Source organism: Oenanthe melanoleuca, chromosome 2 (assembly GCF_029582105.1).
Source record: "Oenanthe melanoleuca isolate GR-GAL-2019-014 chromosome 2, OMel1.0, whole genome shotgun sequence".
Classification (NCBI taxonomy): domain Eukaryota; kingdom Metazoa; phylum Chordata; class Aves; order Passeriformes; family Muscicapidae; genus Oenanthe; species Oenanthe melanoleuca.
The window spans coordinates 147,074,601-147,217,952 of NC_079335.1; the positions used below are offsets into that span (position 1 = coordinate 147,074,601).

The window sequence follows — 143,352 nt, forward strand, 5'->3', positions numbered from 1 at the left end:
GAGATTCCCAAAATTCCATCTGATCAGGAGCTCCAGACATTACCAAAATTTCATTCCCTCTATCCCAATATCCATCTTGAACTCCAAATGTTTTATTCTCTTTATCCCAGTATCCATCTGAAAATCAAAATGTTTTATTCCCTTTATCCCAATATCCATCTGAAAATCCAAATGTTTTGTTTCCTTTATCCCAATATCCATCTTGAAATCCAAATGTTTTATTCTCTTTATCCCAGTATCCATCTGAAAATCAAAATGTTTCATTCCCTTTATCCCAATATCCATCTGAAAATCCAAATGTTTTGTTTCCTTTATCCCGATATCCAGCTGGAAATTGGGATGTTTCATTCCCTTTATCCCAATATCCAGCTGGAAATCCCAATGTCCATCAGAAAAGGAAAGGAATAAATAAAGAACTATCCCATGGGATTTCTCCCTGTTGGCTGTGCCATGCACGTCCATTTTTCCAGGACCTCTAGAATTCCATTGGGAATCACATCTGAGATGATCATGAAATCATGGAATGCTGTGGATTGGGAGGAACTTTTAAAGATTTCACACCTTCCACTATCCCAGGGTGCTCCAAGCTTGAACAATTCCAGGGATGGGGATTAAGGCTGGAAAAGACTTTTAGGATCATTGAGCCCAACTACAAAATATCCTTGAGGGGCACCTTGGCCCCAGAGGGACTTTGGAGGAATTTTTCTCCATTTGGATGTGGATGAGCAGCTCGGACACTCCCAGGTGTGAACCTCCTGCCCTCTGTGCCTTCCCAATTTCCATGGAAAAGCTCCGTGGGCAGGGATGGCCTCGTTTGTCAGGGGTGATTAACACCATGAATAAATTATCTCCAAGTGCATTAATTGACATCCAGTTCTTTCCATTCCGAGGGGCACGGATTGAACCTCGGGATGGAGTTCCTGGCCAAAAAAAGGGTTAATCCCAAAAAACGGGCAGGAGCAGGAGCCAAGGACAGGAGGGCAAAACAAAAGTTGTGCCAACAGATCCAGCAAAACGAGCGTGGAGCAGGAGGAGAAACCCATGGAAGAATTCCCAGCGGGAAAGGAGTTACTCATTTATCCTGAAGGTCGTTAGGAGAGGAGTTAAAGATTGACCCAGCCCGAGCTGAGGCTGCAAAACAGGAGGAGAATCCAGGACTGGAGGCTGATCCCAAAGCACAGCAATAACTCCCTGCATTTTCGGGATGCTGGGAGCACTTGGGTAATTCCTGGAGCAGGGACAGGAGTTCCCAGAGAATCTGGAAAGCAGCAGCCTGCAGCTCCCTGGGGGTTCTGGAATCCCAGAGTCCCACATTCCCAGAATCCCAGAGTCTCTGAATCCCAGAATCTCAATATCCCAGAATCACAGAGCCACAGATCCCAGAATCCCAGAATTCCAGAATTCCAGAATCCCAGAATCATAGAATCACAGAACCACAGTCTCCCAGAAACTCGAAATCCTAGAATCCCAGAATCCCAGAATCCCAGAGTCCAAGAATCCCAGAATTCCAGAACCACAGAACCACAGACTCCCAGAATCTCAGGATCCCAGAATTCCAGAATCACAGAATCTTTGAATCCTAGAATCACAGAATTCCAGAATCACAGAATCATAGAACCACAGACTTTCATAATCTCAGAATCCTAGAATCACAGAATTCCAGAGTTCTGGAATCCCAGAATCCCTATATCCCAGAATCCCCATATCCCAGAACCACAGACTCCCAGAATCTCAGGATCCCAGAATTCCAGAATCACAGAATCAAAGAACAACAAACTCCCAGAATCTCAAAATCCTAAAACCACAGAATTCCAGAATCCCAGAATCTTGGAGTCCTAGAATCACAGAATCCCAAAATCCCAGAATCCCCATATCCCAGAATCACAGAACCACAGACTTCCAGAATCTTGGAATCCCAGAATCCCACAATCCCAGAATTCCACAATCCCAGACTCCACACCCTGATCCAAGCTCCTGCTCCATCAGGACAGGATTTTTCCATTCCCTCCCCACTTTTCCAGCTGCAATTCCTCACATTTCACTTCCAAGAGGATCAGCTGGGATCAGACCCATGTCCCATATTCCAGGCTCTCTGTCCCATATTTCACTGTCAGGGGTGGGAATTGTCCCAAAAATATCCACAATTTTTATTTAATTTATGGGATAAAAGATACATAAATTGAAACCACTTCAAACCCTCACAGGACTTGAGTGGGGATGGTGTAATTCCCAAAAAATAGCCAGGAATAGAGGCAAATATTGGGGATGTTCTGCTTGAAAAATTCTCTCCTCATTAATCCATTCGGAAATTATGGAATTTTAAAGTGTGAGGAATGAGGAATTGGAGGAAGGGCAGAACCTGAACCTTTATTAACCCCCTACCCACAGGAATTTGGGATGAATTTCATATTCCTACTGGGACTGGGCTGGATTGGGATCCTGTGGCTGCTTCCCAGCCTTCCATAGGAAATCCTGACTGGGATTTCCCTTTCCTGGATATACCTTAAAAGACCATTTAGAGTTAAATTTTTTAAAATTTTAATTTTTAGCTGCTTCCCACTCACTCCAATCTTTCCAACGAGATTTTTATTTCAAAAGTTGCAAGGAGAATTTAAACTGAGCAGGGCAGGAGAACTGAGCCCAGCCCAGCTGTGAAAAGCCAGGCCTAAAATGAAACTCTTGCAATAAATTCATTTTCTAAGCTGGATTTTCAGCTGAGATCAGGAAATTCCCAGAGAAGGGATTTTATTGGGAATTCATCAGGTTTAGAGGGATTTGATCCATTTTTAGGCTGGAATTCCCTGATTTTTCCTGAGATTTTGTCCCAAGGATTGAGGACATGGACCACACCCAGGATCACCTCCACGACCTCCCTGCCCTTTCCTGATGACACAAACACTCCCATCCCAACAAATATCTCCAGGGATTCGAGCTGAGGGATCCTAAAGCACCTCCCAAAATTCTGGGATGAGGATTTGGGATTGTGAATTCCCTTTGAGCCAAGCTCTGCTCTTGGGAAAAGCTGCAGCAGTAAAAATTGCTGGTGGTGAGCTGGAAATTCCCAATTTATCTCCTTATCCAGGTGGGATTTGTTGTACCTTCCTGTCCAAATGGAATGTTCAGCATCTTGTTATCCACGAACTTTGTGCTCATCTCAGTCCCACCCAATTTTTTCCAAGTGCTGGGAATTTTCCTCATTGGCTAAAAAAAAATTATTGGCTCAGCAGAACCAGATTTTCCACGGATTTTCTTTTGGTTTGAAATGGAAATATCCAGGTGTGAGCTGCTCTAGGGACAATATTCCCTGATATTCCCTCTGTTTCTCAGTCCCTGTAAAATGTATCCACTGCAAATTCCTGGATTTTGTGGAAAATTTGTGTGGAAATCATCACCCAAGAACATTTTCCTGGAGCTTTTTGTTTCCAAAATTGAGTTTCAGTCCAATTCAGGATCATTTAAAGGGAAATTCCCTCATTTCAGTGCTTGGAATTCTTTATTCTCATTTTTTTCAAATCAGAAATGAATTCTGCATTCCAGAATGAATTTGAATGTTTGGAATTCTTCTTTATTCCCATTTTTTGCAAATCAAAAGGCAAACCAAACATTCCAGAATGAATTTAAAAGTTTGGAATTCTTCTTTATTCCTGTTTCCTACAAATCAAAAGGCAAACCCAACATCCCAGAATGTTTTTAAATGTTTGGAATTCTTCTTTATTCCCATTTTTTCTAAATCAAAAGGCAAACCCAGTATTTTTGAATGTATTTAGTTTGGAATTCTTCTCCATTCTCTTTTTTTTTTTTGCAAATCAAAAGGCAAACCCAGCATTCCAGAATAAATTTAATTGTTTGGAATTCTTCTTTATTCCCATTTTTTTTTGCAAATCAAAAGGCAAACCAAACATTCCAGGACGTATTTTAATGTTTTAGGTTACTCAGACTTGGTCTGGACTACTCAGGTAGGGCTGGAAGTTGGATGCTGAGGTCACTTAAACTGGAATCATGGATTTTATCCTGGATAAAATCAATCGTGGGATGCTCAGGTTCAAACCTCTAGCCAAGGAAAAATCATGGATTGAAGAACAACCAGAATTTTTTTGTGGGAATGGAGTTTTCCTTGATTTTCCCCAGCTCATCCTCAGCTCTGCACAGGTTCTGTCCGTGGGGAATGAGGTTCACCCCCACGGACACACACCTGGATATTTCCATGGTATTATTTAGGGAATTATTTTTAGGTATTATTTAAATTATTTAAATTATTATTTAAATTATTTAGGTATTATTAAAAGGGAAGCAGAATGGTGTGAAGGACGCAGGGAATGGCTCCCACTGCCAGAGGGATGGATGGGATACTGGGAACTGGGAATTCCTGGCTGGGATGGAATTCCCAGAGCAGCCCCTGGATTCCTGGAATGTCCCAGGCCAGGCTGGACATTGGATCCTCCTGGGATGGTGGGAGGTGTCCCTGCCATGGGATGGGGTGGGAATGGATGATCCACACTGAGGTCACCCCAAAACTTCTCCAAGCTGAACATTCCCGACTCTCCCAGCCTTTCAGCATCCCGAAATTTTAGTACAGTTCCCTCCTTCATCTCATCCCGAGGAAATCTGGGATTTCCTTTGAGATCCAGGACTGTGGGCTCTGACCCACCTGAGATGTTTTGGGTGTTGATATCACTGAGCGCTCAGGGATTCCCGAATTATCCCAAGCTGACAAATCTGGGAATTCTGCTGGTGCTGCTCTTCCCTTCCAACCCCCAGGGCTCTGGGATTCCAGGACTCTCGGATCTGTTTCCAAATGACCTTTCCCAGTGAAGATTCCTGGAAATCCAGCTCCAGACAGGTTTGTCTGGAACCTTTCCCACCCCTGGGGTGGTGGAGGAGCAGCTTCCCTTTATCACCTCCCCCTGTTTGTCCTCCTGAACTCCTGGAATTCCATTGGAATTGCAGGGGGGGCAGGAACAGGGTGAGAAGGGCCAAGGGTTGCTGCAATAAAGTCACGTGGGAATTCTGCTCCTGCAGAAAAAGAACAAAACAAATCCTAAAGAAAAATCACTCTGGAAGGTCAAAACCAGCCCTGTGCTGAGATATTCCAAGAATATCCCAACTTTTCTCCCTCCAGGCTGTGCTTTCCTATTTTTTTCAGTAATCATGGATGAGGTTTTGGTGTTTTCCCGGGTTTTTTTGTGATTTTTCCACATGGAAAGTCACCAAACAGTTCATCTCCACTGCCTCCAAGTCAGCAAAAATGCCTTTTGCTGATAAAATTAAAATCTCTGTTAACCAAGAAAAGTCAAAAATTCCAAAGGAAATCCTTCCCCTGGGAAGATATTTGGGACAAAGTGGTGAAATCACCATCACTGGAATTTTTTAATGCGGCACTTTGGGATATGTTTTAGTGGGAATTTTGTGGAAGATTGGAATTGATGCTCCTGGAGACCTTTTCCCACCTTCACGATTCCATGATTGGCCTAAACCTAAAAAAAATCCTACGAGAGAGGGAAAATAATCCAAATATTTCCTTCCAGTTAAGGAATGTTAACTTTGGAATAATGATCTCGGGAATAATTGAATTTAGGAAATAATTAAGGCAGTGTAGAAGTGGGGCAGGAATATCCTGATTCCTGGATATTCACAGGGTGGGATGAAGGAAGAAAATTCCTTTTCCCAGGTTTTTTTTTTTGGTTTTTTTGGTTTTTTGGTTTTTTGGTTTGTTTTTTTGGGGTTTTTTTTTTTTTTTTTTTTTGGTGGTTTTTTTTTTTGTTTTGTTTTGTTTTCTTTTGTTTTGTTTTGTTTTTGTTTTGTTTTTTTGTGTTTTTTTTGTTTTGTTTTTTGTTTTTTGTTTTTTGTTTGTTTTTTGTTTTTTTTTTTTGTTTTTTGTTTTTTTTTGTTTTTTTTGTTCTTGGGTTAAACATTTCCACATGATCCAAATATTTGCTCTGGGCTCCAACACGAGGCTGAATCTCCTCTCCCAGTTGGATCAAGGGCATGGATATTTTTTTGGCATTGCTCCCCAGCCTATGGAAGTGGGAATTTCCTCCCATCTTCCTGCTCATTCCTGAATTCCCACAAAAATTTCCCCCACACTGGCTGGCTCAAGGAATTCTGGAGTTAAAACCAACTCCGAATCAATGGAATTTTTTTTATTCTGGATGAATTTTCCTGCTGGTCCAGTAGAATTGTGGTGGCCCAGACACAGATTGGAAGGAGCAGGAATTCAGAATTAATATTCAACATATATTTATTAATAGATAGGAACAAGGAATATATAAAATAAGGGAATATTCAACACATATTTATTAATTTGTTATGTTAATTTATTTAATTACACACTTATTAATTTTATATATTTTATTTCCTTCATATGTGTTTATATATTTAATATATATTTATTATCTATTATTCCATATGTATTTATTTAATACCTATTTCTTAATTTAAAATACATTTTATTATATTATTTATATTTATTTTATTTCTTTAATTAAGATATACCTTAATTACCCTATATACCCTAATTAAGATATATCCTAATTAAGATATAACCCTAATTATGAGGAATCTCATCCTGGGATATCTATTAGGAAATCATAATTATTAATTCATAATTAATAATATTGATTAATAATTCAGCTGCAAGGGACTCCACAGGGTTTAAATCAAAAATTTGGTTTCCCATAAAATGTCCATCATGGAATTTTTGATAAAAAGGGCTGGGGGAGGAAATCCCTCCAAGGCAAATTTCCATGTTCCTTTTTCCAAATCCTTATTTACAGTCACTGGAGAGGGGTCACCCCAAGCTGGGTATTCCCACCTGAGGATGGGAGTGAAACAAAACATCTGGAGCTCCAGCTGCTCCTCGATTTGGGAAAAACGAACCAGATCACGGATTTCACCTGGAAACTCCTCTGACATTTGGGAAAAAATCATGGGCAGCCTTGTTTGGAGTCACCAGGCAAGGATTGATGGGATTTGGGATCAACTCCCAGCTCTGCAATTCCAGTTTTTATGATCCCGTCCCTCCGTTCTTGGGTGACTCTGTTCACCCTGTGGGAACGAGACATTTTTCCTTGACTCATCCTTTAAATTCTTGGAGCAGGAGCCGTAAATCTTCCCATAAATGCAGCTCTGAGCCAAACACATTGTCCTGGCTGGGAGGGTTGGGATTCCTGCTCAGCTTTCCTGGGATTTTCTCTGTCCTTTGGGAATTCTCCTTCTCCTTCTCCTTCTCCTTCTCCTTCTCCTTCTCCTTCTCCTTCTCCTTCTCCTTCTCCTTCTCCTTCTCCTTCTCCTTCTCCTTCTCCTTTTCTGCTTCTCTCCTCTCTCCTTTCCTTTCCTTTCCTTTCCTTTCCTTTCCTTTCCTTTCCTTTCCTTTCCTTTCCTTTCCTTTCCTTTCCTTTCCTTTCCTTTCCTTTCCTTTCCTTTCCTTTCCTTTCCTTTCCTTTCCTTTCCTTTCCTTTCCTTTCCTTTCCTTTCCTTTCCTTTCCTTTCCTTTCCTTTCCTTTCCTTTCCTTTCCTTTCCTTTCCTTTCCTTTCCTTCCCATTCCTTCCCTTTTTCCCTTTCCCTTTCCCTTTTCCCAGAACTTACAAACCTCTTTATCCCTGCATCTCCATCCCATAATATAAGTGACTGATTTTCCATTGCAGCCTCTTGTTTAGGAATTTTTTTGTGGTTTTTTTCCTGGAATTTTCCCTCCACTCTCACAATCGATTTTGACGGAATTTGCACAAAAATATTTACGGGACTTTCTGGGAAATTTATTTAAAATTGAGCAACGGGGTCGAAAGTTCCTGGGGCAGGGACTGCAAGGCCCGGGAATCCCAGGGATAAAACTCATGGAATAAAATAATTCAGTTTAATATTAAAAAATGACAGGGATTAACTTGATGAGGGAGCTCGGAATTCCTCCTGCACCGCCTCCCTCAGCCCTGCCCAAACTCTCCAGCTGAATTTAGAAACTGAATTTAGAAATTTTTCCATAGATAAGACCATTTTTCTGACTACCTGGATGCTGAAATAAAAATTCCTGAGTTGGGAATTTTATTAGCATCCCAAATTTCCTTTGTCAGCCATTCCTGCTAAAGCAGCACCGTTTAAAACTAAGGATTTTACTGGACAAGTTGGAAAATGTTCCTGCAGTGAAAATTCCTGAAATCCCAGCAAAAAAATGTTCCAAAGACTGGGGTGGATTTTTTTTCTTCCTTTCTCCTGTTTTTTTTTTTTTATTCCCATTTTGCTCCTTTATCCTTTTGCTTGGCTGAGTTGCTGGAACGTGCAGGAGCCAACTTCCAGCTTTTCCTTAGGCAGCAAAAAATTTTATGGAGTGAAACAATTCCGGATCCTGGAGTGTTTAATGGAGTTCATGGAAGTGTGGCAGCACAGGGATCCCTCTAAATTCCATCTGGAATTTAAGGAAAAGCTGAATTGCCAGCTGTGAAAAAAAAAGGGAAATTAAAAATACATAAAAAGCAAATATTAGAACTATTTAAAATTATTTTAAAGTATTTCCATCCCTGTAAAAAGAAGGGAAAATCCATTATTTTCTATTAAAGCTGGTTTTCATCCCCAAAAAATTTAGGAATTCCAGCTTCTTTTTAGTACAAGTCCTTAAAATAGTGGGAAATGTAAAAATAGAAATATAAGAGCAAGAGGGAATGCTGAATAATTTAATTCCATTTTAATAGGATATAATACAATAAATCTTTTCTCCCTCAGCTCTTGACTTGTAAAACTTGGAAAGTGACGGATCCTTGGAACCTCCTGAGGTTCCTGAATTTCTACAAATCCATGATAGGAGCTGGTTTGTAGCTTTCCTAAAAAAATTGTGAGTTTTCTTTCAGAAAAATAGAATTTTAAGTGATAAATGGGAGAATTCTGTTCAAATCATTCAGTTTGGAGGAGCTGGAATTTGGATGGAGAGGGCATTTAAACCGGAATCGTGGATTTTGGAGAAATCTGGGATGGTGGGAGGTGTCCATGCCCATTCCAGAGGGGTTGGATTCCACGATCTTCCAATTGTTCTGTCCCACCCCTAAAGGGAAATCCGAGACAATCAGGGAATTCTCCGGCTCCATGAATCCCAGAACACCTGGGGAAAAAACCTTCCCAAGGATTTGTGGGAGAATTTAATGCTGAGATTCCCTGAGCCAGGTTGATCCTGACAAAGCACTGGGAGAGAAAAAAAGAGGGATGAGCGCTGATGTTTTGATATTTCCAGGATATTCCACCCCTGGGAGCCCTGAATTCCCAGGAAAATTCGCAGCCAGTGGGACCCAGAGGGACTGTGGATGCTCCAAGGGTTCCTGGAGGAGAAAAGAGGAAGATTGGAACACCAGGAGCATTCCCTGCTCCCAGTTCTGGAATTTCACAGCAGAGTGAGCTTGGCCAGGCCAGGGGGGAATTTTCTACCTGGAAAATCCCTTTTTCCTAATTTTTTTTTTTTTACCCCAGAATTGTTGATCCACCTGAGACAGAAATTCCACCCTCTGGAATCTCCTGTCTCAATCAGCACTGGAAATGGATAACGAGGGAACAACAGGCTGATAACTCCTGGGAGTAGAATTCCTGATGACCATGAGAGCAGTGGGAACATCCGACGGTTTTCCACGAAATTCCCCAGCCCCAACAACTCCAGACTCAGGGACCTCCCAGGCACAGACATGTCACCAGGTTTCAAAAGCCTGGAATGTTTCTTTTCCTTATCTAATCCCAGCTGGAATCCACACAAACAAAATCCTGCACAGGGAGCTCCTCAGCTGGGGAGGAGCCACCTCATTTTGCTTTGCTCCTGGAGTTTCCAGCGCTGTGTTCCAACTCTTTTTTAGGAAAATCCCAAATTCCCACATTTCCCTGGGGGAGTTTTCCACGATTTTCACAAATTCTTATCCAGCTTGAAAAGAATTTCCCCAAAATTCCAACCCAAGATGGAACCTAAAAATGCCCAGGGTGGGATATCCCATCTCAAGGGTTTGATTTTTCCAGGACTGGGATATGGATCTGCCAGGATCCTCTTGGAATGTTTGGGAATGGGATGGAAGGTTCCATTGGGAATGGGATGGAAGGGCCATTGAGAATGGGATGGAAGGTTCCATTGGGAATGGGATGGAAGGTTCCATTGGGAATGGGATGGAAGGTTCCATTGGGAATGGGATGGAAGGTCCCATTAGGAATGGGATGGAGGGGGCCATTGGGAATGGGATGGAAGGTTCCATTGGGAATGGGATGAAGGTCCCATTGGGAATGGGATGGAAGGGCCATTGGGAATGGGATGGAGGGGGCCATTGGGAATGGGATGGAAGGTTCCATTAGGAATGGGATGGAAGGTTCCATTGGGAATGGGATGGAAGGTGCCATTGGGAATGGGATGGAAGGGGCCATTGGGAATGGGATGGAAGGGGCCATTGGGAATGGGATGGAAGGGGCCATTGGGAATGGGATGGAAGGGGCCATTGGGAATGGGATGGAAGGTTCCATTGGGAATGGGATGGAAGGGGCCATTGGGAATGGGATGGAAGGGGCCATTGGGAATGGGATGGAAGGTTCCATTGGGAATGGGATGGAAGGGGCCATTGGGAATGGGATGGAAGGGACCATTGGGAATGGGATGGAAGGTTCCATTGGGAATGGGATGGAAGTTCCATTGGGAATGGGATGGAAGGGGCCATTGGGAATGGGATGGAAGGTCCCATTGGGAATGGGATGGAAGTTCCATTGGGAATGGGATGGAAGGGACCATTGGGAATGGGATGGAAGGGGCCATTGGGAATGGGATGGAAGGTTCCATTGGGAATGGGATGGAAGGTTCCATTAGGAATGGATGGAAGGGGCCATTGGGAGTGGGATGGAAGGGGCCATTGGGAATGGGATGGAAGGTTCCATTGGGAATGGGATGGAAGGGGCCATTGGGAATGGGATGGAAGGTTCCATTGGGAATGGGATGGAAGGTTCCATTGGGAATGGGATGGAAGGAGCCATTGGGAATGGGATGGAAGGTGCCATTGGGAATGGGATGGAAGGTTCCATTGGGAATGGGATGGAAGGTTCCATTGGGAATGGGATGGAAGTTTCCATTGGGAATGAGATGGAAGGTGCCATTGGGAATGAGATGGAAGTTCCATTGGGAATGGGATGGAAGGGGCCATTGGGAATGGGATGGAAGGTTCCATTGGGAATGGGATGGAAGGTTCCATTGGGAATGGGATGGAAGGGGCCATTGGGAATGGGATGGAAGGTTCCATTGGGAATGGGATGGAAGGTGCCATTGGGAATGGGATGGAAGGTTCCATTGGGAATGGGATGGAAGGTTCCATTGGGAATGGGATGGAAGGTTCCTTTGGGAATGGGATGGAAGGGGCCATTGGGAATGGGATGGAAGGTTCCATTGGGAATGGGATGGAAGGTTCCATTGGGAATGGGATGGAAGGTTCCATTGGGAATGGGATGGAAGGGGGCATTGGGAATGGGATGGAAGGTTCCATTGGAAATGGGATGGAAGGTCCCATTGGGAATGGGATGGAAGGTCCCATTGGGAATGGGATGGGAGGTTCCATTGGGAATGGGATGGAAGGTCCCATTGGGAATGGGATGGAAGGGGCCATTGGGAATGGGATGGAAGGGGCCATTGGGAATGGGATGGAAGGTCCCATTGGGAATGGGATGGAAGGTTCCATTGGGAATGGGATGGAAGGTTCCATTGGGAATGGGATGGAAGGTTCCATTTGGAATGGGATGGAAGGTTCCATTGGGAATGGGATGGAAGGGGCCATTGGGAATGGGATGGAAGGTTCCATTGGGAATGGGATGGAAGGTCCCATTGGGAATGGGATGGAAGGTTCCATTGGGAATGGGATGGAAGGTTCCATTGGGAATGGGATGGAAGGTTCCATTGGGAATGGGATGGAAGGGGCCATTGGGAATGGGATGGAAGGGGCCATTGGGAATGGGATGGAAGGTCCCATTGGGAATGGGATGGAAGGTTCCATTGGGAATGGGATGGAAGGTCCCATTGGGAATGGGATGGAAGGTTCCATTGGGAATGGGATGGGAGGGGCCATTGGGAATGGGATGGAAGGTTCCATTTGGAATGGGATGGAAGGTTCCATTGGGAATGGGATGGAAGGGGCCATTGGGAATGGGATGGAAGGTTCCATTGGGAATGGGATGGAAGGGACCATTGGGAATGGGATGGAAGGGGCCATTGGGAATGGGATGGAAGGTTCCATTGGGAATGGGATGGAAGGGCCATTGGGAATGGGATGGGAGGGTCCCTTCCATGCAGTGGCCCCACCCAGGGACCTCGTTTGTGGCCGTCACCTTTGAACACTTATCAGGGCTCCAGTGGACTGTGAACTCCCAGGAAAACTGCTCCAGAGGCGGCTCAGGACAAGCCTCACGTGCTCCCCACAGGCTCAGCCCAACGGATAAACTCAGCTTTATGAGGGCCAGGCAGTAAATCCCGGTTTATGATCCCAGGGAACAGGTTCTGAGCTCAAACGGTAAAAAAATAATTCCATCCCTCACCGGCCCCTTATTGGAGTCAGCAGTTGGGTTGGAGGTGATTCCAGATGTTTCCATCCGGGTTTTTCCTCCTGGATCGGAGCATTCCCAACCCCTGGGAGCTCCTCTTTGTGTCTGTGATTAAAAGATTGGGATTGCTCTTCAAAATATTGGGATTGCTCAGCAAAAAAATTGGGATTGCTCATCAAAATAATCGGGATTCTTCACCAAAAAATTGGGATTGCTCATCAAGAAATTGGGATTCCTCACCAAAAAATTGGGATTGCTCATCCAAAAAATTAGGATTGCTCATCTAAAAAAAGCAGGATTCCTCATTTAAAAAAATTGGGATTGCTCATCAAAAAATTGGGATTCCTCACCAAAAAAATGGGATTGCTCATCCAAAATATTAGGATTGCTCATCCAACAAAAGCAGGATTCCTCATTTAAAAAAATTGGGATTGCTCCCCAAAAACTTGCAATTGCTCATTAAAATATTTGGATTGCTCATCCAAAAAAATTGGGATTGCCCATCAAAAAATTGGGATTCCTCATCAAAAAATGGGATTGCTCATCCAGAAAACTTGGGATTGCTCATCAAAAAATTGGGATTGCGCATCAAAACTATTGGGATTGTTCATCAAAAAATTTGGATTCTTCATCAAAAAATCGGGATTGCCCACCCAAAAATTGGGATTTCTCACAAAGGAGCAGCTGGACACAGCCAAGGTCCCAGCAGCTGCCAGGACTGTGCTTGGTGCTGTTGGAATGGGAACAAACCAGCCCATCCCACAGAATCCCCAATCCCAGATTCCCAGGGAAGTTGGGAGTGAAATTCCCGGCTATGTCCAGGTTTCTCCAGCTCTGAGCTCCAGGATGATCCAGCAGAGCTGCAAAGGCTCTATCCCACTTTTTTCCATGCCTGATTCCCAAAGGGCTCCCTTGGGAGGAGGCGTGGCTGGGACCAATCTAATTCCAGGGATAATCCCCTAATCCCAGGCTGGCTCTTGGCTCCTGTGGAGTTTTCCCAAATTGTTTTGGTTCCTGACAATTTCTGAGGGGTTTCCCCCACCACCTCTGGAGTTTTTCTGTGGATTCTGGCCAGAGCTTGAGGAGAAAAAGAATAATTTGAGTGAGGGCAGAGACATCGAGGCAGGGGAGGGATAAAGGGAAAATAATTTTTAAAAGAGGGAATAAAAGATTTTTTTTTTTTTTTTTTTTTTTTTCATCTGGAGAAAAATGTGGAGATTCCAGACCTCCTTTTTTTTTATTATTAGCATGGGAATGAGGGATTGGAAAAATGGATAAATTGGGATGAGCAGCAGGGATAGCAAGGACAGGGAAGGGTGAAACCTCACAGCTCACAGTGATGCTTTGGGGCAGCAAATTCCCAAGAAATTGGGTAAATTATCCAATTTCCCAATAAATTGGATAAATTATTCCAACCAATAGATAAATCCTAACTGTTTTGGAAGGTGGAGCTGGAAAATCAAAGAAGGTAGGAAGCAGGAAGGAAGGAGTGATTCCCTGGAAAATAAAGTTCCCTGGAAATGCCCAAGGCTGGGTTGGACACGGCTTGGAGCAACCTGGGAGTTGGAATGGGATCACCCTTCCCACCCAAACCATTCCATGATTCCAGAAGATGATCCATGACCTCAAACCCCTCATTCCTCTTCTCCCAGTCCAGACAAAAAAATGCTGGAAAGCAAATATAACTCTGTGGGAAGAGTTTTGGGAGTTCAGAGTCTCACTCCAGCTCTCCAGGAGGATTCACTGGAAATTCTCCCTGTCTGGATGAGAAACACCCGAGAATTTCCCTCATCCTGTCCCATTTTTGCAGGGAATTCGTGTTCCCAGAGTGTGGAATGATGCTGGAGAAAGTCAGAGCAGGGAAATAACAAAAAAGGGGAAGTTTTTGTCATATTTTGGGTGATTTCCCAATGGTTGGAGCTGTGAGCCAAAGGAAGAAGAGTGAGGATGGAATTTTTCATCCCTGGAAGTTTGGCACCAAGGTGGGGCGGTTCTGTTTTGGAATTCCAGAAATTTTGGGATGGAAGGGACCCTAAGGATGATCCCAATCCATCCCTGCCATGGACACTTCCACTATCCCAGGGTGCTCCAAGCCTTTCCTTGGACACTTCCAGGGATCCAGGGGCAGCCACAGCTTTTCTGGGAATTCCATCCCAGTCCTTCCAGCCTGGAATTCCTTCCCCATATCCCACACAGTGACCAGGAGAGAAAAGACAAAAGATATTTGTATCCAGAATGGGAATTTCAACTCCCACAGGAGGTAAACATTCCCCTACCTGGAAATAAATATAAAAATCCAGGAAAAGGAGAATTTGATCCTTAAACTGCTGGAAATAAATACAAAAACTTAAACTGCACAAAAATCCTTAAACTGCATAAAAATGTCTTCCAATGCAGAGCTGATACCCAAAAGTGACCATTCCTGGCCCAAAAAACAGTTTAAATGAATCAATTTTTTTTTTTTTTTTTTTTTTTTTTTTTTTTTTTTTTTTTTTTTTTTTTTTTTTCCCCAACAGTGGAAGCATCCCAACCTTTGGAAAGGTTCATTTGGAGCTGTTGGAGAAACATTCCAAGCGCTGCCACTCCCGAGGGGCTCCATAAAACAACAGCTCCTTTTATCCCACATTCCTTAAATCCCTGCTCATGGATACAATCAGGAAGGGAAACAAAACCAAAATGTCCAAATTCCCTTTGAGAGGGATGCAAGGCTGGGACAGGGATGGAGTTTTCCAGTGGGAAGAATTCCAAGGAAGGATGTCCCATCCCTCAGTGCATCATCCCAAACAAAACCAGGATTTGCTGAAGAATTCCCCTTGCCCCCCAAAGGCTGCAGAGAGGGAAAAGTTCCTCTTGGAAGCAGCTTTGGGATGATGGGAGGTGACAGAATCCTTGGAGCACCTGCTCCACCCCAAACCCCCCTGGAACAAATCAGAGTTTCCAAGGAAAAGCTCCCAAGTGCAGGGCTGGAATTTCTGCACCTCGTGATCCTTTGATGTGGGGAAAAGCTGGAGAGGCTCTTTGGGATCATGTGGATGTGGGGACGCTCACGTGGCCCCTCTGGCACTGGGATTCCCTGGGATTACAGGGATGGGCAGTGGTGTCCAAGGGATCCTTCCTCAGGGTCTGAGCTCATCCCAGCAGCAGCAGAAATCCACGGGAATCAAACCCTAAATCCCACGGATCCCTCGCTCTGAGTGTCTGGGAAAAGGATTCCAGCTGGAAAAATCCACTTTGCTGGATTGCATCAGGGGCTCATCCCACCAAAGAATTGCTCCAGGCCCTGCAATTCCCATTTTTCCAGGAGGAAACAGGAAAGAATTAATCATTCCCTGGATCTGGCAGGGATTTTGGATCTAAGGATCCTGAGTGAGTTTGGATTTTTGTGGATAAAAGAGATCCAGAATTTCTCACTCTTGGAGTCAGGGGCAGATTTCCCAGGAGAGCTTCCAGTGCCAGTTTTAAATTGGGAGAATTCCCAGTTTTATTCCAGGTTTAAACTGGGGAAAATTCCCTCCTTATGCCAGGATTAAAATGAGAAAATTCCCAATTTTATTCCAGGTTTAAACTGGGAAAAATTCCCTCCTTATGCCAGGATTCAAATGAGAAAATTCCCAGTTTTATGCCAGGTTTAAACTGGGAAATTTTGCTTCTTGTGGAAGGGTTAAACTGAGAAAAAATTCCCTTTTTTGCCAGAGTAAACTGGGAAAATTCTCAGTCTTGTACAAGGGTTAAACTGGGAAAAAATCCTGGATTTATGCCAGAATTAAACTGGGAAAAATCCTTTTTTATGGAAGGGTTAAACTGGGAAAATTGCCAGTTTTATGCCAGGGTTAAACTGGGATTAATTTCCTTGTGCATCTCCAGCAGTTCAGTGTTATCTCCCTTTAATCCCTTTAATTTGGGGGAGCAATAAAATCAATGTAAATATAGAAATAATAAAGGCAATTTAAATAAAGAAATTCAAAATCAATTACTTCCAAATAAATGAATTCAAAATAAATAAACTATGAATAAATAATAAATAACAAATAAATAAATAGCAAATAAATATCTAATAAAGAAACAAATTGAATAAATTATAAATAATGAAATTAAAATATCCCTAAATTATAAAATATATAAAAAACCAAATGGGATCAGAGGCATCCCTGGATCAATCCCTGGACACGTGGGACACCAAAAACCTGGATGTGGCCATTCCCAGTTTATTCCCATTCCCTCCTGGCACTGGAATTTCTGCATGAGGCCCCTATAAAATCCTTTTTTTTTAATATTTATAAACCTAGAAATGAGATTTTTCCTGTTTCCCCCTCTCTCCAAGGAAACATCCACCACAGAGTCCCTGGAATGCTGCAGTGGAGTTTTCCCCCTTTTCCCAAGGCCTGTGGATCCCTGAGCCTGGATTTGCTGCAGCCCTAAACACACAGAGATCCTGGGAATCCCTGGGAAGGATTTCCCCAAACCCTCCTTAGTGGGAAAAGAAACCAGATCCCACAAAAATCCCAGCAGAGGTATTGGGGAATAATATTTCTGGGAATAACCATAATAATAATAATAATAATAATAATAATAATAATAATAATAATAATAATAATTTCAAGTTTCCCCAGTCTCTCTAATGAATAAGTTTGGAATTGCTGCTGGAAAAGGAGATTTGGGATCCAGCTGGAATGGGAATGGGGTGGGAGGAGTGTGGGGTCACTGCTCTGAAACCCCTCAGCAACCCCTGGGATGGGATGGGATGGGATGGGATGGGATGGGATGGGATGGGATGGGATGGGATGGGATGGGATGGGATGGGATGGGATGGGATGGGATGGGATGGGATGGGATGGGATAATGGGATACAGGGATGGATACAGGGATACAGGGATACAGGGATACAGGGATGGTATACAGGGATGGATGGGATACAGGGATGGGATATAGGGATGGGATACAGGGATGGGATACAGGGATGGGATACAGGGATGGATACAGGGATGGGATACAGGGATGGGATACAGGGATGGATACAGGGATGGGATACAGGGATGGGATACAGGGATGGGATACAGGGATGGGATACAGGGATGGATACAGGGATGGGATGGGATACAGGGATGGATACAGGGATGGATACAGGGATGGGATACAGGGATGGATACAGGGATGGGATACAGGGAGGGATACAGGGATGGGATGGGATACAGGGATGGATACAGGGATGGGATACAGGGATGGATACAGGGATGGGATGGGATAAAGGGATGGGATGGGATACAGGGATGGGATACAGGGATGGGATACAGGGATGGATACAGGGATGGGATACAGGGATGGGATACAGGGATGGGATACAGGGATGGGATACAGGGATACAGGGATGGGATACAGGGATGGATACAGGGATGGGATGGGATACAGGGATGGGATACAGGGATGGGATACAGGGATGGGATACAGGGATGGGATACAGGGATGGATACAGGGATGGGATACAGGGATGGGATACAGGGATGGGATACAGGGATGGGATACAGGGATGGGATACAGGGATGGGATGGGATACAGGGATGGGATACAGGGATGGATACAGGGATGGATACAGGGATGGGATACAGGGATGGATACAGGGATGGATACAGGGATGGGATACAGGGATGGATACAGGGATGGGATACAGGGATGGATACAGGGATGGATACAGGGATGGGATACAGGGATGGGATACAGGGGTGGGATACAGGGATGGGATACAGGGATGGGATACAGGGATGGGATACAGGGATGGATACAGGGATGGGATACAGGGATGGATACAGGGATGGGATACAGGGATGGGATACAGGGATGGGATACAGGGATACAGGGATGGGATACAGGGATGGGATACAGGGATGGGATACAGGATGGGATGGGATACAGGGATGGGATACAGGGATACAGGGATGGGATACAGGGGTGGGATACAGGGATGGGATACAGGGATGGGATACAGGGATGGGATGGGATACAGGGATGGGATACAGGGGTGGGATACAGGGATGGGATACAGGGATGGGATAACGGGATACAGGGATGGGATAATGGGATAATGGGATACAGGGATGGGATAAATTCAGAACCCATCCCTTCAGTCCCAACCCGTCTGCCCCGGATCCGCTGCAGTCCCAGCCGGGACTGGGGCTGTTCATCCCTGCGGGATCCCCCCGCGGCCGGGGAATCCTTCGGGATTGCAGCGAAAGGCGGAGAAGGAGGCGGAGGAAGAGGAGGAGGCAGAGATCGCACCAAGAGCGGCCCTTTTTTTATCCCTTCCCCTCTCTGCCTCTCACAGGAAGCCCAACTCTACCTTCGCTTGGAAAGAGCCTTTCATAAACCCAGCTCAAGGCTCCCATTCACGGCCATGGAGCTGGGAAAAAAAAACGGGAATTAAAAAAAAAAAAAAAAAAAAGAAAAAAAAACCAACCAGAGCGAGCGGAGAGTTTGGGGTTTCTTTCTTTCTTTCTTTCTTTCTTTTTTTTTTTTCTCTCCCTCTCGCTCTTTCTTTTTTTTCTTTTTAAATAACCCAGAAATTCTCGCAGCGAAAACTTGATGTTTTTACCGTCTGCTCCCCGAGAGAGGAGAGATTGGAATTTTTCGCTCCTCGCTGCCGTGCAACTCCCAAATATCCGCGAGGAGAGCGGGAATAAAGGGGGGAAAAAAGGGGGAAAAACAAGGAAAAACTCTCTCGGAGTTAGATTTGTAAAGCTGAGTGAGTCAGCCCCGAGCCCGGCGCCTCTCTGTGTTTGCCCGTGGTGCATCCCTGGCAGCCTCTGTAACCCTTTCCCAGCCTCGCTTCTCCTCCCAGCCTGGAAAAACCAGCAGGGAATGCTGGATCCCGCCGCAATTCCCAAATTATCCCTCCCCCCGCAGCTCGATTTGGGGAGGGGGGAGTGGGTGGGTTGGGATTTTTTTTTTTAATTTTTTTTTAATTTTTTTTTTTTTTTTTCCTGCAGCGGAGTTTTATGAATGAAAGTTCCTGCTGAGCTGGGTGTGATATCCCAGTTCTGGAAATTGGGAATGCTGGAGAAATCCAGGCTGGGAGAAGAGGGGTGGGCTCGGGGGGGGCTCAGCTTGGGCAGCTCCAAAACCCCTTTTCCCGATTTTTGGGGATCCTGGATCTGCCGGACAACTCTGCTCCCGTGTGGATAGGAAAAAAAAAAAAATTAATTCCCAAAATCAAAATAATCCCAAATCCCGAGGATTTCAGGCAATTTCGAAATGAGGGAAAAGCGGTTCTGCTACGGGGGAATAAATTAAATAAACTCCCCAAAACCCCTAAAATAAAGGACGGGGAAGGGGTGGAAGGAGAGGCAGGGAATGTTCAGCCCCACGTTTGCAATCGGCTTTTCCAAACTGCAGCTCCGTGGAGGCAGAGAGGAAGAGAGAAGCGAAAAATTCCCGATTTCTCCCTAAAAAACAGAGAATTCCCTGGCTGGCAGAAGGAACTTTTTGGGACAGCCACGCAAACCTCCCCTCTCAGTGCCACCGCTGGCCGTAAGGTAAACGCGGAGGGAAAATATTCCCAACTTTCTGAGGCTTTTTGGAAATTTGGGATTTGTTTGCGTGCGGCGGAGAGAGGAGGAGGAGAGGCAGAAAAAAAAAAAAAAAAAAAAATGCAAAACCCAAAAATAAAAGAGACGGAGAGCGGGGGGGAGTTTGGGGGGTTTTTTGTCCCCTCGGCGAGCGAAAAGATAAAATTACTGCGGCTAAAAATAAAGCGGTGGTTAAAGGTTCCCCCTCCCTCTCGCATCTCCCACCCCTTCCAGCCCTCTCCCTGCTCCCTCCCTCCTTCCCTCCCTCCTTCCCTCCCTCTCCCGCTGCCTCCTCCGTGTTTGCGTTTGACAAAGAAATGATTTGAACTTCCCGGAGCCGCAGAAAACCGGGATCCCGAGGCGCACCCGGGCCCATATGGATGCGATTTCTCCCGCCGGGTCGCGGACGATCCAGCGGCACCGGGAGCTGCGGCGCTGAGCGGCTCCGCTGCTTCTCCCCATGGGCTCCGCCGCGGAATTTTGGGAGCTGCCCGCCACTCCAGCCATGAGAAAACGAGGAAAAGCACCGGGATCGCTCGTCATGTGCCTTTCTGGCTGAAAACCGGGGAGCCGAGCAAGCAAACAAACAAACAAAATAAAATAAAAAAAAAAAAAAAAATCAAAACTAAATCGCGCGGATCGCGCGGGGCTGGAGGGGCACGGCGGGGAGGACAAGGAGAAATCCGCTGGAATTCCGAGCTCGCCTCCTCCTGCTTCCCTGCGCAGGCTGGATGCTGGAAGCAGCCCCTTGGATATGGGATCATATCTGGTGTATCCCAGCCTGGGTTTGATCCTCTGCTGCTCCGTGCTCAGCTCCGTCTACGCGCTGGTGAGTCCCAATTTTCATTTTCTTTTTAAATTTTTTTTTTTTTTTTTATAATTTTCTTTGCCCGGATGATCCGTGCGGATCCTGGCTGAAGGATTAAAAAGCTTGTTTGGGGTTTTTGGGAGTGCAGCGGGCTCCCGGGGCTGCAGTGAAAATGTCTGTGCTTCCCAAGAGTTGGGATCGCTTGGAAACCTCCGGGCAGGACGGGTGAGCTTTGACAGGGATCTGGGACAGCGGCTGGGGCAGGATTTCAGGATCTGCCTATGGAGAAAGGACAACTTTGCTTCTTTTTTCTTTTTTTTTTTTTTCCTTCTTTTTGATTTTTTAATTCTGCTTTTATTTTTTTAATTTCTCTTTTGGTTTTTTTTTTTCTTTTTTCTCTCTTTTTTCCCTATTCCTTTTCCTTTTATTTTTTTTTCCTTTTCATTTCTTCCTTTTCCTTTCCCCTCACTTCTTCTCTTCCCTTTCCCTTCCTCTTTCCCTTCCCTTTTCCTCTTTCCTCTACCTTTCCCTTCTTCCCTTTCCCTTCTCCTTCATCCTTCTCCCTTTCCCTTCCTCTCCACCCCTCCAAGACAATTTCATTCCCAATCCATCTCCTTTCCCTGCAAATCTCCTTCATCCCAATGAAACAGAGCCTTGGAATGAAATTCAGGGAAAACAGGGAAGTTGTAGGAACCCTTTGCTCCTTGGCACTTTCCACCCCTTCCTGCACACTCCAGGCTTTCCAAGGCAGGAAAACCGGGATAAATCCATCCCAGCTGGGAGATGATTTAAAACCTGCAGCTCCAAAACCTTCAGGAAGCAGAGCAGGGACATTTCCTCGGGAATCAGCCGCTGGATATGGAGCCAGTGCTGGAATTCTGCTGTGACAGGAGCTCTCCTGGCTTTCCCCATCCCTGGGATTCTCACTCCTGCTCCCATTTCCCAGCGTTTTCCAGCCCAGGAAGGAGCAGGACACCCATGGAAAGTGGGATCTGCTCTCCAGGAGGGATGGAAATGGGATTGGGATTGGGATTGGGATTGGGATCATTCTGGTTCCAGCCAGGTCCTTCCTGACCCTGCAGGATCCACCAGCCTGGGCCTTATCCCTGGATTTGGTGGTTTGGAATCTTGTGCAGAGCTGGTAGTGGGAGGTTTCCAACTTTTCCAGCCGGGAATTTCTCCTCAATAAATGAGAAGGATCAGTCCCTTGGAAAACAATCCCTGTCCAAATCCATCCCTGTTAAATGTGTGCAGAAACCTTCCAAAATCCAAAGAAAATTGGGGAAATCAGGAGAACCACTTGGAGATTTGTTGGGATTTCAGGGATGGATGAGGTTTTTCCCAGATTCCAGCGCTGGATCAGCAGGTCCTGCAGCACCTGCTCCAAAATTCCTGCAATTCCTGGGACTGGGAAAGTCAGGATTGGGAAGCAGCCAGGCTGGAGCTGGGGAAATTTCGGGATGCAAAGAAACTGGGCAAGGCTGCATCTGCCATTCCCATTCCCATTCCCACTCCCACTCCCATTCCCATTCCCAGCTCACTCCTCTCTCCCAGTGCACCCAGTATCAGCTGCCTCGAGCCCACAGTGGGATTTTTTGGGATATTCCATCCCAGGAGATCCTTTCCATGCCCGGGATGAGCTGGGAGGTGCCCCCCTGTCCCCAGGGCTGGCTCAGGGCGAGCTGGACCTGGGCAAAAATTGGGAGCAGCTCTTCCAGAACCCCACAGGGCTGAGAAATCCATGGAACTTGCTGGGAAAACTCAGGAAATTTCCTAAAGCCCTTCCTGGACCTGGATTTGCTGATCCCGTGGGTCCTTCCCCAAAAAATTCCCTTCAGATTTTTTACTGATTTCAGGTCCTGCTGCTCCAAGCCCTGCTTGGTTTAGTTAGGCCAGGTTTAAGTTCTTTTTTCAGACACTTTTTTAACCACTCTTGACAGCAGAAGGGATTCCCAGAGGGTTCCCAAATCCATCCTGACATCCTGAGTGTCCCCCCTTAGGCAGGATAATGTCACCCCTTGTCACCCCCACCCAAAAATTGCCTCAAGTCTGGTTTTTATTGGAGCTGCTGCTCCTTTTTCCAGCTAATCAGATTTTTAAACAGGCTTTGGAAAGAGGGAATGGGATCAAGAGTGGTCAGCAGGGAGAGATTTTTATGGATTTATTAAAAAATTTGTTGTTATTATTACCATTTATTTAAAAATGTGTATTAATATTCATGACAGATTTTGTTGTCATTATTATTCATTAGAAATAAATAAATAGGTCATAAATAAATTTGATATTTGCTCAGTGGCTCTGAGGGAGTTGCTGCCAGAAATTTTCCCTTTCCTAGGAGCAACAAGGAAAAATCCACGGGAAAAAGAGCAGGATGGGGATGCAGGGATTTAATCCCGGCTCTGGGCTGAGCTTAAAGCTCCCCCCCCACGTGCAGAGCTGTGGGTTTGGATCAGGAGATTCCAGGATTCCAGGGCACAAATCTTGGAATTCTGATTCCCGGGATCTCTGCAGCGATGCTGGGATGGGGCAGAGCCCCGCGCTGCCATTCCCGATATTCCAAAGGGAATTTCGGGACGGGAAATCCTCTCCCAGGATTGGGAGCTGGATCCTTCCAGCAGCCGGGCTGGGTGTCCCTGAATCCCAGCACCGGGAATTAAAAATATCTGGGAAGGAGAGAAAAGTGAGGGAAATCAGGGCGCCCTTCCCTGAGGCTCAAATCCCAGTTTTAGGGATTTAGGATTTAGGATTTTAGGGACATTTGGGGTGGGGGAAAGGCTTGGGCGAGGCTCGGCTTTGTTCCAGCTCTGCTGACAATCCAGGGAAATCTTCCCAGCGCTTCCCTGGAATAGCCCGATCGCTGCCTGGACAATGGGTGGGATTCCACCTGGCTGCAATCCGGCAGGCTGAGGTGGAAATGGGGATAATTCTGCTCCTTAGTCCCACGATTAAGGAATTAAGACCGGCCTAAAGTGGAGAGCTCTGCAAAGACGGGCGAGAGGAGAATTTGTGACAAAAGGAGTTTTAAAAGTCGGGTCTGACACCAGCAGGGCTCAGGAGAAGGGAAAACATGGGAATTATTTTTATTTGGGAGGTGCTGGCAGAGGGAAAATCCCCTCGTGTCATAAACGGTTGGATTTTAGGATCCAAAAGATCTTCCCAACCTGATCCTGGGATTCAGGAGCCAAAATCTCCAAGGTTTGCTCTTCCAACCCTTTTATTTCCCTTTGATTCCTCCTTTTGCTCAGCCTGGAGATCCCAGCCCTGTTGTCATTGGAGGAGATATTCTGATTAGTCAATCAATTAATTATTATTATTTATAATAATAATAACACAGCGAAGGAAGGAAGGAAGGAAGGAAGGAAGGAAGGAAGGAAGGAAGGAAGGAAGGAAGGAAGGAAGGAAGGAAGGAAGGAAGGAAGGAAGGAAGGAAGGAAGGAAGGAAGGAAGGAAGGAAGGAAGGAAAGGAGGAAGGAAAATGTTCGTCCTCAGAATACAACCCATAATAAAAATTAAAAATAAAATTAAGAAGAAGAAGAAGAAGAAGGAGAATAAAATTAAGAATATGAATACAAATGAGAATGAGAATATAAATATAAGTATAGATATAAATATACATATTAAAATAATAGTAGAAATTATAATAAAAATAACAAAAATAGAAAAATAAAAATAATAAATAGTCCTGTATGGAAATCCCACAAATCCCAATTTCATTAAGCCAAGACAGGCCCCAAACTCTGGGAAATGCCCTTTCCTGGGCACAATCCTGGGAATTCCCTGCTCCCACATTTCTGAGGGACACTCCTGCTGAAACCCCTGGATCTGAACCTCTCCAGCAGCAAAAAAAACCCTGAGTGGGGGCAAGAAAATTCCGGCAAATCCTCGCTGGATTTGTGGGAGCCTCGGGAAGAGGAGCAGCAGGAGCAGGGCTGAGCCCAGGGAGGGTCAGGGCTGAGCCCAGGGAGGGTCGGGCTGAGCCCAGGGAGGGTCAGGCTGAGCCCAGGGAGGGTCAGGGCTGAGCCCAGGGAGGGTCAGGCTGAGCCCAGGGAGGGTCGGGGCTGAGCCCAGGGAGGGTCGGGCCGAGCCCAGGGAGGGTCAGGCCGAGCCCAGGGAGGGTCAGGCCGAGCCCAGGGAGGGTCAGGGCTGAGCCCAGGGAGGGTCGGGCTGAGCCCAGGGAGGGTCAGGCTGAGCCCAGGGAGGGTCGGGCTGAGCCCAGGGAGGGTCAGGCTGAGCCCAGGGAGGGTCAGGGCTGAGCCCAGGGAGGGTCAGGCTGAGCCCAGGGAGGGTCGGGGCTGAGCCCAGGGAGGGTCGGGCCGAGCCCAGGGAGGGTCAGGCCGAGCCCAGGGAGGGTCAGGCCGAGCCCAGGGAGGGTCAGGCCGAGCCCAGGGAGGGTCGGGCCGAGCCCAGGGAGGGTCAGGGCCGAGCCCAGGGAGGGTCAGGGCTGAGCCCAGGGAGGGTCGGGCTGAGCCCAGGGAGGGTCGGGCTGAGCCCAGGGAGGGTCGGGCTGAGTCCAGGGAGGGTCAGGCCGAGCCCAGGGAGGGTCAGGCCGAGCCCAGGGAGGGTCGGGCCGAGCCCAGGGAGGGTCAGGGCTGAGCCCAGGGAGGGTCGGGCTGAGCCCAGGGAGGGTCAGGCTGAGCCCAGGGAGGGTCAGGCCGAGCCCAGGGAGGGTCGGGCCGAGCCCAGGGAGGGTCAGGGCTGAGCCCAGGGAGGGTCGGGCTGAGCCCAGGGAGGGTCAGGCTGAGCCCAGGGAGGGTCAGGCCGAGCCCAGGGAGGGTCAGGGCTGAGCCCAGGGAGGGTCAGGCTGAGCCCAGGGAGGGTCAGGCTGAGCCCAGGGAGGGTTAGGCTGAGCCCAGGGAGGGTTAGGCTGAGCCCAGGGAGGGTCAGGCCGAGCCCAGGGAGGGTCGGGGCTGAGCCCAGGGAGGGTCGGGGCTGAGCCCAGGGAGGGTCAGGGCTGAGCCCAGGGAGGGTCAGGGCTGAGCCCAGGGAGGGTCGGGCTGAGCCCAGGGAGGGTCAGGGCTGAGCCCAGGGAGGGTCGGGCTGAGCCCAGGGAGGGTCAGGGCTGAGCCCAGGGAGGGTCAGGGCCGAGCCCAGGGAGGGTCAGGGCCGAGCCCAGGGAGGGTCAGGCCGAGCCCAGGGAGGGTCAGGCTGAGCCCAGGGAGGGCAGGGGCGGCCCCGGGGGCAGCAGTTGTTGTTTGGGTTGTGCTGTCCCAGAAATAGCCCCGAGCGGTTTTTGGGATCAGCGGGATTATCCCGGCTGGAGCGTGGCTGTGCCTGCAGGGATCCCCCAGACAGGACAGCTGGAGCCACCAGGGCCACCCCCTGTCCCCAGGAGGGACATCCCAGAGCTCATCCCGGGATTGTCCCCTGGAGGATTCCCGGAGAATTCCCTCCAGCCCGTCCAGCTGGAATCAGGCCCCGTTTGCAGGGATTGGGACACAAAGGTCACTTTTGTCAGCCTGAAATCCCAGCTGTGGGGTGAGGGGGAAACCTGGCACTGGAAACCCCATCCCATTATCCCATCCCATTATCCCATCCCATTATCCCATCCCATTATCCCATCCCTTCCCTTTATCCCATCCCATCCCATCCCATCCCATTATCCCAACATCCCATTATCCCATCCCTGTATCCCATCCCATCCCATCCCATCCCATCATCCCATCCCAGTATCCCATCCCATCCCATTATCCCATCCCATTATCCCATCCCATCCCCCTTCCTCTCCAAATTTTCCCCCAAATCCCAAAGTTTGGAGCCTTTCCACCGTAACAATCCCAAAGGTTCAAACATCTCCCAGAAAAACACATCCAAAGGAATCTTGGCCTCTGGAAAACAATCCCAGGCTCCGTGTCTGGGGCAGGGAAGGGGTCGGGAATTGCTGACTCAGCAGCCCAGGCTCCTTATCTGCTGTTCTGCCCCGCTGCTGATCCGGGCTCCCGATGTTATCTCGGTCCCGCCTCCCTCCCCTCTCTCCGAGAATTCCCGGGGCTTTCTGTGGAGACACAGCCCCACTTGGATCGGGAAGGGCAGGGTTGGATGTCTGAGTGTCCTTAAAAAACCTTCCCTTCCCTTCCCTTCCCTTCCCTTCCCTTCCCTTCCCTTCCCTTCCCTTCCCTTCCCTTCCCTTCCCTTCCCTTCCCTTCCCTTCCCTTCCCTTCCCTTCCCTTCCCTTCCCTTCCCTTCCCTTCCCTTCCCTTCCCTTCCCTTCCCTTCCCTTCCCTTCCCTTCCCTTCCCTTCCCTTCCCTTCCCTTCCCTTCCCTTCCCTTCCCTTCCCTTCCCTTCCCTTCCCTTCCCTTCCCTTCATTTTTGCTTGGGACTGAAATGGGATTTGTTTTGTTTTTTTTAAATTTAATTTTTTCTGTGTTTTAACAAAAGACCCAAAATTCAGCTCATGCTTCTCATGGATTGAGGGATGAGCGCTTTGTGGGGAATTCCCACCTGGAAGAGGACAAATGATCAATGAATTGTGATTTGTGGGATTTGGGGAATCTCTGGCACTTCCAGTTGATGTCCCTGCTCATTCCAGAGGGGATGGATAAGGTGGCCTTTAAATGTCCAGATTATTCCACAATTCCATGATTTAATCACTTTATTGCCTGGATTTATCCTCCTGGCTGGGAGGATTCCCGGGATTGCAGCATCCCAGGAGATCCCCGGGCTCATCCCAAACCTGGAATGGGGCTGGGAGCAGAGCTGGAGCAGGATATTCCTTAGGGATTGCTGGATCTGGGAACTCCCTTTGAGCCTGGATTTGTTCAGTTCCCTTCACCATTCCCATGCTCCATCTCCCACCGGGATCAGACCCTGCTCCAGCATTTTTGTCACAATTCTGGGGACAAAGAACCAATATTTTGCCACAGAGCTGAATCCTGATCCTTGTGGGCACATGGAATTCCCCCTAAGGAAAAGCTGGGTCTGGTTCACCCTCAGCTTCACTCCCACCCAGCCCACCTTACTTCATCTTCCATAACCCCAAAACCTGGGAATTGTCTGGAACACAATTCAGGGATACAGCTGGACCTGGCAGGGAATGCTCAGCTGTAGGAAATCATGGAGGCATTAATTAATTAATTGATCTTCAGAATTAAAGCACCTCATCAAAGAGCTGAGGATTAGTTTCCTTTCATAGAATCCCAGAATTTCGGGATGGAGTGGCTTGGAAGGGACCTTAAACTTCATCCCACTATTCAGATCTTTCATTTTTCAAAGGCACAAATCAAATTCCAAAATTCACTGAAAGTTCCTGACCGATTCCCACGTTCTTTCCATCAACCCCTGACTTCCTCCTCTGTTCCTGCATCCCAATCCAGTTTCTTCTTGCACACAGAGGAATTTGAGTGGCTCTGAGCAAGGACACAACCTCCTTGTCCCAGGTTTATTCCGAGACTCAGATCAATATCCATTACAAGGAGCTTTTATTTTGTGGGTTGCAATTCGACTCCTCTCAGTAAAAACACAGGAAAGTGATCCCTAAAATAAAAGTGGGAGGGAGCTGGTAGAGGTGGGACTTCCAGGGTGTTTATATATGGATTTATAATGGCTTTAAACTGGAAAAAGGTGAGGGATGGATGGGATTTTGGGATGGAATTCCCAGAGAAGCTCCTGGATTCCTGGAAGTGTCCAAGGCCAGGCTGGATGGGCTGGGAGCAGCTGGATAATGGGAGGTGTCCCTGCCCATGGAATGGGATGATCCCATAAAATTATTCCAGTTTTCAGGTCCCTTCCAGCCCAAACCATTCCAGGCTGACACAGACACAGCTGATTTTCCCACGTGCTGATTTCTCAGGAATTTTTATCCAGGGTAACCCCTGGATTGGGATAGGGCAGGACTGGGTGGGCCTCAGGGTGTTTTTCCCTTGGCTGGAATTTGGTACAGAACTGGGATTTGTGCATCCAAGGGAGTGCAGGGGTGTCCCTGCAGGGCTGGGGAAGGGAAGGAAAAGGATTCTGTAAATGGAGAGATCTGGGTGGGAAAGGAGAGAATGATGAGAAGGGAAAGGATTCTCCAGATGGAGAGATCCCAGTTGGATGGGGAGAGGATCCTCCCACTGGAGAGAATGGGAAGATGAAGGGAATTCATCCCAGTGATCCCAGTTGGATGAAAAGGGAAAGGATTCTCCCAGTGATCCCAGCTGGATAGGGAGGGAGAGAATTATCCCAGTGATCCCAGTTGGATGGGAAGGGAGAGAATTATCCCAGTGATCCCAGTTGGATGGGAAGGGAAAGGATTCTCCCAATGGAGAGAATGGGAAGATGAAGAGGATTCTCCCAAATATCCCAGTTGGATGGAAAGGGAAAGGATTCTGCAAATTGAGAGATCCCAGCTGGATGGGAAGAGAAAGGATTATCCCAATGATCCCAGCTGGATGGGAAGGGAGAAGATTCTCCAGATGGAGAGATCCCAGTTGGATGGGAAGGGAGAGAATTCTCCCAAAAATCCCAGCTGAATGGGAAGGGAAAGGATCCTACAGATGGAGAGATCCCAGTTGGATGGGAAGGGAAAGGATTCTCCCAATGGAGAGACCTGGATGGGAAAAGAGAGGATTCTCCCAGTGGAGAGATCCCAGCTGGATGGGAAGAGAAAGGATTATCCCAATGATCCTAGCTGGATGGGAAGGGAGAAGATTCTCCCAGTGGAAAGATCCCAGTTTTCCAGCCACATCTCCAAGCCCTGGTGTTTTCCAGCATCTCCTGTGGTGCCTCCTGCCCCGGGCAATGAAATGATTTCAAGCTCAGCGAGGTGGGAATGTCCCTCCTGCCCCCGACCCTGGGAGGGAGGATGGACACACTGGAAAAGGGGATTTTCCAAGCCACAGAACAGGGCTGGATCCCATTGTGGATTTGGAGCTGCCAAATCACCTCCGAGATTTTTGGCAAATTGAGTTCCAGTATTTAAAGCAGATTGGTCAGGATTTTTTTTTTTTCCTGCTCTGCTCCCTAAATTTTTTCCTGATTTTTGCCTCAGCGTCATTGGCAAAGCCCTTGTGATCAATAAATTGAATTTTAATGTCCTTTCCATGGATTATGGAGGTTTGGAAGCAGAAATCAGCACCCTGAGCTGTGTATTCCCAAATTTCTGCGCCACCAGGCAGAAAGGTGACTCAGGCTGCTGGAAAAGGGGAGGGACCGGAGCTTTTTTTTTTTTATTATTATTATTATTTTTATTTTCTCCAGGTGGTGGAAAAGCAGCAGAGTTGCCGTGTTTGGGTCGGTGCCAGGGAATGGGATCGCAGGGAGGATCTCCATGGGGATGGCTCTGCCAGCTGCCCTGACTCAGCAGCCCCGGGCTGATAAGGGACAGATAAGGGGCTGATAAGGACAGCACAGCCCCGGGGTGACCCGTCTGTCACCCCCGGCACGGGGGCCACAGCAGGGACATTCCCATCCCCTCCAAATTCCCCGGAAGGTGAATCCCCCGTTCTCCCATCCCTCCTGAAATTCCAGCAGATATTGGGAATCCCCGCCTGCAAGAGGACAAATGATCAATGAATTGTGATTTGTGGGATTTGGGGAATCTGTGGCCACTTAGATGATTTTTTTTAGGGCCATTTTAGATGATTTTCCTGCTCAGAAGATTTTCCTGCTCATTCCAGAGGGGATGGATAAAGTGGCCTTTAAATGTCCCTTCCAACCCAGAATATTCCACAATTCCATGATTTAATCACTTTATTGCCAGGATTTATCCTCCTGGCTGGGAGGATTCCCGGGATTGCAGCACCCCAGGAGTGAGGGGATGAGGGAATGTGGGAGCTGAGAGGTTGGATTGAGGAGATGAGGGGATCCCAGAGCTGATCTGCTGGATTTGGGGAATTCCAGAGCTGAGCAGCTGGATTTGGGGGATTTGGGGAATTCCAGAGATGATCAGCTGGATTTGGGGCATGAGGGAATGCTGGAGCTGCCTGGCTGGATCCAGGAGAGGAGGGAGATCCTGGAGCTGGGATATGAGGGAAGTCATGGAAGTGCTGGGATATTGATGGATATCCTGGATATCCTGGGATATTGATGGATGTCCTGGAAGTGCTGGGATATTGATGGATATCCTGGATATCCTGGGATATTGAGGGATATCCTGGAAGTGCTGGGATATTGATGGAAATCCTGGAAGTGCTGGGATATTGATGGAAATCCTGGATATCCTGGGATATTAATGGATATCCTGGATATCCTGGGATATTGATGGATATCCTGGATATCCTGGGATATTAATGGATATCCTGGAAGTGCTGGGATATTGATGGATATCCTGGATATCCTGGGATATTGATGGATATCCTGGATATCCCGGGATATTGATGGAAATCCTGGAAGTGCTGGGATATTGATGGAAATCCTGGATATCCTGGGATATTGATGGATATCCTGGATATCCTGGGATATTGATGGATATCCTGGAAGTGCTGGGATATTGATGGAAATCCTGGAAGTGCTGGGATATTGATGGAAATCCTGGAAGTGCTGGGATATTGATGGATATCCTGGATGACCTGGGATATTGATGGATATCCTGGAAGTGCCCGCTGGAGCAGGAGCACGTGGAGCGCTCCCTGCGGGTTCCCGTGTCCCACACAGAGCAGCTCTTGTCCCAGTATTCCAAACCCATCCCAATCCCATCCTGATCCCATCCCAATCCCATCCCAATCCCATCCCAATCCCATCCCGATCCCATCCCGATCCCATCCTGATCCCATCCCGATCCCATCCCAATCCCATCCCAAACCCATCCCAATCCCATCCCAATCCCATCCCAATCCCATTCCAAACCCATCCCCATCCCATCCTGATCCCATCCCAATCCCATCCCAATCCCATCCCAATCCCATCCCGACCCCATCCCGATCCCATCCCAATCCCATCCCGATCCCATCCCGATCCCATCCCGGCACCGCTGGCAGTTCCCTCCTGGTTTTTTTTTGGGAACAGAGAAGGGCGAGGGGGGTCTGCAGAGGGAGGGGCGGGCCCAGCCCGGGGCTGTGAATCGCGACATTAAGCAGCATTCCAGGGATCGGGATGGGGTTGGATACCTGTGGTTTGAGGCATTGCTGGAGCCAGAGCACCGCACTGGAACGGGAGCGGCGGCTTTCCAGCAGGAACCCAGGCGGGAAGGGGAAGGAAAGGGTTAAAGGGGGAAAAAAGGATAGAACGGAGGAAAGGGAAAAGGAAAAAAAAAAAAAGGAAAGGAAAAAAAAGGGGGAAAAAGGGAAGGGAAGTGGAAAGGAAAGGAAAGGAAAGGAAAGGAAAGGAAAGGAAAGGAAAGGAAAGGAAAGGAAAGGAAAGGAAAGGAAAGGAAAGGAAAGGAAAGGAAAGGAAAGGAAAGGAAAGGAAAGGAAAGGAAAGGAAAGGAAAGGAAAGGAAAGGAAAGGAAAGGAAAGGAAAGGAAAGGAAAGGAAAGGAAAGGAAAGGAAAGGAAAAGGAGAAAGGAGAAAGGAGAAAGGAGAAAGGAGAAAGGAAAGTTTTCCGTGGATTTCCCAGCTCTGCTCCATGATTCCAGAGGAGAGGACTCCCTGTTTTTTAATCTGAGCCTTTACCTTGATTTATTTTCCCTTTTGTCCCCTTATTCTGGCACTCTAGAATTCATCTCCAGCTTCTTCCTGATGCCAGGGCAGGTAAATTTTAAAATCCTATTATCTCCTTCCTGGGTGTCCTGCAGCAATTCCCCCTCTGGAAGCAGCTCACAAAGGAGATATCCAAAGATTTGAGGGGAATTCCTGGAATTAAAAGCTCTTTTGCTGTTTGGTTTTTTTTATCTTCACCTTATCCAGTTGGTCACCGTGGGGTAGAGGGAAGTGCCAGGGCGAATTAGAAAGATCCCAAAAATGCACATTTTAATTCCTGTGGGGATTTGTGTGTACAGGAATAGGGACTCTCCTGGAAATGCCTCGGCAGGGAATGGGTGGGATTTGTTTTGGGATTTTGTTGCATTTGTGGTGCTCACAGTGGGAAGATTTGGATGTCAGAGTTTTTGTAGATTTGGGAAATGCACCTTTGGAAAGAGCAAGAGCTGCAGTTCGGGCGTGAATTAAATTTTAAAATATTCCAAAAATGGTTCCTGAAGGGGATCAGGGGGATTGTCCCAGATCTGAAAGGAATCAGAAAATCCTGGAATGGTTTGGGTTGGAAGGATCTTGATCTCATCCCATTCCCAAGGGCAGGGACACCTCTCACTATCCCAGATTTTTCCAATTTTTTTGACATTCCAGGGATCCAGGAGCAGCCACAGCTTCTCTGGGAATTCCATCCCAGCCCCTCCCAGCCAGGAATCCCTTCCCAAATCCCAAATCTCTCCTTGTTGTCTCCCAGAGCTTTTTAGGGATTGCAGAGACCACCCTGGACTAAGTGATCCCAGATATTCCAAGGAGCTGAGTGAGCATCCCCCAGCAGGACAATTAATTAGGATAATTAGGATAATTAGGATGATGAGGAAGCTGCCTTCTCCTCCAGCTGCTCCTGGTTCCTCTTGGCTGGAATTTTTTCCATCCCTGCTCCTGTTTCATCCTGGGATGTCTCCGTGGTGGGAATTTCTCCATGGAGCTCCCGGGGAGGGATCCAGATCTTTCCATGGAGGCACTGAAGGCTCCATTCATTCCTTGGAGCCATCCAGAGGCACCCAGGGTGTCCAAGAAACCTTCCCAGGGAAGGCAGAGCTGGCTGGGGACCAGGGGAAGCCGTGGAGCATCAAGCAGCACTCGACACCTCGCTTCCAGCAGCCTCTGGAAAAGCAGGAGTTGGGATTTTCCTGTCAGAGAACAGCCCCTGGAAAGGGAGAAGCCCTCACAAACTGGGTTTGTCTCTCTCTGTTGGCTGAGTGTCCTGGTTTGGAGCACAGGTGTCTGCCAGTAAAGGCAGCAGCTTCTCTTTGAAATGGAGAATGTAAATCCCTTTCTCCAAATTATTGTAATTTTGAAATTAAGGGGCTCTCAGACAAAGATATGGGAATTAGGAATAACAGTTCTTTACTAGGAAAATTAAAATAGCAATGCAGTATTACACAGAACAATCCCAGCCCTGCCAGAGTCAGAATCCAAGCTGACACCCGTCAGTCAGTCAGGGTGTTGGCACAGTCCCATTCAATGGTGGCTGCATCCTCCTGCAGGGGCAGATGTGGTTCAGCTGGAGCAGTGCTCCTGGAGAAGGTGCAGTTTCCTCTGAAGCTCCAGGGATGATGTGGAAAGGTCTGGCTTTCCTCTGGAATCCAGTGGAAAGAAGGTTCCTTGGTGTCCCAAATCTCAGTTTTTATCTGGGTAGGAAAGGCTTGGCTCCTCCCCGGCTGGAGCATCTCCCATGGGATGATGGAATTTTATCAGCCATGCCCTGGGACTCAGTGGCCATGAACAGGAGATATCTCCTGGAGGGAGGATGGGCTGTGGGAAGATAAAGATGATTGCCCAGCTGGTTTAAAGATGGCCCATTAGCAGATAATGTGTGCCAGGAGATCAGGGGCACTGCCCCAGCTGGGTTAACAGATGGGACAGAATTCACATTTCTGGGCACTGAGCTGCTGGGACAGCTCTGGATTTTGTGGAATTTGCTCCAAGATTTCCTGAGATTTCCGTTTCCTGCTCCAAATGTGCAGTAATTCCATTTTTATCCCAATAAAAATCTTCCCCCAGACTGCAGCAAGGGTGGGAATTGTGTCCTTCCTTTCTCTCCCAAATATTGGACTACAGGGTCTTTTCCAACCCTGATGATTCCATGAGATCAAAAGTGAAAAATGTTTTTGGAACATCTGGAATTCAGGGATTTATCTGGCTGAAAATGAAATTCAAAGATCAGAAGGAAAAGACACAGTTGAGGGATTTCTGGGAAAATCATGGCACATCCCTGTCCTCTCCTTGCATTTTCATGGAATGTTGTACAGTGGTTGGTCCAATCCCAGGAATATTCTCAGAAACATCTGGAAGCACAAAAAAAAATCTCCTGTCTCAGGCTGTGCCTCCCTGGGTTTGAGCTCCATTGGGCATGGAGAGATTGGAGAAAGATGGATAGAAATTCCAATTAACATTAATTTCCCATTAATTCATCATTAACAGACACTGCTTATGAGACAAAGTCCACATCTCCAAAAAAAATTATGGATAAAAGCTGAAAGCCTCCACTCAGTCCACAATTAATCCCAAATATTCCCTTCAGGCTGCCAGGATCTGAAACTTCCAAATTTTAGCCCCAAATCCCAGTGATTGCTCCAGTTCTGGAGGGAAATTTGGGATCCAGGCATGGGAACAGCAGGAGCTGACCCGCAGGAGAACAGGGATGAGAATGTTTCACCTCACTTAACCCAACTTTTATAAACCATGGAGGTTTTCCTGTGGCATTTCAGAGTTCTCATCCCATGGAATTTTGTGAATTTTGTGTGTCCTGCTGCTCATTCCATGGAAACACCCTGGGCTGGATTTTCTTGGGTTTTTTGTTTTGTTTTGTTTTTTTTGGTTGTTGTTTTTTTGGTTTTGTTTTGTTTTGTTTGTTGTTTTTTGTTGGTTTTTTTTTGGGGGGGGGTGTGGTTTTTTGGTTTTGGTTTTTTTTTGGGTTTTTTGTTTGTTTGGTTTTTGTTTTGGTTTTTTTTTGGCTCTTCCCTCCTTCCTCCAACTTCCTTCTTTCAGCTTCTTTGGAAGCATCCAGGGAATTCTCCCCAAAACAACTTCCCAGGCAATTGCTCATCCTGAGCCAGGTTTGGGTGGATTTGTGGGGACTGAGTGGCTCAGGGCAGGGCAGGAATGATTTCCACTTGGGAAGGATCCCCTGAGGATCCAGAGGTGTGGAATTCAGGGACACTCTGAGATCCAGCTGCCAAATCCTCCTCACTTCCTACAATTCCCTAAATTCAGCTGTAATCAGGTGGGGCTCCGTCCCTTCTTCCAAAAAAATCAAAAAGAGGAAAAGCCTCCAGCTGTGCCAGGGGAGGCTCAGGTTGGATAGTGGGGATATTCCTCATGGAAAAGCTTCTCCAGCCCTGGCACAGGTGGATTTAATTGGATGTGGAATTTGGGAATGCCAAGAGCTCTGAGAGCAGCAGAGACGCAGCAGGAATCTGAGGGAAAAACAAGGATGGGGCTGGAATTCCCTTGGGAGAACTCCTGTCCCTGGGCTGGATGGAGCCTGGCCAGGGAAGCTTTCTGCTCCCTCCAAATGAGCCAGGATGGGAGGGAGGGGGGAAAGGAATCCCAGTTAATGGATTTGAGGGATCATTAGGACAGGAACCGGCAGCGCCGGGGCTTCCGCAGCCGCTCGAAAATTCCCATTTTCCCTTTTCCCTGCAGCAGAGTGATCCTGGGAATTGCTTCAGGCTGAGCAGGAAAAGCTGGGATTGGGTTTGATTCATCCCAAATTTTCTCCTGATTCTCCTTATTTTTCACGGGAAAACCTGGAGAGTATTTTGGAAAGGCAGCTCCAGACTCTCTTTGGATCATCCCTCACAAAAATTCCCATTTTCCCTTTTCCCTGCAGCAGAGTGATCCTGGGTATTGCTTCAGGCTGAGCAGGAATTCTCCTGATTCTCCTTTTCTCCCGTGGAAAAACCTGGAGAATATTTAGGAGAGGCAGCTCCCAGTTTCCTTTGGACCAAACATCCCTCCCGAAAATTCCCATTTTCCCTTTTCCCCTGCACCACAGTGCTCCTGGATATTGCTTCAGGCTGAGTAGGAAAAGCTGGGATTGGGTTTGTTTTATCCCAAATTTTCTTCTGGTTCTCCTTATTTTCACAGAAAACCCTGGGGAATATTTAGGAGAGGCAGCTCCTGGTTCCATTTGGACCAAACACCCCTCCCGAAAATTCCCATTTTCCCTTTCCACTGCACCACAGTGCTCCTGGATATTGCTTCAGGCTGAGCAGGAAAAGCTGGGATTTGGTTTGTTTTATCCCAAATTTTCTCCTGATTCTCCTTTTCTCCCATGGAAAAACCTGGGGAATGTTTAGGAGAGGGAGCTCCTGGTTCTCTTTGGATCCTTCCTCCCAAAAATTCCCATTTTCCCTTTTCCTCTGCAGCAGAGTGATCCTGGGAATTGCTTCAGGCTGAGCAGGAAAAGCTGGGATTGGGTTTGATTCATCCCAAATTTTCTCCTGGTTCTCCTTATTTTTCACGGGAAAACCTGGAGAGTATTTTGGAAAGGCAGCTCCTGGTTCCCTTTGGATCATTCTTCCCAAAAATTCCCATTTATCATTTGCCCTCCTGCACCAGAGTGCTCCTGGATATTGCTTCAGACTGAGCAGGAAAAGCTGGGATTGGGTTTGATTTATCCCAAATTTTCTCCTGATTCTCCTTTTCTCCCGTGGAAAAACCTGGAGAATATTTAGGAGAGGCAGCTCCCGTTTCCCTTTGTATCCAATATCCCTCCCGAAAATTCCCATTTTCCCTTTTCCCCCTGCACCACAGTGCTCCTGGATATTGCTTCAGGCTGAGCAGGATAAACTGAGATTTGGTTTGTTTCATCCCAAATTTTCTCCTGATTGTCCTTTTTTTCCCATGGAAAAACCTGGGGAATATTTAGGAGAGGCAGCTGCTGGTTCCCTTTGGATCAAACATCTCTCCCTCAGGCTGTGGTTTAACATCCATTTGCACATTCCATGCCTGGATTTCTGTCCCATAAATCCCTTTATGGCCAGAGGAATCATTGCAGAAACCCCTCCAGAAGTTGTCTTTAAACCTCCCTGAGAACACAGAGGCATCCAAGGCTGGGAAATCCCAGATTTTGGGTTTTTTTTCACCTGGATTCCAAGGCGAGACTTGATCCTGCCCTTCCACCTGGGGAAATCTGTTGGTGCAGACTTGGAGAATCCTGGGATTTTCCAAACCCCTTGTGGCCAAGGTGGCCCTGGAGCAGCAGGATCTCGTGATCCACGAGCAGGAGAGGGGAGACAGGGAGACGTCTGGGCTGGAGGAGATCAAGGGGACACATGATCCCAGCTCCCAACACATGAAAGGAGAGGGGAAAACCCTTCCTCAGTCCCTCAGGGATTGGCTGGGAAGGAAATGGGGTTAACAGTCAGAAGATTCCTGGGAGGATGGTGAGGCTGGAATGTTGGGAAGGGAGGGATTGGTTACCAGCTCCAGAACCTCATCAGAGTAATGAGAGCAGAGCTGATCCTGGCTTTAATTAGGAAAATGGGCTCAGTGATAGATCGGTGCTTCCAACAGGATTATCCCAAATCCCCCCAGCCCAGTTTTACCTCCTGCCAGAAGGAAATTTCCAGGAGGATGAGGATTCCTGGAGAAAAGGAGCTCAGGAAGGACCTTCTGCATCTCCAAACTCCCTGGCAGGAGCAGGCAGCCAAGGGAATTGGGATCTGCTTCCAGGGAACGGGGACAGGAGGAGAGGGAACGGCCTCAGGGTGGGATGTTGGGAAAATTCCTTCCTGGAATTTAAATCCCAGCTGCCCAGGGATTTAAATCCCCCATTCCCAGAGGGATTTAAAAGCTGTGGATGTGGCAATTGGGGACTCATCTGGGGACAGGGGTGGCTTTGGCAGAGCTGGACTCCATCAAGGGGCTTTTCCCACCTAAAGAATTTTGGGATTCTAAGGAAAACAGACGATTCTGAAGGCGAGCAGGGCTCAGCCAGTCTGCCCTGCACAAACCACGGGATGTTTTCCAGAGGCTGCTGGTGGCTGCAGGGCGGGATGAGCTGATGTCTCCATCCCAGGAGGACAAACCCTGGAGAACAGGGAAGCTCTGGATAAAGGATCCCACATTTTGTGGGAATCTCTGAGCGTTCCTGGCTGGAAGGCAATCCCGGGGCTGTCACCAAATCCTTTCCCAAGCAGAACAAAAGCTCTTCCCCTGCAGCCAGGCTGCTTCTCCTTTGTTTTGTAATCCCGGAGTTTTAACCGTGGAATTGCACTCTCCAGAGCTGCCTGGGATTGCGAATTCCCAGCCTGGAGCTGCCAGGCACTTCCAGCATTCCAAGGACACCCCTCAGCGACCCGAGCAGGAGCACATTCCCGATATTCCCAGCCCCACGTGTGAGGTTTGGCTCATCCCAGATGGTTTTTCGTGGGAATGACCGAGCTCCAGCTGCTTTGCATCAGCAGAGCCCTGCAAAGCCCTTAATGCAGGCCAGGCAAAGCTTTCCCTGGAATATTCCCAGGCTTTTCCCTCTTTCTGGGGTTTTAAGGATGTTCAGATCTGCTTCACCTTCTGGCTTTCCAGGCTGGAACAGTCAGGCTCTGCTGCCAGGGAATGGGGGCAGGATAATGGGAATACCCCCAAGTTGTGCCAGGACAGGCTGAGATTGGATAATAAGGAAAAGTCTTTCCTGAAAGGAATATCCAGACCTGGCACAGGAAGTGGTGGAATCCTGATCCCAGCAGGATTTAAAAGTGTGGATTTGGGGGGACACAGTGCTGGGCTAAAGGATCATCCAGCAGAAATTATCCTGGGGTTCAATAATGTCCTGAGACTGTGGGAATGTGGAATCTGGGGACACACGGGGTGCTGGACTCCGTGATCCTAAAGGATGATCCAGCAGAAATGATCCTGGGATTCCATAATGTCCCAAAAAGCACAGGAATATGGGAATGTGGGATTTGGGGACACAAGGTGCTGGACTCCGTGATCCTAAAGGATGATCCAGCAGAAATGATCCTGGGATTCCATAATGTCCCAGCAGAGCACAGGAATGTGGAATTTGGGGACACAAGGTGCTGGGCTCCATGATCCTAAAGAATAATCCAGCAGAAATGATCTTGGGGTTCAATAATGTCCTGAGACTGTGGAAATGTGGGATTTGGGGACACAGCAGGGACCTGGCTCCACTTCTGCTGGTGATCATTTTCTGTGAGAGAATCTGGGAATTCCATGAGGGAATCTGGGAATTCCATGAGGAAATCTCCGTTCTCTGAGTCTAGGGCTGATTCCCAGGTGGCTGATCCATATTTTCCAGACATTCCACATGGATGTGCAGAGTACAGGAATGTGGGAATTGGGAGCACGGACAGAGCTGGGGCCTGGCTCTGCCTCTGGCTGAGCTCATTTTCCATGAGGAATTCTGGAATTTCCAAGATGAATTCTGGAATTTCCAAGAGGAATTCTGTGTCCTCTGACTCTGGACCTGATTTCCAGGTGGCTGATCCATATTTTCCAGGCATCTCCCTGGATGTGCAGGCCCTCTGAAGGTGCTGTGATTCCAGAGCCCCAAAAACCAGGATTTCCTAAAAACTCTGGGCTATTTCCACTGGAATAAACCTGGAATGTCCTGAAAAGGAATTTCCAGAGGGAGAACCAAACCTGCCTGAACTGGTGCCAGTTCTGCTCCCTGGGTCAGCAGCGTTTTTTGGGAATATCCCCAGTTATGGATCAGGATAATCCTGTGCTCCATCTCTCCAAAATCAGCACATGGAAAGTGCAACCAAGGGATTTTTCTGACCCAGTTCAAGCTCCCACTCCTCTTTCCCTCTTTTTAATGGATATTATTTCTCCTTCCTGCCCTTCTCTCCAGGAAATGTTGGGATGCTGCTTTTCCTGGAATTCCCAGGAGCCACAGCTGATCAATTTTTAAATGGAATTTTTAATTCCATTTCCTTCCCTTCTCTGGCAGATTCCTCTCATAGTGCAAAAAGGCAGGTGGGAATTGTAATTCCCAGAATTGTGGGAATAAAGGAAGGCTGAACTGTAAATTCCTGCTAAATTGCAGGGGGGAAAAGAGGAATAAAATGGGATGGGCCTTGGAAAAGGGAAATTTTTGTTCTGTTCTTCTTAAAATCCCTTAAATTCCTGCAGAGCTGCAGCAGCTCAAACATTTTGTGCTGGATCCCAGCTGGATCTGCTCCTCCTCATCCCAGGGCTTGATCCAAAGGCAGGGAATGAATTTGGAAAGGCTGGAATAGAGGCTGAGAGGCTCTTGGGATTGAACTGGTGGGAAATCCACCATTTATCCTGGTGGGGGATCCACTCTGGCTCCCATGGATCAGAAATGGAAGGAATTTGTGAGATATTTCTTTTTGAGATATTTCTTTTTAGGGAATTAGGAGATTTTTTTATTTTTTTTTTTCAGGGAATTTAGGAGGTATGCATTTTTAGGGAATTATGAGATATTTCTTTTTAGGGAATTAGGAGTTTTTGGGGTTTTTTAGGGAATTAGGAGTTATTTCTTTTCAGGGAATTTGTGAGATATTTATGAGCAGCTTTGATCAGCTCTGTGGGTTTTCCAAGGACAGGGAGGAGAGGGAAATGGAGGGAATGCCACAATTCCAGGAGGCTGCTCCAGTTCCCTGCTGAAATCCCCATCCCAACCCTCTGGAAAATGTTTTCCTTGATCAGGAACCTTCCCACAGGAGCCTCACCTCACACATCCAGAGGCCAAATCCCTGGAATTGTCCTGGGAAAGGCTGGAACACCCTGGCTCAGTGGAAGGTGTCCCTGCTGGAATTAAATTATCCTTAACCATTCCATGGTTCCATGAATATCCAGCTTTCCTGAACCCTTCCAGAGACAATAATTCCATCATTTCCCTGGGCAGCTTTTCCAATGCTTTGCTCTTTCAGGGAGGAAAAAACCCCCCAGAATTTTCAGAGTAAAACACCCAGAAAATGCCACAATTTCCAGCCCTGCTCCATGAAATATTCCAAATATTTCTGCTCCGAGTCTCCAGAGAGAGAAAACTCCTCTCTGTAGGTGGCCAAGAGCTTTGGAAACAAATCCCAGGTCAAGGATAATGGAAAACTTCCTTTCCAAATCCAAAGCAAAGTTCAGGGGTTTCCTGACCAAGGCTTTCTTTTCCCACGGAATTCAGGAGCTGAGTGGGATTTTTTTGGGGTTTTTTTTGTTTTGTTTTGTTTTTTGGTTTGGATTTTTTTTTTGTTTGGTTGGTTTTTGTTTTTTTTTTGTTTTTTGTTTTTTTTTTTTTTTTTTGGTGGTTGTTTCTGAATCTGTTCCCATCAAATTTTAGCATCCAGAGGTTTTCCAGCTTTCCCAGAATTCCTGCCAAGCTGGAATTACCAAGGCAGGCTGGTGGGATGAGATGGGGGAAGGTGATTCCTGGATTTACCAGGGGAGTCTCTCCCATCCATTCCTTTCCCCAAAGGAATTGTTGTGTTGAGAATTCCATGTGGGATCCAGAAACATCCTGGTGGAGAGGGAAAAGGGACAGTTCCCATCCCAAATCCCGGGTGTTTCCATCCCAAATCCCGGCTGTTCCCATCCCAAATCCGGAGTGTTCCCATCCCAAATCCTGGGTGTTCATCTCCCAAATCCGGGTGTTCCCATCCCAAATCCCGGCTGGTGTTCCCATCCCCCAAATCCCGGCTGGTGTTCCCATTCCCCAAATCCCGGCTGTTCCCATCCCCCAAATCCCGGCTGTTCCCATCCCAAATCCCGGTGTTCCCATCCCAAATCCCGGCTGGTGTTCCCATCCCCCAAATCCCGGCTGGTGTTCCCATCCCCCAAATCCCGGCTGTTCATCTCCCAATTCCCGGGTGTTCATCTCCCAAATTCCCAGTATTTCTATTCCAAATCCCAGGTGCTCCCATCCCAAATCCCGGTGCTCACACAGCACTTGCTCCCTGAATTCTGGTCAGGATATGGGGATGCCAATTCCCAGGGAATGCTGGTGAAACAGAATCAGGACTGGAAATTTCCCAGGCGTCTGCTCTGGAGAAACAGGAAAAAGGAAAAGAGGGAAAAGGAAAAGGGCAGGAATGTTTTCCAAAGCTTTTCGGGTGTGTCTGTGCCCCCTGGAGCTGCTGTGCAGCGTCATTCCCAATCCCAAACTATCCAGGGAAATTCCTCTCTCATCTCTGCACTTTAAACCCGTTCCTGGTGGGCTCTGAGTGGATCCTGGGATGGAAGTTTTCCATGGAAAAGGATTCCTAGGAAACCCTTTGCAGACAGCCCCACTCCCCCTTCCCAGCCCTCTCCAAGCATCCCAATAAAATCCAGCCTGGAGGCAGAGCCGGGTCTCTCCGGCTTTTGCACTATTTGGGATTGGCCGTAGATGGCAGCAAATGTCTCGGAGCTTCCCGCTGAGTTGGCTGCAGCCGGGAAAATTCCTGCATCCCGGGAAATTCCTGCATCCCGGGAAATTCCTGCATCCCGGGAAAATCCCTGCATCCCGGGAAATCCCTGCATCCCGGGAAATTCCTGCATCCCGGGAAATCCCTGCATCCCGGGAAATCCCTGCATCCCTGTGCTGTGCGGGAATGGTCTCTTCTCCACAGGGAGAGGGAGCACAGGTGGGATCACGGCTCCTCCCATCCCCGGATCCGGTGGAGCAGCTCCAGGCTCCTCATCCCCGATTCTGGGATGAACTGGGGGATGTGGGGGAGCCAAGCCTGGGGGGATCCTTGGGAATGGTCCTGGGGCTGATCCAGGAGGGATCACCCCACAGGCACAGGACAAGGAGCAGCAGTTCCAAACTGGGAAAGGGGAGATTTAGGGGGGAATTCCTGGCTGGGATGGAATTCCTGGAGCAGCTGTGGCTGCCCCTGGATCCCTGGAAGTGTCCAAGGCCAGGCTGGATGGAGCTTGGAGCATCCTGGGAGAGTGGAAGTGTCCCTGGAACAAGATGAGCTCCAAGGTCTCTTCCAACCCAAACCAGTCTGTGATTCCATGAAAAGTCTGCCCAGCCTGAGGCCCTGATTCCATAGAGGATATTCCCAAGTGCTTGGGGAAAAGAGTAACAGAATTGTTGGGAGTGATCCTTCCCCTTCTCCTGCCCCTGCTGTCCCATCTCCAGGGATTTTGGGAAGGCTCCCACTGTTTCCCAGCCATCCCTCTGCTCTGGGATTATTTAACAGGAGCTCCCTGTATCCATTTCCAGAGTTCCATGGAGTGGTTTGGGAAGGAAGGACTTTAAAACCCATCCCATTCCAACAGCTCCCACTGTCCCAGATTGCTCCAAGCAGAGAATCCAACATTTTCCCATCCCTGCTCCACCGAGGAGAGCCAGCCCTGCTGCTCCTCACTTTGCCTTGACCGTCCCAAATCCCTGGATTCTCCCTCTCCAGCTCTTTGTTGTGCATTCCCTCAGGCAGCCTCAGCCCCGTGGCTCCTCTCCAGAGCCTGGAATGCTGATTCCTGCCTGCTCCCTTCAATTCTCCTTTCATTATCCTGTGGGGAGCACAACCACCCAGGGAGGGGAGGGCTGGGATGAGCAGGAGTGTGGATTCCCCCACACAATTCCCTCTGGAATTCCAGAGCAGGAATGCTGTGGTTCCATAGGTTTTATCCCACAATTAACAAGGTCTCTGTAATCATCCCAGAGCAGGAATGCTGTGGTTCCATAGGTTTTATCCCACAATTAGCAGAGCCTCTGTAATTAGCCCAGGATAGACGGAGCTGGCAAGGAAACTCCTCATCAGCCTAATTCCAAAGTGTTGTAAAACCAGGGAATGGAAAAGGGACAGCAGCCATTTGTTTCCAATTGGGAAAAGTGCAGGGTTCAATTCCTTTGCCTTCCCAGGATTTTGGGATACTCCAGAGTGGGGTCAAACCCAGCCCCAGACTTCCCTGGTTTATTTGGCTGCTCCCTTTCTTTATTTCCCTTTTTCCCTGCTCCACATCTCATCCTGATTTGGATTCCCAAATGCTCCTCCACTCCAGCCACTGGTTTTATTCCAGGGAGGTTGCAGCTGGAAAATGCAGGAAAATTCATGTTCATCCCATGAATCTGTGTCAGAGGAGAGATTCTAAGAGTTCCTAAAAGTTCTCCTGAGCTGCAAAGGATGCACTGAACTTTGAATTCATCCCTTTCCCAGCTTTATTCTCCTTTCTCCCAGTTTTCCTCATCCCTGCTCTCCTCTCCCACCAAAATTTTCCTGTCTCCAGCCATGGAGACATTCCTAGATCCAGTCTCAGGGACAATCCCTTCCATTTCCTGGGATGGGATACAGGGATGGGATACAGGGATGGGATACAGGGATGGGATCACTGTCTGGGGATGGATTTGTGGCTCCCAAATGTTGGTTCTCCCTCTTTCCCATGAAAACCACCCTGAGATTGTCTCAGCCTCGGATTTTTTTGCTCCAGGGTAGCTCTGAGCCCCCTGTGCTGCCCAAGCCTTGAGCAAACCTCCAAGGTTTTGCAGCTCCAGGAGATGTTGGCCTTTAAAGCTCAGGGATCAGCTTTGGGCTGGAACAGGAAATATTCCCAGAATCCAGCCAGACCCTCACTGTTCTGTCCTGGTGCAGGGGACACAGAGGCAGCCTTTGGAATAAAATCCCAAACTCCAAATCCCTGCCAGGTCCAACATTCCAACCTTTGGTGCTCCCCAGGAGGGGGACAGGGAAGGGCTGGATTTCCAAACATGGGGATGGCACTGGGAATCCCCTCCTTCAGAAACCTCTGGAAAAGGTGTGGAAAAGCAGGATCTGGGCCTGGCAGAGGTGCAGAGGGAGCAGCTGGGTTTATTTGGGACACAAAGGAGGCTGGGAAGATGTTTTGGTTTTTTTCCTGTCACGAGAAAAGCCGAACCCAAAATGTGTGGATGTTTCTGGAGTGTCCTTGAGGATTCCTCCCTAATCCAGGCAGGGATTCCAGGCTGCCTTCCCTCACTCCAGAAGGGAGGGGCTGAACTGGCCAGGGATGATTTTGTCAGTGTTTTTGTAGAAATTCTGGATTTTGAACCCAAATTCCAGCAGAGAGATGAAGAGGAAAGTTCACACCTGCCCTCAGGGAAAAATCCATCAGGATTTGTGGAATCCCGGAATGATTTGGGTTGGAAGGGACCTTAATGAAATAAATCAAATTTCTTTAGGGAATGAAATTTTAAAAATGCCAGTTTTGGACTGATTAAAGACTCGCCAGGATTCTGTTTTTTATTCAGGAATTCCACCCCATTCCAAGGGCAGGGACACCTTCCACTATCCAGGCTGCTCCAAACCCCATTTGATCAATCCCAGCGATGAGACAGCCACAACTTCTCATGTCCAGCTCAAATCCAGCTTTTCCCAGCAGCCAGTGTGGGCTTTTCCAAGAGGATTGGTGCCTTGGGATGGGCTGACTCATCCCCCAGAGCCCATCCCTGCCTTTCATGGTGAGCAGGGGCTGCCACAAGCTCTGCTCCCGATTTCGGAGCTGTGGCCGTGGTGTTTTGGGAAGGAAACCAAACCCCTGGATCTCCAGGGCTTGGAATTAAAGCCAAAATCCCAATTTTCTCCAGAATATTGTGTTCCCAACCAGGAAATCCTGCCTGGTCACTCCTGTGGACGTGCTGCACACCCTGATCCAAAATTCCCCCCACACTCAGAACTCCAAGATCGCTTTTCTCCCATTTCCAGTTCTCCAGAAACTCTTCCCAACTGCCTCAGGAGTTCTCCCAGCACAGGGAATGCAGGGAGAACTCCTGAGCTGTGGGAATTCTGCCCAGATGGGCTGAAGCCATGAGGAGCTGTGCTCTCCTGGCTGTGAACCTCCAAGAGAAGCCCAAATCCATCATGGATTGAATCCATCTGTGCCTGGAGGGAATGCTGTGATCAGTTTTCCATCTGGATTCCCATTGGAAAGGATCTGTTTGTGCCCAGGGGTGCAGGGACTTTGCTGTGAACCCCCAAGATGCAGAGCCTGTGTCCCAGGAAACCTGAGCTCCCTCCTCTCCCACTTTTCCCTTCATCCCTCCTCACCTGCTGCCCTAAGCCTGGCTTAGGGGAAGGCTCAGGACTAAAGCCCTGGGGCTGTGTTAAAGTGGTTTCCCATTGCAGGGCTTTGTGTTGGGGTCACCACTCCAGATGCCAGAGGCCACATTTCCACTCTCTTTTCCAAGCCCTTTTTCCATGATCATTATTCCACCTGGGATTCCATTTCCACTCACTTTTCCAAGCCCTTTTTCCATGATCATTATTCCACCTGGGATTCCATTTCCCACTCTCTTTTCCAAGACCTCTTTCTGTGCTCTTTACTTCCAGCCAGGATTCCATTTCCCATTCTCTTTTCCAAACCCTCTTTCCATGCTTATTATTTCCATCCAGTATTCCATTTCCTTCTCTTTTCCAAGCCCTCTTTCCATGACCATTATTCCACCCAGGATTCCATTTCCCCTTCTCTTTTTTCCAAGCCCTCTCTCCATGCTCATTATTCCACCTGGGATTCCATTTCCTTCTCTTTTCTCCAAGCCCTCCCTCCATGATCATTATTCCACCCAGGATTCCATTTCCCACTCTTTTTTCCAGTCCCTCTTTCCATGCTTATTATTTCCACCCAGGATTCCATTTCCTTCTCTTTTCCAAACCCTCTTTCCATGATCATTATTCCACCCAGGATTCCATTTCCCACTCTTTTTTCCAATCCCTCTTTCCATGATCATTATTCCACCCAGGATTTCATTTCCCACTCTTTTTTCCAAGCCCTCTTTCCATGCTTGTTATTTCCACACAGGATTCCATTTTCTTCTCTTTTCCAAGCCCTCTTTCCATGCTCATTATTCCACCCAGGATTCCATTTCCCCTTCTTTTTCCCAAGCTCTCTTTCCATGACCATTATTCCACCTGGGATTCCATTTCCTTCTCTTTTCCAAGCCCTCTCTCCATGACCATTATTCCAGCCAGGATTTGTCCCCCACTGGGAACAGCTGCTGTGGGAGTTGGAGGCCACATCCCAAGGTGGTGACATGTGACATCAGTGTTCCTGCTGGGAATTCTCCCAAGGAAAACAGGCCCTGCTTCAGCTGAACTCACCCCATTCCTGGCTCCAAAGGGGCCAAATCCCAAATTTTAGGAGACAGGGAAGAAACTCCATCATAAAAATATGTGGTGGAACATCCCTCCCTCTCCTCCATCCATGTTTATTTTCCAATCTCCGACTCCTGAATAAAAACTGGAATCCCAAGGAGTCTTTAATCAGTCCAAAATCAGAATTTTTAAAATTTAATTCCCTATAGAAATTGGATTTATTTAATTTTTCATTTGTGCACATCCAGAGCTGGAGATGGATCATCCTCAAGGTCCCTTCCAACCCTGACCATGCCATGATCTTCCCTTGCAACTCCAAATTTTTGGAATGTGCTGGAAAACTTGGAGCCAACCTGATTTTCAGCTGAGTTATTAAAGCTGCTCAGAGTCTGGAGAATCCCCCAGGAGTGAGAAATGGAACCATTGCTGACCTTGAGAGCTTCAAGTTCAAACCAGTTTTATTACCCAGTGAGGCACCCAGAGCCCAGGCTGGGATAAACTGGAATCCCCTGCATCCATTGTTTGCTCAGGGATCTGTTGGCACGAACTATTCCAAGACACAAAACTCCAGACGGAATTCCCGCCGTCGTTCGGGAGCAAAGCCGAAATCCCCGTCTCTTTTTTGGGAGGCATCCAATCTATTTTTTTTTTTATTTTTATTTTTTTTTTTTTTGGATGGAGAGGAGTCTGTGCTAAATTTAAGGCTCAGACAGGAGTAAATTCATCATCCCAAAGTCACGGGACTGGGTGTGGCACGAAATTCGCGGTGCTGCTCCCAGCGTTTCTGGCTGGGGCGCCGGTAACGCGATATCTGCACGTGCTGGGGGCTGGATCTGCCGGGATATTCCTGGGTACAAACCCTGGATTGTGGCTGGGGGGCTCTGGCTGGGCTCTCAGTAAGGGATCCTTCCCCAGCCCACGTCAGCAGGGAGGCTCGATTTCCACCGGCCGAAATTCCAGCTCTTCTTGCCGTGTCTCGGAGGGGCTGGGGGAGTTTGTGTCGTTCCCAGAGTGCTGGGGATTGGAAAATAGCACCAAGGGCTGGGAAAAAAAATAAAAATAAAAAATAAAAAATGCAGCCCTGTATTTCCCAGCTCCAGGAAAGGGAAGGTGTCAATGGTGTTGGGTTTTTATGATTTGGGTTTGGATAACTCCAAATCAGACCTGGCAATGTGAGGGTTAAATATCATTTTTCTCCTGGTTTTAGGATGAAGGAGAGTGCACTGAGGCTGGATTTGGGGAAGGAATTCCTGGCTGGGAGGGTGGGGAGGAGCTGGGATGGAATTCCCAGAGAAGCTGCTCTTGGATCTCTGGAATGTCCAAGGCCAGGCTGGACAGGGCTTGGAGCAACCTGGGACAGTGGGAGGTGGGAATGGGTGATCCTTAAGTTCCTTTCCATCCCATAATTCCATTCCATAATTCCCTGACATGGGGCAGCCAGTCCAGCTTCAGCCAGGCCTGAGGTGCCTAAACCAGGGTCAGTTTGTTCTGGGAATGACCAATGGATTGAGGGACACCTCCAGACCCACGGTGGGGAGTGGCTGGAAGGATCCTGGATTCTCCTCCCAGGGATGGAATGACCCTGGGCAGAAATCCCATTGCCAGGGAATCCCTGATGTCTGAGAAACGTGGGATGAACCGAGCTCAGCAGTGACCAGGAGAGCCCAGCAGGACCAGGTGGCCTCAGCTTTGGTGTCAGAGCTGAGATAGTCCAGCCTAAAACCAGGGACAGAGGTGGAAAGTCGGGATCACAGGATGTTGTGGATGGGCAGCGCACAGGGAACAAGGTCACCCCAAAACTGTGGGAAGCTGTCAGCTGGGAAGGCTCAGCTCAGGGAATTTTAAGCCAGACTCAGGGAGAACAAGGCCTTAGGCTGGTGGGGACAACAGAAATGCATCTTGTTTCACCAAAAAAAAAACAAAAAAAAAATTGGGAATGGCCTTTTCCGGCACACACCCAGAGCTCCTGGCAGCATCTTTACAGCTGTGTCCAAAAATCCCAATCAGGAATAGTCACAATTAGGAATATTCCCTGATGGCAGGACTGGGAGATTTCCAGAGCCATAAAAACTTATTCCTTTCACTTCTGATTTCCAGAGTTTTCCTTCTCTTTCTGATGGAAAATCCCAGATCACATGCAGGGAAAAAGTGCAGGAAGCACCTGCCTGGCTCAGGTTTCCTTTCCCAGTATTTCCATGTCATCCTGATCCCAGAGCCACAGAATTCCAGACTGGTTTGAGTCAGAAGGGACCTTGAACCCATCTCCAACCCCATGGGCAGGGAATCCACTATCCTGATCCAAGCCTGGACACTTCCAGGGATGGAGCATCCCACGAGTCCTGCTCCAGTCTCACCTTCTCACAGATCTCCACCATCCCCGTGATTCCAATGGAATTTTTTTCCCCCCTCTGTTTCTTGTTGACAGCCAGGTGGAGCCTCCAAAGCAGGATGTGAGCACTGTTGGTTGGAATCCCTGCACCAACCTCATCCCAAAAAAAGTCTGTTTTCATCCAGACAAAAAGTCATCACTTGTTTAACTGGCTTGTGGATGGGCACTGGCCTTGTTTTGGAATCCAGAGGGAATTTCTGGAAAAGCTTCCAGCAGGGAGATATTTTTAGTGTGGGGTTGTTGGGGTTGTTTTTTTTCCTTGCCATAAATCATGAGGATCTGCCTTTGTCCGTGCTGAAAAGGTCACGGGGAGCTGGGAATTTTGGCTGTGCTGGAGGGATCAGCACATCCTTCATCCTGGAAAAGGTGATGGAACCCCAAGTGGGGGGTCCCCATCATTTTGCAGGAGAAGCTGGTGATTAATAAGTGATATTTTTTTTAGGCAAAGCAGCAGCAGAAGGAAACAAATCCCAGCTCCAGCCAGGTGATCCATGATTCCCCACCACAGAGCTCTGGCTCCGGCAGGGAGCGCTTGGAAGGAAAACTGGGTTGCAACACTTTTAAGGAGGCTGTGGCTTATCAGGACCATCTGTCCCTGCCTAAGCCGGGCTGTTAACTCCCCAAAGTTAACAGTGAGCAGGGAAAAGCCGGGACTGGCAGTGGGAGCAGTTCTGGGAAGAGCCGGGGGTGCAGAAGGTGAGGGGCCGCTCCCCGTGAGCTCATCCCGGCTCCCTTCACGGCCTCCCAGGGAAAAGAGGCACTTTTAGGGAATGATTTCAGGCGTGATTCACGGCCCTGTTTACGTGTCTGGGTTAGGAGGAGATAAATCACTGCTGGCACTGCAGGCACCGCCGGCTCCAGCAGAGCAAACGCTGCCTGGATCCGCTCGGGACTTCACTCGGCATCCAACTCCTCTGGGATGGGCTTTAGGCCGAGCCCAGGGATAATCTGGGATGCAGGAATGGGGCTGGGTGCTGCTCCAGGGCCAGAGGGGTTCCCCAGCCACAGCTCATCCCCTTGGGAATAGAAATCCCAGATATTTTTAGCAGATCTGGGCTGGCTGAGGTGCCAGGTTCCAGTGGGATCCTCCCAAAATGGGGTTTAAAAAGGTTTTGGGCCAGTTGGATTTGTCTGGTCTATTTTATACAGTTCCAAACACAGTTACAACTGGGAAGACAAGTGTGGAGGGAATAGAGGAAGGGTTAGGTGGGATATTGGGAAGAAATTCCTGTCTGGGAGGGTGGGAAGGAGCAGGGATGGAATTCCCAGAGAAGCTGTGGCTGCCCCTGGATCCCTGGAAGTGCCCAAGGCCAGGTTGGAGCAGCCTGGGACAGTGGGAGGTGTCCCTGCCATGGCAGGGATCATCCTTCAGGTCCTTTCCAACCCAAACCATTCCCTGATTCCATGATTAAGCAGTAGGATGTGTTATTTCCTCTGATAATCTCGTTTATTCCGTGCTTTTCATGGAGATCTGTCTAAGCCTGGCTTTCCCTGTGTTTATGGACAGTCTGGGACAGCCGTGTCCCCTGGGATTTTTGGGTCCCTGATGGATCAGGAGGGTGCTGACTCATGGAGCAAAGGCATCACCACCTGCAGCCTGTGTCCCACAGGGAAACATCCACGGGATTTTCCAAGCAAATCCAACAGGGAGGCAAAAATAAGAAACCATCAGGGGTTGGAATTTGTTATTCCAAGACAGGGATGGAAACCAGGAGCTGGAGTCAGAGGGGGAATGTGAAGAGACAGGAGGTGTCCAAGGCCGGGTTGGACAGGGCTTGGAGCATCCTGGGATGGTGAGAATTGTCCCTGCCCGTGGCAGGGATGGAACTGGATCATCCTTGAGGTCCCTCCCAACCCAAACCATCCCATCTGGAGCTGGATGTTTGGGTTCTCCCATGCAAACCCACAGCTCCTCTCCCAAAGGTGATTCCCTGCCTGTGGCTGGGATTCCTGTCCCGGATCAGATCCAGAGCTGGGATCTTCCCAGAGCTGCAGAGATGCTCCAGCCTCAGCCAGGGAACAGCCTCAGTGACCTCAGCCTTGGGGTGACATCCAGCCCAGGAGGAGCCCCCTTCCCCTCTGGAAATCCTCCTGTTCCTGCCCTCACCTCCACATTTCCAGGGAATGGGGATCCTTGGTGGGAATGCATGGGGACAGCCCCACCCCACCACAGCACTCCATCCCGAGGGACAATTCCCAATCCAGGCTGGATCCTGTCCCTGCTGCTCCCATCCCAAGGGACAATTCCCAATCCGTGCTGGAATATTTCCCTATTGCTCCCATCCTGAAGTACAATTCCCAATCCATGCTGGAACCTGTCCCTGCTGCTCCCATCCTGAAGGACAATTCCCAATCCATGCTGGAATATTTCCCTGCTGCTCCCATCCTCAGGGACAATTCCCAATCCGTGCTGGAATATTTCCCTATTGCTCCCATCCTGAAGTACAATTCCCAATCCATGCTGGAACCTGTCCCTGCTGCTCCCATCCTGAAGGACAATTCCCAATCCAGGCTGGAATATTTCCCTGCTGCTCCCATCCTCAGGGACAATTCCCAATCCATGCTGGAACATTTCCCTGCTGCTCCCGTGGACAATTCCCAATCCATGCTGGATCCTGTCCCTGCTGCTCCCATCCTGAGAGACAATTCCCAATCCTTGCTGGAATATTTCCCTGCTGCTCCCATCCCAAGGGACAATTCCCAATCCATGCTGGAACATTTCCCTGCTGCTCCCATGGACAATTCCCAATCCATGCTGGAATATTTCCCTCCTGCTCCATGGACAATTCCCAATCCATGCTGGATCCTGTCCCTGCTGCTCCCATCCTGAGAGACAATTCCCAATCCTTGCTGGAACATTTCCCTGCTGCTCCCATGGACAATTCCCAATCCATGCTGGAATATTTCCCTGCTGCTCCCATCCTGAAGGACAATTCCCAATCCAGGCTGGAACATTTCCCTGCTGCTCCCATCCCAAGGGACAATTCCCAATCCAGGCTGGAACATTTCCCTGCTTCTCCCATCCTCAGGGACAATTCCCAATCCATGCTGGAACATTTCCCTGCTGCTCCCATGGACAATTCCCAATCCAGGCTGGAACATTTCCCTGCTTCTCCCAGGGAAAATTCCCAATCCATGCTGGAATATTTCCCTTCTGCTCCATGGACAATTCCCAATCCATGCTGGAATATTTCCCTTCTGCTCCCATGGACAATTCCCAGTCCATGCTGGAACGTTTCCCTCCTGCTCCATGGACAATTCCCAGTCCCTGCTGTCCCTGTCCCTGCTGTCCCAGTCCCTGCTGTCCCTGCCCTCCCTCCTGGTGCTGCTGCCCCGCGTGTCCCACCCGGGTTTCCCGTGGCTGATCCCGAGGGAGCAGCCGCTGGCGCCGGGAGCTCTCCGAGGTTTCCCAGCTCCTGGCTGCGGCTCCTGGCGCACTCCGAGCTTTGGGAACGCGGCCCGGATCCCACAGCTGCCCCACAGCCTTGGCACAGCATTCCCAGGGCACGGATTCCACCTTTCCCTGCCCTCCAATGCCACCAGCAGACGTGACCTGGCAGGAGTCAATCCCAAATCCCTGCTGGGCACTGGGGAGGGATGTGGGATTGACCATTCCAGCAGAAATATCTCAGCAGCATCCCCCAAACCCCTCTAGGACGGGAAAAGGAGAGTTTTGCTTCCAGTTCCTTTCCAATTCTCTCCAATTTCTGTGCCTGTGGGGAAGGGAATTGCTGGGATTAGGGTGTCTGAACAAATGCTCCAGGGAAAGGAGCAGGTTATCCTGACCTGGAGGATTTGTGCTACCCCAGGTTTCCAAGCAGGGCAGTCGTGCCAAGGTTTTGCCTCTCTCCCAAAATTCCTGGGCTGCCTGGGGTGATCCTGTGCTTGTTCCTGGTCAGGGCTGCTGGAAGGTGAGGGGTTGGTGCTTTGGAAGGAGGAAAAACCAGGAAAATGGGGGGAAAAATAAAGGGGAAAAAAAAGGAGCCAATCCCAGCACGGCCTGGAGCAGCTGCATTGGGATTCCAGTCAAACCTTTGGATAATTTGGGAATTTGGGAGCAAGAGCTCTTTTCCCATTCCTGCTCCTCCAGCTCATTGCTCCCAAATCCATCTTTTCCTCCCCTCCTGCTGAGGCAGACAGACCAAAAACTTTGGGATAGTGTGGCAGGAAGGCTGGATCTGCTTTTCACATTCCCAGATGGAATGAATTCCTTAGGGAGCTTGGAGTCACCAAGGAGTGCAGGATCTGAATGTCTGGAGGTCAGATCACTCAGAATTCCAGGTGAATCCTGAGGATGTTTTGATATCCTCTTGAGGGATATTCCTGGTTTTTACCCAGAGCAGGGAGGAGCAGCACGATGGAGGGGCCACAGGTGATCCCAAATCCGACTTGGAATTGTCCCCACAGGTCCCTTTTGGCTTGAAAAGTTGGGCTTGAGGAGGACAAGGACTTCTCCAGGGGGAAATATTCCATGAGAGGGAAATATTCCATGAGGGGGAAAGATTCCATGAGAGGGAAAGATTCCATGAGTAGAAAATATTCCATGAGTAGAAAATATTCCATGAGAGGGAAGAATTCCATGAGTGGGAAGAATTCCATGAGAGGGAAATATTCCATGAGAGGGAAATATTCCATGAGTGGGAAGAATTCCATGAGAGGGAAATATTCCATGAGAGGGAAATATTCCATGAGTGGGAAATATTCCATGAGAGGGAAATATTCCATGAGTGGAAAGGATTCCATGAGTAGAAAATATTCCATGAGAGGGAAGAATTCCATGAGTGGGAAGAATTCTATGAGAGGGAAATATTCCATAAGAGGGAAATATTCCATGAGTGGAAAGGATTCCATGAGTAGAAAATATTCCATGAGTGGGAAGAATTCCATGAGAGGGAAATATTCCATGAGTAGGAAATATTCCATGAGTGGAAAGGATTCCATGAGAGGGAAAGGTTCCATGAGTGAGAAGAATTCCATGAGTGAGAAGAATTCCAAAAGAGGGAAATATTACATGAGTAAAAAATATTCCATGAGTGAGAAGAATTCCATGAGAGGAGAAAATTCCATGAGTGGGAAATATTCCATGAGAGGGAAATATTCCATAAGAGGGAAATATTCCATGAGTGGGAAGGATTCCATGAGTGAGAGAAATTCCATAAGAGGGAAATATTCCATAAGATGGAAAAAATATTCCACAAGAGGGAAATATTCCATGAGTGGTAAAAATCCCATGAGTGCTGGGATGGAAAAGAATCCAGAGATAAAGTGGGAATTTCCTCAGTGGAGCATTTTTATAGGAAATCAATCCCAAAAAATCAGTGGAATCTAAATCCCAGAATGGTTGGAGTTGGAAGGAACCTCAAGGATCATCCATTTCCACCAAAAATTTGGATTCCTCTCGTTTTTGAGGCAAATGATAGATAGATTGAGAATTTTGCTCTAAATTCCTGGAATTTAATGATGCTGGAATCTTTCCCAAGCACTGTAGGAAAAGCTTGGATTGGCTGGATTTTGAAGCAAACCAAAGGGATTTGGAAGCGTAGGCTTGGAAAAAAGACCAAATTTTGGTGATTTTTATGAATAATCTGAATTTTGCCTAATTTTGAGCATCTGAGGTGGGACAGTGGTGCATTAATTATTGATATTAATGAACTAGAATCAGCAGAATTCACTAGAATTCCTATAAAATAATAAGGAATCAATTCTTCCTGCTTAATTTCAGGTGTTGACTCCCAGCCCTTCCCTTTAATTGCTGTTTTAATTAACTTTAATGGAATCCTTCATTCTTCTTTAATTCAGAGGAAAATGGAGAGAATCCCATTTTTTTGGGAGTTGGGAAAAGCTGGCATCTCTTCCTGAGCACATTCCCACTGGGAATATTCTGCTTTATATCCCACAGCTCTTTTGCTGTTGGGTTGAGGAATTAAAAAATCCAAAATTGGCTTTTTTTTTAAAAGATTTAATCTCATCATTGAATCGAGATTTTTATCCTGCACTGGCTCTTGGTGGGAGGAAATCCAGGGAATCAGGATGGAATTAAGGAATTCTGGTGCATCCCAGCTGTTTGGAAATCTGTGTGTGTGGAAAAAGGGAATTGGGCTGGAGAGAGGGAAGGGAGGATTTGGATTTTCCCACGGAGAATCCAGAAAAATCCAATTCTTCTGGTGCTCTGTCCAAGGGCATCCATCACATATCTGGGGCAGATTTCCATAAAAGATTCCAGGAGCAGCAATTTGGGAATCTCCAAGCCATGGGAGCTGGGAATCACCTTCAGCTGCTGTGGGAGAAATCTGGAATTTCTCAGAATTTCTCTCAGATCTGCTTGTCAACCTTAAGTTTGACCCTGCCTTGGTCTAGGCCTGGTTTTTGGGGTCCTTGATCTCGAGCTTAGCTCATCACATGGAAATTTTGGAAGAGTGGGATGTCTCCAGTTGGGCCAGGCCTTCTCCAGAGCAGAGGAAAACCAGGATGGGATTCCTGGGAATATCATTAATCATTCCTGAAGTGCAGAATGTGATGGGGGTTGTTTATGATCCAGGAATAAAATTCCAGCCCTTGCTGATCCCTCTGCACCAGCTCCATGCTCCCATCTCTGCTCAGCCAGCCTGACAGGAAATTTTGGGAATTTTCTCCTTTCTTGGAAGGTGATTTTCCCACAGCTCAGCCTCTTGGGTCGTGGAAAACAGGAAATCCTTTGGGATTTAAAAATGTTTTCTCTAAATTCCCATTCCTGGAAAGGCACCATAAATCTCATTTCTCCTAGATAAAAGGCACTGACTTCAAATCATGGATTCCCAATCCTGGAAGTGTCCAAGGCCAGTTGGGATGGAGGAAAACATCCTTGCCCAGGGGGTTGGAATGGGATCATCCTTAAGGTCCCTTCCAGCCCAAACCATTCCAGAACTGCAATATTTCCCCTTTTCCCTTCTTTCCCCATTCCCAGAGATTCCCTGGTGCTCTCCCAGCAGATCCCAGCATTCCTTGACCTCAATCCCAACAAATCTGGAGCTGCTGCCAGGGAAGTGGCACAGGGAGGATTATTCCCCATTATTCCCAAAAATGAGATTCCTAAATGAGAATAACTGGGATCTCCCCAGGGAAATTTGGGGTTTGTTTTCATGGCTGGGACATCAACCAGGGAATTTCCACTCCCTGGACATCCTCATCCATCCCCAAGGCTTCCAGAGGGGCAAGGAAAGGGATCCAAGTGGATTTTACAGCCTCAGGATAAAGTTGTTGTGTCCCCCTTCCCTTTGGCATTTCAGACAAGGAGGGAAAAGAGCCATTCCCAGATCTTTTCCCCAGGAGGAACTTTTATTTTCCAGCACTGGGAAGAGAGGAGGATTGCAGGAATGAAGGGAGGAGCTGCCCAGTGCTCCTGCATCCCTCAGGATAAAGCCATTCCTCGGATAAACTGAATTCCAAGAAACTCAGTGCAAGACTTTCTGCTGAGGAAATGTAGGGAAATGTGATTTAAAGGGATTTGCTGGCAGCTTTTAAAGGGATTTTTAGGGGATTAAGTCTGCAGGGACAGGATAACCTCGACCTCTTCCTCCAGAACAGCTGGATTTGGGAGCTGGACCCATCTGGGACAATTTCTGCCTTCCCACCAGCAACAATTCCTCCTCAAAAATCTTCTCAGTGCTCCTGAGTGACAAATTAATGGGGAAAAAAAGGGGGTGGGGGGGTGAAGAAATCCCAAAAAAAGGCTGATCCAATTTATTTCAGGGGCTGGTTTGAGGATGGAATAAATTCCAGATGCTCTGGGAGCTCTGAGGGAATAGCTCAGATTGGTAAAAACCATCCTGGATATTCCCAGTTTTTCATCAAGGCAGAGATTATTAGGAAAAATATATCCTTTTTTTTTTTTTTTTTTTTTTTTTTTTTTTTTGGGAATTTGATAAAAGAGGAGGGAAATGTTGAATATGGGAATCTTGAGGAGTCTTTGATTCTGGGATTCACAGGGATGAAAAATTCCCAGTGCCTTTTATCTCCTTTTTTCATTGTCCTGAGCAGGGAGTTAATGTGCTGAACTGGAGCAAATTCTGGATATTAATGTGGATTTTAGGATTTTCAGCATGGCACAGGTGGCCTTAAAAAGAGGGGAAATCCCTGGATATTGATGAAAATATCCCTTTTTTTTGGCCAATTCTCCATCCTAGCCTAATTCCAGGAGGTGCCAGTTTGGGAAGAGAGGTGACACTTGAGAATTTGTCTCCAGGCTCTGGATTTTCCCTGTTCCTGCTGGATTTGAGCTTTGTTCATTTGGCTGATCCTGGTTGGGATTTGTTGGGATTTTTCAATCCCTGTTCTTTTCATCTGAGTCTCAAATCCTGCAAATTAGGGATTAATTTCCCTCCTTTCTCTGTATCCTACAGACCTCCATCCCTGGTTTTCTCCATCCAAAAGGATCCAAATCCCCTCCAAAGCAGCAGCTGCTTCATTCCCAGCCCTTCCCAAACATTCCCAAATTTTGAGGCTCCACCTGGGCACTCCTGGAAGTGAAGCTGCTTCTTTTTCTGCCTGGGAATCTCCAGATTCCCAAAAATTGGCACAAATCACTCCTAATGGTTTTAGCAAGGCTGTCCCCCTGGAATTTTTTTTGGATCAGGTGTTGGGATTGTTTTTCCAAGGGAAAGTTTTGCCCAGCCAGAACCAAATGTGCCTTGGATCAGGAAGTTATCACAAGGAAAATATTCCTGCAGATTCTTTAATCTTGGACAGCTGGGCTGGGAAGAGAAGCAGGAAAACTCTGCCTTAAAATCAGGAGATCCAGGGCAGGAAAATCCAAAAAAATCAGATTTTTTTTTTTACCCCAGAAAAATCAGGAAAATGTGCAATTAGGGAGTTGAAAATCCTCCAGCAGATGGAAATCCAAAGGTGCTCTGGGTTTTTGAGCTCCAGGTGTTTGTGCTGTGCCAGCTGCTGTCCCTGGATCCCAAATCTGAAGATTCCAGGGTTGGATAATCCTCAATCCCCAGGGATTTTTGGCCCCATGGAGGCACTGAAATGTCCCCACAAGGGGTTGGGACAGAGGGAATGCCAAATTCTGAACTCTCAGCTCCCAGCCTGGCTTTCCCTGGAGCTTTAATGGGATTTTTCCAGCATCATTCCAGTTTTCCCAAAATCTTTTCAGAGCTGATGCCTTCAAACACCAGAATCAGTGAAAATCTGTTTTAATCCATAAATTTATTTACATTCACATTTCAACTACTTTGACCAAGAGGGAAACACACAAAAATAGATTTTTTTTTATCCTTTAAACCATTTTTTGGGAGGAGAGGAGGGACCTGGGGTCAGTTTTGGTGGATTTTTTTTCAAGGATCAGGCAGCTTAGAAAATCAAACCTGAGCTGAGCTCTGCCCAGCTCTTGGAGATTTATCCCTTTTAATTCTGGGAATCAAAATGTGTTTTCTGTGCATCCCTCCAAGCACAGCCAGAGGAGCTGAGCGTGCTTGGGATGAATCCCTTGGAATTCCTGAGATCCCATCCCTCTAATCCAGCCTAACTCCTCTGGCTTTGCACAGAGCTGCACCTTCTGTTCCCAACCCAGGCTGAAATGAGGGATGGAAATTAAATGAGGGATGGAAATGAGGGATGGAAATGAGGGATGGAGCCTCCAGTGAGGACAGGCCAAACATCTGGGCAGGGCTGGAATTGTTCCCATTAACGTGGACGCGGTTTGGAAGCGACTCCCGCTTGGGGTTTGTTCCAAGGACATGAAAACCCAACTCCTGTTTTACTCCCAGCCCCTTATCAGATTTAACTCCACAGCTGAGAGTCCCTTGCCCCCGTTCCTCTCCCTGGGAGCCCGCTGGGAAATGGAATCCCGGGTTTTTTGGGAGCTGGGATTCATTAACCCTCGTTATGTCACGGTTTTTGTCGGGAGTTAATTGGCCCCCAGCTGGATCCTGTTACTGGCTTGGCAAAGGGAGTGAACTGGAAAGGAGGGAAGGAGCCTGGATGTGGGATGAGTGCAGGGAAATCGTGGAATGGGTTGGTTGGAAGGGATCTGAAGGATGATCCCATTCCAAACCCCTGCCATGGGCAGGGATCTTCCACTGCCCCAGGTGATCCAGCCTGGCCTTGGGCACTGCCAGGGATCCAGGGGCAGCCACAAATTCTCTGGGAATTCCCAATTCCCCATTCATCCCATTCCTCTGGCAGTGGGAGCCATTCCCAGTGTCCTGTCCCTCCATCCCTGTCCCCAGTCCCTCTCCAGCTCTCCTGGATCCCTCCAGGCCCTGCCAGGGGCTCTGGGCTCTCCTGGAGCAGAGGGTGGGAGATGCTGTCATTCCCAGGATTCAGGCAGGATTTTATGGATCCTGACACCTGTGGATGAAATCTGCACGAAGGAGAGGTTGTAATTCCTAAGAGGAGAGGAGTCCTTGGCATTAAATTATTTCCTAGGAGTATTTTCCTCCTGGAGAGCAGCCTCAATCTGGGATGCTCCATCCCAAAAAATTGCTGCAAGGTGCGCAGTGGGATCATTCCCAGCCTCTGCCACAGCCAGGGGTGATCATTCTGCTGCTCCTTGGAACACAGCTGCAGATTCCCAGGGCGATGCTGAGGAGTTCAGGGGTGCAGAGGAGGGCTGGGAACGGCGGGCTGACCTCTCTGCCCCTCCCTGCAGGTGGATGCCGACGATGTCATCACCAAGGAGGAGCAGATCTTCCTGCTGCTGAAGGCCAAGGCCAAGTGCGAGCGCCACCTGAAAGCCAAGGTGCCCAAGGTGCACGGTGAGTGCTCCCAAATTCCAGCCCTGCTCCTCCCAATCCTCCCCCAGCCCCAGGAGCAGGGAGGGAAGGAGGCACCTGGAGCATTTTGGGTTTTTCGGGATGGATCCGCGGGGAGGAGGTTCCAGCGCCAGGGGATGGGAAGGAAAGTTGTCCCAGACTTGTTCTGCTCCAGAATTCCAAACTCTGAGGGTCCAGGAGGATGTGGAAGCTGTGGGATTATGGCCCTGATTGTTGTAACCAAGGCACAGGAGAGAGCAGCAGCCACCAGCTCTCGGAATTCCAGAGTGGGTTGGGAGGGACTTTAAAGATCCAGTTCCACCCCTCTGGAATGGGCAGGGACAGCTCCACTGTCCCAGGTGATCCAGCCTGGCCTTGGGAACTGCCAGGGATCCAGGGGCAGCCACAAATTCTCTGGGAATTCCCAATTCCCAATATTCCACCCATCCCTCTGGCACTGGGAGCCATTCCCTGTGTCCTGTCCCTCCATCCCTTGTCCCCAGTCCCTCTCCAGCTCTCCTGGATCCCTTCAGGCCCTGCAAGGGGCTCTGAGCTCTCCCTGGATCCTTCCCTTTTCCAGGTGAACATTCCCAAATCCCAAAAAATCCTTTGCAAACAGCAATAAGGAAAACAGAACATCCCTCCCAGACCTCTCCCCTCAGAAGGACCAAGATCAGCTGAGCCTTTTCCTTCCTCTTCCTTTCTATTTTGGGCTGGAAAATCGCTCCCAGCTGTGGGGAGGAGGAAGGACAGAACTCTCTCATGTGGGGAGCAAAATCCTCACCCCCTGCTGGTTCCTTTCCTCACAGTCCCAATTTTAATTCCTTCAGTCTCTGGGGTGGGTGTCCTGCCCCACTTCCCTCCATTTCCAGGGAAAATGGGACAAGTTCCTGCAGCTCAGATCTGTTCCCTTGGGGAGTGCTGGGGAAAACTGGGAGAGGGAAAGGCTCCCAATCCCAGCTTTGCCAATCCCATCTTTGCCAAACCCAGCTTTGCCAAACCCATCTTTGCCAATCCCAGTTTTGCCAAACCCAGTTTTGCCAATCCCAGCTTTGCCAACCCCAGCTTTGCCAATCCCATCTTTGCCAATCCCATTTTTGCCAATCCCAGTTTTGCCAATCCCATTTTTGCCAATTAATCTGCACAGAGTGAATTCCCACTCAACCTTTCACAAGGAATGTTTTTTTTAGGCTTTAGCACCCCAAAAATTCCCTTTAGGAGTTCCCAAACAAGGCAGGGATTTTCCAGGGTTTAAGGGGTTTGTGGTGCCAGCAAAGAGTTTTCCAATTTGGAAAAGTTTTTCCCACTTTTCAAAGGAACTTCCATCCACAGATTTTGGGATTTCAGGTGCTCTTGGATGCAGGGAAAGTGGTTTGGTGCAGTGTTTTCCTTCTGGGATGGTCCAGAATTTGGGATGTGTGTCTGTTTTGGTGATCAGGGACATCCAGACCTCATCCACAGGGAGAATCTCATCCCTGCAGATCCCACAGAAAAAAATCTGGGAAGGGCAACAATCTTCACAATTGTGATGCTCCAGCTCCTGTTTGCAGAAAGGATTTAAAAGGAAAAACCGAGGAGGAAAAGTAGGGTTGGTTTGGAGCAAAATAAATCCTGGATGTGGCTTCCAGTTCCAAATCCCTGCTGGGTTTGTCATTCCAAAGAAGGGGAAAGGACAGTCCCACAAAGAGGAAAACACATCCCAGAGCTGATCCCAGGATGGGATTTCTCCCGTCTGTTTGTGGTGAGGGATCAGCCTGGAGTGCAGAATCCCCCTGGGATCCTCCTGGAGCAGCTCCAGCCCTGTGGTGTCGGATGTTTGGGGAAGGAGAAAGTCTCCACTTAAAATTCCTGACCCAAGGCAGCGACTGGAGGGCTTGAGGGGGATCTCTCCTGGGAAGCTCCTCACCACAGCAGGAAAAGAGGCTTTGACCCCCATTCTGCAAAGTGGGAACGTGTCCTGGCTGCCAGGGTTGAAATTCCAAAGAAAAATCTTAGGGAGCAAAAAGGTTAAAAACCTCTAAAATTTCAAACTTGCTTCAGCTGCTCCAAATCCCCTTTTTTTGTCCCCTAAAAAGGTTAAAATTCTGTTTCCTGGGAGGATGAGGTCCCTGCTGTCCCCCTGTGTGGCTCACAGGGATCCTCTGGCCCCTGATCCACGTGGATCTGTGCAGGGGGAGCTGAGGCTGAGCTGCTCCAGGAGCTCCCAAAAATCCATCGGGATTCCTGCATCATCCCCACCCTTGCCTGAGGCCCTGAGGGCTGGAGACCCAAAATACAAAACCAAAAAAACCCCAAAGCCCTTCCCCCACAAGAGTTTGGTTTCCTCCTTTTCTCTTTTTTTTTTTTTTTTTTTCCCCTCCTCTTTTTTTTCCTTACATTTAGTCTCCAGATGAAAGCCTTTGGGAAAGAACAGGAAACCCGAAAATTTCTCTTCTCCTGACACAAATATTCCATCCCAGCCCTGGTGGGCAGCTGATGCCACCCCAAAGTTAAACCTGGAAGGGGATGAAGTGAAATTGCCAGCCCTGAGCCATCAGACTTTTTCTTTTTCTTTTTTTTTTCCTTTTTTTTTTTTTTTTTTTTCAATCCATGAATTAAAAGCTTGTCTTTCCCTGGTTTGGAAAAGGAGATGGGACATTTTGTGGGGAAAGAAGAGGGATTTTTGCACAACCCTGTCATTAGCAAAGGCCATGGCCAACCCTTTCTCTGAGCCTGAGGTGTTGCAGCTCCAAACTGGGTTGTTTTTTTAATAAATAAACCTATTTTCCCAGGGAAAGTGTTATTTTTAGTTGGGAATCTGGGGCTGTTTACCTGGCTTGTGCATCCCAGTTTGGCTTCACTGTCCCTAAAGGACCTAGAACTGATTCCAGGCTCTCCCTGGGCTTGAGGAACCCCAAAATCTGCTCCTGGTTTCTTTTCCAGAGGGTCCAGCACCATTCCCTGATTCCAGGAGCTCCCAGAGGTTGGGAGAAGCCTCAGGTACCTCAGAAATTTAGGGGCAGAGGCATCCTGAGCCCTAAACACCCCAGCCCTCTAGAAATCCAGAATTTCTCCAGCTATTTCCATCCTCTCCCAGTTTCTCTTCTCGGTCCTTGCAGATGTGGCCCAAATTCCACAAAAAAAAAAAAAAAAAAAAAAAAAAGCCCAAAAAAAAGGAATGTCCACAGAGCAGCTGAACAGGGTTTGGAAGGCACGGGAGGAACAGATCTTGGGAATTATGGATCTTGAAAATTATGGATTTTGGGAATTAGGAGAGGCACAGGTGGTCTGAGGTTTGGAATTGCAAAGGTGGGAAGCATTCCAAAGGGTGGCTGAGCTCTGATTCTAATTATCAACCCTGTTTTAATGATTGATTTGAGTGATATTTTTCCCTGGAGGGGTTTGGAAGGACTGGATGTGCTGAAGGAGGAAGGAATGGGATGGGAGTTTCTGATGGGATGTTGCAGGTTGTGTTTCTGCTCCTGGGCTGGGGGTGAAGCCAGGCCCTTTCCCATCCCAAAATGATTCCTCCCCTTTCCATCCCCAAATGATTTTTCCCCTTTCCTATCCCAAAATGATTCCTCCCTTTCCAATCCCCAAATTATTTCTCCCCCTTTCCAATCCCCAAATGAATTCTCCCCTTTCCCATGCCAAAATGATTCCTCCCATTTCCAATCCCAAAATGATTTCTCCCCTTTCCTATCCCAAATTATTTCTCCCCCTTTCCAATCCCCAAAACAATTTCTCCCCCTTCCCATCCCAAAATGATTTGTTCCCTCTTCCACACCCACAACAATTTCTCTCCCTTTCCTATCCCAAAACAATTCCTCCCCTTTCCAATCCCCAAAAGATTTCTTCCCTTCCCATCCCAAAACAACCTCTGCCCCCTTCCCATCCCAAAATGATTCCTCCCCTTTCCTATCCCAAACGATTTTCCAATCCCCAAATGATTCCTCCCCCTTTCCCATCCCAAAATGATTTTTCCTCTTCCTATCCCCAAATGATTCCTCCCCCTTTCCTATCCCCAAATTATTTCTCCCCCTTTCCAATCCCCAAATGATTCTTCCCCCTTTCCATCCCCAAATAATTCTTCCCCCTTTCCTATCCCCAAATTATTTTTTCCCATTCCAATCCCCAAATGATTTTTCCCCTTTCCCATCCCAAAATGACTCCTCCCCCTTTCCCATCCCCAAATGATTCCTCCCCCTTTCCCATCCCAAAATGATTTCTCCCCTTTCTCATCCCAAATGATTCCTCCCCTTTTCCAATCCCCAAATGATTCCTCCCCCTTTCCAATCCCCAAATTATTTCTCCCCCTTTCCAATCCCCAAATGATTCTTCCCCCTTTCCATCCCCAAATAATTTTTTCCCTTTCCATCCCCAAATGATTTCTCCCCTTCCAATCCCCAAATGATTTTTTCCCCTTTCCATCCCCAAATGACTCCTCCCCCTTCCAATCCCAAAACTCTCATTTTTCGGTCCCTCCCCCTGCAGTGCCCGGCTGTCCTTCCCGTAAGGGAGTGACCACAATCCCGCAGCCTGTCCCAGCTGTGGGGTTGGAACCAGCCTGGTGGATATTCCGTGCCCTGGATAAACACCTCCAGCCGTGTTTGCATTTCTGCAGCTGCCAAGGAGCCTGGCAATGGCTGGAGCCTGTTCTGCACATGCAGAGTGTCCCAGTCCTGCTGGGATGGGATTGAGGCTGGGGGAGGAAAGGAGAGGGAAGGGAAGTTTCAAGGAAGGGAAGTTTCAGGGAAGGGAAGTTTCAGGGAAGGGAAGTTTCAGGGAGTTTCAGGGAAGTTTCAGGGAAGGGAAGTTTCAGGGAAGGGAAGTTTCAGGGAAGGGAAGTTTCAGGGAAGTTTCAGGGAAGTTTCAGGGAAGTTTCAGGGAAGTTTCAGGGAAGTTTCAGGGAAGTTTCAGGGAAGTTTCAGGGAAGTTTCAGGGAAGTTTCAGGAAAGGAAAGGAAAGGAAAGGAAAGGAAAGGAAAGGAAAGGAAAGGAAAGGAAAGGAAAGGAAAGGAAAGGAAAGGAAAGGAAAGGAAAGGAAAGGAAAGGAAAGGAAAGGAAAGGAAAGGAAAGGAAAGGAAAGGAAAGGAAAGGAAAGGAAAGGAAAGGAAAGGAAAGGAAAGGAAAGGAAAGGAAAGGAAAGGAAAGGAAAGGAAAGGAAAGGAAAGGAAAGGAAAGGAAAGGAAAGGAAAGGAAAGGAAAGGAAGGATGGGATAGGAGCAGGAAGGAGGAATAACTCTCCGTGCACCCTCAGCAGGATTGGCCCAAATCCTCTCCTGCTTTTCTCCCTTCTCCCAAAGCAACCTCTGGGATTCTGCCTTGGATCAGGTGGGAGAGAGAAATTGAGGAGCAAAATGAGAGATTAATTTGGGACAGCCCCTTCCCAAAATATTCTGGGATTTGCCTTCCAAAAACAAATCCAGCAGCAAGGACATCCAAGAGAGTTTTTGCTTGTTCCCATTTGGAATGACTGCAACTGCCCTGAGATTCCCATGTTCAGTGGGAAAGGGTTGATCCAAGAGATGTCCTGGTGGATAAGGAGCTGTCCCTGAGCCAGTGGGATCCTGGAGGGATCCCACGTTTCCCTTCAGGACTCATTTCTTCAGGAATGTCATCCAAGAGAGTTTTTGTTGTTCCCATTTGGAATGATTGCAACTTCCATGTGATCCAAGGAGATCCAAGAGATGTCCTGGTGGGCAGGAGCCGGTGGGATCCTGGAGGGATCCCACGTTTCCCTTCAGGGCTGGTTTCTCCAGCACTGGAGTGGTTGGTGATGTCCCCAAATCACAAGGAATTCCAGGGCCATTCCCACCTTCCTGCCCCCATCCATGAGAGATGCAGCTCTGGGTTCAGGGCAATCCTGAAAATCCCTGAGGAAAATCAGGAAAATCCCTGAGGGATAACCAGGATCAGCCCTTCAGGATTGCCAGAACAGTTTGGGATGTGGGGTATGTGTGAGATTTCCTTGTTTTCTAAATAGCTCCTGAATTCCTTTGGACTTCCATCACCTACTGTTCCTCCCAAGGAAAGAAATGTTTGACTTTTCTTCTTCCATGTCCTGAACTAGATGGATTTTGATCCAAACAGCACAGTGGGACTCATTCCCACCAAAATTCCAAGAGTTTTTCCAACTGGATGCTTTGGAATTCTCTGTGCTTTGGAATATTGTTGCCAGTGTCTCAGGAGGGACTGATTTATTATTAACAGGCCAAATTCCCCAATTTTCTGCTTTCTTCTTGAAATTCAGCCTGGATCTCCTTGGAGAAATGACCAGGAGAAAAGGAAAACAAAGGGAGCAGCCAAGTTGTTGATACTGTGAATGTTTTTATAAATTCAGGGGGGAAAAAATGTTTGGAGGAGCTTTTTGGGCAAACAAACAGAAGGGAATGGCTTGTTTGGGTTCCAGCACAATGGGAAATATGGGATTTTCCCTTCCTGTTTTATCAGAGATTTGTGGAATGATTTGGGTTTGGGAGGGGCCTTAAAGATTATCCCATTCCAGCCCTGCCATGAGCAGGGACAGCTCCCACTATCCCAGATTGCTCCAATCCTTGTCCAGCCTGACCTTGGACACTTCCAGAGATCCAGGGACAGCCACAAATTCTCTGGAAAAGCTGTTCCACCGCTCTCATTGGGAAAAATAAATAAATAAATAAATAATTCTTCCTTGTAATTAGTGGGAATGAATGAACCCTCCATTCCCTTTGTGCTGAGGAGTCTCCTTGGATGGGAGGGTTGGAGGGATTTGGGATGGGAGAGGAGGAGGGTGAAGCTGTGTTAAACCCCAGGAATGTGGATCCAGCAGTCCCAAAGTGAGGCTGCTCCTCCAGATTTCCATTTGGAAAAGGTTTTCCAAGAGTTTCAGCCTCAGACCATTCCAGGAGCTCCAGAGGCACCTGCCTTGACCTGTGGATGTTTCCCTGCCTGCAATCCCTGTTCCCAGCCCAAATCCTCTCTCCTTCCCCCGTGGATTTTCAGGAAGCAGCTGCATTATCCTGAATTTTAGTGGGGAGTGTCCAAGTGGCAGCTCCCAAATATCCACCTGCCCTTCCCTTAGCTCATCATCCATCCCAGGGCAATTCCAGGCACGGAACAGCCACTGAGAGGTTTTATCCCTTCTCCAAATTTTCCTGGAATGGATTTTCCAAGCAATTAATGGCGGGAGAGAGGCCAAGGATGATGGAGAGGAGGGGGAGGAGATTTCCCTGGGGTGGTTCAGCCCTTGGTGACAGAGATGGATCCTTTTGTTGGGAAGCTCAGACACTTCCCAAATTTTGAGTCCCATTGGATTCTTATCAGCTTTAATGACTCAGCTCCAGGATTAAATCATTTAAGGAATCATTTCCATGCAGAGTCCAAATTTTAAATGCAAAAATAATTTCTAGGGCAGCTCTTGGCTCCCCAGATTGTCCCCCCATAAAGCAGCATCCCAGAGCTGTCCCACCACTGCTCCCTTCAGCTTTTGGGGAGGACTTGGGGGGCTCAGAGTACCCAAAAATCAATAATTGTGTGGTTTGTTGTCTGTTTTCCATGTTTCCACCACAAAATTTAGCACATTCTCATTTCCTGGCCACATATTTCGGTGGGATGTGAAATGAAACCTCTTAAAAGTGAAATTGCCCTTTGCAATCCGTGAAGGTTTTGGAAAAGTGGGAGATTTTTCCCTCTCATCTCAGAGCACTTCTGGAGGAATATTTTTCTCTCAGAGCTGTTTCTCCACTGTGTTCCTTTTAATGTTTACTCCAATTGATTTATTTTGTCATAAGGACCGATTTTATTTTAAGCAAGAGCACTTTAAGGGCTCCATTAAATCTTTATTTACTTTCTTGTCTGCAGAAAAGACCACAAGGACATCAACATTTTGTCCTGAGCCAAACTTTGTGGGGCCCTGGGCTGGTTTTTTTCTTTTTTTCTTTTGTCTTTTGTACCTTCCAGAGAACTGAGAAATAAATAAACTTTTTTTGTCCAGTGTAAGTTATCCTGCAAATAATGAGCCAGAGGGAAGGATATTCCCAGTTTTCATGAATAGGAAATGTCTTTTTCTCCTCCTAGTGGGACTTTAGGCAGAGAAAATGCAATAAATTATTTCCCTCTTTTTATCATGTGGCTGTTGAGGAATTTCAGCTCCTGACCCTCACTCCCAGCTGATGCTTTAGAAGATTTGTCTGGTCCTTTTCATCCACACCAAATCAGAGATAAGAAATCAGCTGCTAAATGAGGAGCTTTTCTGTGTTTTTCATGTCCTAAAAACCACCAAACTGAATTAATCCGTGTCGGCTCCGACCCTAGACCTTGCTTTGAAGCAATCCTGGTTTTCCTTTAATCTGGGGAGATCACACTGGTGAGGAAGGATGAGTTCCTGGGTGCTCAGAAGCTTTGATATCCATGGAACACGCTGAAATCTTGGCCTTGTTTTGGGTTTAGTTCCTGGAGGGTTTTTTGGGGTTTTTTTTTTGTTTGTTTGTTTTTTGGTTTTGGTGTGTTTTTTTGTTGTTGTTGGTTTTTTTGTTTTTGGTTTTGGTTTTGTTTTGTTTTGTTTGTTTGGGGTTTTTTTGTTTGTTTTATTTGTTGTTGTTGTTTTGTTGTTTTTTGGTTTTGTTTTTTTTTTTTTTTTGTTTGTTTGTTTGTTTGTTTTGTTTGGTTGGTTTTTTGGGGTTTTTTTTTTTTGTTTGTTTTTGTGGTTTTTTTTGGGGGTTTTTTTTGTGGATAAGAGCAGGTTGTTCCTGTTCCTTTTGATTCCCAGGTAACTCCTGTGTCCCACACTTGATAAACTCCTGGCTTGTGGGGCTGAGTGCCCTCTGTGGCTGGGAGCAGATTTGGGGCAGATCCACCAATTTTGGCATTTCCTTCTCAATATTCCACCGCAGCTGGGATTCCATGGATGGGTGCAGCCATCCAGCCCAGAGGCCACAGAGCTGGGAGCCAGGGATGCCTCAGGGGATTGAGGAGCCCTTCAGAGGGACCTGGGCAGGATGGGGAGATGGAAAGGGAGATGGAAAGGGAGATGGAAAGGGAGGAAAATTCTGGAATTCAGCCTCAGGGGATTGAGGAGCCCTTCAGAGGGACCTGGGCGGGCTGGGGAGATGGAAAGGGAGATGGAAAGGGAGGAAAATTCTGGAATTCAGCCTCAGAGGATTGAGGAGCCCTTCAGAGGGACCTGGGCAGGATGGGGAGATGGAAAGGGAGATGGAAAGGGAGGAAACTTCTGGAATTCAGCAAGGGCAGGAGCGAGTCCTGGATCTGGGAAGATCATCCCATTCCAACCCAACCCTCCCACTGGAGGTTGGCCTTGGACATTCCAGGGATCCAGGGCAGCCACAGCTGCTCTGGGAATCCCATCCCAGCCAGGAATTCCTTCCCAAAATCCCACCTAAATCTGCTTCTTTCAGCTCCAAGCATTCCCTGTGTCCTGTCCCTCCATCCCTTGTCCTCTCCAGCTCTCCTGGCTCTGCCTGGATCCTCCTCCTCTCCAGGAGAACATTCCCAGCTCTCCAGAGCAGAGGGGCTCCCAAATTTCTGGAGCTGCCTGCTCTGGACTCCCTCCAGCATTGCCACATCCTTCTGACCCCGGGGATGGCAGAGCTGGACACGGTTTGTCCTTGTGGAATAAAACATCCTCACGGAACGAAACCCTCACCTGGAGCCACGCAGGGAGAAGGAACCTGGGCTGGGTTTGTCCCTGCCGGGGGTCCTGGCAGGGCAGTGACCCCTCTCTGTCCCCTCTCTGTCCCACAGATGGCTCCTGCCTGCCGGGGGTCCTGGCAGGGCGGTGACCCCTCTCTGTCCCCTCTCTGTCCCACAGATGGCTCCTCCCTGCCGGGGGTCCTGGCAGGGCAGTGACCCCTCTCTGTCCCCTCTCTCTGTCCCACAGATGGCTCCTGCCTCCCGGAGTCCCTGCCGGGGGTCCTGGCAGGGCAGTGACCCCTCTCTGTCCCCTCTCTGTCCCACAGATGGCTCCTGCCTGCCGGGGGTCCTGGCAGGGCAGTGACCCCTCTCTGTCCCCTCTCTGTCCCACAGATGGCTCCTGCCTGCCGGGGGTCCTGGCAGGGCAGTGACCCCTCTCTGTCCCCTCTCTGTCCCACAGATGGCTCCTGCCTCCCGGAGTCCCTGCCGGGGGTCCTGGCAGGGCAGTGACCCCTCTCTGTCCCCTCTCTGTCCCACAGATGGCTCCTGCCTGCCGGGGGGTCCTGGCAGGGCGGTGACCCCTCTCTGTCCCCTCTCTCTGTCCCACAGATGGCTCCTGCCTGCCGGGGGTCCTGGCAGGGCAGTGACCCCTCTGTCCCCTCTGTCCCACAGATGGCTCCTGCCTGCCGGAGTGGGACGGCATCGTGTGCTGGCCCGAGGGCGCGCCCGGCCGGGTGGTGGCCATGCCCTGCCCCGAGTACATCTACGACTTCAACCACAAAGGTGGGTCTGGGGGCAGCCCGGGGGCTCGGGATGGCCCTCACCGGCCCGGGGTTATCACAGGGGCCCGGGGATGAGGGAGGAATTATCGTTTATTGAGAAATTATTGGAGGAAAAGCTCAGTTGGAACTGGAATAATGACAGATTTCCCACCTGTTCTTCACACATTGTGACGTTCTAAACACCTGCTCACAGGTGTAAATCCTGGATTTGTTTGACCCCATGAACTCTGGGTAGCAACAGAGTCCCAAAATATTCATTGATTATTGATAAATGTGGATAAATATAAATTATTGGAAGAAAAGCTCAGTTGGAACTGGAATAATGACAGATTTTCCACCTCTTCCTCACACATTGTGACATTCTAAACACCTGCTCACAGCTGTAAATTCTGGATTTGTTTGACCCCATAAACAGGAAGGAAGGAAGGAAGGAAGGGAGGAAGGAGCTGTTGATTATCGATAAATGTGGATAAATATAAATTATTGGAAGAAAAGCTCAGTTGGAACTGAAATAATGACATTCTAAACACCAATTACCTGTCACAGCTCCCAGCTGTAAATCCTGGAGATTTCCAAACCTGGATTTGTTTGACCCCATGAACTCTGGGTACCCATAGAACCCCAAAATATTCTTCCAATTTTTATTCTCCACCCCAGGCTTTGTTAATTCTGTGTCCAGAGCCCTGTCTGGGAGCAGAATGTGGGAATTCCTCCTTTTCTCCCTTTTTCCCTCAGGCTCCAGATTTGTTGGAGGTGCCAGGAAGTCTGAGGGTGTTTTTAGAAGTGCTCAGTGAATGTTCCAAGCACCCAAGGAGGGGAAAAAAAAGGAGATTCAGATTTTCTGCTGGGGGCAGAGCACTGCTGGGGCGTTCAAAAAGTCACCCTGGTGACATCCCACTCTTCACCTGAGGCCAGGAGGAACAAGGAGCCAGAGAATTATATTATTTAGGAATTATTTAGGAATTATTTAGGAATTATTTAGGAATTATTTAGGGTGGAAAAGCCCAAGCATCCCCAGCACTGCCAGGGACACCCCTGGCCACGTCCCCGTGGATTTTTTATCCCATCCCTGTGCTGGGCAGATCTTTCCAGGAAGGAATTTCCTCAAAATCCAAGCTCGACCTCCCTCAGTGCAATCCTTCCCGTTTTTATCTCAATATTCCAACAGGGTTTGGATCCCTCACGTCACTGATATCCACTGGATAAATCAGGGAGAACATCAGGGAGATGATGGAATCAAAACCCTATAAAAAATAGCAAATAATAGCAAAAATAGCAAAAAAAAAGTAAAAAAAAAAGCAAAAAATAGTAAAAAATAGCAAAAAAACCCAAAAATTAGCAAAAAATAACAAATAATAGCAAATAATTACAAGTAATAGCAAGCAATAGCAAGTAATAGGAAAGAAGGGCAAAAAATAGCAAAAAATAAAAAGATTTGCAAAAAATAGCAAGAAATAGCAAAAAAAAGAAAAAATAGCAAATAATAGCAAAAAATAACAAAAATTAGCAAGTAATAGCAAAAATAGCAAAAAATAGCAAATAATAGCAAAAAATAACAAAAATTAGGAAATATTAGAAAAAATAGCAAAAAAGCAAAAAAGCAAGAAATAGCAAGAAATGGCAAAAAATAGCAAAAAATAACAAATAATAGAAAAAATTGCAAAAAAAGCAAATAATAGCAAATAATAGCAAGAAAAGCAAATAATAGCAAAAAATAGCAAAAAATAATAAAAAATTTGCAAAAAATAACAAAAAATAGCAAATAATAGCAAAAATAGCAAAAAAAGCAAAAAATAACAAAAATTAGCAAGTAATAGCAAAAATAGCAAAAAAAAGCAAAAAGAGCCAAAATAGCAAAAAATAGCAAAACAAGCAAAAAATAGCAAAAAATAGCAAATAATTACAAGTAATAGCAAGCAATAGCAAGTAATAGTAAAAAAGGGCAAAAAATAACAAAAAATCTGCAAAAAATAGCAAAAAATAGCAAATAATAGTAAAAAAGTAGAAAATAGCAAAAATTAGCAAAAAAATTTGCAAAAAAATAGCAAAAAAAATAGCAAATAAAAGCAAAAAATAATAATAAAAAAAAAAAAAAGGCAAAAAGTAGCAAAATTTTTTCTTCCATAGGGAGACATTCAAGGAATTCTGAGGATGATTCTGGTTTTTTTTTTTTCCAAGTCCTCTCGATTTACTGACCCAACATCTGAGCTTCCACTAAAACAAATTTCTTAACAGCTCCTCTGAAAATTCAATAAAATCCATAAATGGGTGTGGAGGTGGAAGTTGATTTTTGCAGCTGAGTTTCCCACCATGAGAAAGATGAATTTTCTCCAGTTTTCCCACTGATAAACCTCTTGAGAAAAATCAGATTGGGATTTTTTTTTTATTTTTTTTTTTCCCCTCAACAGCTCAAGTGAGAGTTGGGAACAGAAGAAGAAACTGAACCAAATGCAGGGGAAAAAATATTTGGCATTTTGGATCTGAAGAACAGGAAAATTGAGCATAGATTGCTTAGATTTTGATGAAACAGCATCAAAACAGCTTTTTTTGAGAGCACCACCCTAAAATTAAATACTAAAACTAAAATCACAAGGGTGTAATTTAAATTAAAGTGTATAAAAGTAGGAAATAAAATATAAATGTGTATAAAAGTGTAAGATAAAATATATATAAGTATAAAATAAAATATATATATGTATGAAAGTATAAAATAAAAGTGTATAAAAGTATAAAATAAAATATATATGTGTATAAAAGTATAAGATAAAATAGATTTAAGTATAAAATATTAACATAATGTAATATAATATAATATAATATAATGTAATGTAATATAATATAATATAATACAATATAATGTAATATAATGTAAAATAATGTAAAATAATACAATATAACACAATACAATATATAATATAATATAATATAATATAATATAATATAATATAATATAATATAATATAATATAATATAATTATGTAATGATACGTTATATATTATATATTATATAATATATATATAAATGTATAAATATATAAATTATATAAATATATAAATATATTTTATATATAAATATATATAAAATATATAAATATATATTTATATATACATATATATACACATATATTTGTATATTATATATATACATTTATATATACATATATATATTATATATATATTTTATATATATAATATAAGTTTCAACTATAATATATAAAGTATAAAATAAAAGTATATACGTAGAACCTAATAAAAAAAATTTAGAATTTAAAGTCTTAAAATGGAACAACATATAGATAGCAAAATAAAAAGTAAAAAATAAAAAAATAAAATAAAAATAAATAATAAATAAATAAAAAATAAAAGTATTAAAACAAAGAGTTTGCCTTCCTTCTTCATGAAACATTATTTAAGCGATATTGTGCAATGTAGATGTCGCTGATGCTGTGTCTGTGCCCCTCCCAGGCCACGCCTACCGCCGGTGTGACCTGAACGGGAGCTGGGAGCTGGTGCCGGGGAACAACCGCACCTGGGCCAACTACAGCGAGTGCGCCAAGTTCCTCACCAACGAGACCAGGGAGAGGGTGAGTGGCTGCTCCGGGCTCTGCCAAAAGGCAAAGATCTCTTTGAAATGGGGAGTGTGAACCCCTCCCTCCTAATTATTGTAATTTTGAAATTAAGGGGCTCTCAGGTAATTAGGAATAACAGTTCTTTACTAGGAAAATTAAAATAGAAATGCAGTATTACACAGAACAATCCCAAACCCTGCCAGAGTCAGAATCCAAGCTGACACCCGTCAGTCAGTCAGGGTGTTGGCACAGTCCCATTCAATGGTGGCTGCATCCTCCTGCAGGGGCAGATGTGGTTCAGCTGGAGCAGTGCTCCTGGAGAAGGTGCAGTTTCCTCTGGAGCTCCAGGGATGATGTGCAAAGGTCTGGCTTTCCTCTGGGATCCAGTGGAAAGAAGGTGCCTTGGTGTCCCAAATCTCAGTTTTTATCTGGGTAGGAAAGGCTTGGCTGCTCCCCTGGCTGGAGCATCTCCCAGTGGGATGATGGAATTTTATCAGTCATGGCCTGGGACTCAGTGGCCATGAACAGGAGATATCTCCTGGAGGGAGGATGGGCTGTGGGAAGATAAAGATGATTGCCCAGCTGGGTTAAAGATGGCCCATGAGCAGATAATGTGTGCCAGGAGATCAGGGGCACTGCCCCAGCTGGGTTAACAGATGGGACAGAATTCACATTTCTGTCACATCAGCCCAACACACTCCTCTAAAACCCCAGATGAGCTCCAGCTCCTCTTCCTCCTCTTGGAAACCCTTCCCGAGCTTGCCAAAGCCACGTGGTGCTTTGATGGGCCATGATTTGATTGGAAAATTGTCCCCAAAGGCAGGAAGGTTTCCTGCAGCTGCCGTGGTCCCGTTGCTGAAGGGATTTGGGGGAAATTGGAGCCGCCTCGGGGATGCTCAGAAGTGGTTGGAGGTTGTTTCCTGCCACAGCAGGAAATCCTTTTGCTGCCAGGCTGGTATCAGAAATTCCAGTGTTTATGTGGTTGTCTGTGGGAGGGGATGTCCAAACACACGTGGGATCAAACCAGCAGCAAATCCAGCTGGGAATGTTCCCCTGGAGAGGAGAAGCTCCAGGGAGAGCTCAGAGCCCCTTGCAGGGCCTGGAGGGATCCAGGAGAGCTGGAGAGGGACTGGGGACAGGGGATGGAGGGACAGGACACAGGGAATGGCTTCTTTTTTTTTTTTTTTTTTTTTTTTTTTTTTTTTTTTGAGGTGAAAGAAGTAGATTTATATGGGATTTTGGGAAGGAATTCCTCACTGGAATGGTGGGGAGGAGCTGGGATGGAATTCCCAGAGCAGCTGTGGCTGCTCCTGGATCCCTGGCAGTGCCCAAGGCCAGGCTGGATCACCCTGGGACAGTGGGAAATGTCCCTGCCCATGGCTGGGGGTGGGAATGGGATGATCCTTAAGATCCCTTCCCACCCAAACCTAACGGTATTCCATGATCTTAAATTAATTCTGGTCTAGTCCCAGTTTGGAAACACTCCAAAGCTGGGAAAGGGTTTCAGAGCATATGGAGGGGGTCCCGTGGGGAAAAAACCAAAAAATTCTTGAGCTTTAAATTGACAAAAATTCGATAAAACAGCAGCTGCCAGAAATTTCCTGCCCTGCATGAGCCAGCCTGGGCTCTGCAGTGCTGGAAGTTTGGAAGGAATTCTGTGCTAAGGTGACAGCAAAGCTGCCCCTGGTGTCCCCTGGGGGGATGTGACCTCCTTGTCCCACAGACAATGACATTCCCACCCACACTCACCTGTAATTCCCAAAAATTCATCCAAACCCTCTGGTTTTCCAGGGGTTCTGGAAGAGAATCCTGAATATGGGGCTTGGCACTGGGAGGATTATCCCAGAGATAAGGATCTGACCTTGGGGATGATCCAGAGCCCCTTCAGGACAGTGTTCTGCATTTTCATTCACCACAGAGCAGCAGTTTGGGGTTTTTTTAGGGTTTTTTGGTTTTTTGTTTTTGTTTTGGGCTCTTTTTTGTGTGGTGTTGTTGTTGTTTTGTTTGGTTGTTTTTTGTTTCGTTGTTTTTTGGTTTTTTTTTTCTTTTTTTTTTTCTTTTTTTTTTTTGTTTTTGTTTTTGTTTTTTTGCTTTTGTTTTTTGCTTTTTTTTTTTTTTTTTTTTTTTTTTTTTTTTTTTTTTGGGTTTTTTTTTGGTTGCTCTTTTCTCCTTAAGAGTGAAGCAGCCCATGAATGAGTGATTTAGGGAAAACAAGGAAAGGAGGAAATGAGTTCTTTGAGCTGCTGGGTGTTTTCTGCCATGCAAGGAGCAGAAGGTGTGCACAGCAAATACACAAAATTCCCTCCCAGCACCACTTTGCTGGGACTTTTCCCAGTTCAGAGTGGAAAAATCTCTTTTAACCCCAGAGTTTCCTGGGAAGCTCCTGGAGCAGGAATTGGAGTCAACGAGCACCTTGATTGATGCACAAATTTTTGTCCTCTCCAAAATCTCCTCTGTCCCTCAGCCACATCCTGGGGTGGGAATTGTCCAGCTGGTTCCCCCTGATCCAAGATTCCCCCTAGGAAAAATTTAATTTATTTTAACCTCCCACAGGCAGGGTGAGTTGCTAAAGGAAAGGCACAAAGAACAGAGTTGCCCAATTTTTTTTTTCCACCTCCAGGGTGATTTAAAAAGCAAAATTCTCCTGTGGTGGGTTGGCTGTGCCTGAATTTGTGTCCCCTGAGTGGTCACAGCTCAGGGGCTCTCTGTGCTTCCCACCAGAGACATTTCCAGCAGGTGTCACCTCCTTTTTATTCTCATCCCATCCCCAAAATCCTCATTTTCCAGAGCTGAGGCATCTCCTGCCAGCAGTTTTCTGTCATAGCTACAAAGGTGAATGGAATAATAATATGGAATATTAAGACAGATTAAATAATATTTAACAGTAAGACAAATTAAATCTGTTCAGATTAAATGATCAGGCTGCTTAAGTGGTGCTTACCCAGGACAAAGAACACAGAAAAAAAGGATGATTCTGCCAGATTTGAAATCGGATCTTGATCAACAAATGCTGTTTAATGACATCTATTTATTAATTTTTAGTATCATTATCATTATTAATTTTATTTGCAAGGGGTCCCTTCCTCACCTCAGTTCCCTGAATTGATCACAGAGGTGGCTGAATGATTGTGACAAATAAAAAGTGAATCCACTGCAGGTTTTTTGGGGCTTGGGATATGAAAATGACTCTGGAAATAAAAGAGGGAGGCAAAAAATGAACTTTTTCCCTCCCTCACAGAGAGCACAGAAGGTCTCTTGTCACACTTAAATGTGGCTCTGCAGCCCTGGGATTAATAAACCTTCCTCTGATTCTTTTTTTGCATCATTTTCAACATCTATTTATTATTATTATTACTCTTATTTTTATCTTATTTTATTTTGTTTTATTTTATATTATTTTATAATATTTTATTTTATATTTTATTTTATCCTATTTTATATTTTATATTTCATTTTTACATTTTATTTTATATTTTATATTTTATTTTATTTTATAATTATTTTATTTTATTTTATTTTATTTTATTTTATTTTATTTTATTTTATTTTATTTTATTTTATTTTATTTTATTTTATTTTATTTTATTTATTTTTATCTTTGCATTTGCAAGAGGGTGCTGAATTCTGGTGACAAACGAAGCGCAGGTCCCTGGGGCCTCAGGGTATGAAAACCACTCTGGAAATAAAAGAAAGGAGGAAAAATTGCATTTTGATGTTACTCCCAGAGAGCACAGCCAGCCTCGTGTCACCCTGGGATTAATAAACTCCCTTTGATTTCTCTTTTTCATGGAGCAAACGTGTCCGGAGATGTCAGAACGGGGGAATTTGGCCCGTTCTGGAGCAGGATTTGGTTTTTCTATTATTATTCCCCTCCCTGGGGAGCAGCATCTCTGCGTCACCACCAGCAGCTGCATCTCCCAAAGCTTTGCCAGGAGATCGTGGCTGACTCCGAGCAGATGCAACCAGAGGGAATTTTAAGAAACTGAGCTTTTAATTAAAAAAAAAAAGCCAACAAAAACCACCCCAACTGTCTGTGGCTATAAATATATGGAATCGCTGGCTATCTCTGGAAATAGGGCTGAACCTATAGATAGCTGGAGATATCCACGCCTAAATAAACAGCGCACATCTCCAGGCAGGGATGTTTGTTTAGCTGGGGAGTTTTCCCGTTTTAGCCGTGCTGGGATAATTTTAAGACTGGCCAAAGCAGCGAACAGAGGGCCCCAGAGCAAGCTGGTGTCCTGGCCCGAATAAATGGGGATTATTCCACACGGAGCAGCTCGGAAACCGCTCTCTGCAAAGAGCGGAGTGTGTTAAAGGCACCAGAATTAACAGCTCGTAACTGCCCCGGGAGCAGCTCCTGGGGCTGATTCCTCAGGGGAAATCCTGCAGGGTGGGACAGCCTGGGGCTGGTTCCTCCTCCGGGCAGGCAGGATGGAGCAATCACCCTGAACCGGGAGGGTTTCCTCAAATCCATTCGGGAGAAGGTTGAAGAAGGAGGGAACAATCAGCTGGGAGTGTCCCAGGTCAGCTGGATGGGGTTTGGAGCACCTGGGGGAGTGGAAAATGTCCCTGCCATGGCAGAGGTGGCACTGGGTGGGTTTGGACATTTCCAGAGATCCAGGGGCAGCCACAGCTGCTCTGGGAATTCCATTCCCATCCCTCCCCACCCTCCCAGGGTTCCTTCCCAAAATCCCATCTAAATCTACTCCTTCCAGCTCAGAGCCATTCCCTGTGTCCTGTCCCTCCATCCCTTGTCCCCAGTCCCTCTCCAGCTCTCCTGGATCCCTTCAGGAGCTCTGAGCTCTCCCTGGAGCTTCTCCTCTCCAGGGGAACATTCCCAGCTCTCCCAGTCTGGATCCAGTTCTCCCTCTGGATTTGCTCCAGCAGCTCCAAACCATATTTATTGAGGATTTGTCCTGTTCCCACACTCTTCCCTAACCCCCCTTCCTGGCCATGAAGGAGCAGAATTTAAAGGACCTTTGGCCTGGCCCTTCTCCTTGTTCCCTAAATTCCCTTAAAACCAGGAGTGAAGGTGACCTGTATTCCAGGAGCTCCTCAATCTTGGGGTAAAATGCAGCACAAACAACAAGTGATGAACCTCAGGCAGCTTTTTAGCCCATTTCTCCCCAAATTCCATGGAACCAGTGGCTGTGGATCCCTCCCCTTGCACACATCCAGCCAACAGCAGCAGGATCATTTCTCCAGTCACTTTTTCCAACACTGGCAGCAGCAATGACACGTTTGGGGCAAAACCCTGGAATTTCCTTCATTCCCATCTCCCCCAAAAGAACAGGGATGCCAAACACAGGTACTTTAAAATCAGGTCAAACCCATCCTTTCTCCAAGGATGAGCTGAAGGGTGAATGGGATCTCAAATCCCAAAATCCCAGGGAAGGGGAATCAGAGCCAGCAACTTGGGAGGTTGGGAGCCACCAGCAGGATGGGCCATCCTAAAATCCAAATCTCAGTCCTAAAATCTCCTAAAATCTCAGTCCTGTCTGCATCTCCCCCTGCTCGGGGGGTTTTATTTTTATATTAATTCGGAGGGGCCGAATTCCCAAAAACAATGGGAAGGGCCCAGCGTGGGGCAGGGCTGCTTTATCTACACCCCATTGTTCCAGGCTGCAATCCCGGGGCTCTCTGGGCTCCTGGGAAAAGCAAACAACTTTGTGGAGCCTCAAAGTGACGGCACAGGAAAGGGTTTGGATTGTTCTGTCCCCAGTTCCACGAAGGAATGCCAGCAAAGTGTCAGGCATATTAAAATCTGTGGAGGAATTAAAAAAAAAAATATCTGGGAGATGTTTTGTTCATAATTTCAATTAACCCCGAGGTGCCATCCTCGTTCCGTGCCTGTGGATTTGGTCTGGAAATAGAATCTGAGAATCCTGGAATGGTTTGGGCTGGAAAGGAGATTAAAGGTGATTTTTATGGACGTGCATGTCTAAATTGGGGTGTCTGAGAGTAAATTGGGGTGTCTGAGGCTAAATTGGGGGTCTTTGGTGAGAGCTGATCCCAGTCACTCTCTGGATTGGGAGGATTTAAGAGCCTGGAATTTCTGTGGATGAGGGGAACAGTCCTGCAGGAACAGCATCATCAATGCTCCAAGATTTCCCTGAGGCTTTGGAAATCAGTGCCTGTTCTGTGCCTTTGGTGAATATCCCATTTTGTGAACATCCCATTTTGTAAATATCCCATTTTGTGAATATCCCATTTTGTGAACATCCCATTTTGTAAATACCCCATTTAGCTTTTTATTTCATCCCATTTTCCTGTTTAAAAAAATAAAAAAGAGAGAGAGAGAGAGAGAAGAAAAGCAAGGACAGAGATTTTCTGGCTTTCAAACCCCCAATTCCAAACGTGTCCTTAACAACACCTGAATCAGCAGCTCAGAGAAACTTTGCTGAAATTCTATCTGGGAAATCCTTATTTATTCTCCAACCCCCTGTGCTGCTGATCCCACCCTTCACAGCTTTCCCATTCCTCAAAAAAAAAAAAACGGGATCCCTTCACAGCCAAGTGCTGCTGGTGTCTTGCTAAATTAAATTAAAATTAAAAGGATGAAAGGAAAAATTTGGGTACAGGACACAGCTCCATGAAACTCAGGATAGGATTTGCCACCAGGAAAATCCCTGCTCTGTCTGTTTTTCCTTTTCCTTTTGCACACATGGCAGCAGTTGAAAGAGTGGAGGGTTCCTGCAGGGACCAAATTCATGGATTTGTGGAATCCTGAAAGTCCAGCCAGTTCCAGCTCTGTGTCAGGGGCAGGGACACCTCCACCAGCCCAGGTTGCTCAAAGCCCTGAACACTTTGATTAAATGATAATTAAATTAAATGACATTGGTTAATTATAAACCAGGATCTCACAGCAAGGCCAGGCTTGGCCTCTTCCAGCAGTGCATGACCAGGGATGGTCAGTCTGTCCTCAGGGTGGACTTCAGGAGACTTCAGGTGGGAATTTCCTGGAGTGATGGAGCTCCACATTGTGTCCATGGCTTGGCCATCATGACCTTTGTGGTTTTCTGGGAATTATTTAACTTCCCCTCCACCTCAGCTCCCTGAGGATGCTCCTCAGACCATGGAGATCACAGCCAGTCAATATTTCCAGTTCAGTGCAGATCATTCCATATTTTCCTACCTGGAGGATCTTTCCTGGATGTTCATTGTGGTTTTCATGGGGCCAGGATCTCCCTTGGGAGACTTGAAATTCCTTTGGAGATTTTTTTTTTTTTTTTCCTCATGGGTAAATCCAGGGAGGAAAAGCTCCTGGGAATTGCCAGTCCTGAGCTCCAAGCGAGGGAGAAGTAGGAATGGAGAACCTCAATTTTTGCTCCAAAGGCTTTCCCCAAGGATCTGAGTACCCCATCCAAGAAATCACATTTCCCAAGGGCATTCCAGGTAGAATTTGGGAAAACTCCTTCTCCGAGGAGAGCTCCAGGAGAGGTTTTCTGTGTCTTGGTACTCAACCTCCTTTCAAAGAGAGGCCCTCAGAGCACTCAACCTTCCACAACCTCCTGCCAACCCAGAGGCTCTTCCCAAGGCCATTCCCACCCATAGGAACATGGATTTTCCCAGTGAAATTTCTGAATGGGGCTCAGGGATGTTTTGTTAAGGCCTCACAACTGTTGGATTACTGAGAATTCCAACCTTGGAGTGAGATTTTTTTCAAATTATTATTATAATATTTTATTTTTATTTCATTTTTTACTGCGGAGGTTTTCCAGCTCCAAGAGGATTCCAGCTTGGCAGCAGGAAAATCACGCCAGGATATTTTTCCCTGAAAGCTTTGAAATCTCCTCTTCTTGGCTTTTCAGGCCCTGCTGCCTGCACAGACAGATCTATAAAAATCTATAAAAATATCCCATAAATACGCACAGACACACTCAGTAAATTAATATTGGCAAAGGGCTTCGCTCCTCCAGCGCAAACCGCAGGGAAACATTCCCAAATCTGCGGATTCTGATGTAATAGGGCTGAGGTTTGGCATTCCAGGAGAGCGTTCCAAGCCTCAAATCCCAATCAGAGCTGTCATTCAGAGCCCAGCATTCCTGACGTTATTGCAGCCCCGTGGGCAGGGCGAGGGAAACGAGGGAACCAGGAGGAAGATGCTGAATTGGTTGGGGTTTTTTTTGGGATTTATTGCTAAAATCAGTCTGGGAGTGGCAGGGCAGGCTGGGATGGGGGGGTAGGCAATTTAACCCTTTCCAGGAATCCCTGAGTTCAGCTCAGTCCAGCAGGATCAAGGAAAATATTCTGATATTTAATGGAAACCTCAAGGTTTCAAGGCCAGCTTTAGAAAATAGCAACCTAAAACTTCCTAAAGGTTTAATTATTAGGAACTCTCCTTTTCCAGTGGGATTTTGGCAAGCTCAGGTTGTGTCTGGATTGGATAACCACAGGCAGAGGCTGCTTGGGATTTTAAAAAGGGAAAAATAAACGCAGGTGATTTTTCTTTTTTTCCTCATATCCCATAGCCAAAGTATTTCCTTCCCGTGTTTTCTGGCGTGGGTTACACTCTCCCAGGCTGGACATCAGTCATCCAGCCACAGCTAAATTGTGCAATTCCAGCAAAATTCCCAGCTCAGCAGGCATTTTATCCAGGTAAAAATTCCCAAGTGATCCACAAATTGGGCCAAGAGTTTGTAAAGCGCTTTGGGTTCCTTTGGGATGAAAATGCTGCAGAATTCTCATGCATGGGATGAACCCCACTCCATCATTAATCCCTTGCAAAAATTCCCAGCTCAGCAGGCATTTTGTCCAGGTAAAAATTCCCAATGATCCCCAAACTGGGCCAGGGGTTTGTAAAGCGCTTTGGGCTCTTTTGGGATGAAAACACCACAAAACTCCCAAGGTATGGGATGAACCCCACTCCATCATCAATCCCCTGTAAAATTCCCAGCTCAGCAGGCATTTTGTCCAGGTAAAAATTCCCAAGTAATTCTCAAATTAGGCCAAGAGTTTGTAAAGCGCTTTGGGCTCTTTTGGGATGAAAACACCACAAAACTCCCAAGGCATGGGATGAACCCCACTCCATCATTTATCCCTTGCAAAAATTCCCAGCTCAGCAGGCATTTTGTCCAGGTAAAAATTCCCAAGTAATTCCCAAATTGGGCCAAGAGTTTGTAAAGCGCTTTGGGTTCCTTTGAGATGAAAATGCTGCAGAATTCCCATGCATGGGATGAACCCCACTCCATCATTAATCCCCTGTAAAATTCCCAGCTCAGCAGGCATTTTGTCCAAGTGATCCACAAATTGGGCCAAGAGTTTGTAAAGCACTTTGGGTTTCCTTTGGGATTAAAATGCTGCAAAACTCCCAAGGTATGGGATGAACCCCACTCCATCATTAATCCCTTGCAAAATTCCCAGCTCAGCAGGCATTTTATCCAGGTAAAAATTCCCAATGATCCCCAAATTGGACCAAGAGTTTGTAAAGCACTTTGGGCTCCTTTGAGATGAAAATGCCGCAGAATTCCCATGCATGGGATGAACCCCACTCCATCATTAATCCCTTGCAAAATTCCCAGCTCAGCAGGCATTTTGTCCAGGTAAAAATTCCCAATGATCCCCAAACTGGGCCAGGGGTTTGTAAAGCGCTTTGGGCTCTTTTGGGATGAAAACACCACAAAACTCCCAAGGTATGGGATGAACCCCACTCCATCATCTATCCCCTGTAAAATTCCCAGCTCAGCAGGCATTTTGTCCAGGTAAAAATTCCCAAGTAATTCCCAAATTAGGCCAAGAGTTTGTAAAGCGCTTTGGGTTCCTTTGGGATGAAAATGCTGAAAAATTCCCAGGTATGGGATGAACCCCACTCCATCATTAATCCCTTGCAAAAATTCCCAGCTCAGCAGGCATTTTGTCCAGGTAAAATTTCCCAAGTAATTCCCAAATTGGGCCAAGAGTTTGTAAAGCGCTTTGGGTTCCTTTGGGATGAAAACACCACAAAACTCCCAAGGCACGGGATGAACCCCACTCCACCACGAACCCCTTGGGAAAATCCCACCTCCCCACCTCGGGGAACACAAACCCCCCTTCCCAAGCCCCCAGAACCGGGATTCCCCGAGGCTCTGGGCTCTGTGTCTGCCAGGGCCGCGCTCCCCGTGTGACGCTGTTTTCTCCATCATTTCTGCTGCAGGAGGTCTTTGATCGCCTCTATTTGATTTATACTGTTGGATACTCCATCTCCCTGGGATCCCTCACAGTTGCTGTCCTTATCCTGGGATACTTCAGGTAGGCGGCTCTGTTTTTACCTCAGCGACGCCGGAAAAGCCTCGGGTTTTTCCAAAAGGATAAAACTGGGGTGGCACAGTTCAGGAAGCCACCAGTGGTGGTGGCATCTGTGATTTGGGAGGTATTAGGGTATCTTAGGGCAAACTTTCTTGGGGATGGTGGGTGGGATGTTGTGGAGCTCCTTCCACTTCCCTCAGGTGGAGTTTTCCAGGCCCTCTCTGTAGCAAATGGGAATTCCTGGGCGTCTCCAGGAATCCCTTGGAAACTGTCCAGGATTTTCTGTCCCTATTGTCCCTGAAGGTGACTGGCTTAGCTTTAGATTTCCTGAGGGAAATTCCACTCTAAATCCAAATCTTCATGAAGGATAAACCAGCTGAAAGGGGTGAAAAACTCCCAGGCTGATTCCCCACACTGCTGCTCTTCCCAGGGATCCTAAAATGACTTTCCTGGATCCAGTGTGTCCCCTTCCCTTCCCACCATCCCAGCCAAGGGATTTTGACCCCTAAATACCACTTTGAACTCTCATTATCCATTCCTCAATCCAGTGTTTCATCTTCCATCCCTGGAGGTGTCCAAGGCCAGGTTGGACAGGGGATAGTGGAAGGTGTCAGGGTTGGAACGGGAAGATATTTAAGGTCCCTTCCAGCCCAAACCATTCTGGGATTCTGAGATTCTTGCTGGCACAGACAGCATGGGATGGGAGGGATGAAAGGTGTCACCCATATCCAAATTTGTCCTTTGGGAATGTTCTGCTCTGAGCTGATAGAGCAGGGTGACCCCAAACCCTGAGCCCCAGATTTGCTTCACTTCAATGTCCACTTCTGTCTTCTCCCAAAAAAACCAGCAGGTCCTGGATAAGCGCTGGTGGGGGCCAAAAGAGCCACGAGGTGTCTGCAGAGGGATTTGGGAAGCTTGAGCCAAGCCCTGGAACACTGGGAATGAAATGTGTGACTCTGGGTCCTGAAAGTGCTCAGAGCTCTCAGCAGAAGGTCAGGGGGGTTTGCTTGGACAGCAAATCCCAAATTAGTGACAGACCCAATCCAAAGGGAGCTGCAGACCCCATCCCTCCACCACACTCCTGTTATCCCAACCTTTTCCCTCCATTTCCCACTGGACACTGGCAAGGTTGTTAAAATATTCCAAGTGTGCAAGAGAATTCCTGTTTTTTCTTTATCCATATCTTTATCCCACTCAGAGCACTTCATTTCCAGCCCAGACCACCTGGGCAAGTGTGCTGGAGCATCTTTATCCCGAGGATCAGAGCAGCAGCAGGGATCAAGGCAGATTTTATCCTCGATAATCCAGAGATTCACTGACTCCCTTTCAAATGCAGGGAACAAAGCCAATCCTCATTTAAACCTCATCAGTTCCACTTGGTGTAATTTGGATTATAAAAGCGCAGAGAACAACTGGTGTTGTTATCATAACATCCTGCAAAAGGGGTAAAAACACACAGCCTTTAATTAGTGCAGATTATTGGGATTTAAAAGGACATAAATCCATTCACAAATCCAGGCATGGCACCAGAGCTCCAGAGCACAGAGGGGACCCCAAGAGGTCGGTTCCTTCTTCCCAAAATCCTGATTCCTGGTTCTAAAATACACCTCTTCTTCCTGGTTCTGACCCATTCACCTCTCACCATCCCCAAAAAAGCTTTTCCTCCAAAAAGGACCTTAAAGCGCTTTACAACCGGGATTTGTGGGGTCACTGCTGCCACTGCTGGGGTGCAGCCACAAACTGCTCCAAAGGAAAACATTTACAGCAGGAAAACAGGGACAGCAGCCCAGCACACCACAGTCACTGCTGGAGTTGCTCCTAAATTGAGCTAGGCAAAAAAAAAATTAATGGTTTACAGAAAGCTCTGTAATGTTTCCAGTGGCCCCAAGTTCTGGAATCCGAGGGGAAGTGTGGATAGCAGAGCAGGAATGGCTTCCCACTGCCAGAGGGCAGGGTTAGAGCAGATTTTAGGCAGGAATTGCTGGCTGGGAGGGTGGGCAGGGCTGGCACAGGTGCCCAGAGCAGCTGTGGCTGCCCCTGGATCCCTGGGAGTGTCCAAGGGCAGGTTTGACACTTGGAACACCCTGGGATGGTGGAAGGTGTCCTTGCCCATGGCAGGGTGGGATTGGATGGGCTTGAAGTCCCATCCATCCCAAACCATTCCATGATTCCCTGAAGCCCCTGGAGAAGGAATTAATCCATTTTCCAGCCCTAAGGGAGAGCTGGGAGTGGTGATCCCCACTCTGCTCCCCATGGGGACACGGGAGGAGCTGGGGCTCTCCAAAAAACGCCCCTGAGTGCATCCAACAGCCGGACTGAACTTCCCAATCCTTCCTCTCCTCTTGCAGGCGCTTGCACTGCACTAGGAACTACATCCACATGCACCTGTTTGTGTCCTTCATGCTGAGAGCCGTCAGCATCTTCGTGAAGGACGCCGTCCTGTACTCGGGGTCGGCCCTGGAGGAGATGGAGCGCATCTCCGAGGAGGACCTGAAATCCATCACAGAAGCACCTCCCGCAGACAAATCACAGTTTGTGAGTATTGCCAGGGCTGTTCCTCTCCAGGATTTGTGTCTTTGTCCTCTCTGTTCAACACTTTCTCTCTTTTGGGGAGTTTTGCACCTTACTCATCTTTCAGCTTCTTCCCGTCCTTTCCCATTTTCAGTCCTTTGGTTCAGAGGGATTCCCAGTTCCTGGGCTAAGGAAAAGCTGCTCCCATGGCAGTCAAGGTTGATGGTTTGATTCCCATCTCCATTCTCCTGATACCCCCTGGAATTTACAACTGTGGAAACATTCCTGACCATCCCAGCACAAGGCACACCCAACATGGCTCACAACACTTCCACGGATGGGAATGCACAACTTTCCTCCTTCCCATATGGAAAAAAAAGAGATTTTGGAAGGGAAAATGGGGAGAGGGTGTGGTGCCATAGGAAAGGAGGTGGTGTCCATGAGAGGGACCTTGGACAGAATCATTGAGGCTGGAAAAGAATTCCAAGGTCATCCAACCTTGGAAGGGTTAGTGGGGCCCCAGCCCAGAGCCCTGAGTGCCACGTCCACGAATTCCTTGGACACCTCCAGGGATGGGCGCTCCAAACCTCCCTGGGCAGCCCCTGCCACGGCCTGGCCACCCTTTCCATGGAGAAATTCCTCCTGGTGTCCAGCCTGAGCCTCAGCTTCCATCTGTGGTTGGTTGAGTCAACACAGTCCACCCAGGCAGACGAGTCAACATCAAAATAAAAATGGAAGTGAGGTCAGTTGGATTCTTCTCCAGAATTCCACGGGGGTTTCACTGTATAGAAATCTCTGGTGGCAATATCTGCACTGTCCATGTACTTGGGAGGGTGAAGGCCATGCTCACATTTCCCACATCCTGGAGCTCTAGATTCCCCCTTTGGTCCCATCATGGATTTCCCATGGAATCCTGGATGTGGCACCTTCTCACTTTTGACAGGAGGGGACAGGGGGGTTGGGTTCTGATCCCAGAAAACAGGGACAGGAGGAGAGGGAATGGCCCCAGGCTGGACCAGGGGATGCTCAGGTTGGACACCAGAAGGAATTTCCTCATGGGAAGGGCGGGCAGGGATTGGAACTGCCATGGAGGGTTTGGAGTGCCCATCCCTGGAGGAGTCCAAGGAATTCCTGGATGTGGATGGGGTCTTGGAGGTCTTTTCCAACCTCAGGGATTCTGGGATAAACTTCCTGCCTGTGGATTCACTTGGCTTCTCAAGTCTTTCCCATCTTGTGTACAACCAGGGACCAGCAACACCCTGTGAAAAATCAGAGGATTTGGGAATGTCCCACTGTGCATCCGAGCGTCCCAACTGGAACTCTGTCATTGTGTTCCTTTCCCATCCCAGAGATCCACGTCATTATTTACAGAGCCTCACTCAACACTCTCCAAAACTCTCATTTTTTTTAGAAACAACACAAAATGTTTCTCTGCATTGTTTGGTGTTTCTCCTCGTGCCGGGCTCATTATAAGGAATAATTAGGATAATCTATGGCATTCTTTGGATATTAGCATTTAATGGCATTTCCCACTCTTCAGAATTGCAAGGCAAAGAAGTGATGAGGGCGACAATTAATGGATTTCTTTTGTTTCCAAACAAAGTGGGAACTTTGCAATTACTGTCTCACGTTCCCTGCATGAGGCAATAAATATAAAAAAATCAATATAGAGAATATTACCAAACCTAGATGGGGATCTTTTTACAAATATAAAAAAAATATTAATTAATTTAGGGGGATTTTTAATTAATTTATTTTAACTCCCTCTATGAAAGAAAATTAAGATGATGTGTGCATATCTTATCAATATGCAAATATATGTGTAAATGTGTATATTGATGGATGAAAAATCAGCAAAAAAAGCTGTGCCAGCATAAAAAAAATCTCTTTTTATTTCCAAGGTATTATTGTTGGCATTTTCTGTCAGTCCTTTGTATTCCTCTCAAAGGATGGGACAACACAAAGATGAGCCAAGGGATGTGGAATCCACAGAATTCCTGGGAAATCCAACATCCCAGACTTGAAGGATATCCACACTGACAAGAGCTGGCTTTGCACTGATTAACCCCAAAGTGGCACCAATATTTTGCAGCCTTTCTGTGCTGGAGATGAGAATTTGGGAAGAAGGGTGGCTTTGTCCCTCTCTGTCCCAGGCGAGTGCTGGCTCACAGTCAGGGTTTTGCTCCCTGAAAATGAAAGGATTTCAGCTCAGTGTGGAGTGAGAGCTCAGCTTTGGAGGATGTCTTGGAAATCTCTCCCAGGTCTGCTCTGAGCACCTTGAGATTTCCAGGGAAAAGCCTCCAGGTGCTGTTTGCTCTGGGAACAGCTGGCTCCAAAGGCAGCAGGAGCCACCTGCAATGGCTCCCAGCTCCTGAGGACAGAAAACAGCCCTGGAGGATCCTGGTGAGGACATCCAGGACAGGATGGGGTGACTCATCCCACCCTGAGCGAGGAAAGAGTTGGAATTCCCAGTGCTGTGACTTCAGCAGGACACCCAGACCAGAACAACCTGGCCAAGGCTCTTTGGACTCCAGTATGGACAAGGAACACAGGGAAAGGTGGAACAGAGGGAAAAAATGGAACACAGGGAAAGAGGGAACAGAGGGAAAAGATGGAACAGAGGGAAAAGATGGAACAGAGGGAAAGATGGAACACAGGGAAAGAGGAAACAGAGGGAAAAGATGTAACACAGGTAAATATGGAACAGAGGGAAAAGATGGAACAGAGGGAAAAGATGGAACACAGGGAAAGAGGAAACAGAGGGAAAAGATGGAACAGAGGGAAAAGATGGAACACAGGGAAAAGATGGAACAGAGGGAAAAGATTGAACACAGGGAAAAGATGGAACAGAGGGAAAAGATGGAACACAGGGAAAGATGGAACACAGGGAAAAGATGGAACACAGGGAAAAGATGGAACAGAGGGAAAAGATGGAACAGAGGGAAAGATGGAACACAGGGAAAAGATGGAACACAGGGAAAAGATGGAACAGAGGGAAAAGATGGAACAGAGGGAAAAGATGGAACACAGGGAAAAGATGGAACAGAGGGAAAAAATGGAACACAGGGAAAGATGAAAAGAGGGAAAAGATGGAACACAGGGAAAAGATGGAACACAGGGAAAGATGAAAAGAGGGAAAAGATGGAACGCAGGGAAAGAGGAAGGAGAGGGAAAAGATGGAACACAGAGAAAGAGGAAACAGAGGGAAAAGATGGAACACAGGGAAAAGATGGAATACAGGGAAAAGATGGAACACAGGGGAAAGATGGAACACAGGGGAAAGATTAAACACAGGGAAAGATAAAACCCAACTGCTCTAGGAAATGTGTGATCCCCTCATCACCAGGCTGGGAGAGAGCAGGATCAGGCCATCATCTCCTTTTTTCTACTTCCCAACCCACCTGCTGTAGGAAAAATCACCTTTGGCTTTCCCAGCTGTTCATCTTTCCTGCCCTTCCACAGATTTTCCCCTTCATAAAGAGCCCTGAAACAGAATTTTCTGATTTCATTCTTTTCCTTTCCCCACCTCAATGTGGATTTTCACCCCGTGTTCCTTCTCTGTCCTTCTGTGGTCGCTGCAGGTGGGCTGTAAAGTAGCTGTCACCTTCTTCCTCTACTTCCTGGCCACCAATTACTACTGGATCCTGGTGGAAGGGCTCTATCTCCACAGCCTCATCTTCATGGCATTTTTCTCAGAGAAGAAATATCTTTGGGGATTCACATTATTTGGCTGGGGTAAGTCGTGGCCGCTCCTCGGGGCTCACCTGGAAAAGCCTCTTGGAGGTGGCTCTTGGAATTGTGGATATACAGGGATTTGGGAGAGGGGATGGTGGCAGGATGAGCATCTTGCAAGGAGAGTTTTTCCCATCCTGGGAGGTTTTTGTCATTCTGGAATTGTGGGGTTCACCCTGTGGCTCTTCCAGGGTCTCCAGAAGGATCAGCCCAGGCTCGGAGAGGCAGCACAAAGAGCCAGGGAAGCCCAGGATGGGTTGGGAGGGACCTCAAAACCCACCCAGTGCCACCCATTCCATGGGCAGAGACACCTCCCACTACCCCAGGCTGCTCCAAGCCCTGTCCAGCCTGGCCTTGGACACTTCCAGGGACCCAGGGGCAGCCACAAACCTCTGGTGGTGCCTCTGCAGCCCCACATTTTGCCACCCTTCCAGGGCAGGAAATGTGAGGGCTAAATTAGGGATGAGACAGCCAATTTCAGGGATTTATCCCCATCTCTTCCATGGATCTCCTGCTGAGAAACCAGTGCTGAGCTGGAGGGGCAGAAATCTGTGGGAGGTTTTGAGCATCTGCTCCCAATGAGAGCCCTGAGCTCTGATTTCCTCCCTCAAACCTCAGCTGGTTCAAATCCCTGAGGTCTCCTGAGCCTTGGAACACCACTGGAAACCTGCAATTTGTGGGGAAGGCTTTTTTATTTTCCTTTTCTTTCAACTTGGGCATCTTTTTCCCTGAGTAATGAGGAAGGGGCGGGATGTGGGTGCTCATTAGGAGAAGACGTTGTGGGCACTCACATTTCGGAGGAGAATGGGATTTCTGTTCACTCCTGGCTTTAATTTTGGCTTCCCAGGAGTTACGAGGTGCTGGGACAATAAAACAACTGCCCACAGTTGTCTCGGAGTCTGGAGGCTGGGAGGAGAGCAGGGAATGTTTCTGATGATCCTCGAGGATGTAGGGAAGGGTTGGAACAGGAATTACAGCAGGAAAACCTGTCCAGGGGGGCTGTGGTTACCTGGGCCAGCACCACTTCCCAAATTCCACATCCCAAATCCACCTGGCCACATCCTGACCTCATTTCAGGACAAGGATCTGTGTGCACCACCCCATGCCCATTCCAGAATGAGATTTTTGTGGAAAAATGTTGGTGGCTCTCTCCAAAGGTGGAGCTTGAAGCCAGGCAGGGAACACAGAACTGAGTTTGTGAAGGGTTGCAGATTTTTGGGATTCAATACTCCAGGGCAGGGCTCTCTCCAGCCTTTCTCCATCCCAAATGGGATACAGGGGAAGAAGCTGCTTCCAAACCTCCTGTTCAGCTGCTCCATAGGTCAGAATCTGCTGCTGCTGACAGATGGGAAGTGTAAATACAAAAATATTCCAAAGTGGGAATCCATCTCTGGACCGCTGGAAAAATTTTGGGGAAACCAACAAATTGAGAGATATTTGATGGGGCTTGGAGCAACCTGGGAGAGTGGAAGTTGTCCCTGCCCTTGGCAGGGGATGGAATGAATTAGGATTTAAGGCCCCTCGTAACCCAGATCATTCAGAAATTCTATTTTGGGGATTTGGCATTTCTTATCTCAGCTGCTGAGGGACAGAGAGGGTTTTGGATGGCACCTCTTTGCTAAAGCAAATGAACAAAACCCCAGCTAAATCAAATTAGAAAAGAGAAATAAACTCATCTTCCTCCAAACCTCCAGGCTCTGTAAAAATTCCCCTCCCAAAAAACAACACAAAACTGCAAGGAGAGCAGACTTAGAGCAGCAACTCCCCAGAGGGAATTCAGGAGGAGAGGGCAGCAGCTGGAAAATAATGTCGTGTGTTTAACAAGCAAAACCAAACGAAAACCTTGGGACAGGCAGGGATTGCTCTCGTTAAGGGAATCATCTGCTGCCAGGGAATAATCATTTTATCAGAGCAACCACAGGGCTGGAGCCACACCTGTCACAACAGCAGCATCCCTGGGCTTCCAGGAGTCTGTGGGAATGCCTCTGGAATGAGAACACACGCTGCCTCCCGGACTGGGATTGCTTTGTTTGGACTGGGATGGCGATGTCAGCCCAGGGCCCCGCTCAGGAGGATTGTTTGGATAATTTTTGGGCACTGCAAAGGGCAAACTGATCCAGGAGCCACTGGAGACAGTGGAGAAATTCCAGTTCCCTGCAGCAGGCACTGGATGCTGCCCACACCGCAGCAATGAGTGACAGGGATAAGGAATTATTGCACAGAAAACAGATTTACCCCCAGAACTGGGCAAATAATCAGCCTTGAATTTGTCCCGCCTGGAAATCTCCAAGGTGGAAACAGGGAGTGAAAATCGCCCTGCAGCATCTTATTTCTGGGAAAAGCAGGACAAAGAGCAGTTCTTTGATGTCGTGTCCACGGATTTCTGTCCAGCATTTTCAATCCACATCCTCACTGGCACCAGCTCCACCAAAGTCCTCGATTCCCTTCTGCCAAGGGAGACCCTGCTGACGGAAAGGAGCTCGCTCCATGCCAGCACCCACCCAAAATAAATAAATAATGGCATTATGGGCAACAATAAATCCCTTGGGAGACTCCCAGCTCCCTGCAGCTGTTTTCTGAAGGAAGTTTAGGAGCCATGACCAACAGCCAGGAAACCCAAGCTGGTTCCATTGGCGTTTTTCCTTCACACCACGTTAATTCCCACACACTCGGCTGGGCTGCCCTGGATTTCAGCAAATGGGGGACTGCAGGGACACCTGGAAAAGATAAAAAGGATGGTGGGAGGTGCTCTGAAAATCCATGATGATGAGCCTTGCGTGTTTACCCAAGCAGGAATAATCCTTCCCCAAAAAATTTATACCAGGCAGGACCAGAGGCCTTAAAAGTATAATTATTATTCTCATTTAATGTCAGGAAAAAGGGGCACAGAGGGACTCATAAAACACAGGCATTGTTCCTCAGAGAGGCTTTTAAATCCCAGGGAATTGAGACCAGAAACCCCAGACCTACACGAGGCCTTTATTCCTAAACTCCCTTCCAGCAGTCCCTCCCTCACTCCACATGCATGAAAACCGTTTTTCCAGCTGCAGGGAGACACAGACATGGGAAAAGCCCTCGAGGGGTGGGGTGGCCAGCAGATCTTTCCCATTTTCCAGCTGCTGGGAGATTCCTGACTTTATAGCACCTGCATTGTACACACTGTGTGTGTGGCTGGAAATGCACAGCGCATACAATGTGGATTCTGTACAAGTCACTGACGGCACGGCAGGGCAGGGCTGGGCTGGGGGAGGACATCCATCCATCCATCCATCCATCCATCCATTAATCCATCCATTAATCCATCCATCCATCCATCCATCCATCCATCCATCCATTCATCCATCCATCCATCCATCCATCCATCCATCCATCCATCCTTCCATCCATCCATTAATCCATCCATCCATCCATCCATCCATCCATCCATCCATCCATTAATCCATCCATTAATCCATCCATCCATCCATCCATCCATCCATCCATTAATCCATCCATCCATCCATCCATGTATCCATCCATCCATCCATCCATTAATCCATCCATCCATTAATCCATCCATCCATCCATGTATCCATCCATCCATCTATCCATCCATCCATTAATCCATCCATCCATCCATCCATCCATCCATCCATCCATCCATCCATCCATTAATCCATCCATTAATCCATCCATTAATCCATCCATCCATTCATCCATCCATTCATCCATCCATCCATCCATCCATCCATTAATCCATCCATCCTTCCATCCATCCATCCATCCATCCATCCATCCATCCATCCTTCCATCCTTCCATCCATCCATCCATCCATCCATCCATCCATCCATCCATCCATTAATCCATCCATTAATCCATCCATCCTTCCATCCATCCATCCATCCATCCATCCATCCATCCTTCCATCCATCCATCCATCCTTCCATCCATCCATCCATCCATCCATCCATCCATCAATCCATCCATCCATCCATCCATCCATCCATCCATCCATCCATCCATCAATCCATCCATTAATCCATCCATCCATCCATCCATCCATCCATCCATCCATCCATCCATCCATCCATTAATCCATCCATCCATCCATCCATCCATCCATTAATCCATCCATCCATCCATCCATGTATCCATCCATCCATCCATCCACCCATCCATCCATCCACCCATCCCTCCATCTATCCATGCACATGTTGGGATTTTTAGGGATAACTCTTTTCCCCTGGGTATTTTATTGTTGCTTGGGAGCTCAAAGTCAGCACATTCCCATTATATGAATGGGAATTTTGTCTCTTTTTTTAGCTCAGGACAGGCAAGAGAAGAACAAATTCCTGTCAGATATACCCAGATCTCCCAAAAAAATCCATCCTTCAGACATCCTTCAGAATATCCAACATTTCACCGACAGTCTTTCAACATGGCAGTTCCCCTGTGGATATAAACTAAAAAAATTCAATCCATTTAAACCTTGGGTGATTTTCCAGAGCCTGCCCTACTTCCCATGGAGAGGTGGATACCAGGGAGGAGCAGAGAGCTGTTCTGTCACCTTCCCCAAGCCCTCACTTCCCTCACTCCAAGTTCCAGTGTGACAGGTCAAGGATTTTCTTCCCAGCGCCAGCAACACAGGGAATTGTGGAGCGGGATGAATTCCTTACAAATGTGGCTTTGTGGGAGCGCTGGGGCTGAGGGAGGCTCTGTGTTTAATTATTTATGCTTTCTTATATTACCTCAGCATTCCCAGCCTGGATAAGGGCCCCGTTGTCCCTGGGTTTGGGACACAGCCGTCCCTGCCCCACACCCCGTGGTCAGGAAAACCTTTAAGCACCCTAATGAGACTTAAGTGCATGCTGAAAGTTAAGCCTGGGCTTATCCCCGAGCCTTAGACTGGGAACAGCCTCTTCACAGTCCCCGCTGATAAATGTCGCCTTTATTTATTTTTTAATAATTTTTTTTTTTTTTTCCCCACCTGAAAGGGGTCATTCTTCCCGAATTTGTGGAAGCTACTGTGGATTGGATCCTGCTTTTTAAGGGAAGCCGGTAGGGGACTCAGTTGTACAAATAACTGGACCCTAAAAAAAAAATAAATACAAGGTTGCATTTGGATATTGGGGAGTTTTTTTCCATGTTTCAGGGAAAAGGTGATGGCCCAGGGTAGCTGTGCTGAAATCAGGATGGTTCATTTGGGAATGAACCTTTGGCTGGATATTCTGGAAGCACAATCCTAAATTTTAGCATTTCTGTGCTTCCTGCAGCAGCTCTCTTGTATTTAACAGAGCTTCAATCCATCCAGGGATTTTCTGGGAGAAATTGTCTGAGCCTGACTCCTGCTCTACCTTTCCTTGATGTGAAGGAAGGGAGAAAATATCTTGGAGAAGGTGTTCTGCATAAAACCAGCGGAATCATGGAATCATGGAATAGTTTGGGTTGGAAGGGGTCTTGAGGATTGTCCCATTCCTGAGCATGAGCCATGAGCAGGGACACCTCCCACTGTCCCAGGTGATCCCAATCCTGTCCAGGCTGGCCTTGGGCACTTCAGGGATCCAGGGGCAGCCACAGCTGCTCTGGGAATTCCCAATTCCCAATATCCATCCATCCCTGCCCTCTGGCACTGGAGCCATTCCCTGTGTCCTGTCCCTCCATCCCTTGTCCCCAGTCCCTCTCCAGCTCTCCTGGATCCCTTCAGGCCCTGCAAGGGGCTCTGAGCTCTCCCTGGAGCTTCTCCTCTCCAGGGGAACATTCCCAGCTCTCCCAGCCTGGCTCCAGAGCAGATTCCTCTGCTTCCCATGGGATCAGTTGGCCAAAGCCAGTTCCAGTCTCAGATCATCGAGTCCAACCATCCCCAGCACTGCCAAGGCCACCCCTGACCGTGTCCCCAAGTGCCACATCCACAGGGCTGTAAATCCCTGCAGGGATGGGGATTCCCCCTGCCCTGGGCAGTCCCAAACAGAACAGACCCTTTTGGGGAAGGAATTTTCCCAGTTTCCAGTCTGACCCTCTCTGGCCCAGCCTGAGGCTGTTCCCTCTCCTCCTGTCCCTGTTCCCAAAGCAGATCCCAAATCCCCCCAGCTGTCCCCTCCTGTCTGGGAGTTGTGCAGAGCCAGAATTCCCCCCTGAGCCTCCTTTCCTCCAGCTGAGCCCCTTTCCCAGCTCCCCCAGGACTTTTCCAGACCCTTCCCAGCTCCTTTTCCTCCCCTGGACACCCAGAGCCCCTCAATGTCTTTGTTCTGAGCACCCCAGACTGAACCAGCTCAGCTCTTGATGTGACAGCTCAGCCTTTCCAAGTCTCAATTTTGCCTGAATAATTAAAAACTGCTCCTTCCCCTTCCCCCAACCCACTCCACCTGGAATTTTGGTGCTGGAGCCCTGGTCCCCACTGACCCCGTGTCACCTGTGTTCTTTTGCAGGACTCCCTGCTGTGTTTGTCACAGTCTGGGCCAGCGTCAGAGCCACTCTGGCTGACACAGAGTAAGTCCCACTGAGTTTCCTTCTCTCCCTTTTATGTGCAAAATTTTGTGGGATTTATGGGTGAATTCAAAAGGAAAAAAGAAGCAAAGCTGGAATTCTGCTCTGATGTCATTAACTTTCGGAGGAGGGTGGTGGATGGAAGGGAAGGATAATTTTTCCTTTGATTTTGCAGGATTCAATAAATGGGAATACCTGCAGTTGTTATATGGGGATAAAGGGACTGTGTCACAGCTGGGCAGGGAAAAGACAGAAAAAAAAAATACCAAATGAGTGGGAATGAATTTGGGACACAGCAGCTGCAGCACAGCCAGAGAAGTTTGGTGGTGGTGAGGTGGTGGTAGAACTGTGACTCCTCCTGGATTTTACAATCCCAGAATGGTTTGGGTTGGAAGAGACCTTAAAGCTCATCCCATTCCCCCCTCTTCCACTATCCCAGGTTGCTCCAAAATTCACAGCTTGACCACATATGCTTCCAGGATCCTCCAGCAGAGGGTCCCCAGGAATTCCCAGATGGTTTTTTGTGGGAAGGCACTGCTTCCCAAGGGGGATTTCAGCTCCAGGCTGGGATGGTGGATCAGCAGAGCTGCTGGGGGGTGACACCTCAGTGACACCAGAGCAAAGCCCTGGAGCTGGCTGTCTCCCAGTGCTTTCCTGACAGGATGTCCTTCTCTCCTCAGGTGCTGGGACTTGAGTGCTGGCAATTTGAAGTGGATTATTCAGGTGCCCATCCTGGCAGCTATCGTGGTGAGTGTGGGATGAGTGAGGGGCTGGGAGGAGCTGATCCAGGATTTCCTGCTCCAGTCACCCTGATATCAACAATCCTGCCTTCTAACAATCCCCACACATCCCCTTTGAGGGGTTTGTGTTTGTCCTGCCGGGAATTTCGGCAGCTCAATGTGGCAGAAGGGTTTGTGAGTGACTTCAGGGAGAGAAAAATCCCACATTTTTAGGGCTGAGACCCTAAAATCATTAATGAAACCAACATTCAAGGCAACATTTCCAGCCCAGATGATCCTGGAAACTCTCAGGGGTCACAACATGTTCTAGCCAGGCATCTCCAGTGGGAAGAGATGGAATTTGGGGTCTGTGGCTGGACCAAAGCTTTTCCCTGGAATTTTTCAGGGTCATCCCATCATTTCTGAACTGATAAAAGTTTGGGAAGCCCGAGGTGGGAAGGGAAATGAAACCATCCCAGCTTTGATTGGATGTTTAATCACTGAGGGTGGATTATTCCAACCCCCAGCCAGGAGCCAGAGGGGAAAGGAGGGATCCAAGTGAAATTATCCCAGCACAGGAGGAGCTCTCCAAAGCTGGAGAGGGAGTTATAAGAGTTAATTATCTGTGCCAGGTGAATTCAATCATGTCCTAATTAATTCATTCATTCATTACCCTCTTCCCCCCTCTCTTTATTGGGGTTCATTGCTCATTCTCCTGATGGGATCCATGCAAAAGAGCTCAGGCACTCCCCCAGATCCCACCTCCCTTCCCACTCATCCATGAGTGGAGCTGGTAGGAATCTCTCCAGAGTCCAGAGGGTTTGGAATCAGGTTCTTCCTCCTGCCTCACAAATCAGGAGGCCTTGGGAGATGCTCAGTGTGGGTGAGAAGAGCACCAGACATGCAAAAAGCAGGAAATTTTCTGAGGTGGATGTGCTCATCTGTGCCATTAGGTGAGATTTTTAGGGGTTGGGGGTGGGGCTGAATTTCATCCTTTTGGTGGAAATTCTCCACCTGGCTCCAGCAATTCCTTGGAAGAAGCAGATCACCCAGACCACATCTTTGGAAATGGAACAGCAGAGGCTGGAGAAGAAAGTTCAGATGGTTCAATTAAATGAATTCCAGCAACCCCATTGCATTTCATTTAAAGGCCAATTAGCAGAGGAGAAAGAGCCCAATTGAGGCTCATCCTTGGAAAAATAAGGTTTCTCCAGGAGGCTGTGCCTGTGCCCTGGCAATTTGCAAGTGCAGCTGTTTATTATGCAAAAATATTCCGTGGGTTGTGTCTGTTTAATTTCTGTGGGTTCACATTGTTCACTTGGCTGCTTCTGCCATCCCCACACTGCTGGATTAAGTCCTGCATTTTCTGGATGAGATTTTGGAGGCTGAGGGGTTTAAAATCCCTCCACTTTCTGCTAATTTGGATGTGATTCCTTTGTCTGGATTTCTTTTCCAACTTAGCACATTTGGGGAAATCAGAGGAGTTTCCCTCCTCGGTGTGATAAGGTTTAATTTTGCTGACAAATGCAGAACAAGATCCCACTTTGGAGCCTTTAAAGATGGAAAAGCTCCTGTAGAGACACAAATCCTGCTTGGTTTTTCCCTTCCAGATGGTTTCCAAGGAATTAAATGTGCTTCCCTGCTTGTTGGTCTATCCATTCCTCCCTTATAATTCCTGTGCCAGTCAGGAAATTTCAGCCAAATGGGACTCAGGGAATGGGGTTGCAGGGATGTAAAATTCCCACAAAACTCATGAAAACAGGGAAGTGGACACTGGAGGGAATTTTCACTCATATCCCAGTGATGGAAAGGGCATGGCACGACCTTCCCTGCCTTTTTTATGGATTACAGTTCCAAACGAGCTTGCACCTCCTTAAAGGAGAAGGAATCCAGCCACAGGGGACAAAGCCATGGCAAACCAGGCCCTGCTGCTTCAGCAGCTCAGAGAATTCCTGGTTTTACTGGGAAGGATAATTGACCATGGGAAGGACTCTCCAGTGGTTGTGGTGGGATTTCTGTCATGGAAATGCTGGAACACGGATCTGCTCTGGCTCCAACCAAAATGAACCCAAGGAGATCTCCTGGACTGTGCACAGTGGTCCCTCCTGAAACTCCCAGCTGTGTGTGCTGTGGGAATTCAGTGCCTTGAAAAGCTGAAGGCTCCAGAGGAATCCATGGGTGTTATCCAAGGGCATGGATCTGCTCGGTGCAGTCGCAGTGGTTCTGCCTCTACCCTCTCCATAACCCCATGGATGGGTTTGGCCAGGCCAGCAGCAGGTGGAATTTGGGGAAACCAAGAAGAGCTCTACAAAGACGGGAATCCCCCCAGTGTCAACCCACCTTTCCTCTCCACATGGTGTTGCCATTAAATTTTTCGCAGCGTGTCCCTGCAGGACAAGATCAGAATCACGGAGTCACAAAGGTTGGAAATGTTCTCCCAGATCAAGTCCAGCCATTCCCCCAGCACCACCATGGTCACCACGAACCCTTGTCCCCAAGTGCCACATGCACAAGATGTGGCAGATCAAGTCCAGCCATTCCACCATTCCCCAGGATGAGGATTCCATCCCTTCCCCAGGATGAGGATTCCATCCCTTCCCAGGGTGGGGATTCCATCACTCCCTGGGACAGGATTCCACTTCTTCCTGGGACAACCAGTTCCAAGGTGCTCAGGCACCACGGGAATTATCCCGAGCAGTTGGCCACGAGTTGTGTTCGCAGATGTGTCTCCCTGAAAGGCAGTGGGTGATATTCCCTGACTGTCCTTGTCTGCTCCATCCCAACACTTCCTGGAGCTTCATTGCCCTTCTGCATTCTTGAGCTGTCATTCCCAGTTAGATCCACTCTGTGTCTTCCCCATGGTGCATTTGGCTTGTTCCTGTTTCCTTTTGCACATGGAAGTGTGGGAAGACATCCTGCGAGTGCTGCTGGTATCCTGAGGGGATCTTAATCCCAGCTGGCCTGTGAAAGACAAATAAAACTTCATTTTGGCCTTCTCCAGGTGCTTGCTGGGCTGCTGGCTCAGGTGTTTCCATGTGAGATGTCCACACCTCTGAGCCATTCCATATTCTCCCTGAAATCCTGGGATCATTCCTGGAACGCTCATCCCTCCCGCAGGAGGAGTTTCCTCTGCAGTCCCAGCCCCTGCCTCACCTGTGGGGCAGCACCAACTGAACAACTCCACCAGATTCTCACCCGTTTCTCACAGTTCTCATTTCCTTGTTGTTTGTTTTCTTTCCCTTGCAGGTAAATTTTATTCTCTTTATCAATATTATCAGAGTCCTCGCAACCAAGCTCCGAGAGACGAACGCAGGGAGGTGCGACTCGAGACAACAGTACAGGTGAGTGTCACCTGCCCTGTCCCCTCTCTGGGAGGGACAAGGTCCTTGGCCAGGGTGACACTGGTGCCACCAGAACCTTGGAAAATTTGTTGTCTTCCGAGTGTGGTAACGCAGAATGAACCAGAGCAATTTAAAACTCTCCTAAACCTTTCGAACCCAACCTTGCTGGAGGTTAGGGAGGAATTCCAGTTTTTGAACCAAAAGTTCAAAAATAAAACACTGTTTGTGCTGCTGAAGGCTGTAAAACTTGGATCAGTTTATTTGCTCCTTTTTATTTTCCTCCTGTGCTTTGTTAAGCTTGGCCTATTTGTTAAACCTGCCCTTGAGTGGATGTTCCAGTGCTTTGGCTGAACTGATAAAAATATTCCAATTTTGTTTCATTTTTTAATTTGGTTTTCCTTTGTTCTGCCAGCTCATCTCCCTTGATAATTCAGGTTATTTGTAGCATGGTCAAAAACTGGATGGAAAAATCAGATTGCCGGGACACCACGGCTGCTTGAGAGCTCCCAAGGCTCCTTGGGATCTCCTGGACTGCCCAACAGGACACTTGGGAAGGGGGAAGAGTGGAATGATTTGGGATGTGAACCATGAGCTCATCGCTCCCACCTCCCTCTCCAAACACACATTTGAGGCAGGAGGGAGATTTGGCAGGAAAACACCTCCCAGTTTTCCTCACTGCCCTGTCAGGGCTCTGATTTATCCATTTATTTACTTCTCCCTGGCTGAAGCTTTGCTGTTAATTATGGTTTGGATGGGGCCTGCTCCTTTTAAAGTGTTCAATTCCCTTGGTGGTTTGCAGGACAGAGGCAGTGCTGGGTTTTTCTGGGAGTGATTCCCTCCCTTCCCCATCCCTGGACTCGCTGGAACTCCTGGCACGAGGTTGAATCCCTCAATTAATGTCACTTCCAGGCAAAGCTGATTCCCTCTGGAGCCAAACACTCTTGTGGAGTCCCCAGCACTGATCCTGTGCTGAGGTGGAGCTGCTTCCCAAAAAAAGGAGCTTTTCCAAGGGATGCTGAAGCCCAAAGCTCCTCCTAGGAGAGTCACCTCTGCTCTGCCCTCTTCCCCTGGATATCTGCAGTAATTCCACTCCTAATTCGCTTCCCTCTCCTCCAGATCTCTCATTGCACAGGAGCCAGGGTGGATTTTCCTGTCTTGCCTCCACGGAGAGGTTGAGGTTGGAAAAGACCTCTGGAAAATGATTCTCCAGCCTCCTGCTCCAGCAGTGTCAGCACTGCAGGTCTGTGGAGATGGAGAGCCATCCTTCAGGGATGAGGGCTGGAACTGCAGCACAAATTCCTTCCCACCTCCCACCCACGATCCTGACCCAAACCTGGAGCTGCTCTGAGGCTGGAAAAGTCACCCCAGTGTGGTCACCCCCAGCATCACTCAAGGACAGGCTGAGGGCTGGGACTTCACGCTGGAGCTCAGAATTCCAGGCTGGAATTCCACCCGTGCAAACATCCCATATCCAAGGGGACGAGGAGAAAACCACCAGCAGCTCGTGCCTGGTGCCAAACCTGGCTGGGTTGGAGGTTTATCACTCACTAATTCCTGCTCTTTCCCTTTTTTTTTCATCCCCTGCAGGAAGCTGCTGAAATCTACCCTCGTCCTTATGCCTCTGTTTGGCGTTCACTATATTGTTTTCATGGCTATGCCATACACAGACGTGTCAGGGATTCTTTGGCAAGTTCAAATGCACTATGAAATGCTGTTCAACTCTTTCCAGGTACTGGAACTCCGGGAAAACCGTGGGAATTTCGGTGGGGAGGGGAATGTGGGTGCAAGGCTGGATTTGGAAGCAGGGCTGGGTTACACAAGAATTCATTCCCTAGGGGATTTTAAAATATTTTAGCCTCAAATCTGTTTTCTACTTGCAAAATTCAACAAGAAGAGGGGCAATGTATCCAGCAAAAAAATTTTCCCATTGGCCTCCTGTCCCTCAGGACACTCAGGGGCAGCTCCTTGTCCACCACGAGCTCCATCCAAGGGAATTTCCTCTGTTTCCCTCTCCTGCCCCACTGAGCAATCCCACATTTCTCACTCACATTTCCCACAGAATGTCCCCAATCTCAGAGCAGCCTGGGGATACTGGGCAGAAAATAGACCCAAATTTCCCTAAATTCCCATTAATTTGTTGTTTCTTCCTCCTTCCAGGGATTTTTTGTTGCCATCATATACTGTTTTTGCAATGGAGAGGTGAGTTGTGAACATCTTCATTCCCTCCTTTTTTGGGTTAATTCCACGCCCAGGTGGACCAGCACATCCTCATTTTTCTACAACAAACAACCTTATTTTGCAGTCCAAGGTCTCTCAGTCCACATAAAAAATTCAAATTCTCATTTTTGTTCTGGTGGAAAACACCCAGCTCATTATATCAAAGATAACTGAGCTACTGGAAGCAGCTAATGGAGAAAAAATTTTGGAATTTTTAATTTCCTAGCACAAGTGCTGCTGAGAGCTGCTTCATTTCAAACTAAGATTGATAGAGTCACTGATTAACAAAAAAAACCTGGATTTCTCCAGGCTCTTTTGACTTTTTTATCTATTTCCAGAATAATATACTTTAATTTCCTCATTTCCATTAATTCCCTCTGTTGCTGTTAATTAAGAAAATGGATGGTCATGGATGCACCCCAGGGAAGAACTTCCAGGGACTGGCTTAAAATGAAAAAAATTTATGGATTTTAAAGGGAATTTATGACTTAAATTTATGGATTTTAAAGGGAATTTATGACTTAAATTGATGGATTTTAAGGGGAAATAAAACTATTAAATCACTGTGTACATTCTGCAGATAAAACGAGGATAAAATCTAAGGGGACTTGATCTCATCCTAACTTTAGCAACCTACTACAGTCTAAAATTTCCATTTCTACGAAATTTTTAGGGAAATTCTATGGGAAATTTGTTCTAGGGAAATGTCTCAGGATTCAGGTGCCTCTCAAGGTGGTTTTTTTCCCACTCACACTTGATTTTCACGGGATGTTGAGACAATTCCCTCCTGGATGTGCTGCTCTCCATCCCTTAACCCTCGGGCAGAGCCACCCCACTTTTCCAGCCAGGTGTTTTATTTCATTTGGAAAAGGTGGGATTAATGTGAGTTTATTCTTTCCAAATTCATGGAATCACGAGTTGGAAGGGGCCCATAAAAACCGGGAAATTCCAAGTCCCCGCGGATTTTCCCGCCCATCCTATGGATTCCACATTTTCCTGGTGTTTTCAGCCATTCAAGCTGCCCAATATTTCATTTGGAAAGGGTGGGATTCATGTGAGTTTATTCTTTCCAAATTCATGGAATCACGAGTTGGAAGGGGCCCATAAAAACCAGGAAATTCCAAGTCCCCGCGGAGTTTCCCGCCCATCCTATGGATCCCACATTTTCCTGGCGTTTTCCTTCACGGGGATATTTTTTTTTTTTCCCCTTCAGGTCCAAGCAGAAATAAAGAAGTCATGGAGCAGGTGGACTTTAGCACTTGACTTCAAAAGGAAAGCGCGGAGTGGGAGCACAACGTACAGTTACGGACCAATGGTTTCCCACACCAGCATCACAAATGTAGCCACGAGGGGGGCGCTTGCCCTGCACCTCAACACCAGACTGATCCCAGGGACCCTCAACGGCCACAGAAACCTGCCAGGCTACGTCAAGAACGGCTCCATCTCCGAGAATTCCGTGCCCTCCTCCGGCCCCGAGCAGTACAACAAAGATGAGGAGTACCTGAACGGGCTCTACGACGGAGACAGACCCACGGTGCTGGTGGAAGAGGAGAGAGAGACAGTGATGTGAAGGCTTGAGGAGGGGGGGGAAAAGGAAGAAAGAAAGGAAAAAAACAAAAAAAAAAAATCGGCCAAAGGATGAAAAAGGTTCCTGGAGAGGATTCAGTGGGAAAAGACCATCGGGCCACGCAGAGGATTCCAAGGGTTTCCATGCGGTTTCTTTGTTCTGTGGAATGAGAGATTAAGTTATTTGGGAGAGGACAAAAAAAAAAAAAAAAAAAAAAAAAAAGGTGAGCCACCAAGGTGGCTGGTGGGTGATCCCATCCATGAATAGCAGATAACAGAGCTCTCCAGACCTGCTGGACACCAGAGATGCTGGGGGCTCGCCAGGAAGGGCTGCAAAGCCCAGCGTGGTCCTTGGATCCCCTGGAGAGCTGGGTGGCCAAGGAGGATGGGAGTGTCCCCCAGGAAAGCAAGAGGGAGCAGGGAGGGTGTGGTGCCACCGTCCTGGGAGGGGACAAGCCACCCCGGGGGTCAGTGGCTTGGGTTTGGTTTGTTCTCTGCCTGTGGGTCTGCCTGGGGACACACACAGGGCTGGGAAAGGCCCCTGATCCATTGGTCATGTGGGGCTCAACCAATGCCAGGTTCTTCTTCCCGTGGGAATTGTCACTCCTTGGCAAAATGCTCCTCTGGGTTAGCAGCTCGTGGGTGCAGGCAGGGATTGTCCCCTCCTTTCCCTGAGTCCTGGGAGCAAGGCAGGAACAGTTTTAGGGTGGGATGTGGTTATGGAATGTGCAGCATTCCCGTTCCTCCAGAGGGGTGGTGGAGTGGGAACCACCAAGGGCACGGAATTTGCACATCCCAGGGGGTGCTTGTGGCTAAAATCAGTGCCCAGGGTGGACAAGTCAGCCCTCCCTTTGTGTGGGTGCCCCTGGAAAGCTGCTTCAAACTGGGAATTGTTCCTCACTCTGCACTCTGAATGTGCCATTCCACAGGGTCCTGGAATTCTGGAGTGGGTTGGGTTGGAAGGGACCCTAAAGGTCACCTCAGTCCAACCCTGCCACGAGCAGGGACACCTCCCACTGCCCCCAAGCCCTGTCCAGTCCAGCCTTGGACACTGCCAGGGATGGAGTATCCACAGTTTCCTGAACAATTAATCCAAACCCTAATGAGCAGGAAGACTCCACCAGCAGGAGGTTCTGCTGAGGGCTAATGAAGGATTAATTTCCCCAGACCCTGAAGGAAGTCAGGAAGAGCAGGTGGGATCCTGACTTTGTGTCCCACATCTTTATCACCCTCTCAGGCCAAATCCCAGTGGAATCCAGGGGAAAATCTCCTCCCTTTGGCATGGCTGAGGTTTGGGTTCCAACCTGGTGGGGGATGTGGTGGCTGTGAGGTTCTGGCAGGAGCTGGAGCTCCTCTCCATCCAGAATCCATCCATCCATCCAGAATCCCAGAATCCCTGAGGCCAATATTTATTTGTGATGTTCTTTTCTTGTTTCACCTCATCCAAAGAAGTCAAACCTCATCATAACCATTTCCCACCAAAGAAGAGTAATCAAAATATCAACTTTTCAATAATTAGTCCATTTTCCTGCTCTCTTCTTCTACCCCTCCTGATTTTCTGGCTCAAAGACATTTCTGAGTTATCATTTCGCTGCTGGAACAAAGCAAAAATACCAAAAAAACCCCAGCCAGTGACTCACTCTTTGCTTGTGTTTATTACTCAAGACTGAGAACATTTGACAGTCCCTCAGAAATTCAAGGAATCAGCAAAAGCCATAAATTTATTTATAAACAAACATAACCCCCCTCCTAAAACTCAGCTCTCACTGAAATGAATTCAACACTGGATTATTTAGGATTGAAATAAATCAAACCTGTTGTTAAATGTAGATATTAAATTTCAGGCATTAGGGTTGTGGAGAGGGATTTTCTTCTTTTTAAATCCTTTGAATTGCAAATCATAAATAGATTTTTTTTTTCTGGATGTTTCTGTGCATGAGCAACATTCCATGCAAAAATTGGGATAATGCTGACACCAGTACAGAGGGAAAACTGCTTCTAAGGCCCAGCAGGATCTGTTTGCCTCAGTGTTCCCATCATTCCTGGGCTGATCCCAAATTCCTGATCGAGGGTATGGATCAGGATCTGGTATCAGGGTCATCCCTCCTGGATTTTTAGTGAGGAAGAATCAGAGCTGGGATGTCTGGGATGAAAGGAGAATTCCCAATTTTGGGTTGGGATTTGCCCTGGAAGGACAAACAGAAGGATCCAGTTGGAGCTTAGCCAGAGCCTTTGGATTCAGACTTGGACATTTCCCAAGGAGTTTGTCCCCAAAGGTCTGAGTCCACCTGGAATGACAGCTCCTCTCCTGTGGGGTTTCCCTGTGGAAACACAAACCTTGGAGGGGATTGTTCAGGATTCCTCCAGTGCCCTCCACAAATCCTGCAGGAAGGGCAGGGCTTGTGCCCATCCTGCTTCAGATCCAGCAGGTGGGATAGCATGGAATTGTGATCATGGAATTGTGATCATGGAATTGTGATCATGGAATTGTTACAGTGGAATTGTTACAGTGGAATTGTGACCATGGAATCATCCCAGAATGAGCTGGCTTGGAAAGGACCTTAAAGCCCATCCATGGGCAGGGACACCTTCCACTGTCCCAGGTTGCTCCAAACCTTTTCCACCTTGGAAAAACAGCACAGAAACTTTCCCAGGTTCATTTCAAGGAGGAGCCAAAGATCCAAAAGAGCTGTTCCTTTTTTTTTTTTTCCTCCTTTTCCCTCCTCCTTCGTGTCACATCTGTGCCCGTTTTCCTCTCATCCTAGAAAACATCTGGCAACGCTCTGGAGCTCCGTGGAGCCTCTCACCTCTCCAAGCCAAGCTGAGCCTGCAGTGTCCCAGCTGACTGGCTCACTTGGAATCTCCCTGGAATCCTCTGGATCCGTGTCCTCTCCTCCAGAGCCACATGTTGGGCTTGGACTGGGAGTTTCACCCCTGGCAGGTTCCTCTGTTGTTCCTCTTCTATCCCCATCCACAGCAGCAGAGTTCTCCTGATTCCCTGCCCTATGATCCTGCTCTTTTCTGGGATTTAACAGCTGTTTAATCTTCCTTTTATTTCTCTGGGATGCCTTTTGGCAGCAGTTTTGCTTCTCCTGGGTAAGTGCAGACAATTGTTTTTCTGCCTCCTCCATTCTCCCTGGTCCGGGTTCAGATGAGATCATGTCTTGTCCTGCCCCTCATCATTCCTCAGCTCTGCTCCTTGTCTTGTTCTGGAGCCAGAAGAGTTCACAAAGATCTCCCAAAATCGAATTTTTCAGCCAGGGATTGGCTTTGATTCTCTGTTTGTGGGCAATCAGCTGGAGGTCAGGGAACATCCACAGCACTGGGAAGGATTTTCCACTTTTTAAACCGTGAAAATCCACAGAGAGAGAGGGAAGATCTCCAAAGTTTTTATTCCTCTTGTTGTCTTGACAAACTCAGTGGCTGAAAGGGTTTTTAATTTCAGGTTCTGATGTTTCAGAAAGTTAAGAAACCTCATTTATAAGTTGGGTTCTTTTTCTCACACATCCTCCTTGGTGATTCCAGGTCCTATTTGATGTTTCCAGGTCCTGCTTGGCCATTTAAATCTCAGACATCAAACAAACATTGCTGAGACACAAATCCTTTGGGTGTGCTTCACTGAGTGATTAACCCCAAACTAATTTGCTGTCAAGGCTTTTAATGGACTTTGATAAATCTCCTGATCCTGGTTTTCCTTCCCTCGGTGCTGACAGGGATTGTCACTGGCTGCTCTTTGCTCTGTAGGAGGTTTGGGATGGTTTGGAGCTGGGATTTTCTTCTGGGAGGCTTTTCCCACACTTCAATTCTTTTTTTCTAAAATGTCCCTCCAAAAAAAAAAACCCAAAAAACTTATTTAAATCACTTAATTCAGCATTTAGTTTCCCCTTTTAACTGGGTGCAAGTTTGGCTGGAGGGAAGGGTTCATGGTTCAAAGCCAATCTCAACTGGCAGGTCCCAAACCAACCCAGAGCTTTGGGATAGGAATGTGAATTCCTGGGATCACCTGGGTCTCATTGCACTCATCACACCTGGGGCACAGCTCAGGTATCCTAAAATAATAATCCTAAATAATAATCCTAAATAATCCTAAAATAATAATCCTAAATCTTGCTGGATTTATGGGAAAAGGGCACAGAGAGCAGGGAAAACCCTCGATGTGTTTGTGCCCCGCTCCAGGAGGATTTCAAACAATGAAATAGAAATCTCCAGCTATTTTTGTTAATTTTCTGGACTCCTGCTGAGTGCTCTGCTGGGCTCTGGACAGTGGCTGGAGTTCTGGCTTCCCCCAGTTCTCTGTGCTGGATAAAACCTCTCCCATGAGTGGGCAGAGATGTTCTGAGCTGGGCTCCAGGGCAGGAAGCAGCTCCAATGTGGGTTTGATATTCCTTGGCATGAGGCAGGAGCTGCTTGGCTGAAGGGAACTGGGGTAACTCAGAGCAGAAAAAAGGCAAAAAAAATCTCTGGAGCTGCAGCACACATCAGGACTCATGCCCAGTTTGCAGAATGGATTTCAAATCCAGGTTCCAACTGCAGCTCCAGAAATTCTCTGCTGAGAGTCACAGACCAGGCTCGGTGCTGGGATCCAATCCAAGGACACCAATGATGAGCTGGACATAAAACAATCCCATTTATCTGTTCCTTTTTCCTCTCCTTTCTCCTTTCCTTTCTCCTTTCCTTTTTCCTTTCCTTTCTCCTTTCCTTTCTTCTATCATTTATCCTTTCCTTTCTCCTTTTTCCTTTCCTTTCCTTTCTCCTTTCCTTTCTCCTTTTCTCTTTCCTTTCCTTTCTCCTTTTTCCTCTCCTTTCTCCTTTCTCCTTTCTCCTTTCCTTTCCTCTCAGATCCTCCAAGTTTTCCCACTGTTTCCCACGTTTCCAGTAGCCCCAGAGCACACAGAGTTCCCAATAATATCAACATTTTGCCAGGATTTGGGACTTAAAAGGAGGAAAAATCCTGGGGGAGCATTCAAAAAAAAAAACATTAATTCAGGTTCTTCTGAAATCTTTCCCACAGATCAGGGAAGGGTTTCCAGCCCCACATTCCACCCTCCAAGTGAACTCCTGTTTTCCTCAAGGATCTGGACTCAGTGTTCCAGAGTTCCCAGGAATTTTCCACCCTGTCCAGGGGTTTGGGATTAGAGCTGGTACAACATTAAATATTCTTGTTTAATTTGAGCTTCACCTTCTCACCTGCTCCTGTGGTTTCTGCATCCAGCTGTGGGTTGCTGATTTCTGGTTGGAGTCGCTGATCCAGTTGGGCTTTTCCAATCCCAGCAATTCCCAGATTCTCTGGTAATTCTCCTTTGGGGACACTTGTCCCTCGAGCTGCCTTTGCACCCGTGGCACGTCACAAAATCTGCATTTTGTGGCATTTCCAGGGCTGGAAATCAGCTGAGGGATTGGCAGGGACCAGGAATGAATGGCAAAATTCTGGAAAACTCACCCAGTTAATTAATCAGGAGTAATTAATGAGGAACTCCAATAAATCTGACTTCTTTCCAGGCAGGCAGCCTGGCCTGCACAGATCTGACTAATTACTGACTAATTACTGCCTAATTGGAGGAATATTAAGAGAGCAAAAGGGGGAAGGTGGGGTGTGCCAAAATCAGTACAACTTCCTCTTCCTTTTTCATCCTCACTGCCACTTTTCCTTCTTTTTTTTTACTGGAAAAAAAAAAAGGTAAATTAGAACAAACTGAGCTCAAGAACACAGAATTCCAACTTATTTCTCCTGGGTTCCACGGAGTAACTTCTCCCTTCAACTGGATCAATGGTTTTCCTGGCACATTAACCAAGGAATTCAATGGAATTTAATTATTTCCTCAGCCTGAGGGTTAATGATTCTGGGCTAATGATGGGGTGTGCAAAACCAGAGGTGCTGGCAGGATTTGGGATGAAATCCTGACCCCAGGAAAATCTGTGTCTGTTGGTTTCCATGGTGTGGGTTTCACCCATCAATTCTGAAAAGGGGAATGATTCAAATAAATTCCCTGTTCCCAAAATCTTAACTGGCACTGGGACTTCAGGGTGTCTTTATCCTTTAGAATCCAGCAGGATCTCTGACATCCAGAGCTAGGGGAAGGTCTGAGGGGCAGACCTCTGCAAAAATTCTTCATTTTCTCTTGGTATCAGCTTCCCCATGTGGAGATTTGGGATGGGAATACCAGGAATTAAAATGTTTGGGATGGAGGGATCAGCGTGTGCCTGTTTTCCAAAACTCCCAGGGTTGCATCCTCTGAAACAGGGATACAAAATCCACTGGAAAGGAAGCTTAAGCCCAGCTTAACTGAAGAGCTCAGGTGCCTGAAAAAGAGACAAAACCATGAGAAGCAGCATGGATTTAAAGCAGAGCTTTGTGAGACATGAGCCAGCCTAAACATAGACCTGAGCTCTTCTTGCCAAGCCAGTCTTCAACCTCAATCTCTATCTAAACAATTCCTTCTTCCTTGAGAGCTGCAGGAGAGGAGGAGTCAGAGAATCCCAGGATGGTTTAGGTTGGAATGGAGTTAAAAACCACCCAGTTCTGGTTCCAGTGTCCCAGCCTTGGACAAGAATCCATTTGTTGTCAAAGGTGGGATATTTGGAAAGCCCAAAGTTTGGCTGAGGTGGAGCTGCTGGGACAGGAGTGTTGGATGTGGGAGAGGAGGAGGAACAGGCACAGCCAAGCACCAAACCCACCCCAAATTCCAAATCCTTTGCCTCTTCCCATTGGGATCCGTCAGGAGACAAATCTGCTGCTAAACCCCTTTGCTTCATCTCAGCAGCTGCAGGGTGACCCAGCCCTGGTGGTCACCACAAATCTTGGGGTCTGGGCTCTGGAAAAAGGGGTTTTTTTCCAGGATATCCACTCCTTTTTCAGGATATCAGCTCCTTTTTCCACTTGGAGCAGAAGGAAGAGGAGCAGGGTTTTTTCCCCTCTGCCCCACTGAAGAGGGTTTCAAGATTTTATTCCCCTCCAGAAGAGGGACAAACCCCAAAATCAGGATCAAGGTGTGATCCCAGGGGCATTGCCATGTGTGTGTCTCCAGGCAGGAATCTGGTTTACATTCCTCCACTTCTGCTTTCTGCATGGACCAAAGTAACGAGCGGGAAAAGGCAAACCACAGGTGTATGTAAAAGGGAATTCCAATAAAAAAAGAAACCTTTATTGATTCTCATGGAATCTTTCTCCTGTGTCTTTTCCTGTCTCCTGGACTCAGAACCTCAAAAATCCCACTGGGAATGCTTGGATGGATGTGGGTTTATTATTCCTCTGGGTTTGTGAGGAAGGAGCTCCATGGGATCCTCCAGCTCATTAAGGATACAGAAAAATGGGAGTGAGTTTCTCTGGAAATCCTTCAGGAAAATCTCACACGGGGTGGGCTTCAAAACCTCCTTAGGCTTGGGATTTTCAGGATTGGGAGCAATCCTGGTCAGCTCCCAATCTGTGCTTCCAGAAGTTCTGGAGCTGTGATTCCACTGCTGACATCCTTATCCTCATTCCTGGTTTTGCTCCTTAAATCAGAGAATCCCAGAATGGTTTGGGTTGGAAGGGATGATCCAGTGCCACCCATTTCAGGGTGTCTCTATCCTTTAGATCCAGAATCCAGCAGGATCTCTGACATCCTGAGCTAGGGGAAGGTCTGAGGGGCAGCTCCCTCTCCTAAAATTCTTCATTTTCTCTTGGTATCAGCTTCCCCATGTGGAGATTTGGGATGTGGGAGACACTTGGCTGGGAATACCTGGAATTATTTGGGATGGAGGGTTTGGTGTGCCTGGTTTCCAAAACACCCAGGCTTGCATCCTCTGAATCAGGGATACAAAATCCACTATCCCAGGTTGCTCCAAGCCCTGTCCAGCCTGGATGTAGGAGGGCCCCAGTCTCACTGAAATAAAATTCACCACTAAACTGGGCTTTGTGAAGCTGAGGATTCCAGAGCCACTTTGTTTTGGAACCAGATGGGAAGGGCTGCAGGAGGAGAGAATCCCAAGGAGGGTTTGATGGAGCAGCCAGAGCAGTGGGAATGACATTCCCTGATGGATCCCCCCAGTTTCCCTGGGATTTCATATTTACATTTCACATTTCCAACAGGAGCAGCATCTGCTCGTGCCCTGTTCCAGCCTCTCCCTCTGGGATCCCTGAGGTGCCACCAGACCTGGAGGGCACCAGGGAACTTCCTCCAAAATGGGGGAACAGGGCTGGAGGGACAAAATGGACATTGGGCCAGTTCAGATTTTCCCACTTTTCTGTTTATTCCTCAATTTCTTCTGCATTCTCCAGCTGGGATTTAGGGAGATGCTGTGCAGCCTTTTATCCAGGGAAAGTCCAGGAAAACAATGTGGGAAAGGCTCAGATTTACTGAACTGAGTCATCCAAGAAATTTTTTTCCCCATGGTTGGGTCATGGAGGTGGGTGTGGAGTGATCCCTGTTGTGATCCACTAAGGCCAGGACTAGGAGAAGGATTTTAAACTAAATAAGGGAAGATTCAGACAGGATAAAAGGAAGGTAATTTTAAGATGAAGGTGGAGAGAAGCTGTGGCTGCTCCTGGATCCCTGCAAGTGTCCAAGGCCAGGCTGGACATCCACCATGGATAATTCTCCCCCTGAGAATCAGGGATTTCAGTTTGTGGCCAGCTGAGCAAGCAGCAGCTCCAAATCTCTGCAGTTCTCTCTCGAAGAACAAAACCTTTGGAAAACATTTTCCATTTCTCTTTGCTCCACATGAGGATTAACAAGTAATATCAGCTCTGCTGAAGTGCCTTCATCTGCTCCTGGAAAAGAGGGAACATCCAAGCAGCCCCTGGAAAAGAGGGAACATCCAAGCAGCCAAACTTGGAGCAAGGAAACGAAATTGAATCCAAGCAATGTCTGCTTGGAATCAACAGCCCTTGGAGAAGGGAGGGATGGAGATGTGCCAAGGGGCTGACAAACAGCTGGATTCCATGTGCAGCACTGCTCAGGCTCTCTGTGGGAATTCTGCTGGATGCTGGGATGGGGAATGATTTCCCTGGAGCAGCAGGTGGATCACAAAGCACGTTTTTGGATTGTGTGGGAGGGGTGAGGGGCTTCAGCCAGGGGTGGACTGAGGCCGTGGATGCAGGAGTGTCCTGGTCTGGAGCACAGGTGTCTGCCAAAAAAGGCAGGAGCTTCTCTTTGAAATGGGGAATGTAAACCCCCTCCCTCCTAATTATTGTAATTTTAACATTAAAGGGCTCTCAGGCAAAAATATGGGAATTAGGAATAACAGTTCTGTACTAGGAAAATTAAAATAGAAATGCAGTATTACACAGAACAATCCCAGCCCTGCCAGAGTCAGAATCCAAGCTGACACCCGTCAGTCAGTCAGGGTGTTGGCACAGTCCCATTCAATGGTGGCTGCATCCTCCTGCAGGGGCAGATGTGGTTCAGCTGGAGCAGTGCTCCTGGAGAAGGTGCAGTTTCCTCTGAAGCTCCAGGGATGATGTGCAAAGGTCTGGTTTTCCTCTGGAATCCAGTGGAAAGAAGGTTCCTTGGTGTCCCAAATCTCAGTTTTTATCTGGGTAGGAAAGGCTTGGCTGCTCCCCTGGCTGGAGCATCTCCCAGTGGGATGATGGAATTTTATCAGTCATGCCCTGGGACTCAGTGGCCATGAACAGGAGATATCTCCTGGAGGGAGGATGGGCTGTGGAAAGATAAAGATGATTGCCCAGCTGGTTTAAAGATGGCCCATGAGCAGATAATGTGTGCCAGGAGATCAGGGGCACTGCCCCAGCTGGGTTAACAGATGGGACAGAATTCACATTTCTGGCCACATCAACCCAACACCAGGAGGGTGGGAGCCAACCATGAGTGCATCCCTGAGTTCCAGCATCCAAACAGCTCCTGCAATATTCCTTGGATATGTTTCATCCTGTCTGGGAGATGGCAAAGCAATGGAATCACCGTGGTAAAGGAGGAACCTGGAATTCTGGTTTAACCTGGAGCTCTCTTTTTAAAGGCTGCTCATTCCCAGCAGCTCCTATGAGTTTGGGAAGGATGTGAGAGGGATGGAGAACTTTTCCTATGAGCAAAGCCTGGGACAGTTGGGAATGTTCATCCTGGAGAAGTTTGGGGTGACATCATTGTGGCATTCCAGCCCCTGAAGGAGCTGCCAGAAAGATGGAGAGAGAAAATCTCCAAGGGATGGAGGGACAGGACACAGGGAATGGCTTCAACCAGAAAGGGAGCAGCTTCAGATGGGATTTTTGGGAAGGAATCCTTCCCTGGGAAGGTGGGGAGGCCCTGGCACAGATTCCAGAGAAGCTGCAGCTTCCACTTGAGGACTGGAAATTTCATTTGGATTTTGAAGGTGGATTTTTCCCACCCTCTTTGGGAACAACCACAGGACTCCAGGAGCAGAATCCTGTGAGGAAAAGTCTCTTGGAAAAGCTGCAATAAATTCAGAGGAACCAGCAGAGCTTGAAGGGCAGCAAGAGTTATTTGAGGCGAGGAAAAGCCGAAGGGAAAGAGGCCACGAGACCAATCCCGAGGGATCCACCCCATCCAAAACAATTCCTGTTGTTTGTTATTGTGCACATTCCCTTTGTCAGCTCCTATCTGCCGCCAGATCCTGAGGAAAAACAACTTTGGTGCATTCTGAATCGTTTTCCTTGACAAAAACAGCTGAGGGATGTGGGGAGTGGAGTCTTGGGTTTCAGGCAAAAAAAAATAATAAAAATCGTTGTTAAACAGCTGGAATGCTGCCAGAGGAATGTTGAAAATCCCTTTTTCCCTCAATCCCACGGTTAATTCCAGCCATGTTGGAGGTTTTGTCTTCTCTTGGGTTTGGTTCTGTCCATCCTGTGCTTGGTGTGGGATTGGGGTAAAGGCACCTCCATAAATCTCCATCCACGATCTTGAGAAGTGGGAATCCTGAGCAGGGTCCCAAAATATGAGGGGGTTTTACAGGATGGACAAATTGCAAAAAAAAAAAAAAAAATGGATTTGTTCAGAAAAAAGAGCTTGGGATTTTTCCAGTCAAAACTGGAACGTGCTTAAAATCCAGACTGATTCCCAATAAAGGTTTGTTTCCAATAATTTCATGGAGCACTATAAAAATCTGAAATTTATTATTATTATTATTATCATCATCATCATCATCATTATTGTCATTATTGTTATTTTCATTATTGTTATTATTGTTATTATTGTTATTATTGTTATTATTGTTGTTATTATTATTCCTTGAAGTTTGATGTCAAAATTTCCATGCCTCTAAATCACTGAAATTCTGGCAATGTCAGCTCCAGAACTGACTCCTGGATTTTAATCAGACTGGATTCTCTTATTGTCCCCAGACCCAACACAATGGAGACATGAGGGGACACTGAGTGACATCACTGAGGTCAAATTTGGGGGATTTAATTATCCCATTTCTTTTAAATCCCACAAATCCATAGGAGGCTGCTTGGAGAATTGTATTACAGAGGCCAAATTGGTTTTTATTCTCTGCCCAGACAACTCTTTCACAACAGGTAATAAACAACCTTATTTTTATGCTTTGATTGGATTATCCTCTGGATCAAATCCAATTCCATGGGCATCTCCCGTCTCCAAACATCTCTGATTAGTTTATGCAGTCTGAAATGATTCATTTCCTCAATAAAGTCATTTTTCCCTGGTAAATTCCATGTATTTGATGCATCTCCAGCTCCATTAGCTCTGTACAGGGCAGAAGAGGCTTTTCCATGCTCTGGATTTCAGGAGATTCCAGGAAATCTCTCTCTGGAGCAAAGTGAGGAAGTTTTGTTCTCGTTCTCAGGGCTTTGGACACCCCAAAATTCCAGCCAGCATCAAATATTTCCCTTTGTGCTTTTCCCTGTTTATATCCAGCCCAATCCATGGGGAGATTTCCAAGAACCTGGAAGACAGGAAAGGCTAAATCCACATCAAATCCTATAGAAATTGTTGCTTTGCACTCCTGAATTTTCCCTGGAAAATGAATTTTGAATTTTCCAAATTCCCTTTCTCCCCATCCCACCAACTTCCCAAGGTATTTATGGGAGAACTGCTCTTATTCCCACCTGGAGACCTTCAGCAGGTGAATTAAACCAAATCCATGTTTATTTTGTTCTCTCTTCCCAGGCAGGAAATGAACCCTGGAAAATTCTCTCCAGAGGGCAGGGGTTAAATATCCTTTGGTCCCTGAAAATCTGGGAGATTCCTGCTGCCACCACCAAGAGAAGAACCCCAGATCCCAGCCAGGAATAACAGTCTGATTTTTCCCAAAAGAGGGAAAATTCTAATTCCCTTCCATTTTAAAATACAGCCTGGCCAAAAAACAAAGAGAAGGAATTCCAGAGCTCTGGGCAGCTGGGGAGCTGTCAGAAAATTTTTAAAAAATAATAATATTCCAAGCCAATTAAAAGCCAATTAATGGTAATTTGCTTATGTCATTAAACAAACCCTGCTGAGCTCCAGGGGAAAATATTCCAAGAGAAGCCAGGGAGTGGGATGTGAAGAGATTCCCTTTCCTTTGTCTGAAGCTCCTGAATTTTCATTGCTCTGCAGGAGGAGAGATCCCAGGGCTGTGTCCCTGACTTCACCTTGCCTGACACAATTCCTTCCTGGGAAAGCAAAGGAAAAGGGGTTGTTGCTCCAAGGTGGGCTGTATCCCACTGGGATTCATCCTGGGCTGGAATTCTCCTTTCAGACAGATCCAGAAAGGAAGAAGTTCTGCCTCTCTTAGAGCCAGAAGGTCTGGGATGTATCTGGGATCTCCATCCCTCTCCATCCTCTCTCTGAGTGCATTCCTGGGTTGAGATCCATGGATTGATGTCCATGGATTGATGTCCATGGATTGATAACCTTGAATTTATATCCCTGGATTGAGATCCCTGGATTGATATCTCTGGATTGGTGTCCATGGATTGATATCATGGATTGATGTCCATGGATTGATAACCTTGAATTTATATCCCTGGATTGAGATCTCTGGATTGATATCTCTGGATTGATATCCTTGGATTAATATCCCTGGATTGATATCCCTGGATTGATGTCCATACATTGATATCCCTGAACTGAGATCCCTGGATTGATATCCCTGGATTGATAACACTGGATTGATATCCCTGGATTGGTGTCCATGGATTGATATCCATGGATTGATAATCCATGGATTGATATCCCTGGATTGATATCATGGATTGATATCCCTGGATTGATATCCCTGGATTGATAATCCTGGGTTGATAATCATGGATTGATATGCTTTGATTGATATCCCTGGATTGATATCCCTGGATTAATATCCCTGGATTGATATCCCTGGATTGATAACACTGGATTGACATCCCTGGATTGAGATCCACACATTGATATCCCTGGATTGATATCCTTGGATTAATATCCCTGGATTGATATCCCTGGATTGATGTCCCTGGATTGAGATCCACACATTGATATCCCTGAACTGAGATCCCTGGATTGATATCCATGGATTGATATCCCTGGATTGATATCCCTGGATTGATATCCCTGGATTGATATCCCTGGATTGATATAATGGAATGATATCCCTGGATTGATATCATGGATTGATATCCCTGGATTGATATCCTTGGATTGATATCCATGGATTGATATCCCTGGATTGATATCCCTGGATTGATATCCCTGGATTGACATCCTGGATTGATATCATGGATTGATAACCCTGGATTGATAACCCTGGATTGATATCCCTGGATTGATATCCATGGATTGATATCCCTGGATTGATAACCCTGGGTTTATATCCCTGGATTTATATCCCAGCTCCAGGACAGCCCTTCTGCCTCAGCCCATCTGTCCCTCCCCCCCCAACAGTTTGTTCTTCCCAGCAGGAAAAGGTTCTTTTTCATATAAATAATTGTCCTTTTTTTCCTGTCCTGAGGCTCCAGCAGAGTTGGAATCCTCCTTGTTCTCCCCACGAGCAGTGAAACCAGGGAATAAAGAAACTCCTTTTCCCAGGAATGCTGAGCTCCTGCAGCACCAGTGACAAAATTCATTATTAATTATTATTATTAATTATTTTAATTATAATTTAATTATAATCACCACTTTTTCCACTGATAAGCCTTCGCTCCAAGAACTCCTGGCTCTGTAAATCCACAAATTTCCTAAATTTGGCTTTCCTGAGCCTCTTCCATGGTGACAAATTCCATTAAGCCCCTCCAGGCACATTCCCTGATTTAATCAGGAGATTAACTAGACTCAGCTCTTGGCCTAAACTCAAGTTTAATCCCCCTCAGCTCTGGATGTGCTGATTCCTGACAGTTCCTCCTGCAGAAGCTGCCAGAGGCTGGAAAAGCAGCAGCTCTTCCTAAAAACATTTGTTCCACCCCTGGCACGGAGCACCCAGCAGGGATTTTGGGATGTAAAACCAGCAGCCAGCCCTGGATCCTCTCTCTGCATGGAAAAACAGCATCCAGACAAAAGGGAATGGCTCCCAAGGAAGAGCAGGGCTCTAATGCACTCACCAAATAATTACAGTGACAAAACCGTGCCCCAAGCTGGGAATTCTCCTCCGTGGAATAATGAGGAAAATGGATTTTGTGGATTTTTTGCCTTTTTGTGGATCTTCGCTGCTCCCTTTCCATGTGGGCTTTGGGACCTGCCCAGAACTCCCCACATAAAAGAAACCACATCCAGGAAAATCTCTCCTATTTCTTCATGCTGATCCCAAAAAAAAATCCAATCTCCAGCACAAAGCCCACCCAGGACAGGGAAAAGGACACAAAGACAGAGGGAATGGAGAGGGTCCCTTTGGAATTTCACCTCCAGAGTCATCACCTCCCTCAGGTTTGCATTTTTTTTCCTCACCCTCATGGATGAATTTCCTCTCCTTGGATGATGCTCGAAGCATCCCTCTGGACTGATGGTTTTGATTTGGGAAGCAGAGTGTTGCTAATCCAGGGAGAATAATTCCTCTCCTTTAAATCCCCTCTGGATCAATAATCCCTGGGGTTTGCCATTCCCATGGAGTGCTAAAATAACATATAAAGGTGAAGATATATTGTGACATAGTTGTAAAACCTGTCCAGAGAGTAATTCAGGGTGGGAATAGGAGAATCCTGGAATTTTTGTGTTGGGAAGAACCCCAAAACTCATCCCATTCCATGGCAGGGACACCTCCCACTGTGCCAGGCTGCTCCAACCTGGCCCTGGACATTGCAGGGATCCAGGGGCAGCCACAGCTGCTCTGGGAAACCTGAAACCATCCTGGGATGATTCCTCCCCTGCTCCCTCAGCCCTGCCATTCATGGAATTTCATCCCACACCCATTTTTGGGGAGCCACCATGGATCATCAGCTCCAAATCCACAGCTTGTGTTGTGAAGGTCAGACAGTGCCTGGGAATTTTCACTCCTGGAAAAGTGGGAAAAGTTCTTTCCTGCCTTTTTTCCCCTTTTCTGCCTGGCTGGATTTGCTGGGTCCCTTTCCAGGGCCCCTCACCAAAGCCAGACCCAGCTAAGCTCAGCTCTAATTTAAGCAGGGAAGATCTTTCCAGCTCCTCCCAGCACACTCCTGGGCAGCTCTGGCTCTCTCCTTTTCTCCACAGAAAGGATGGAACACCAGCTCCTCCCCTGCTCACAGCTCCAGTGGCTCCACTCCATCCTTTTCCCTGGCCAAACTGACACCATTCCATGAAAAAAAATAAAAATAAAAATAAAAATAAACCCTCAGTCCAGCGCGTTCAGGACAAAAAGTCCAAGCGCTGTCCTTGGATGCAGGAACACAAAAACACAGGGGAGGAGGTCAGAGCTGCTGCTGGAATTCCCCCTGCAGCTCCTCAAGAGCAGCATTGTCCTCGAGTCCAGGGGGAACGGCTGCAGGGCTGCAGCCCGAGCTGGGATCACTGGCAGGGATTAGAGGCAGGAAAAGCTGCCTGGCTTTCCCCCAGAGCTCTCGTGGTTCTGGGCAGCAGCCCCAGCTCTGTGCTGAGCCCAGCACGTGCCCTGCCCCAAAGCTGGGACATTTCATTCCTGCCTCAGCATTCCTGGGAGCATTTCCCAGCCCTGACCCTGCAGGACATCCCCAAACCTGCCTTGGGTGTTTCCCTCTTCCCAGCTGTGAGGTTACAGCCCCCAGTGCTCAGGGCACCAACTTGGTCTGGTAATCTTCTAAACAAGCAAGCAGCTAATAGTTGTTAAAAAGGTTATTTAGTGCAGAATCACATCGCTCTCCAAGCTGTGGGAGCCCAGAGTGTTCCTCTGGCTTCCCTGGGAGGTTTAAGACCCTCCTGGGGGAGTCCCCAAAAATCCTTGAATGAGACCCAGGTGTCTCAGGGGATGGATTGAGCTCCTTGGAACAATTTGCCAACACTGAGAGAAGAAATGCAAGCTGCAAAAATAAATAGAGTGTAAATTAGACTGTTAGAATGTAGAATAAGTAGATTTCTAGAATGTTTATATTAAGGGGCTCGTGGAGAATTTGGGGTGTGGATACTTTTTCCTCCTTCTTCTCTGTGCCATCCATGCTGGGTGACATGCTGGCACTTTTAGATTGGATATGAACAAAGCTGAACCATAAGAATGAAGTAGATTGGAAGTCAAGTGTAAATACCTAATTTAGAGTATAAAAGACAAGTCCTGCCTCTGCCAGGCAGATTCTGCCCTGGAGGTCTGGTCAGCAGATTGCAAGAAAGGCAAAAGCACCAACTCTCCCCAACACTAACTCTTATATAGCTGAGACACAAACTCAAACCACCACTCCTTAACCTGTTAGAATTCTAGTTTCATACCACACCAGGTTATGTATAAACTACACATACAACCTTTCTTGTTCTAGAAAATGTCAGCAACTCTTCCTGCAGCTCTGTTATGTCTAAGCACTGTCTACATGTGGGCCTGGAGCCTCTGTGAAAATATCAGTGTGTTTGCAACCACTAAAACTCCAACTGCTGTGGAATCCAGACCTTTTACTCACTAAAAGCACCAGAGCTCCTCCCAAAACTCACTGACTTCCACTAAAACATCTACTTTGTGTGAGAGAGCCTTGATATACTTCAACCCATCCAAAGGCTTTAATTCAATCCCTGCACCTGATTCCTTCCTGAAGGATTCAGAGAATCCCCAAATCACTGAATCCAGCCCCAGTTATGGCCAAGGAGCTCCCAGAGCCTCTGGGGACTCCAGTCCCTGCAGGTGGCACTTGGGGACAGGATCCATGGTGCTGCTGGGGTCCCAGAGATCTTTTCCAGCCTCGGGGATTCCTTGGCCACAGCACAATTCCCAGTGTGGGGTGGGAGCACCAGGGCTCCCAGCAGAGCCCAGGGAGCTGGAATGACCCAAATGGGAGCTGTGGGACACGGGAGCTGCTCCAGAGCATCGAGGAGAGTCCTTGGCCAAGCCCACAGAGGTCAGGGAGCATTCCCACCTTTCCTTCAGCTCCTGCATTTCCATCTTTCCTTCTGGAGCTGCATTCCCACCTTTCCTTCTGGAGCTGCATTTCCATCTTTCCTTCAGCTCCTGCATTTCCATCTTTCCTTCTGGAGCTGTGCTTCCACACCTTTCCTTCAGCTCCTGTATTCCCAACTTTTCCTTCAGGAGCTGCATTCCCAACTTTTCCTTCAGCTCCTGCATTCTCAGCTTTTCCTACTGGTGCTGCATTTCCAGCTTTCCTTCAACTCTTGCATTCCCATCTTTTCCTTCTGGAGCTACATTCCCAACTTTCCTTTAGTTCCTGTATTCCCACCTTTCCTTCAGCTCCTGCATTCCCAACTTTTCCTTCAGGAGCTGCATTCCCAACTTTTCCTTCAGCTCCTGTATTCCCAGTTTTTCCTTCAGCTCCTGCTTCCCACCTTTTCCTTCAGTTCCTGCATTCCCACCTTTCCTTCAGCTCCTGTATTCCAAATTTTCCTTCAGTTCCTGAATTCCCAACTTTTCCTTCTGGAGCTGCATTTCCATTTTTTCCTTCAGCTCCTGTATTCCCAATTTTCCTTCAGCTCCTGTATTCCAAATTTTTCCTTCAGCTCCTGCATTCCCACCTTTCCTTCAGCTCCTGTATTCCCAATTTTCCTTCAGTTCCTGCATTCCCATCTTTCCTACAGGAGCTGCAGTTCCAGTGAGGAATTTCACAGATCCCAGGATTTTACACCAGAATAACAACGGGGTTTATTTGGATCCATGGATTTATTTATTTCCCTATTTCTGTCCTGTCTGGGAGTGGGAAGGTGGGAGGGAATTACTGGGCTGGTTTTAAAGGAGGCTCTGTGGAAGCTTTTGGAATTCCCACCCCTCTGGAAAAGAAAACAGACTGAAAATTCCCTCCAAATATTCCAACAAACAAACAAGCAAACAAGCAGGGGTTGTTTTTTGGGAGCAAACAGCTCTGGAATGAAGGGAATGAGGTCACAACCCCACTCCTGGTTGGGTTTTGTGGGAATTTTTTTAGAATGGAAAATCCAGACTGGGAAAGGAGCAGTTTTTAGGTGGGGGAAAATGGACAAGGAAGAGCTGGAGGAATTTCACTCTGGATTTGGGAAGGGAGGATTAGAAGGAACTCTGACCAGAAAAATCAGGGAATATCCTGGGCTGGAAGGACCCACAAGGATCATCCCATCCCTGTCCCTGGAGCACTGTCCAAACCCTCCCAGAGCTTGGGAACTCCCCCTTGGGAATGTGTCCCTGCCCTGGGGGGCCTGGGCAGTGCCTCTGACACCCAGCCCAAAAATTCCAAAGCATAAGGGCCCACAATTCCCAAAACCCCCACAACTACACAACAAAAATCCAGAATTACAATTCCCAAAAACCCTACAACTGCACAACTAAAAATCCAGAACTGAAATTCCAAAAAAACCTACAACTATACAACTAAAAATCCAAATTACTATTCTCAAAAACCCTACAAATATGCAACAAAATATCCAGAATCACAATTCCAAAAAACCCACAACTATACAACAAAAATCCAGAATTGCAGTTCCCAAAAATCCTACAACTACACAACTAAAAATCCAGATTACAAATCCCAAAAACCCTACAAATACACAGCAAAAATCCAGAATTGCAATTCCCAAAACCCTACAACTGCACAACTAAAAATCCAAATTACAATTCCCAAAAAAATACAACTGCACAACAAAAAAAATCCAGAATCAGAATTCTCAAAAAATCCTACAACTATACAACAAAATATCCAGAATTGCAATTCCCAAAAAATCTACAACTACACAACAAAAAATCCAGAATCATAATGCCCGGAAAAACCCACAACTACACAACCAAAAATCCAAATTACAATTCCTGAAAACCTACAACTACACAACTAAAAATCCAGAATCACAATTCCCAAAAACCCTACAACTGCACAACTAAAAATTCCAGAATCACAATTCCCAAAACCCTCGCAACTACACAACAAAAATCCAAACTAAAATTCCCAAAAACCTACAACTACACCAAAAAAAATCCAGAATCACAATTCCCAAAACCCTACAACTCCACAACTAAAAATCCAGAATCCAGGGGAGCTGGAGATTTCCTGTGCCTCTTCCCAGCAGCACAAAGTAAGGAAAGAGTGGAAAAGGAAGGAATTGCCAGGATTTTGGAAACTGAGATTTTTTTCTCTCCCCTCTTCCTAAATTTGGTGGGAAGTGGATCAGAATTCCTTGGCTCTGCTGTTGTGGCCAGCTCAGGTATTTTTTTAACTTGATTTGAGACCCAAGTGCAATTATTGCCTCTTGGGTTCTCCAGAGGAAACCCCAGCCCTGCTCTGTCCCAGGAATGGGAAACCCCTGGATCAAAATTGGGAATCTCTGCCCTAGATCTTCCCCAGGCAGAATAAAATTCCAGATCCCTCCAACATCCCCTGCTCAGCCTCCAGCCAGCCTGGTGTCCCTCCACGGGCTCCCCCCAGAATTTCCATGGTTTTCCTCTGCTGGGAAACCCCAAACTGGGCACTGCTGGTCCAGAATCCCCTCCATTCCCACCAGAACCCCTCATTCTTTTCCATAAATCCCTTTTCCAGCTCACCTGTGGGGCTGGGGATCCCAAATGATGGAATTGCTCCTTTTCCTCAGCAGTTTTCCATCATTGACTCCTCCTTTGTCTTTCCCTTTTTAAAGCCTGTCTTGCACCTCTCCCTCTCCCCAGGTCCCTCATCCATCTTCCATGAGCACCAGCCCTTGGAAATCCTGCAATTCCACTGCCTGGCTCTTAAAATATTTAAGGATGGAGCGAGAGCAGCCAGCTGGAAATCCTCTCATGCATTGGAGTGTTGAAACCAACTCATTCTCTGTTCCAGCCCGGGATTTCCCTCCTTTATCCCTGGATTTAGTGCTCCCAGATGACATTTTTGGGATAAAAAGGGCACTTCAGCCTTCCCAGGAATATCCATTCATGGATCCAATCCCAGCTGCCTCTCAGATCTCCAATTAATGATGGCAGGGCCCATAAAAGTGCCTCTGGAAGGGGCTGTTTTTGTGGGATTCCTTTGGGAATAGCCTCGAGGTGTCCTGGGATTCATCCCACACAGAACACAGCCTGGGGGTTGTTCCCAGTGCCCCCAGATGGGACACACATTTCAGGAATCCAGATTTAAAGGCTCCATGGAATTCCTTTGTTTGTTTTCTTCCCAGAGTGGAGAGATAATTTAATAACCCAGCCCTTAATTAGTACCACAATTAAGGAGATTTAGGAACTGCAGCATGAGGATGTTCCCTGGAGCTCCTACAATTCCTTTCAAGTCCCATGGCTTCATCCTGGCCTTGGAAATTCCCAGGGCTCTGCTCCCCGAGCTGCACAAAGCCCCTGGAGCAGGTCCCACCCATTCCAGAGGGTCTCCAGGCTGGGAATTGTCACTCCTGGATTTATTCTCCACCAGTGGGAAGAGCGTGGAATGGGGGTGTGGGTACAGACACAGCTGGGACAGCAATGGAAAATCCTTCCTGGACTTTTCCTGGAATCTTGGAGGGGCACATCCAGCTCAGGGCAGGACAGAGACCCTGAGCTGGGACAGGGCAGAAGTTCAGTGGGGAATCCCGGTGGGATTGGAATTTAATTCACATTTCCCACAGTTTCCATCCCAAGGATGTTGCATTGAGTTGGTGTGGACAGGTTTTGGGAGTGAGGGAAAATCCACTATCCCAGGTTGGTCAGAATTCCATCCAGGAATTCTGGGCACTTCCAGGGATCCAGGAACAGGCACAGCTCCTCTGGGAACCTGTGCCAGAGCCTCCCCACCCTCCCAGCCAGGAATTGCTTCCCAAGATCCCATCTAACCCTGCTGGCTTTCAGTTTGAATCCATTTCCCCTCATCCTGGCATTCCAGCTTCTTGGAAAAAGTCCCTGTCCATCTTTCTTGTAGCTCCTTTCAGGTTCTGGAAAACCTGAAAAAAAGAATCCTGGAATGGTTTGGGTTGGAAAAGATCTTAAGGATCATCCAGTGCCACCCCTGCCATGGGCAGGGACACCTCCCACTGCCCCAGGGGGATCCAACCCGGCCTTGGGCACTGCCAGGGAATTCCAGCCCAGCCAGGGATTCAATTCCTTCCCAAAATCCCATCTAAATCCACCCTCCTTCAGCTCAAAGCCATTCCCTGTGCCTGCCCCTTGTCCCAGCCCCTCTCCAGCTCTCCTGGAGCCCCTCCAGGCTCTGGAAGGGGCTCTGAGCTCTCCCTCCCCCAGGCTGGAATCCTCTTGGGTGGGATCCACCTGCAGCTCCAGCCTCTCCCACGTTTCCACTCCCCATCCAAGTGGAACAATGGGAGAGCAGCTGGGTGGTCCCTGCTGTGGGACAGGGGATCCAAAGGGAGGAAAAGCTGCCGAGCTTTGGGAAAGCAGAGCCTGCAGGAAGCTGTGGTGAGCACACACATGGCAGTGGCTCTGAGATTGATTCCAGCAGGGCAATGATCAGGATCAGGACTTCTTCAAGGAGAATTCCTGGGAAAACAGGCACTTTTCTCCCAGGGGTAAGGAAGTTCAGGTGCCAGGCACTCCTTGGATTGCAGCTCTCCAGCCTCTGTGTTTGAGCCTGGAGCTCCAAATCTCAGCAATATCCCAAATTCCAGAGCTCCAGGAGGGATGTGTGTGCAGGGCAGGAGCTGCTCTGGATGTTCCATGATTCTCCAGCTCCCCAAGGACTGAGGTGGGGTTTCCATGGGCAGCTCCATCCCATCTTATCTGAGGGATAAACTCTCCCTCCATGGGGATGAAAGGTTTTAAACTCTCATCTCTTTCACCTCCATGGGGATGAAAGGTTTAATGCAGGGATGGCAAATTGCAGCTGGTGCAGGGCTGGATTTCCCTCTTCCCCATGCTGTTCCCTGCTCTGCACAGGCATTCCTGGTGGGGAATTGTGTTCAATTTGACCTGAAATTCAGGATTTCCCAGGATTTCTGCAGTCAGGTGATGCTGGGAATCTCCACACCTGGAATGTCACATCCAGGTTTGTATCTGTTCACCCCAGGGACCTTCCAGGCCAAGCTGGACCTGGTTCCTGAGGTGCCCAAATTCCTGCTGATCCCATGGCACAAAGCTCCTGTCCCTCCAAGAGGAATAATGATCCACTAAAACCTCCTCCAAACCACCAGCTCCATCCATCCTGAGCCCTTCCCTGCTTTATTTGGATTTATTTGCTCCATGAGCCATCCCTGCATCCCAATCCAGCTGGATCCCGTTCAGTTCAGGGATTTCCCTTCAGTGTCACACCGTGGGACAGCCAGGAATGCCACGGAGGGAGAGGGCACATCCCAAAATTCCCTCTTCCTTTCCCTTCTTAAAATCCACCCATGTGGATTTTAAGTCTCTGCTGTGCAATCTCCAAACCTCCATCCCATAGGAATGCTGTTCCCTCTCTCACAGAGGGAAATAATTGAAAATAAAGAGGGAAAAAAAAAAAAAAAAAAAAGACTGGAGGGAGAGCTACGGAGTCTCCCAGGGATTCTCTGGAAAACAGGCAGCCCCCTCCAGGCTTGGATTGCATCCCAGTCCATCGGGGAGCAGGACTGGGGGGCTCTGGTCTGGGATTCCAGGCTGCATCCCGAGGCACGGGAGCGGGGAAGCCTCGGGATGGGGGAGGAGATGGGATCTGAAGGCAGGGAGAGCAGGAGAGGTGGGAAATTGTGCCTGGGGGGGGCTCTGAGTCCTTATCAGAGGATTTATTAACATCTCATTTGCATATCTTTGCATTCATTAACATACACAGCTAATCACCAGCCTGCGCTGATGCTGATGCTGATGCTGGTGCAGGGAAATCCTTGGAAATCCTTGGGAATCCTTGGAAATCCTTGGAAATCCTTGGGAATCCTCGGAAATCCTCGGAAATCCTCGGAAATCATTGGAAATCCTCGGAAATCCTCGGAAATTCTCGGAAGTCCTTGGAAATCCTTGGAAATCTTTGGAAATCCTCGGAAATCCTCGGAAATCCTCGGAAATCCTCGGAAATCCCTGGAAATCCTCGGAAATCCTCGGAAATCCTCGGAAATCCTCGGAAATTCTCGGAAGTCCTCGGAAATCCTCGGAAATTCTCGGAAGTCCTCGGAAATCCTCGGAAATCCTCGGAAATCCTCGGGAATCCTCGGAAATCCTCGGAAATCCTTGGAAATCTTTGGAAATCCTTGGAAATCCTCGGAAATTCTCAGAAATCCTTGGAAATCCTTGGAAATCTTTGGAAATCCTCGGAAATCCTCGGAAATCCTTGGAAATCCTCGGAAATCCTCGGAAATCCTCGGAAATCCTCGGGAATCCTCGGAAATCCTCGGAAATCCTCGGAAATCCCTGGAAATCCTCGGAAATCCTTGGAAATCCTCGGAAATCCTCGGAAATCCTCGGAAATTCTCGGAAGTCCTTGGAAATCCTTGGAAATCCTCGGAAATCCTCGGAAATCCTCGGAAATCCTCGGGAATCCTTGGAAATCCTTGGGAATCCTCGGAAATCCTCGGAAATCCTCGGAAATCCTTGGAAATCCTCGGGAATCCTTGGAAATCCTCGGAAATCCTCGGAAATCCTCGGAAATCCTCGGAAATTCTCGGAAATCCTCGGAAATCCTCGGAAATCCTTGGAAATCCTTCTCCCCCCAGCCTGTCCTGGCTCTGCTGCCCCCACGGAGTGACCACTGCCCTTTCCAGTCCCTCTGGTCACTGGGGTGAGCCCCAGGGTGACCAGTTTGGGACAATAATCCAATCCCTGCTTTAATCCCAGTTTGAAGGATCCTTGGAATGCTTGGTGGGTTCTCTCAGCACTCCCATCAAGCTCTGCTCACAGTGTCAGTGATAAATATCCCTCATTCCTGATAATCTTGCCTCTGGAAAAGATGGATACCCCAGCCAAAGCTGGACAATTGATTTGGAAGATTTAATCCCTTTCCTCATGGACAACCTGTCAGAGCATCCAAACACCTTCCAGTCCATCTGTTATCCAGGAATAATGAGGAGAGCAGGGCTCCCAGCCACAGGGGGATTTTTTATTGCCACTTCAGGGAATTATCCAGCATTTATCCTGCTTTGCCTGGAATTATTGACCCCCCTTCCATCAGCCCTGCCCTTGCTCTGAGTGGTCTGGGATTTTCAGACCCTGATGAGATTCCAGGGATTGTCCATTAAATCTTAGCAGCCAATTAAGGCTCTGTCCTGCTAGGATTGGGGGAAAAAAATATTTGGATTTGAACTTTTTTGTTGCCCCAAATTCAGATTGTTGTGATTTGAGAGTTTTCTACAACACTGTGACCTTTTAATCCTGGAATCCTGGAATGGTTTGGGTGGGAAGGGATCTTAAGGATCATCCCATTCCATCCCTTTAACACTTTCCAGGCTGCTCCAAGCCCTGTCCAACCTGGCCTTGGACATTTCCAGGGATCCAGGGGCAGCCACAGCTCTCCTGTGCCAGGACCTGCCCACCCTCATCCCCATCTGATGGAAAAGGAGGAGATAAAACTCCAAATCCCAAATCTTTGTGTCCAAATTCTTCCTGAAAAGATTTTTTTTTTTTTTTTTTTTTTGGTCAGAGTCCATGTTTTCTCCCATGAGAAATGTTCCCTAAAAGTCATGGATTTTTTCTGTTCCTTCTCCACTCTAAATGTTCTCCCAAGGGGTTGTGCCTCCAAATTCCAGTTCTGGCTCCCTTTGGATCACAGCCTTGTCCTTGGATTTCCCAGCACTATTTCTCCATGGGCCCATGTAGGGATATCAAGGGAGTTCCAGAAGGTCAGAGGAAGGGATGGGAGAGCAGAGCCCGGAAAAAAAACATGGAAAATCCCAAAAAAGCATGGAAGAATCAGGGCAGAGCACACCAAGTTCCCAGGGAGGGAAGGAGCCTTTCCAGCAGGGGATGTTCCCCATCCCATGGAAGTGATGGCTCTGTGTGAAATCATCTCTGTCAGTTCATAGGAACTGGAATTTTCCCAATCCCTGTGGGTTCACAGCATTAATTCTTGGAGAGTCTTTGGGTTTTCTTGTTTTTTTTCCCAGTGAGGGCCCAGCTGAAAGGGATGCTCCAGCCCCAACCAGCATCCAGCCCGTGGTCCTGGAATTCTTGGCCCTCCTGCCTCTCTCGTTGGGAATTCTGGATTCCCCACCTGCTGTTCAAGGCTTTTCCTTTCCCCAGGAATCCTGGAAATCAAACCTAAACTCCAGGAAAAATGGTGGCTTTTCATCCTTGCAGCATTTTTAATTGGTTTAATAACAATTCCTGAGGATTCTCTGGACCATCTGGAGCAGGAATCACCTCATAACCAGAGAGTTGTGGACAGCTGGATTGTCTGTTTGCTATTAATCCTTGGTTTTGTGTTTTCCCAGGAAGGGTGGGGATAGGAATGCTGTGTTTACCACCCTGCTCACCTCCCACGTCCCCCACACTTCCAAAGGCAAATCCCTCCACCAGGTGCCTGTTCCTGTTTCCCAGACCCCCCAAGTGCCACCCTGGGCACACCCAGCTGGTGCCAGGGAGATCCTGGATGTCCCCCCATCCCAGCAGGGATGAAGAGGATTCCAGGAGCTGCCTCCCCTCCTCCCTCAGCTGGGATTCCAGTGCCTGGAGCCTCCCTGGATGCAGAGGGAGAGCTCATGAGAAAATCCACAATCTGGATCCTCCTTTGCCAGAGGGCAGGATGGAGGGGCTGCTCCTGGAGGTGTGGGCTGAGGGAGAGGAGGGGAGGTCAGGAGAGCAGAGGGTTCACCCAGAGGTCAGGAGAACATTCCCAGGGCAGCAGCTGCTCCGGGTGTGTTAAATCAGGGAATTGAGGAATCACTGCGGTGGGGAAAGCCCTCCGAGATCGTGGCACTCCACATTCCCACCACTAAATCTGTCCCCAAGTGCCACATCCTCACTTTAAATCCCTCTGGGGATGGGGCTCCACCACTGCCCTGGGAATCCTGGGAAAGGAGGGGAATTCTGCATGGAAAATCTTTTTGTGGAACACAAATCTTTGGTCTGGCTGAAGGCAACACCCCACGGGTGTCCATGGGGATTTCACTGTCACCAGTTTTAGCTTGGATTGGAAGCAGACATCCTTCACTCCAGATGTTCAGGCCAGGGGGGAACCAAGAAACACCTTGACATCTCCATTCCAGGCACATTATCATGGAATGGTTTGGGTTGGAAGGGACCTTAAATCCCACCCAGTGCCACCCCAGGGACACCTCCACTGCCCCAGGCTGCTCCAGCCTGGCCTTGGACATTCCAGGGATCCAGGGGCAGCCACAGCTGCTCTGGGAATTCCATCCCAGCCAGGAATCCCCAATTCCCAATATCCATCCATCCCTCTGGCAGTGAATCCATTCCCTGTGTCCTGTCCCTCCATCCCTTGTCCCCAGTCCCTCTCCAGCTCTCCTGGATCCCTTTGGGCCTTTCCCAATTTCCACCCTGAGCCTCCCTGAGGCTGTTCCTCTCCTCCTGTCCCTCTTCCCTGGAGCAGATCCCAAATCCCCCTGGCTGTTCCCTCCTGTCAGGGAGTTGTGCAGAGCCAGAATTTCCCCCTGAGCCTCCTTTCCTCCAGCTGAGCCCCTTCCCAGCTCCCTCAGGAATTCTCCAGCCCCATCCCAGCTCCATTCCCTTCCAGCCCCTCCTCACAAACTCTGCAGCAGCACCAGGAGTTTCCAGGTGAGGAAGGAGAAGGATTTGAGTTATTCCAACTCACAAGATGCTCCAGCCCCGCAGGAAAGCAGAGCAAAGACGTCACATCCCCCAAATTCCTCCTGGCTGATCCCTTATTTGCAAACCCAGTTTGTGGCCAAGGTAAAGTTGGGGACAAATGGAATCAACACCCAGATGACTCAGGAAAGCTTTGAGTACAAATATTACAGAATTAAAAATTTATTTTAGGGAGAGTTGTCGCGTTGAACGGCACCGATCCAGCATTCCCAGGAATTCCAAGCTTTGCTGGATCCATGAAACAGCCCAAAGGAAAATGTGGAGCATGGGAGAGACCCCTCAGGAAAGGCACAGGAAAAACCCACACAGCCTGGGAATTGTCATTCCTTTGCCCAAGAAGAATTCCACCAGCAGTGATTGCTACGAAAAAACAAAAATTAACTCAAAGCAGGCACGAATTTCTGTTGATTTTTTAAAAATGGTTGTGTCATTCCATGATGATCTAGAAATACATTCCATGATCCAGAAATGCAGCCCAGAAATGCATTCTGTGATCCAGAAATTCATTCCATGATCCAGAAATCCATTCCATTATCAGGAGATACAGCCCAGAAATACATTCCATGATCTGAAAATACATTCCATGATCTGGAAATACATTCCTTTATTAGGAAATACAGCCCAGAAATACATTCCATGATCCAGAAGTACATTCCATGATCTGGAAATACAACCCAGAAATCCATTCTGTGATCCAGAAATCCATCCCAGGATCCAGAAATAAATTCCATGATCCAGAAATACATTCCATGATCCAGAAATACAAGCTTTAATCAGTGAGATAATTTCTTTTATTGCACAAAAATCAGGTAAACTTTCCTAGATGGGAGTGTTTCCACCACCATCCATGGACTAAAAAAAAAAAAAAAAAAAAGGAATAAAAAAATCCCATGGAACCTGATTATTTCAGTCAAAACTGGCTTTTACTTCACCAAAAAACTTCAGAAGTGGAGTCTCATCAGCACAGCTGGAAACCAGAAAAAAAAATTGGGAAAAAGCTGAGAAAAAAAAGAGAGAGCCTGAGTGACAAGCTGAAATATTCCAGCCTCTTTCCAAAGAGGAACGTTTCATCCCTGTTTAAAAGAGCTCCAGCCAGGGCTCCATGTGCTCCCCGCGGGTTAGAGCCGTGCCAGAGCTGCTCAGCTCCCAACATCTGCTCTGGCTGCGTCAAGGGGCTGCCCAGACCCACCCCAGGAGAGCAGCCCCGCGTTCCCCTGGCTCCAGCTGTGCCAGCTGTGAGGCAGAACCCTGGCAGGAGAAGCTCTGATGTCCCACACAGCCTTTCCCTGAGGAAATGGAGAGTTCCTTGGAACTTGTGAGGATCCAGAGAGGGAGAACAGGTGAGGTGTGGTTGACTCACTGGAGCTGTGCTAGGGAATAATTTGTCCTCTCTGATAACACCAAGTTTTGGAAGATTCAACAGCTGGGATGTGAATTTTGTGTTTCCTTCACTATCAAATCAATCAACATCACTTAAACAGAAAGAGGAGAGGTTTTGATGGGATGTTGGGAAGGAATTCCTGGTTGGGAGGGTGGGGAGGGATTGGAATTAAATTCCCAGAGAATTAATCCCTGCAAGTGTCCAAGGCCAGCTTGGACAGGACTTGGAGCAACCTGGAATAGTGGGAGTGGACAAATCCCAGCCCAGAACTGGAGCACAGCAGGATGAACCCAACTCCAGATGTCTCCAGGTCAGATGGTGATTCCACAACTCCCACAGAAACAAGCAGGAAATCCCAGAGCCAGGGATTTATCAATTGATTGAGTTTCAATAAAAGCTTTCCAGAGCGTCTGTCCTGTCCACATCCATCTTTCACATGGATGGATATTCCCACTTTGTGCAGGGAGAAGCCGGGAGGACTCAGGAAAACCATCCCTGTGCTCAGGCTGCTCTGTGGTGCAGACATTCCTCCCCTCTGGCATTTGGGAGCAGGAACCCGTCAGCAGCCCGGGTTATCACTCACTCATCACTCCCCACCCTGCCAGGCACAGGGAACACATCTTGCCTCCACATTTTGTGCTGCTGCAATCAGGGAACAGCTCATCCAGCCCAGATGTGCCTCCAGGAATTCCAATCCTGCGGTTCTGCTCCTCTCTCGCAGCCTGGGCGGGTGATCAGATCCAAATTCCTCCCCTAATTTTAGCATTTGGGTGGGAGCAGGATCCGAGATCAAACACACAGGGACCAGAATTGCGTTTTTCCCCATTCCAGCAATTCCTCGTGCTTGGCAAAGGTCGTTCCCACAGATGGTGGAGGAGCAATCCCATCCCAAATTCTGAGCCTCAGAAAGAGGGGTAGGGATGAGTGGGAAGCTCAGCCACGTCCCAGGGACTCAGGGATTGGGATGGACCTTCCAGCCTTGTCCCTTTTCCACCTTTTCCTTTGCCTTCATCCAAATCCAAGCAGGGAAAATCAACCAACGGAGTCCCGAGTTACAAACACTGCTGGCAACTCTGGAAAAGCTCCAGTGGGAATATTTCAAGTTCCTTTTCCATTTGTTTTTTTGGTTTTTTTGTGTTTCCTTTGCTTTCAGTTGGAAGATCCCAACCTGGATTTTTGTGCTCATCCCATTTTATGCCAGAGCTTGTCCAAGGTTTATTTTGTGTATTTTTTGTGCCCAGGAACGGATCCCTCTTGGAAACAAACCCAGGAGTTTAATTTTGGGGGTTACATTTTTGGGTTTAAATTTTGGGGTTTTTTTTATGGCTTGAAGGTGATCCAACTAGCCCTGATATGCAAATCCCACTCTCATCCCGAATTAATCCATCAGGAAGGAATTCCAGAATGTGAATGAAGGAAAATTATCCTCTAAAAATAAATTATCCTTTGGGAGTCTTCAACAGCTGAGGGGATCCTTCCAGAGCCAGAGGGGAGGGAAAGAATCCCAATTTCTCTGGGAATATCCAGTGGCTTGCTCCAAGGTGAACCACGGGAAACAGATGCTTGGAAGGAGGATTATTCCCTAGAAATCCTGTTCTTTCTTGCACAGGGTAGATAAAAGGTGGGAGGGGAAAAAAGAGGAAAAAGAGGATGATGTCATCCTGCTGGCTGCTAGGATAAATCATGGAATTCTTTGGGTTGGAAAAGGCCTCTGGGACCACCGAGTCCAACATTTATTCCCCCACTAAACCACATCCCAATTGCCACATCCACAAACTTTCTGAACTTCCAGGGGTGCTGATGAGGAGGGAGGCAGTGACACCAGGAATTCCAGGGAATTTCCCTCAGGATGGGGGTGCAGTGGGATAAACAAGCTGCTGTCACTCCATGTTCCTTGTCAGGGCTAAAAAAACCAGCAGAGGGATTTGCCAAGTGAAACCTGAGCTGGATCCCAAACTTAATCCCAAAATTAACAGGGTGTCCCATGATGTCATTCCCAACAACCCTTTTCCTGGATGAGACAGAGACCCCAAATCCAGGTCTGCACATGGAACCTTAGTGAGGAACCCCCTGGAATTCCTTGGATCTCTTTTCCTGCCCTCCCTTCTGGAGCTTTTCCCTATAAACATCCAGGGGGTCACCAACGAGCTGTGAAGATTTGGTTTATAAAGGTGTGAGTGGTAAACCAAAAAACAGCTGTGGAAAATTATTTCCAGGCTCACTTTCACTCTTGGATGCTCCCAATGAGCCAAAAAAACCATTTAAGGGTGCTGGAGTGAAGGATCACCAGGCACTGCACTGGGAGTGCACCTGTGTCCTTGGCAAGCACAAATTCCACTCACCCCTGGATTTTCCTCTGTGCTCCTGTGTTGTGTTTTGTTTTTTTTTTTAATAGTTTTTTTTTCCATAATTTCATAATTTCCAGTCTCAGAATCTGAAGATCCTGAGTTCAATCCTCACATGGGGCACCACTGTGTTGAGTTTTATTTTTTTAATTTTTGCTAGGGTTGGGATTGAATGCGTGAGACAGGATTTTTTGTTTGTGTTTAGATGTTTATTAGTTCTTATTTATATCAAAGTCTTATAGACCATGAGTTTTACAGCACTTCAAGCTAACAAACTAAAAATGGAGCTCTATTTCTCTCTTTACAAGGGAGGGCAAATTGTCTAATAAAGAATTAATTAAATTATTTTTACTTTTAACCTAACAATTAGCCACCCATGACCCACAATGTGGACTTTTTTATTTAATAAACTCATGAAGAATAAACCTAAACTCATGAAAAGGAAGGTAAAGAAGAAGCTCAAAACATGCCTGGGAATTGTCTGGATAAACAGGACTGAGCCTGATTTAGATATTGAGATATTGAGATATTGAGATACTGAGATATTTAGATATTGAGATACTGAGATATTGAGATATTGAGATATTGAGATATTGAGATATTAAGATATTTAGATATTTAGATATTTAGATATTGAGATATTGAGATATTAAGATATTTAGATATTTAGATATTGAGATATTGAGATATTTAGATATTGAGATATTGAGATATTAAATATTTAGATATTGAGATATTGAGATATTGAGATATTTAGATATTGAGATATTAAATATTTAGATATTGAGATATTTAGATATTTAGATATTGAGATAATGAGATATTGAGATATTTAGATATTGAGATATTTAGATATTGAGATATTGAGATACAGAGATATTGAGATACTTAGATATTTAGATATTGAGATATTTAGATATTAAATATTTAGATATTGAGATATTTAGATATTGAGATATTTAGATATTGAGATATTGAGAAGGAATTCTTCCCTGTGAGGGTGGTGAGGGGCTGGAATAAATTTGGCCAGGCCAGGTTGGATGAGGCTTGGAGCACCCTGGGACAGTGGGAGCTGTCCCTGCCCATGGAATGGGGTGGCACTGGCTGATCCTTGAGGTCCCTTCCAACCCAAACCGTTCTAAATTCCCAGGATTTGACATTTGATTCCCAGAGGAGTCATTTTTTCAGGAGTTCCTTCAGGAGCAGCAGGCTGGCCCAACTGGAATTTCAGTTTGTGCTGTGGGAGCATCCAGAATCCCACAGAAAAATGAGGAATGGAAGGGAATGGGAAGCTCCTGGCATTGGCCCAAGCAAAAAGATTTCCTGTTCTCGGTAGAGATTTGGGAATTAAAGTCCAGAGGAGGATTAAGCTCTTTCCCAGGTGGATCATGAATCTAAATCACCTTTAAAGGTCCCTTCCAAGCCAAACCATTCCATGATTCTGGGAGGAGCTGGACCTTTGGAAGGAGGATGGGGAGTCAGGAACGTCCCACTCTCACTGGGAACAGGAGCTGCTTCCTTCTCCCGTTGGTCCCAACCAGCCAATGGTGCAAAATCCCAGGGAAATCCAACAAATCCAGCTCTGGAGACCAGCTGGGATCATTCCTGCAGCATTTTTTAGCTCCAGGTCTAGACCTTTCCCACCCCTGTGCTGCTCTGGCCGCTAAAGGGATGATTCCATTGTCCCATTCCCTATTTACGGAGCCCAAGGAAGCACAGCTGTGCCTGATCCCAAAATATCCCTCTGCCAGCTCCTTTGGGTTTTTCATGGCCACTGAGTGAAGAGCTCCATGGCTCTGAACCCAATGAGAGATCCCCAAAAACGGAGCAAAGCCCTGAGGAAAGATGGAATTCCCGCGTGGAATGGCGGAAACGGAGACAAGGGATGATGCAAAACGTTTCAGGGGATTGCACAGGGCTGGGAATAAAAACCTCTGGGGTCTCATCTTTTCCTGACATGGGAGAAGTTGGAGTTTGCACAGATCTGCAGCAGGAAAATAATTTATAAAAAAATCCAGATAATTTATAAAAATCATTTATAAAAAATCCAGCGGGTGTGGGAGCGGAAGAGGAATTTTAGACACGTTCCAAGCAGCTCCTGCTGCACCTTTCTCACAGCAATGGGGAATAATCCTCTGGAAACAAGGCAGGTTATCCCAAAAATGGGGCCTCTGGGTGTTGTTTTTCATTTCCTCCCAGTCCTTCAGAAAATGCAGCTGCTGGGAGAGAAATGAGGTTCATAAAATCAAGGATTTTACAGTCAGACTCACTGCATAACCTGGAATTTATATTCTCCAGCCTGGATCATAAATCTAGGATAACAAAATCTGGATTATCTGCTCTTTTCTCTTTGCTGGGAGCTCTTTTTCCCCCCAGCATGGTGAGTTTGATTCTGTCTGTGCAAAAAATTCTGATTAGAAATAAAGGCTGTGCTGCCTCTCCCTCAGTGCTTCCCATGGAATATTTTATAAATGGAAATTTCCTAAGGGAATTTCTCATCCCACTGGAAGGTTCCTTGTGGTGCTGAGCCCCACACACCCTGACATGCAGGAATAGCTGAATTTTTGGGAAAATTAGCCTGGAAATGAGAGGAAGAGGGAAAGAAGGAGGGGAAAACGGGATAATGGATTTAAAGCAGAGAATAATCTTCATTTCACACCCAAAGAGAAGCAAACCAGGAGCATCCCATTTCCACCAAAAAAAAAAAAAAAAATGGAGAAGGGGAAAAATAAAGGAGGGGAGAAAGCAGAGTGTGGGCTGGGAGTGAGAGGAGTGGGGAAATGTCTTTAAAAACAAGGTGTGGGTCTGCTGGGTGATAAAATCAGCGCTGAGAGGTGAAAGGAGCAATGGGAAGGATTCCGCTGATGGATGGATGGAAAAAATAAATTTGGCTTTACAAACAAACTGTAGGTTTGCTGGTAAATGAAATTGGGTGTTGGAAGATGAAAGAAGCAATGGGGGGAAAATATGAATTCTATAAGAATTAAGAATTAAAAATTAAAAATAAAAATTAAAAATAAAAATAAAAATATAAAAAATAAAAATAAAAATAAAAATAAAAATAAATATAAATATAAATATAAATATAAATATAAATATAAATATAAATAATTAAAAATTAAATTAAAAATTAAAAATATAAATTAAAAATTAAAAATTAAAAATTAAAAATTAAAAATTAAAAATTAAAAGGGAGGATAGATATATTAGATATCAGGTGTTCTGGGAAGTCTGTGCCTCTCAAGTACCTCAGCAATGGGGAAAGGGAGAGGGAAATGCAGCCAGAAAATTGGGATAAAAGGGAGGCAGCATCCTCCAAAAATCTGAGAGATCCCAGGGGATCCCAATGGCCTCTCCCTTTATTCAAATAAAGTAAAAGGACTCCCCTGTCTGCTTTTTTGGATATAAACCTCTGGTGTTTGTGGATTAAGGAGGAAAGAAACAGGTAGGAAAATCAAGATGGCAAATTTTGGGAAAGAGAGACGATCTCCCCACCAGTTTTGTTTCTGCAGGATTCAGGTTTGATTCCCAGACTGGAATTAAAGTGATTTTGCAGCAACAGAACAAAGTGTTCATTCAATTTTTGTGTTCATCCTTTGTTTACAATTCCTGAAACTTTCCAAGGAATGGATGGAAGCATCAGAGCTTGCCTGGCCTCTAAAGTGGCTGAAAATATCCTTGGAACAGGAATTTTACATGGAAAAAAAAAAAAGGTGCTGGACCAGGAAAATGCACAAGGATCCTTGGATTGGGATGGCTGTGGATTATTGATATCCCAATTCATGGGGAGAAAAACTGGGACTCCACCCAAGCTTGGAAGGAGAAAATTTGGGGATTCTAAATAAAAATCTCCATTAAAAATTGGCAGCTGGAGAAGGACTCAGGACAAGATTTTGGAGAAACCAAACCCCCCCAGGGTGCAGCTCCCCTGGGGAAAGTCCAAATGCTGTAAAAAAAAAAAAATAAATAAAAGCTGGAATCTCCTGGAGGACAAAGCCAGTTTGGAATGTCCCATCTCAAGAGCAGCCTGTCCCAAAAAAAATCCCAAATCCCTCAGGGACAGGGGAGCTGAAATCTCCTTTTTGGTGGTTTGGGGTTTTTTGGGTGTTTTTTTTGGGGTTTTTGTTAAGTTTTTGAGGGTTTTGGTTTTGAGGGGATTTTTTTCTTTGTTTGTTTGTTTTGTTTTGGGGGATGTTTTGGGTGGGTTTCTGGGTTTGTTTTTGTTCGGTTGGTTTTTGGGTTTTTTTCTTTTTTGGTTTTTGGGGGATTTTTGGGTCGGGTTTTGGGGGTTGTTTTGGTTTGAGGGGTTTTTGTGGGGTTGGTTCTTTTGGGGTTCTTTTGTTGCTTTTTTGTTTTGTTTTTTTGTTTTTTGGGGTTGTTTTGTTTTGGTGGGTTTGGGGTTTTTTTGTTTTTGTTTTTGGTTTGGTTTGGTTTTTTTGTTTGTTTGTTGTTGTTTTTGGTGGGTTTTTTTGGTGGTTTTTTGGTTGTTGTTGTTTTTTGTTGTTTGGTGGGGTTTTTTTGTTTTGTTTTGGTTTTGTTTGTTTGGGGTTTTTTGTTTGTTTTTTGTTTGGTTGGGTTTTTTGTTGTTGTTTTGGGGTTTTTTTGGTTTTGGGGTTTGTTTTTTTTTTTTTGTTTTGGGGTTTTTTTTGTTTGGTTGTTTGGTTTTTTTTGTTTTATTTTTTTTGTTGTTGTTGTTGTTTGTTTGTTTTGGTTTTTTTGGTTTGGTTTGGTTTGATTTTGGTTTTTGTTTGTTTGTTTAGGATTGGTTTTGGTTTCTTTTGTTTTTTGTGAGGTCCCATCAATCCCAACGACAAAACCACAGCAAAAAATCCTCTCCCAGCACAGCTGCTCCCAATCCCTGCTCCCCAAACAGCATCCAAGGCTCTGCCAGAGCCATTTCTGCACTTCCAGGATTTCTGGGAGCATCCTCGCACTGAGGATTCTGGATTTGCAGAGGAAAAATCCCGGATGGATTTTGCCGGATGAGGAATTCCAAGGATCCTGAGGATTTCAGGATCATATTCCAGGCTCTGTCCATCCCCAGCCCGGCTCAGGTTACAAACTCCTTCCCGTCTTTCCAGGCAGGAAAATTGATCTCCCAGCCCAGCCCCGTCCTGGATTAACCCTTGAGGTGCCCTGGCAGTGCCGGAGCAGGGAAAGCGCCCTGGGCTTGGGGACAGGCTGGAGTCAGGAAGGTGCGCATGGAAATCACGGAGAAAAGGAGAATTTCTTGGATCTGAACTCCCTGAATTCTTCTCTGCTGGGATTTCACGCTGGGGAATCCCTTGAAATCTCAACTCTCACAATCTCTTCTGTCCGGGCTGATTTTCCAGCCTGTGCTCCCTAAGATTCCTCCTTTTCTCTTTATTTTTCCAGCCATTGCTCCCCGTGTTTCTCATTTTTATCTCTCCTTTTCCAGCTTTTTCTCTTTTATTTCTCTCTGCTTTTCCAGCCTTTTCTCCCTCAGTTTCTCCCTTTTTTTCCCTTTGTTTCTCATGCCTTTGCTCCCTGAATTTTTCCCTTTTCCCTTTTGTTATTTCCAGCCTTTTCTCCCCGTGTTTCTCCCTCTTCCTTTTGTATTTCCAGCTTTTTATCACTCAGTTTCTCCCTTTTCCCCACTGTTTCTCATGCCTTTGCTTCCTGAATTTCTCCCTTTTCCTTTTTGTTTTTCCAGCCTTTTCTCCCTGAATTTCTCCCTTTTCCTTTTTGTTTTTCCAGCCTTTTCTCCCCGTGTTTCTCCCTTTTCCCCTTTGTTTTTTCAGCCTTTTCTCTCTCAGTTTCTCCCTTTTTCCATTTGTTTCTCATGCCTTTGCTTCCTGAATTTCTCCCTTTTCCTTTTTGTTTTTCCAGCCTTTTCTCCCCCTATTCCTCCCTCTTTCCCTGTATTTCTCTCCCTGCCCCAAGTCCTAACCCTGATCCTGTTGGACTTTGTTATGTTGGAAAATTAGACCCTGGGATACAGAAACTTCCCAGGAAAATTCCTCTCTTGTTTATCCAGAATAAACCTTCCCTGTGCCTGAGAAACACCTTTCCAGCAGAGATTACAATAATTTACCTTTCCCAGGTGGACCACCAGCCTGAATCCTCCCAATCCCAAATAAAAGTGGCTCTGGTGTTTTTCCTCCTCCTCCTTCCACCCCTGATTCCCAGCAGGAAACTGAAACCTTTGTCCCTCATTGTCCTCATAATCTCCCAGTTGCTTCAAAATGTATCCATGGCAGATTTTCCCTTTTCTTATAAAAATAAGGAATATTTTTATAGGAAAGGGAAGATTTTAAAGGTTTATCCCTGAACTCTGTCCCATATTCAGTGAGAAGTGACAACCATGGAGTCTGGAGCAATAATTCCATCCAGAGCCATAAATTATTCCAAAGGAAGCTCTGACAAATAATTGAGTCTCCTTCACTGCAGAAGGGGAGAAAATAAGATTTTGGAATCAGGGAAGGAGATTTTATAATAAACCCTGGATGTGATGGAAAAGCAACCCCCAAGGTGAACAAACAACCAATTCCCTGCCTGTTCACCCTCATTCCCACTCCCATCCTTTCTCCTCATTTCCCAAGGGATTAAAATAACCAGGTGAAATGTGGGGCTCCTGTTATCACCTGGTTTTATTCCAGGTCCTTATCAGAATTGATAAGAGATTAAGTGCTCTGAGGGTTTTTATGTTTTTATGAGTAATACAGAAATTCTCTTTTCCAAGAAATTGTAGATCCCTGAATGCACAGGTGGGAATGGTTGGGATTTTGGAGCATTCACTAAATTTGGGGAAGGGCCACGGAAATACTGGAGAAACTGGAAAACATGGATGGGTTCAGGAAGAGCTACAATTATCTGTCCTGGGGGAAGCTGCTACCACTAGGAAAGTGATCAATAACAGCTTAAAGCTGGGAATCTCAGCCAGGGATGGGATCCTGGAATGGTTTGGGTTGGAAGAGACCTTTAGGATGATCCCATTCCATGGGCAGGGACACTTCCCACTGTCCCAGAGTGACCCAGCCTGGCCTTGGACACTTCAGCTGCTCTGGGAATCCCATCCCAGCCAGGAATTCCTCCCCAATATCCCATCCATCCCTTCCCTCTGGCAGTGGGAGCTTCCCTCAGTCCTTTACTCACATCCTAAGAAGATTCCAAATGAAGAGCAAGGATTGTGGTACCTGATCCACCCGTGCCAGGAAAATGTGGCCACCCAGGGAAACTGAGGCAGCTGGAAAAAAAGGACCCA

The 143,352-nt window shown here is 47.2% G+C and overlaps 1 protein-coding gene across 1 annotated transcript; it reads left to right on the forward strand.

The window, feature by feature from the left end:
- Nucleotides 1-19,006: 19,006 nt before the first annotated feature.
- Nucleotides 19,007-112,494, forward strand: PTH1R (parathyroid hormone 1 receptor). The gene is made up of 14 exons (XM_056484599.1): nt 19,007-20,908; nt 60,498-60,603; nt 70,881-70,991; nt 74,456-74,574; nt 84,695-84,789; nt 87,135-87,321; nt 90,879-91,032; nt 97,435-97,495; nt 98,173-98,239; nt 101,458-101,552; nt 103,140-103,281; nt 103,710-103,751; nt 104,983-106,660; nt 106,700-112,494. The coding sequence occupies exons 1-13, from the start codon at nt 20,834-20,836 to the stop codon at nt 105,337-105,339; spliced, it is 1,611 nt and encodes a 536-aa protein (XP_056340574.1). The 5' UTR covers nt 19,007-20,833; the 3' UTR covers nt 105,340-106,660; nt 106,700-112,494.
- The last annotated feature ends 30,858 nt before the right edge of the window (nt 112,495-143,352 follow it).

Excerpts from the sequence above, each read along its gene's own strand:
- PTH1R (XM_056484599.1), top strand. The coding sequence starts at position 20,834 with ATGGGATCATATCTGGTGTATCCCAGCCTGGGTTTGATCCTCTGCTGC. Across the intron at positions 97,496-98,172 it reads GCCACTCTGGCTGACACAGA|GTGCTGGGACTTGAGTGCTG; the intron begins GTAAGTCCCACT and ends TTCTCTCCTCAG. Across the intron at positions 98,240-101,457 it reads CCATCCTGGCAGCTATCGTG|GTAAATTTTATTCTCTTTAT; the intron begins GTGAGTGTGGGA and ends TTTCCCTTGCAG.